The 123645-nt window shown below is 40.1% G+C and overlaps 2 protein-coding genes across 2 annotated transcripts; both read left to right on the top strand.

Annotated features, from left to right (window-relative positions):
• The first annotated feature begins 13745 nt into the window (after window positions 1-13745).
• On the top strand, window positions 13746-73596 carry LOC131944944 (uncharacterized). Its single transcript, XM_059305852.1, has 6 exons — window positions 13746-14188; window positions 44599-46031; window positions 60272-60383; window positions 61784-61897; window positions 70863-70981; window positions 71493-73596. The coding sequence occupies exons 2-6, from the start codon at window positions 44616-44618 to the stop codon at window positions 71691-71693; spliced, it is 1962 nt and encodes a 653-aa protein (XP_059161835.1). The 5' UTR covers window positions 13746-14188; window positions 44599-44615; the 3' UTR covers window positions 71694-73596.
• Window positions 73597-75089: 1493 nt separating this feature from the next.
• On the top strand, window positions 75090-105442 carry LOC131944960 (uncharacterized). Its single transcript, XM_059305882.1, has 37 exons — window positions 75090-75637; window positions 76154-76436; window positions 77173-77193; window positions 77383-77510; window positions 78751-78818; window positions 79314-79355; window positions 80184-80368; window positions 80636-80748; window positions 81357-81433; window positions 82770-82890; window positions 83837-83969; window positions 85460-85575; window positions 86712-86779; window positions 87109-87278; window positions 89435-89550; window positions 90177-90244; window positions 90501-90772; window positions 91599-91711; window positions 92549-92622; window positions 92714-92875; window positions 93964-94118; window positions 94381-94496; window positions 94718-94785; window positions 94943-95048; window positions 96839-96920; window positions 97337-98074; window positions 98382-98494; window positions 98912-98982; window positions 99074-99291; window positions 99770-99882; window positions 100334-100410; window positions 101588-101820; window positions 102126-102241; window positions 102836-102897; window positions 103760-103861; window positions 104235-104389; window positions 105005-105442. Exons 1-37 carry the CDS (start codon window positions 75488-75490, stop codon window positions 105181-105183), a joined length of 5184 nt encoding a protein of 1727 aa, XP_059161865.1. The 5' UTR covers window positions 75090-75487; the 3' UTR covers window positions 105184-105442.
• The last annotated feature ends 18203 nt before the right edge of the window (window positions 105443-123645 follow it).

The raw sequence follows: 123645 nt of genomic DNA, 5'->3' as shown, positions 1-123645 counted from the left end.
TCATTATATGAGACCCTCCATGTCATGGTGCGGGGGGGGGGGGGGGGGTAAGTTACAGAATCGGGTGACTTACAACGCAATTATGTTTTGATAAAGTTCTTACGTGACGATTAATTTGAATAAAAAATACGGTGGGCTATATTTTAAATAATTAAGCTAACTACGACTAATCGAGGACTAAATGGACACACATGACTCTGTTCAGGGGCGGAACTACCATACCGCCAGACCCCGCAATGCGGGGGGGGCCCAGGACGTTTAGGGGCCCAGTTCCGACCAAAAAGCAATGATTTTTTTTTCAAAAATTATGTTTTTTATGCATCTTGAAAGTGGTTTTGTAAAAAAAAAAAAAAAACAGGTCTACTATAGCAGAGATTGTTGCGTAGAAAAATATTTTAAAATCTACAAGAGCTATAGTTTGAAAGGTAGGTAAACATTCACACTACTTGCATGACTTACTGCCCTTCTTTAAAATAGGGATGCCCACGAAGCTCATTTTAATAGTTTTGTACTATGTAAATTAAAAAGCAATTGATTCTCTGAATTGTTACTTAAATAAGACGTACTATATAATAGTATAGCTATAAAAATCAATGTTTTCAAAATTGATATTATAAAAGCCAAAAATGAAAAAAATAAACATAACGCGAGAAACCATTCACGAATCAACCTAACGTCTTTATATATTTTTGACCAGTATATTTCGGATACTAATAACTCAATATAAAGCAATCACACTTAATTTAATTAACACAACTAGACAAAGAACAGAACACGAAAACAGACTAGTAGCAATGGCTATTTATAGATCGATATTATGGCAAACTAGGAATAAAGTCAGATATATTTTTCACAAAATACACGGACATCGAGTTAAAAGAAATATTTCAAGCAAAGCTAAGACATAGACTGGGAACTCTCACTTAACTGAGAAAAAAAAGAAATATACAGGAAAGAAATAAATAAAGTATTAATTTTAATTTAGACAGTCTCAAGCCAAACATCACTCGATCAGCCCCCAAAGTAAATTAACATTAGAACAGTCTTCTGTTTCCCGGGTTTTAAAATGCACAACCTGAATGGTAGAAAGAGATACCCACCTCAACCCCCCCAACACACACACACACTCCTCCCCCCCCCCCCCCCCCACTCAGCCGGAGTGGGGGACATTTCAAGGTAGCGTGCCCTCATTGCCAAGGGTCAATTTTATGTCATGGAAAGTTTTGGAATGATAGATCAGTACGTGATTACAGAGACACTTCTCCCACAGTCGTTTCTATTTCTGTCCATGGGTGGCTACAGTGTGAACTTTTGACTCCGCAGCACACTAAACTAAGCAGTGAAGAGAAACAAAGTTTACACACCTTATTTTAATCTAGTTCTTATGCCATTTCATTTTTTCCCTTTGATTATTATATATGCAATTGATGTTCACTGTTCATGTCTTTGATGCTATGTAAAATCTATCAAAAATATTATTATTACTGATTTAAATGTTTTAAAACAATTGAATTAATAAAAATAAAAATAAAAAAAATCTACCCCCTCCTCTCTCCCCCTCTATCCACTTTACCCCCAGACATGATAACCCCACAATCCCTTTAACTGTTCCAACGACCCCACCACCCACCGCAACATCAATATCCAGAACTTATTTAAAGTTCTAAATCTTGTCTCTTTCCCCTCATCTTTCACACTGCAACCTTTTGAAAACTCAATGCGACCACTACAACACCCTTTTAACTAGTCAACTTAAGTTGTTTCCCTACATAGAAAATTTCCTTTCCTCTCCCCACCCAGACTTCTGACACTTTCATTTGACCTTCACCCCTTTTACTGTCATCCTTTGCAATATTTTTTTTATAATCAAATACATGACATCATGTAAATATTCATTATGTACATTTGCAAAACCTTTCGTTTTCATTTGGTGTTCAAAATTATGTTAAAAAATGTGATGTTGATGTACTTGTTTTAATTGCAAATAAAAGTATTTAAAAAAAGTTCTCTCAGAATGGTTATATATTGCAATGAAGTAGACTAAATAACTCATATAGGATATATATATATATATATATATATATATATATATATATATATATATATATATATATATATATATATATATAGGGGGGCCCTAGTTTTTTCTTTGCGGGGGAGCCTTTGATTTCTAGTTCCGCCACTGACTCTGTTGAGGGCTTGCTAGTCTAGTTGGACGACTAAAGCAGTGGCGTCGATAGGTCGGGTGTCAATCAGTGAGTTGACAAAGTGTGTCACCCCACCCCTCAAACGATTTTCTGTCTTGAGCCACCCTTCTTCCTGCAATTTTATCATTTTGACGAAATATAAAATGGTTTCGACAGTAAAAATGTACGATATTTTGATTTGGTGTCACCCCCATAGTAGGGCCACTAAGTAATACCATTGAAGGGGGAGGGTGACACCAAAACGATCACACAGCAAATTTTAATGTGAAAGTGCTTTTTAATATTTATCCACTTTATTAGGCACGGGGTGACATAATCTAGGAGGGGGTGGGGGTGAGGGTGATACAATAGTTTTAGTAGCCTACGTTGTGGGGAGGGGGGGGGGTGGTGCTACCTACCTGTACAATCTGACCCCACTGGCTGACTCCAACAACCTGTCCACAATCTGACGTCACTGGCTGACCCCTTCAACTAAGTCTGACTTCATCAAGCTGATAGTTGGCTATTTTAAAATATGTTTCCGTTATTCACAATAGGCCCACGCGGTAAGAGGAGGCGTCACTTTAATCATTGTTCAACGTAACTCTAAATTTCAGACAGAGATTTCATTTATCAAGTTTTGCCCATTTTTATATGAATTTTCCATTAAATATATTACTGACTTGAATCTCGATTTAAAAATACAGCTGAACGAAAGAACATCCTAACATATATTGATATAACCTATGTAGGATGCTATCAATTAGATTTATTCTATGTGGCGCAATAGTACAGATTTAAAAGCTCTTCTTATGACACAATAGGGGGTTTGTGGTAAATATTGTAGCACACCTTTGACCCACTTCTGCATGAAGCGCTTTCGTAAAACTTTCGAGATAAATTAGTTTTTGATGACAATGTAAGAATATCTGATTTCCGCTCTAATTTGATATTATATTAGTCATTTTAATTGATTTAAAGATCGATATATACGTTAACAGAAGGGGAGATAACAATAGAAGTATCAGCTATCGCTCGATCATCAAGACTGCTCCGGTGAGCTGGTGTTCACTGATGTGCCCCCCAAGAGACGCGCCCACTGACATGAATAAGTGGCAGGTATAAAGTTATTTAGAGTTAAGATCGAAAGCTGCTATTCGGGTTTTAAAGTAGGCCTACACATTTGCGATCGTCTGGGATATTAATTAAGAGCGAAGGAAATGGAAAGAATAAATATGGTACTATTTGTTCTCCAAACTAAAATATCAACTTGCTATTGTAATTTTTTATTTCATAATTACTTAAATGTTGAAAATAAATCTAATATAAATAACTTTATAGTGGGAAGCTTTTATACGGACTGACAATTTAAAAAAAAACAACGTGTCAAGCAAGTTGGTCTCTCATGAAATCTCTGACGCATTTTATCCACCAACGTCTTTACTAAATAAAGAAATTTATTTTTACAAGTTTCCTTATTTTAGTTAATTTAAAAGTGTGCTATTTTACAAGCTTTTATTTAACTCACTTCCTCTGTCGTCAGTCTGTCGTCAGTCTAGACGGAAACGCAGGAGTGAAAATTCGGACAGTTCTACTTGACCGATACGATTCACAGCTGGCACGTGGGTCAAGACATGAAGACAATGCAATCTGAAACTAAATTTGACTTAATTGGATGCCTAATTGATTTTTTATGAATTAATTAAAATTTGGACCGAATTAGTAGGCATGTCTAGCCAACCACACCACACGCGTCATCAATAGCTGCGCCATCACGACCACGTAATGGCTGCGTTCAAAAACCATTGCGCGCCTACTGAACGTGATATTCAGTAGGCGCGCAATGGTTTTTAGTCATGTAACTCTATTGTAGATAAAACATGTAAAGTACTGAAAAAAAATTCATAAAAAACGTTTTAATAACAAGCTTTTATGTAATGATGCACTAAAAAGTAGAAAATAAATTATAGACTACTATTTAAATAACTATAAAGAAAAGCGTGGGTCTCTTCTCAAATATTAGTAAAGATATAAAATAGGTACTAAAGTACTAAAGTGCCCCACGCTTTTCTTTATAGTTATTTAAATAGTAGTCTATAATTTATTTTCTACTTTTTAGTGCATCATTACATAAAAGCTTGTTATTAAAACGTTTTTTATGAATTTTTTTTTAATATTTGTGTTTAAGTTAGATTTATTTTATGTCTGGAGGTGTATTAAAAACTGTCTATTCGTTGAAAAGATACGAGGCAATCTAAAATAAAATTTTAAAGAAATGATTAAGTAATATCGTTGAACTCGTAAGATTAGAACTCAGATTAAAATATTTATTCACATTTTTTGTTGAACTCTACTCCTCCGTCTGTCATTTAAGGTTGAAGTTTGGTCTGTCGTCATGTCTGTCGTTATATAAAATTGTAATGTAACACTAGAGTATCGTCTGTCGTTATATTAAAATTGTAATAATATATCAAAATAAATGTCAGGCGACTCCGAGGTCTATCTATAAGTAAGTGTTGGCAAATGTAAGTTGTTGAACGTGTACATAACATTTTTTACAGAAGTTTTAATAAGGGTGAGTGTGCCTGGAGGTATCACTAGTAATGGAGTGGTAGTTTTTTTAAAAATAAAATGAACCATTTTGTTGTATTATGAACCTCCACATTGTTTGTTATATTATGAACCACCACATTGTTAGGTGTGTTATGAACCTCCGCATTGTTAGGTGTGTTATGAACCTTCACATTGTTAGGTGTGTTATGAACCACCACATTGTTAGGTGTGTTATGAACCACCACATTGTTAGGTGTGTTATGAACCTTCACATTGTTAGGTGTGTTATGAACCACCACATTGTTAGGTGTGTTATGAACCACCACATTGTTAGGTGTGTTATGAACCACCACATTGTTAGGTGTGTTATGAACCACCACATTGTTAGGTGTGTTATGAACCTCCACATTGTTAGGTGTGTTATGAACCACCACATTGTTAGGTGTGTTATGAACCTCCACAGGGGAGTTGTATCACTTGAGGAGGTGTTGGGGAGAGAGGGTGAGAGAGGGGGAGAGAGGGGGAGAGAGGGGGAGAGAGGGGGAGATGGACGAAGCCTCAGCTACTGAGAGTAGGGCAATACCTGATGAGAGACGTTGTCAGACGTGCGTGTTTAGGTTCCATGTCCACCACTTTCGGTGTCTGAAACCATGCAGCAAACAAGGTTTCTGGAACCGACCCGTGAGACTTATGTTGTCGGGCTGTAACTTTTGGTTTTACATGTTAGGATAGGCTGACTTTTAGGGTTACGTCTCCTTATACAGTTTGAGTCCCTGACATTTCCTTCAGAATTAGACTAATAGAACAACATGATTTCGCTTAACCAAACGATGCAGGAAATAAAGTGTAAAATCCAAAGACATAATTTACTATCCACCTATCTAAACAACCACTTCAATAAACCGGGAGTGATCTCCCCAAAACTTTCTCGAATATTCTTATATAAAATAACAGGGGATGGGAACTCGGGCTATAGACATGATTTTTAATCCATTTATACTTAAAGTTTTAAAAATAGAATAAAATCTCGTAGATAAAAGAATTGCACACCAAGTGAACACCAAATAAAAAAATATATTCTTATATAACACTACAGTGACACGGCATAGAGAAATGATTTTTAATCCATTTTTAATTTTTCAACTTTTATAAGTAGAATACAAAAAAAAAAATTGCGCACCAAGTGAACGCCAAATAAAGATGTGCATAATAGTGCGCAATATTATTAGCACTTTATAAATTTACATGCGTTTTTTGAGAAATCGGAAATAGCGTAAATTAGTACTTCTGGTCAACGAAAATTACTCAAAATTTGACAGAAGGTAGAGAATTAGATCTTTTACTTACATATCAAATTTCATTTATCTATCTAAAATAGTACTCAAGTTATAGGCTTTTGAAAAATTCAAAGTAGAAAAAGTACCACTTCCGGTTATCGGAAATCGCTCAAAAGTTGATACGGATCTACGATTTTGATAAAATACTTATATATGAAATTTCATCAACCTAGCTGTAACAGTACTCAAGTTATCGTGTTTACACACACACACACACACACACACACACACAGACACACAGACATACGGACAAGATTGCAAAATTATGTTTTTCCGTATCAGTGAGGTGTAAAACGTCGAGATTTGTAAAAATCTCGATTTTTTTTTTTTGCACGATTACAATACTTTCTCTATAGGCCCTACTTCGTATATACGAGAAAGTAAAAAAGGTAAAGTGCGACTAACAACAGTTCATAATATATTATCGTAAAGTTTTTGAAATGTGCTGATTTGGAGATACACGTTAACCAATGTCTTATATAAAAATAATAAACCTCTGTCTAGCTTGAGATAACCGAGTTAGCTGCTAATATTTAGAACGAGCCAACAATACAAGAAACAATATTAAAAAAAACTATCATAGAGAATCCCAGGATGCCTTGCCCACCCATGTAAAGCTAAGCTTCCAGTTCCATTGTGGCATACAAATCATTGGCTATTCAATTAACGTTATTGATTGGTCAAGTCCAGACCCAGAAGATACAGCTGATGGTGTAATTAACATGATCAGATGATATCTCGGGTACATTCGTAACATTTGTGGTTTTGTAACATGATCAGATGATATCTAGGGTACATTCCTAACATTCGTGGTTTTGTAACATGATCAGATGATATCTAGGGTACATTCGTACATTCCTCGTTTTGTAACATGATCAGATGATATCTAGGGTACATTCGTACATTCCTGGTTTTGTAACATGATCAGATGATATCTAGGGTACATTCGTACATTCCTCGTTTTGTAACATGATCAGATGATATCTAGGGTACATTCTTACATTCCTCGTTTTGTAACATGATCAGATGATATCTAGGGTACATTCGTACATTCCTCGTTTTGTAACATGATCAGATGATATCTAGGGTACATTCGTACATTCCTGGTTTTGTAACATGATCAGATGATATCTAGGGTACATTCGTACATTCCTGGTTTTGTAACATGATCAGATGATATCTAGGGTACATTCGTACATTCCTCGTTTTGTAACATGATCAGATGATATCTAGGGTACATTCTTACATTCCTCGTTTTGTAACATGATCAGATGATATCTAGGGTACATTCGTACATTCCTCGTTTTGTAACATGATCAGATGATATCTAGGGTACATTCGTACAATCCTGGTTTTGTAACATGATCAGATGATATCTAGGGTACATTCGTACATTCCTCGTTTTGTAACATGATCAGATGATATCTAGGGTACATTCGTACATTCCTCGTTTTGTAACATGATCAGATGATATCTAGGGTACATTCGTACATTCCTGGTTTTGTAACATGATCAGATGATATCTAGGGTACATTCGTACATTCCTGGTTTTGTAACATGATCAGATGATATCTAGGGTACATTCGTACATTCCTCGTTTTGTAACATGATCAGATAATATCTCGGCTACATTCGTACATTCCTGGTTTTGTAACATGATCAGATGTAACATTTTTTTTCTTGTTTTATTTCTTGGTACTTTTGTCTTGGTATTTAATAAAAACAACTGAAGTTCCCTTTCAAACCTGACGGTCTATAGGGCGTGAAGTAATGTTCATTTGTTTCTGTGACCTCGGCATATAAAGAGATAGTGTGGTCAGCACTATGCCCAGCCACCTTTACTTTCCCTAACGTGAGTTCGGTACCCATCTGAGTTGGGTGGACTCAAGGACGGTTTACTGACTTGCACCCGAGACATACGGGCATACGGGTTAGCAGTCCAGCTCTCTACAGCTAGACCACTCCGTCCCCGTCTTGGTATTTCTGTCTTGGAAATTTGTCTTGTTTTTGTCGTGGTGTTTTTGCAACAATTTTCTCAATGCTGTTCTTGTAACATTTTCTTGCAATAAAAAAAAATAAATAAATTAGGAGTCCCAAGACTTTGGTACCACATGGTATAGTGTACAGACGGTAAACTGCAGACGGTAAACTGCAGACGGTAAACTGCAGACGGTAAACTGCAGACGGTAAACTGCAGACGGTAAACTGGTAAACTGCAGACGGTAAACTGCAGACGGTAAACTGCAGACGGTAAACTGGTAAACTGCAGGCGGTAAACTACAGACAGAAAACTGCAGACGGTAAACTGCAGACGGTAAACTGCAGACGGTAACTCGCCATTTCTAAAATGTGTAGACAAGTGTGTTTATGGTGTGCTGGAGGGTCTCTTGTATTAAATTAACACAAAAAGTTTTTGCTGAAATCAAATCAGAGAAACATTTGAATTTGTTAAGAAACACCGATGACGACGCCATAGACAGGCTGTAGTTCGACTTCCGCTACACAATCTAGGAGGCTCAGATAAACACCTGAACGTATGACGTCCTCGAGTCCACCCAGCTCTAATGGGTACCTGGCACGAATTCGCATGCCGTCGCCAGGTCCACCCAGGCCTGATGGGTAAAAAACTCAAGACTGGGAAGGTAAAAGTAACCGACCACTGAGCTGACCGCACCATTGCTCTATATGCCACAGTAAAAGAAACAAAAAAAAACTCTACTGCATCTACCACATACGAACTCAAGTCATTGGCCTATACGGGTAATTTTTGTTACACAATGCTTATAAATGCCTTAACCATAAACATACGTATAATCCTAAACTTAATCCAGATTCTTAGACATAAAAGAAAATGTTGACCAACTTCTTGGTTTTGAATTAACAGAAGAGTGTCGACCTCTAAGAAAACATAAACCTATTTTTGTAAACGTGGGAACATTTACTGGGTTGTAGTAAAAACGTACTCCAAAAACTTAACTATCAGATAACAAACCCCCTGAAATTGTGATGTGCAATTTAAAGTTGTTAAAATGTTAACATTGTGAGTGAAGAGACTGGCCACCCGCGGCCCGCAGACCACATGTTTGAGACACCGAATACTATGTCAACCAGCGACGAACCAGATGGCAGCGAGAGAGCCCAGTTCTGAGAGCTACCAGACGGCCACTGGCACCAAGACTGGCATATCGATCCAGCTCTCGCCCGTTTCCAGCCTGTTGTGTGGACGCTCTCTGAAGCTTATGGGCGATATCGATCTCGTCCTAATCGCCGTGTTGTTGCTTGGCTCGAAGCTAGAGTGACCGGAGAATTCTGTGCCCCACTTTATCCAAGCACTTGGCGTCGTTTGATTTATTATTTCTATTAAGGTCTTAATTAATGCAAAGCCTCAAAGTCAAAGGTGGCTACTGGAGCCTTATGTGGCTATTAGAGCCTTATGTGGCTACTGGAGCCTTGTGTGGCTACTGGAGCCTTATGTGGGTACTAGAGCCTTATGTGGCTCCAGAGCCTTATGTGGCTACTGGAGCCTTATGTGGCTATTAGAGCCTTATGTGGCTACTGGAGCCTTATGTGGCTACTGGAGCCTTATGTGGCTACTGGAGCCTTATGTGGCTACTGGAGCCTTATGTGGCTACTGGAGCCTTATGTGGCTACTGGAGCCTTATGTGGCTACTGGAGCCTTATGTGGCTACTGGAGCCTTATGTGGCTACTGGAGCCTTATGTGGCTACTGGAGCCTTATGTGGCTACTGGAGCCTTATGTGGCTACTGGAGCCTTATGTGGCTACTGGAGCCTTATGTGGCTATTAGAGCCTTATGTGGCTACTGGAGCCTTATGTGGCTACTGGAGCCTTATGTGGCTACTGGAGCCTTATGTGGCTACTGGAGCCTTATGTGGCTATTAGAGCCTTATGTGGCTACTGGAGCCTTATGTGGCTACTGGAGCCTTATGTGGCTACTGGAGCCTTATGTGGCTCTAGAGCCCGTGACCGATGGACATTGACCTCATCAACTCAGAAAAGTTCCCACAATTCCAAATTGAAGGGCCAACATCACAAAGCTCGGGAAAGTCCCATGTGAATATGAAAGGCTATCAAAGTGGGTAAAACTGATGTTATCAACCACAGTCCCATGTAAATATTAAAGACTATCAAAGTGGGTAAAACTGATGTTATCAAAGACAGTCCCATGTAAATATTGAAGACTATCAAAGTGGGTAAAACTGATGTTATCAAAGACAGTCCCATGTAAATATTGAAGACTATCAAAGTGGGTAAAACTGATGTTATCAAAGACAGTCCCATGTAAATATTGAAGACTATCAAAGTGGGTAAAACTGATGTTATCAACCACATTCTTATTTCGGCGACTAAAGAATCGACAACCAGCAATGTTAAACTACGTCACAGCTTTAGATATCTGTAGACGTCATCAGAAAGATGGCCAATCCTCTCACAAGAGTTGGGACCCGAAATCGATAGAATTATAATTGATTTTTTTTTAAATAAGTGGTTTCATTTCGTTAAGTAGGGCTCTTGAGAATGTGTCATTTTGAAGAAAATGTTCGAGTTTCATTTCGATGAAACATAAAAGAGAAATGATAAGAGATGTACTTTGTCTGTTGTGTAAACTAGGAACGACGTGGGCTACGGTGAACGTTCAACATAAACATTAGTGTTGACACTATCGTAGTAGAAGTAGAGTAAATGTGGAAACACAGTGAGACGAGACGAGACTAGGCTATAAAGTACGAGGTTCTGGATGAGCATCATGTCCAGTGTTTTCTTTTACTTTACATGGCTGTAAGTCTGGTACTTCAAATAGTGGACTCCGGGACGTCTAAAGATTTGACTGATGACGTGTATCCCTGGGACGTCTAAAGATTTGTCTGAGGACGTGTATCTATGGGACGTCTAAAGATTTATCTAATGACGTGTATCCCTGGGACGTCTAAAGATTTGTCTGATGACGTGTATCCTTGGGACGTCTAAAGATTTATCTAATGACGTGTATCGCTGGGACGTCTAAAGATTTGTCTAATGACGTGTATGCCTGTGACGTCTAAAGATTTATCTAATGACGTGTATCGCTGGGACGTCTAAAGATTTGTCTAATGACGTGTATCCTTGGGACGTCTAAAGATTTGTCTGATGACGTGTATCCCTGTATCCTTGAAGCTAGTCCATCTGGGTCTCGTCAGACACAACAAGACTACACACATTGACTAGAAGTGTATTACTTCATCTGCCGATGTAACAGAAACAGGTGGACTCTACTTCATCTGCTCTATTGACCAACAAGCCCGAAATGGTAATTACACAGCTGGGTGGACTCACAACGTTTTAAGATGAATGCGATGTTCATAGATGTCTACAGAAACATGATAGGTACTCAAGTTGGCGAGTGAGGTTCATAGTCTACAGATTCATGATATGTACTTGAGTTGGCTGAGTTCATAGTCTACAGATTCATGATAGGTACTCGAGTTGGCTGAGTGAGGTCCATAGATGTCTACAGATTCATGATAGGTACTCCAGTTGGCTGAGTTCATAGTCTACAGATTCATGTCAGGTCTTAGTTGAGTGAACACAGAGAAACAAATTTCTAGAAAGTCTGGTATTAAAGCGCTGCACAATTCTAACTTCATCAAGATATTATTATGTGCTTATTACTTATTGTATCAAAAGTTCCTAAAGTCTTGGCTAATTACGACCTAAACAAATATTTTAATCAAATTGATTCCCCGATGGTTTCAATGTATTGTCGCCCACGTTCGTCTTTGGTAGTCGTCGATCAAGAAGGGACGAAAGCGATTTGAATTATGTATTGCTATTGCAGTTGGTGGAGTTATTTTAGTCAGTCAATTGACGTCACGTTCTTTCTCAATACAGATGGGACTGGGATGTTAGGATAATCGTATAATTAGTGGTGTCATGCTATTAGTGGTGTCATGTAATTAGTGGTGTTTTGCAATCGTTGATATTGTGTAATTAGGGGTGTTATGTAAACTTGATATTATGTAATTATAATTTATGGTTTATGTAATCAATGATATTATGTATTTTGTGGTGTTATGCAATTAGCGGTCTTATGTAATTATTGCCGTTATATAATTAGCGTTGTTATGCAATTAGTACTGCTATGTGTTAAATAGTGTTATGTAATAGGTGGTGGGGTAGGGATTGTAGGGAGGATGGGGTAGAGATTGTAGGGAGGGTGGGGTAGGGATTGTATTGAGGGTGGGGTAGGACTTACCTTGAGGGTCTGGTAGGATATAAGTATAAACGATACTTCATGTTTATATTTAGTTCAAATCATACATTTCAATCTGAAGTCGAATCAGACACTGTTTCAGTGCTAGGCTATATAACCTGGAGGCTATTGGCGCTTTCTAATGCATCGCAGACTTCAATAACTCGACGCTAACAGACGGTGAACAGCAGACGGTTAACAGCAGACGAGAATCACCCTCAGCGATGTGGCGTCAGCCTTTTAATTGCTACAGTCGTGTGACTATCGACCTCAGCCACTTAATGACATAGGTCGTGCTATCCTCGACTCCATCTCGCTTCAGCGACCCGCCCCGGTTTTATTTTGATACGTGGCTTGCGTGATGACTGACGCCATCAACGGAAGTGGCATTCTACTTTCGATTTTGGCGTGGGGGTTTGCTAAATCCGGGCATTTCCATTGCTGCTCAAATCTCTGGTCTATAGCCAAACAATATATGTATATATATATATATATATATATATATATATATATATATATATATATATATATATATATATATATATATATATATATATATATATATATTTATATCAATGACAATATATACTTAATCTTAATATGCCCTAGTTGGTCTGACCAATTACTATTCCAAAAAAGGCTAGCAGTTTTTTGTCTTGGCGTCAACCCTTCGGTAAAGTTATTAAATGAGAACCTTCCCGCCCCCCCCCCCCTTTATTTTTTCAAGTGGTGTTGGTGTCATTATGTTGGTGTCAATATGTTGGTGTCATTATGTTGGTGTCATTATGTTTGAGTCATTATGTTGGTATCATTATGTTAGTGTGGTTATGTTGGTGTCATTATGTTGGTGTCATTATGTTGGTGTCATTATTTTGGTGTCATTATGTTAGTGTCATAATGTTGAAGTTGGTAGCATTTGTGCTACGTCCTTTGTAAACCTATCAACAAAAACAAACAAACTAACTTGACAATATTTAGGACTACGAAAATACTGGAAACCGCTTTCAGAGTGTTGCAACACACACTATTCACTAATGAACCTTCCTAGATTTTTGATGCAATACCCTGATAAAAACGTCATCTTAAAATTCCAGGTTGGTGTGAAATCATCGAATATTAACTCACTCACCTAGTCTATCCTATTATTCTTTGAACCAGAATAAGTGGGTGCTATGGTTTATAAACAGAATCCTACATTTTTCAGATTCCGTTGATAGATAAAGGGACTTATTTCTTCTGAAGTTTCTTCTGAAATTATATTCTATAGAGCGCGCGATTAAGAAAAGTAAAATGATATTTTCATGCAAATTTAGTTCGGGGCAGCATTCCAATCTCATCTGTAATCGAATCAGTATTACGCGAATCGAATACGGTAGTCGGAAGAAGGTTTAACGCATGCGCAGCAGTGAGTCGACGAGTCCTGAGTCTAGAACTCTGGCATCGAACGAGCGTTTAGTTGTGACGTAGCCGTCATAACTATCGCAGTTCCGTAGCCCGAGCGCGGAAGGCGTAAGATTTTCCGCTAACTTCGCACCATTGTTTGCTGCTTACTTTTTAAATCATCTGATTTCAAGAAATTCCATACCCTCGCTAGCAGCCTCCTAAGTTGTAGCATACAAGCATTGGTTTCTTATTCTAGCTACTGATAGAGTTTGAGATACATCAGACTTTGTTTATTTTTGTAACCAGTCTTTACGCTACTAGATAACCAAGTGGTACATTTTGAATATACTATTATTTTCATTTGCTTGTTATTGAAGTTTAAAATTTTGAGTTTATTCGCCGGAAGCATCAGATCTGAAGCAGACGACAAATACGTCTGGCTGTGTTGACCATCTTTAGTGCCAGCAGGAACAGCAGAAAGGTGAGTGGTTGATTTTGTTTGTTTACGTTTGGCCCCGGTTGTTGACCTCAGGAGTTGTAGCTCATGTCTTGATGTGTTGTTTACCTCGATTGTGTTGTTTCTAACACATTGGTTGGACAGTCGCATATTAATATTTCGCTTATCTTTTTCTAATATTTTATAATGACATTGGCAATTCTGTGGCTTCTCATTCTATTTTCGAATCTTGTAGATGTGTCATAAATTATTTGTATCTATTGCACATCATTTACCTTTGTCAAAGTCAATTTACCCCCGTTATTAAGCATTATAAGGCAAACAATTTTAATATTTTTCACAAGTTTCGCGTATTACAAATACGTTTTCGAAACAAGTCATTTTTCTCTATCACCCGAGTCATTTTTTCCTAATTCGTCATTTCTCTTAACACACGCTATTTGCAGCAGTCGTCTATTGGTATCTCACCCCCCCCCTCACCCCCCTCCCCACCTATACCATCCGCCATATGCATGGTCTACCGACTGATTAGTATTTGTATAGATGTACGGTAATATTAAGTAATTAAAATGTTAATATATTTAGGTGGCATAGTAACCTTTGTGTGAGTGGTGGTGAGATGGTGTGGGGTTTGGGATGAAGCAAGATTTTAATGGTAAAACAGCTGACTAATTATCTAAATAAAATGCCTATACGACTAACTACCATACGCCTAGTCTCTTGTTACAGGCTAGTCTAAAAGATGAGGTGTTTATAATTTAGTCACAATTTTAAATAAACGATATCCTAACAAGGACAAATAGTTTTATTTCAAGGATTTCCAAATCGAACATCTTTAATCCAAGAAATTGATTTTTGTGTAGATTGTTGTGGAAGATGCGACGTTAAGAGCCGGGAAATCAATTGTAAACAGGAGTTGTGCAAGTAACAGTTCGCGTGGGGTTGTTGTCAGTTGTATCTGTAATGTCAGTTGTGTAGGACCTACTTGATGTCAGATGTTGTGTCTGTGTGTAGTTCCTGTCAGTTGTGCCTGTGGTGTTGGACCTAGTTGCTGTCACTGTGTAGTTCTATAACTGTGTTGTTTTGTATCTGTGTAGGTGTGTCGCTGTGTAGTCACTGTATATCTCTGTCACTGTGTATCACTGTCACTGTGTATCTCTGTCACTGTATATCTCTGTTACTGTATATCTCTGTTACTGTGTATATCTGCTACTGTGTACCTCTGCCACTGTGTTGTCAATGTGTATCTCTGTCACTGTGTATCTCTGTCACTGTGTATCTCTGTCACTGACAGCCGTGTTGATCTAACTGTTGTCAGCGTGTGCTTTAGAGAACGATCGATATCCCCAGCCTCGATGGAAAAAAAATTGTTTTTTTTTTTACTTAACGCTCAAGAGAGTTGTGTGACGTGTGTATGAGAGTTGTGTGACGTGTGTATGAGAGAGTTGTGTGACTTGTATGAGAGTTGTGTGACGTGTGTATGAGAGTTGTGTGACGTGTGTATGAGAGAGTTGTGTGACTTGTATGAGAGTTGTGTGACTTGTATGAGAGTTGTGTGACGTGTGTATGAGAGTTGTGTGACGTGTGTATGAGAGTTGTGTGACGTGTGTATGAGAGTTGTGTGACGTGTGTATGAGAGAGTTGTGTGACTTGTATGAGAGTTGTGTGACTTGTGTATGAGAGTTGTGTGACGTGTGTATGAGAGTTGTGTGACTTGTGTATAAGAGTTGTGTGACGTGTGTATGAGAGTTGTGTGACGTGTGTATGATAGTTGTGTGACGTGTGTATGAGAGTTGTGTGACGTGTGTATGAGAGAGTTGTGTGGCGTGTGTATGATAGTTGTGTGGCGTGTGTATGATAGTTGTGTGACGTGTGTAAGAGAGTTGTGTGACGTGTGTATGAGAGAGTTGTGTGACGTGTGTATGAGAGAGTTGTGTGACGTGTGTATGAGAGTTGTGTGACGTGTGTATGAGAGAGTTGTGTGGCGTGTGTATGAGAGAGTTGTGTGACGTGTGTATGAGAGAGTTGTGTGACGTGTGTATGAGAGTTGCGTGACGTGTGTATGAGAGTTGTGTGACGTGTGTATGAGAGAGTTGTGTGGCGTGTGTATGATAGTTGTGTGGCGTGTGTATGATAGTTGTGTGACGTGTGTATGAGAGAGTTGTGTGGCGTGTGTATGAGAGTTGTGTGACGTGTGTATGAGAGAGTTGTGTGACGTGTGTATGAGAGAGTTGTGTGACGTGTGTATGAGAGAGTTGTGTGACGTGTGTATGAGAGTTGTGTGACGTGTGTATGAGAGAGTTGTGTGGCGTGTGTATGATAGTTGTGTGACGTGTGTATGAGAGAGTTGTGTGACGTGTGTATGAGAGAGTTGTGTGGCGTGTGTATGAGAGAGTTGTGTGACGTGTGTATGAGAGAAATGTGATTCAGTACGATAGGTTTACTGAGTGGTTTTTGCCGACCTGAGCTGGGGTATTTGGGTGGTTTTTTGGTACAGGTCCATGTGTTATTCGGAGGTATTTGGTACAGGTCCATGTGTTATTGGGTGGTTTTTACCGAACTGTCAAGATACGTTTACCTGGTACAAAAGAAAGAGTCACATGGTAAAAGTGACAGCGACACGCGACAATGTACATTGACGTCTGGTGACATTAGGAAGCTTATAGTTACAGCATCGAATGTCATTTAGTTTTTCTGTCAAACAAGTGACATTTGGTGATTAGGGCAACCGGTGACATTTGATGGCTGTAGCAACAAGGTAGCTCTAGCTACATTGGCATTGACTAGATCTTGTGACATTAGGTGATACAAGGTAGCACTAGCTACAGTGACATTGGGTAGCACAGTTAGTGACACCGATTAGCACTAGCTACAGTGACTTCAGCTAGCACTAGCTACAGATACACCGGGTAGCACTAGCTACAGTGACACCGGGTAGCACTAGCTACAGTGACATCGGGTAGCACTAGCTACAGTGACATCGGGTAGCACTAGCTACAGTGACACCGGGTAGCACTAGCTACAGTGACATCGGGTACATTTAGCTGCTGGCCTCCATAGCTACCCGTCTCTCACGTGGTTGCCATAGCAACCAGTCTGATTTAGAATCTCCACAAGTCCAGAGCCCCTAATGAAGAAACATTCCGTGACTTCCCTCCATCACCGACGACGACTAAAAAAAAATGCCGATGAAAAACTCAGACCGGAAAAAAAAATTGTTGATTGACGAAACATTTGCAGAACTATCACGTTTGGCGTCCTAAAGTTTGAATTAAAACCGTTACCATAAAGAAAAGGTGCAGACCCAATATCAAGTGTCTTAAATCTGGGTCTTTCCTTCATTCATCACATGCTCGTGAGCTGAGTACTCAGTGTTTGGTTTATGGGAAGACTAACATTTGTATATATCTCAATGTACATGTTTGTGTGTGTCAGGGGCGGAACTACAGTGCCGCCAGACCCCGCAATGCGGGGGGGGGGGGGCCCACGCCATTTAGAGGCCCACAGCCGACCATAATTTTTTTATAGTTAAAAAAAAAATAATTTACTTGCATTTTTGAATTCATGGTTGTTTTGTTAAAAAGAATACCGTAGCTGCAATTGGATTATCTTTATTCTATAGACACCGCCCCACGCTCTTGTATATTCTTTTTCCCTTTGTTTTTAAACCACTGTGAAAGCCGAGTCTTCTTTCTCCTACAATCAAACTTATCAATGATAAGCAGACTTCCATGACTTATTTCCCTTTTTTAAATATTCAAATAGTGGTGCTCATAAGCTCCTTTTAGTAGATTTGTACTAAACAAATTAAAAAGCAATTACTTCTCTTAATAACTTTTTAAAAAGTACTTACTAAAGAATAAGATTGTATAAAAAGGAAATGTATTTAAAATGAATAATTTAAGAACAAAACAAAACAAAAAATAAACATAAAACGAAACACCATTACTTATACAAAGCTTTCGCATGGTTTATATTCTTCTGACCGACTAGAAGTTAAGAGGTCTTTTAGCACAGTTAAATAAAACTCATTTTCGCAAAACACACTGATGCATTTACACACATGACATGATGTTGTATTTTGTTATATTTTAAAAAAAAAACATTTTTTCCAAACTCGAACAGGCCAGCAATGCGTATTCTATTTTCGTATTTTGTGTTTATATATATATATGGGGGGGGGGGGGGGGGGGGGGGCTAAAAATATTTTTGCGGGGTGGCCCTTTTTTTCTAGTTCCGCCACTGGTGTGTGTTTATTTTTTCTTGTTAGTTTATGTGTGTGTTTGTACGAATGTGTTTGCATGGCTCTTTGTATGTATGTAAGTGTGTGTGTGTGTGTGTGCGTTTGTGTGTGTGTGTGTGTGACGCCTTAAAATGCTAATTCTGGCTAGATGGAAAAGTAAGGACCTTCACTCTAATTTAGTTATATAATCTAAACCTCACGCCATCGAGTCTTATAGTTGCCATAGTAACCAGCTTTCTTGATATGTCCTCACATCCGGGTGTCCTTTTGAAGAGCTCAGCAGCTACAACCTCCCACAGAACCTACTTGAATCAACCATATCCCACAAAACCTACTTGGAGCAACCTCCCACAAAACCTACTAGGACCAACCTCCCACAAAACCTACTTGGACCAACCTCCCACAAAACCTACTTGGACCAACCTCCCACAAAACCTATTTGGACCAACCTCACATTATTTCTACATTACCTCCTTTAAAATAAAAACTTCTGCAATATCTACCATAGCCCAATACAGCAGAGACCCCCCCCACCCCCTGTTACACACAGAAACGTTTTACCATACCCGAGTTCAATTACAAGGTATTGCTAGGCGTCATTCCACGAATGTCCATAACTTATTTGAAGCATGTTGAAGCAACGTACATACTTTCTTGATATGAGCACCGCGTAATTTTATTGTTAAATTTTATTCTGGTGTTCAATAGAAAATATGAAACTTACGGCCCGACCATAACCAACGACTTGCCCGTGGGTACAGCCATTATGTTGGCCGGGTTTTGGCAGGCCATCTATCCTCAAGTAGGCCATGATGCTATACACGGATTGTCTTCCCTTGTTTATCGGATATTGGTGACCAGGGTTCGTGTCTGGGAAAACAAGGGCAATAAATCTGGCGTTGTCCCCCCACCTCATACCCGCTCCCTAACATTAACGTGCCGTCCCTCTACCCCGTTCATAGCCACCACGCCACCCCCCCCCCCCCATTCCCCAACAATAATTTAATGTTATACTGCCCCCGTCCTTCGTCGCACACCCCCCCCCCCCATTACACACCACACACATTTAATGCTCTTCGCCCCCCCCTTGCATTTACACACAACCCCCCCCCCCACACACACATATACACATACACACCACACCCATTCTCCAAATTTAAATTACTGCTTTTCTGTCCTCAGTCCTATCGCACCCCACCCCACCCCATCACACACACACATACACACACACACACATACACACACATACCACACCCATTCCTCATCATTAAATTACTGTAAAACCTCTTCGCTCAACCCCCCCCCCCCAACACACACCACACATATTTACCGAAACTAATTTACTGTTCTACCGTTCCACGTCCCCTCCCCACCTGACACCTTGTCCTCCCCACCCCACACATTGTCCTCCCCACACCTAGTACTCAACACACATGAACACCGGCAAAGTTCTGGCAGTGAGATGATGTACCAAGAACCATTTTTTTCTCCCCGAAATCTTTCGTCTTTCTTCATCAGGTTTTTAACTTAACTCTTTACATACTACAAGCCTCTGTTATTGAACTTAACTCTTTACATATTGCTATCCTCCATTGTTGAACTTAACTCTTTACATACAGGGATAACGGTTAAGTAACTCAACAGTTAAGCTGACGTTATTTAACAAAATTGCTCGCAGCAACTCTAAACATATTGTATGTCGGCGATCGATTGTATAAAAAAAATACTGTAGCATAAAAAGTAATTTAATTTTGATATTTAATCTCACAAAATATTCCCTATCAGAACGGCCGACGATATTCGAATCGTCAGTATCGTGTGTAAAGTACGAAAACTATCGTCTGTTATATATGTATGATTCTAAACAATTTTATTTTATGGTGAAAATTTGTATTATGGTGAAGTGGCCTAGGTTCTATGTTCTATTATGTTTGTGTCTATTACAAGCTATAAAAACATTCGATTTAAAATGAAAATATTTTTTTTAATTTGAAAATTCTCCAGACTCAAATGTGTTGATGTTTTTGTCTGCCTATTGTCTGGTCTATTGTCTGGTCTGTTGTCTGGTCTGTTGTCATGTTTTTCCTCTCGTGTGTCTGGAAGAGGAAGCCTCAGTAGTGTCTGGAGACGCTGACTTGTGGGGAGACTGTCATGAGAATCTGACATTAGATGTCGGACACTGACAGTCGTACTCAGATGAGGTCTTGGGTGGATGGGGGTAGTTTGGTGGGGAGAGGAATTTCTTTTTTAAATTTTAGATAGGGAAAGATGTAGCTACATATGTATATATATATATATATATATATATATATATATATATATATATATATATATATATATATATATATATATATATATATATATACATGTATATATGTATGTATGTATATATAAATTTACAAATACACACACACACACATATATATATATATATATATATATATATATATATATATATATATATATATATATATATATATATATATATATATATATATATATATATATATTACATGTATAGATCGTCTTCGGTGAATTCCATTGGGAACAATGAGTATCATTCATTTAATTTGTAGATGGAACGCATTTTTTTTTTGCTGATGAATCAAAATGGAGCAGCAATATATTTGTAACCTATTTTAGCTGTGACGTAGGCTCCTCCACGGGCACACAGCTATCGATTAATTCGAATTCTAGAGGATGGGTGGCGTCCCCTGTCAATACGAGTGGTTTCCCCTGATGTTGTTGAGCGGTGCCATTGAATAAGGCACACAGGCACTGAAGAAGGATACATTTTTAATGTCTGTCATTGCTGGGAACTATTGCCTAATCTAATCACCAGGTACAGATATTCACCTATCTTTCCCAACACATTGATCACGTTGTCTAAATGTATATGATAAAGTTTATACCTAAAAATAAATTCCGAGTTGAAATTGAAGTAGATTAGCATAAACGAAAATTGCAAAAAGTTGTTTAGAGCAGTTCAAGTAAAGTTCACACGCGCTTGTATGCGGGTATGTGTGTGTGTGTATGTTTATGGAAGCGTTATTCCGGCCAGCACATTGCCCGCTGCTATTTATGCCTAGAGGGCATCAACCATATAGGGCCTATACCACATAGTTATGCCAATCAAAGAGTGTTCCATTACTGTGATACTCCCGTCTTGACTACCCCACAACACCACATATAAACAAATGGAAACATTATTCAGCACATCTTCTCGTTGACATCAAGCCCCCCATATTAGTATCATTTTACTAAGGACTTACCACACCTTGTCCACTTTGTTAAGAACCCCTTATATTGTTTAAGACACCCCTCCCCATATAGTCAGCGACTAACCCCCCCCCCCCCACCATTTCTCTCTAAAGACTACTTTTTTTTTACGTGAGCAACTTAGGATCACCCCCTAAAACATGTTTGTATAGAGCTCTGGAATCCTTAGCTCCGGAGCTTAACTGTCTAACACAGAGCTTAACATGAGCCTGACATCCGTTTTCCATGTGACGTCATGCGTGACGTCAGACGCGACAGCGACCAGCTTAATGTAATCGATGATTGGGATTAACGCTACAGCTGTATGGGGAGAAATTGATTAATGCCCAGGTTATTGGACGTGTTCATAACATGGAGAATTTCAGGGAAATTTGACAGTCTCATAACATGGGAAATTTGAGGGAAATTGGGCAGTTTCATAACATGGAGAATTTGAGGGAAATTTGACAGTCTCATAACATGGGAAATTTGAGGGAAATTGGACAGTTTCATAACATGGACAATTTCAGGGAAATTTGACAGTCTCATAACATGGGAAATTTGAGGGAAATTGGACAGTTTCATAACATGGACAATTTCAGGGAAATTTGACAGTCTCATAACATGGGAAATTTGAGGGAAATTGGACAGTTTCATAACATGGACAATTTCAGGGAAATTTGACAGTTACATAACATGAGAAATTTCAGGGAAATTTGACAGTCTCATAACATGGGAAATTTGAGGGAAATTGGGCAGTTTCATAACATGGAGAATTTGAGGGAAATTTGACAGTCTCATAACATGGGAAATTTGAGGGAAATTGGACAGTTTCATAACATGGACAATTTCAGGGAAATTTGACAGTCTCATAACATGGGAAATTTGAGGGAAATTGGACAGTTTCATAACATGGACAATTTCAGGGAAATTTGACAGTCTCATAACATGGGAAATTTGAGGGAAATTGGACAGTTTCATAACATGGACAATTTCAGGGAAATTTGACAGTTACATAACATGAGAAATTTCAGGGAAATTTGACAGTCTCATAACATGGGAAATTTGAGGGAAATTGGGCAGTTTCATAACATGGAGAATTTGAGGGAAATTTGACAGTCTCATAACATGGGAAATTTGAGGGAAATTGGACAGTTTCATAACATGGGAAATTTGAGGGAAATTTGACAGTCTCATAACATGGGAAATTTGAGGGAAATTGGACAGTTTCATAACATGGGAAATTTGAGGGAAATTTGACAGTCTCGTAACATGGGAAATTTGAGGGAAATTGGACAGTTTCATAACATGGGAAATTTGAGGGAAATTTGACAGTCTCATAACATGGGAAATTTGAGGGAAATTGGACAGATTCATAACATGGGAAATTTGAGGGAAATTTGACAGTCTCATAACATGGGAAATTTGAGGGAAATTGGACAGTTTCATAACATGGACAATTTCAGGGAAATTTGACAGTTTCATAACATGAGAAATTTGAGGGAAATTGGACAGTTTCATAACATTTGAAATTTGAGGGAAATTGGACAGATTCATAACATGGGAAATTTGAGGGAAATTTGACAGTCTCATAACATGGGAAATTTGAGGGAAATTGGACAGTTTCATAACATGGACAATTTCAGTGAAATTTGACAGTTTCATAACATGGAGAATTTGAGGGAAATCGGACAGTTTCATAACATGGAAAATTCCAGGGAAATTGGACAGTCTCATAACATGGGAAATTTGAGGGAAATTGGACAGTCTCATAACATGGGAAAATTTGAGGGAAATTGCATGGGCATGTCGCTACTCCGGTGTTGTTCAATGGTCACATCCCTGATTTTTGCTGTCTTCTGTCTGCTAGCCGTCGTTGGTTTAAAGAGATATATGGTGAACATGTAACATCCAGCTCGGATTAGAGGGATTAAGGAGATTAGAGGGTAGCTAGATGTATGTAGTGTTTGGTCAGCTGTGTATAGGTGAGATGACTCTCGCAAGAGTTGACACGACATGAGAATATCTACACACAGGTGATATTGTGTGACGCAAAATCACGTGATATTGTGTGACACAAAATCACGTGATACCGTGAACATACTCATGATGTTATTGTGCACCAACTTCAGGTGCTACTGTGTGCTCCCACTCAGACTATACTGTTTTTCTACTGCTGCTCTAGTTAGTACTCCCGCTCCAAGATTTACGACAGGGCGGTCGCCCTCCCCACCCACACCCCCTAGTTACGCCACTGCCCCCACTGTTTCTCGTCATTCATGTGCAGTGATTAAATATTCTCCCCCACTCTCCCCCATCCCGGGCCTAAATCCTGGGACTAACGTGAGCTACATAATGCAGCGTCGGTTCGTGGCAGTGATGGATAGGGTGGGGAGGGGGGCAGCTCAGAGCTTAAGCTCAATACGGCTGTAGCAGATTCAATGGCTTTAAGCTCTGAATTGATTAATTCTCTGGCAAAACTCTGGAATGGTTTATTAACACTAACTGGCTTTAAGCTAAAAAGGGATTCTTTAGCTCTAGCTTTAAGCTCTGTAGTGGTTCACTTACACCGGCTTTAAGCTCTGAAGGAATTCTTTCTTCGGCTTAAGCTCTGAAAAGTTTCATCAACTGGATTTAAGCTCCAACGGGATTCATTACCTTTGGCATTTTTTCGAATAACATGTGCCACTTTCTTTACTTTATGCTCTAAAGAATAATTTTCAGTTTGAGCTTTGAGCTAAAACTTGCACATGTAAAATGTTTGGCGCCCCTACCCCCCTCCCCCTTCCACCACCACACCAATCACAAACACTTCACTCATATTGTAAACACCAAAAACGACAGCTCAAAGCGTGCACCGCTGTAATATAATTTGTCCCAGCCCATCCCCTCTAATCCGCGCCTACAAAACAATTTAATGTACGAGTTAGTGCAAACAACATTCTCATAACAGTCCTTCGATTTTGTTCTAGCAATCAATCAATCATTTAATCATAAACCCGATTGGTAAAGATAAGCGACTTCAATTGAACTGGCCGATGATCGAGTTCTAGCTTTTATGTTCCCATTGCACGGTGCGCATTGATTCTGCGCATAATGGCGCCGCTATAGGCTCTGGTCCTTTTGAAGTGCGGTGTAACATGGCCAGCACAGGGGTCTGTCTGTGTTCTTAGGTCTGGACAACAGCTGACCATAAATGTGATGGATGAATGGATGACACAGTCTGAACAACAGCTGACCATAAATGTGACGGATGAATGGATGACACAGTCAGGACAACAGCTGACCATAAATGTGATGGATGAATGGATGACACAGTCAACAGCTGACCATAAATGTGATGGATGAATGAATGCTCGGAATGTCGTTTGGTTGAGTCACAATGTTCTTCAGATGAATTATTGGCCAAATTCTCCGTTAATGTATTGGCCAATAGCTTCAATAGAACTTGGCCTTTTTGCTGGATAGTAAATATATCAATATAATTTTTGTTGGTTATTGCAGGCACTAATTTGTAACATAAATAATAACGGAGACAAAATCATGCACAGAGATAGTCTCAGATATATTGTCTACGATGTATTCTTTATCTATGAGATATTGAGTCTAAGATATATTGTTTTGTATACTATCGTGTTATTTGAGATAAATTTTCTCATTCCATATTATATTATTGGGGATAATTTGTTCGGGGATATTTTATCCTGTCACCAACTGAATAAATCATGACCATTTTATCAAATGGTGTTGAATTAGTGAATCACTTTAATCAATCTGAATAGAGTTTTATGAATTAATCAAACGAACCACGCAGTTTTCCCAGTAAAAAGTATCGATTCAAACGATTTATCGATTGATAGAACTGTTGCAACGTGTCAGATATCCGTGTCAGCTAAAATGTTTTTCATCTTCGTGTGATTTTGTTTTAACTTGAGAAGACCCGGGGCACCCATTAATTGCTGGAGTAAATTCTGAGACGCCCCCCGGCCATGTCCGACATTTTCTTTTGAACTTTTTACACAGGCCGCGCTGAGATTACAGATTTAACTCAAAACTAAAGGAGGATTTAAAAAAAAAAAAGTTATTTCAAAATTAATCGCACCTTTTTTTTTAAGCATTTACAAGCATTGCGTCGTTGTAATGACACCGTTATATAAGAAATCGAAAAGTAATTATCTCTTATATATATCCAGGTGTAAGTAGACACCATATTTATATAACTAGGAATAACTAGGCAAGGTGAGGCTAACACTAGCTAGGCATTACATAAATCAATGGTGATTTGCTCTTAAAATAAATCTTTGTTTAAACCTGGATTTTAACTCATATCTTAAACAAGCTACAAATTGATATTACTTCAAAAGTAGGCCTGCAACTAAAATAACATAAAACATGCTGCGTTTATAGCTCATGAGGAGACCTCTGATAATTTAAAAAACAATTCAAAGGGCAGATGAAGTAGAGTTCATATTTTTCACCCGTATATGGAGGGATAATATGGTCGGAACTATGCCCAACCGCCTTTTTCTTTCCCTAATGTGAGCCAGGTACCTACTAAAGCTGGGTGGACTCAGGGACGTCCCGCATTCTCATGACCGAGGATCACATCTCTAATTCTGTGTAACAACTTTAGTCCCTGTTGTTACTATAATTAGAAGTCTCACTTCTTCAATCACTTGCTATAACAATTTGAAGTATCACTTCTTCAATCACTTGCTACAACACTTGGTCCTTTAGTTCCATTCTACTGACTCCACCAGTCAAACAATTCCTTTGAATCTTTGTGCAATTTTTCACAGCCGTGCCCCAATTCCCGGCACGCCGTACGTGTAGCCGGTCTTAGCCGGACGGAGCCGGCAGATCGTAAGATGATTGTTGTCAAACAACGCCGCCGCCCAGCCGTACGCCGCTAATGTAAAATACATGGACGTTGATACCACCTTTGTTGGCGGAGACAATCACCCGGACTCACTCGGGGTAAATCGATCGTTGTCAGACAGGCAAGGTCAAGGCCGGGCGACAACCACGTGATAACTTTCTGTATTGAGCCGTCCGCCGTTGTCCCCACCCCACTCACCACCCCCACCCCTCACACGGCAGTTGTGTGTGATTGTGTGTGAGTACTCCAGCTGTTAGAAACCTACTGGCCAGCAGGGATTGTGTGGCTGACGGCGCTAAGGGACGTCTGCTGACGTCCTTTCTAGAATAGCGCGCCAATAGTACGTGGTGACCAGCGAGATGACTCGCTCCCCGGGGGAGGGGGGGATAAAATATGGGAGGGTGGTAGGTTTAAGGTGGGAAAACGCTTTTGTTTTACAGCCAGTCTTCCCTTGGGGGCGATTGTCGGACATAGGGTCAGGATCAAGCACGGGTTCGTTGATAATCTAGGGATAGCTAGAACGTTCGAGTGCCGTCATTTATGGTGGCGTTATGTGAAAACCTTGGTAAAGTGCGAACTTCTATGGTGGCGTTATGTGAAAACCTTGGTAAAGTGCGAACTTCTATGGTGGTGTAATGTGAAAAAAAATTGGTGAAGTGCGAATATTTAGGGTGGCACTATGTGTAAACGTTGGTAAAGTGCGAATATTTAGGGTGGCACTATGTCAAAAGGTTGGTAAAGTGCGAATATTTAGGGTGGCACTATGTCAAAAGGTTGTTAAAGTGCGAATATTTAGGCGGGCGTTTTATGAAATCGTTGGCAAAGTATCGCCATTATATTTGGCGTTGTTTAAAAACCTTGGTAAAGTGCGATCCCAAAATGGCCTTGTGTGTAAACGTTTGTAAAGTGGGATTATTTATGTTGGTTCATAGTGTAAGGACGGTTTCTATTTTGATTACCATGTATATGCGAATATGTAGGTGGCTGATAATATGTGCACTTATGTATGTGTCTGATAATATGTGCGAGTATGTATGTATCTTATAATATGTGCGAGTATGTATGTGTCTGATAATATGTGCGAGTATGTATGTATCTTATAATATGTGCGAGTATGTATGTGTCTGATAATATGTGCGAGTATGTATGTATCTTATAATATGTGCGAGTATGTATGTGTCTGATAATATGTGCGAGTATGTATGTATCTTATAATATGTGCGAGTATGTATGTGTCTGATAATATGTGCGAGTATGTATGTATCTTATAATATGTGCGAGTATGTATGTGTCTGATAATATGTGCGAGTATGTATGTATCTTATAATATGTGCGAGTATGTATGTGTCTGATAATATGTGCGAGTATGTATGTATCTTATAATAAGTGCGAGTATGTATGTGTCTGATAATATGTGCGAGTATGTATGTATCTTATAATATGTGCGAGTATGTATGTGTCTGATAATATGTGCGAGTATGTATGTATCTTATAATAAGTGCGAGTATGTATGAGTCTGATAATATGTGCGAGCATGTATGTGTGTGGGTGAGTACTCTAGAGCGGTCATGCCCTTACATCCCAATTGACTCTGTTGTTTAATTGAAATAATGACTCTAGTCCTTGCTGGTGTCTTGTTAGGGCAGTGAATGAACACACTGTGACAACAGCTTCTGTCACGACGCTGCTTCCATCTCTCTAGTTCTGTGTAGGCTAGCGAGATGTTAGGTCGTATCTTGGGTGTGTACAGATGTCTATAGGAGGCTGGGAGAGTGGGGGAGTAACGGCAGGGTGGGGTGTGTGAGATGGCAGACACCTCTATACGACAACCAGAAAAAGGGGGGGGGGGTAAATGCACGTGAATTGTTTACCAAGACGTCCTAATCGAACCCCGGTAAACCAGGGTTTATAGAGGTCGCTGTACCCTCACCCAATCAGCGGCCTGGCTTTTTTTCTTTCAATTGATTTACGGAGAAGACACAATCGAGCGTAAACAACGGGACGGGTCGGCAAAACAACGTCTTCACGCTTATCACTAGTGTGTTCGTTTGAGTGTGTGTTGTGTGTGTTTGTGTGTGTGTGTGTGTATATGTATGTGTGTGCGTGCGTCTGTGCGTTTGTATGTGTCGTTAACAGGATGCTGCTATCTGTCCTTAAAATGTCATGGTCGTTTTGTTTAAAATCAAAATAAATAAATAATAAATAAATGTAAGCAAAGAGATTCGTTGATTAAAAGGCTTTTATACTAATCTATCAATAATGTTGCAATCATTTTTTATTTTAGAAATAAATGTAGAGATTGTCGCGAAAAAACGAACAATTTTCTGCTTACATCTGAGGAAATGGATTACATTAAAGATATTTTAATGATGGTTCGATGTTTTGCTTAGGCCAATTGGCTTGTTTAAAGACAGTTGAGGAAGTTATTGAAGAGATTATCTCATGTAGAACTTGTGTCTCTCTGAGTTTAAAATCTCTCATAATTCTACTAGCGAACAGAAACTTTCTTTACCGCTGTCGTTTTATAACTCCGATCCTTTTCTTCTTCCTTTCAATCGTCATACGTTGACGTGGTGGTAGTTAGAGTGAAGGTGATGTTTATTTTAACCCTCTATTTTCCTTCATTCCACTCAGCGCTATTTCAGTAAGTCGTGAGTTCTTATGTTTAAAAAAAATTATTTGTCAATGATATATATATATATATATATATATATATATATATATATATATATATATATATATATATATATATATATATATATATATATAAACGACCACATAATTCCTCACACGGGATAAACCGGAATGACCAGCTATGCTAGACATGCAATGTTTTATTCCTTCTGTCAACAGACGAAATGACAGAGCGACAACTCCTTTGTTGTATTGTTGATGGATATTGCATGCGTCCAATGGTTTTCTTGTTTGTCTGTGATGTTAGCTTTGTGATGTATTCTATGTGATGTTTGCACCATAGTAGGGGGGGGGGAATTGTTGTCAGATAAACGGCGGGCGGTTTGTTATCTACGGTAATGTGTGTATTGTCCTGTACGGTAATGTGTGTATTGTCCTGTACGGTAATGTGTGTATTGTCCTGTACAGTAATGTGTTTGTATTGTCCTGTACGGTAATGTGTGTATTGTCATGTACGGTAATGTGTGTATTGTCCTGTACGGTAATGTGTGTATTGTCCTGTACGGTAATGTGTGTGTATTGTCCTGTACGGTAATGTGTGTATTGTCCTGTACGGTAACGTGTGTATTGTCCTGTACGGTAATGTGTGTGTATTGTCCTGTACGGTAATGTGTGTATTGTCCTGTACGGTAATGTGTGTATTGTCCTGTACGGTAATGTGTGTGTATTGTCCTGTACGGTAATGTGTGTATTGTCCTGTACGGTAATGTGTGTATTGTGCTGTACGGTAATGTGAGTGTATTGTGCTGTACGGTAATGTGTGTGTATTGTCCTGTACGGTAATGTGTGTGTATTGTCCTGTACGGTAATGTGTGTGTATTGTCCTGTACGGTAATGTGTGTATTGTCCTGTACGGTAATGTGTGTATTGTCCTGTACGGTAATGTGTGTGTATTGTCCTGTACGGTAATGTGTGTATTGTCCTGTACGGTAATGTGTGTGTATTGTCCTGTACGGTAATGTGTGTATTGTACTGTACGGTAATGTGTGTATTGTGCTGTACGGTAATGTGAGTGTATTGTGCTGTACGGTAATGTGTGTGTATTGTCCTGTACGGTAATGTGTGTGTATTGTCCTGTACGGTAATGTGAGTGTATTGTGCTGTACGGTAATGTGTGTATTGTGCTGTACGGTAATGTGTGTGTATTGTCCTGTACGGTAATGTGAGTGTATTGTGCTGTACGGTAATGTGTGTATTGTCCTCCTTCAGTGCCGCGGTCAATGCACTTCCTTTACCTTTAGTTCTGTGTTGGAGTCAGCGCTGTCTCATGCTCTAGACAATCCTTTCAAAACGACTAGTATTCTAGACTTTTCTACATCTAGACTTTTCCATAAAATAGACTTTCCTGCAAACTAGACTCCTTTATAAACTAGTATTTTCTAGTACCAGTTATAAAATACAATTATTTAAATTAGTTTCCTTTAATATTTCCTGAGATTTCCCAACGAACCGCAGCTAGTACCTCCCCGTCCCTTGTCCCTCCCCATTTCTGTAGATAAACCTATGATAGTCAGTTATCCATCTCACCCCCCTCCCTCACTGATCATTAGATGCCAAATCATCCACCCCATGCAACAACTATCACCCCCCCACCCCTCAAGCCAGCTGTGGTCATTCACCCCTCCCTCGTTGACATTCTCCCCTCCTCACCCCCCTCCCGCCTGGGCTGATACGTCATCACGCCTGTGACGGAAGTTCCCCCCTCCCCTCCCCCCCGGCCTGTAGCTAGTGCTTGGCTCCCCTGTGGTCATGGCAACCGAAAACACCTGGGGGTGGGGGTGGGGCATTACGGGCCCGGAACTGACAAAATTCGATCAAGCTAGTCCAGTCATACACTAAGTACCCGAGTATTTCTAGTGTGGTTGAGCATTTAGTCTAGTCCAGTCATACACTAAGTACCTGAGTATTTCTATTGTGGTTGAGCATTTAGTCTAGTCCAGTCATACACTAAGTACCCGAGTATTTCTATAGGGGTTGAACATTTAGCCAAACCTAACCACTGATTCACGGCCATCAGCACCACCGCCACAACCACGATCGCCAACACCATCAACTCCATCATTATCAAAACAACCACCACCACTACCACCACAACCACCACTATCACCATCACCACCATTAAATTAACCACTAACACCATCCTCACCACCACTATTATCACCATAATAATCACCACCACCACCACCACAACAACAACAACGACCACTACGACTATCACCACCACTGTCAACACAACCATCATCTTTCCTCACCCTATCACCAACATCACCAACTCCTTTACAATCACAGCTACCATTACGATCACATTACCACCACACTACACCACTTGCAATATCATCACCATAACCACCACCACATCCACCATCAGCAGCAACACCACCATCACCATGACAACCACCATCATAGCACCCCTACATCTCCCCTATAATTTTAGCATCATTACCTCCGGATGGGGTTGCCATTTAAAAAAACATGTTATTTCCAAACCTAATGAAAGATTAATCCCATACGTCGCTACATTATATAACATTACCGCATTACCGCTACAGCATGCTCTGATTAATTATTTAAAATCTCCTATCATACAAAATATTTCGCCCAGGTTTCCAAAATAAGCCATACACTGGCTTTAAATGAGCCGGATATTTCCGTGATCTACGCGTTCGTTTTTTTCGGTTTTGTTCGGTGAGGCGTATGATAGTAGATCGTACAAATATCCAGCTAATAAACAAGATGACTAGCGGCCTAAATAGGATCTGCCAGATCTATTTTTAGCACAGAGCTACGTCAGCAGGGAGATGGTCACGAGGCTGATGGTATGATAGATGTGTCCGTCCATATTAAGAGGATATATAGGGTGGGGGTGGGGGATGGGGTGGAGTCACAAGGACATTTATCCTGATGGGATGTGGGATTATTTCTGCTACTTTCGTCTATGATAAGAATATATCAGATTTCTTGGTGATGGTTAGATAAGTTATCCAAACCAGTGTTTCTTCCAGACATTTTTCTCCATGGGGGGGGGGGGGCGGACACTGTTAGAAGTATATATTTTCTATATAAATTCCATTTCGTTGGGGGGGGGGGGACGGTAGATTTTCTTCCAGAGATGCCTGGAAGAAACTCTGATCCAAACTGCTAAACTATTCAAGAGGCAACATATCAGGGTGGAGTTAAAGTTCAATGGAAACAGAATCGAGCTTATTCAAATAGTTAAGAAGTGATTGGTTTTTTAAATGCTAGGGATATTATAAAAAAGGAAGAGTAAAGAATCCTTTTTAGACCTAGAGATCCATTGGGCAGATGAAGTAGAGTTCATATGTTTCTTTACCTCGACATATGAGGGAAGGGTGTGGTCAGCACTATACCCAGCCAACTTTACTTTCCCTAACATGAGTTAGGTACCCATCAGAGTTAGGTGGACTCACGTACGTTTTACCCGAACTCCAAATTTGAATGTAGCCCCTTTAATTTAGATATTAAGGCAAGCGTTTGACTGCATAAGTAAACAAATCCAGCTAACTGGCTTACCAAAATATACTTTAAAAGACAAAGTAGATATATTGAAACTATTGGACGAGACTCAATAACAGGACTGACTGACACAAGATGACAGATGTATTACTTCAGTTATTTTGGCGCAAGATGACAGATGTATTACTTCAGTTATTTTGGCGCTAACGTCTTTAACTCTACAGAATTAACTGCCAATGAGTGTTTTTGTTTGCTGGCGAATGGGGAGCCACTCCAACATGGCATTTAGCCAACCGGAAGTGGGTGGACACAGACTGGAAGGGGGTGGGAGGGGGGGCGCCGGAGACATGGCACCAGATGCCCAGTGGGAGAAGACGGTAATGGTTTCCTGAAGGTGGGGAGGGGGGGCGGCGACTCGTGTGTCTGGGAGTAGTTTTGTTTATCTCTTGTAGGGGCAGTAACTGTGTTACAAGGGGCAGTGACTGTGTTACAGGGGCAGTAGCTGTGTTACAGGGCGGTAACTGTGTTACAGGGGCAGTAACTGTGTTACAGGGGCGGTAACTTTGTTACAGGGACAGTAAATGTGTTACAGGGGCAGTAACTGTGTTACAGGGGCAGTAACTGTGTTACAGGGAAATAACTGTGATACAGGGGCGGTAACTGTGTTACAAGGACAGTAAATGTGTTACAGGGAAGTAACTGAAGTATATTAACAGTTACCGTTGTGTAGAGAGAGTAGCCACGTATTACCGTGACAGTAGATATTCCCAGCGTGTTCTGAGGGAAACAGTGTTGACTTAGTGTGATAGAAAGATTGACGGAAGTAAGGAAGGCATGACTGGAATGTAGAGAAGTGTTTTTTTATCACTGTGTGAATACGAGGTAGAAAATAAATTTATAATGAAATCAATTCGAGACGTGACCGGCCGAGATGTAGCAACGCTCTTTTAGATTATGTTTGCCGCCCGTCGGGGCGTGTATTGCGGGGTGGGGAGGGGTTGATGGGGACTGGTTGGGGGGGGGGTTGACAAGGGGCTGGTGGGGAGGGGTTGATGGGGACTGGTTAGGGGGGGATTGACAAGGGGCTGGTGGGGAGGGGTTGTTGAGGACTGGTTAGGGGGGGATTGACAAGGGGCTGGTGGGGAGGGGTTGTTGAGGACTGGTTAGGGAGGAGGGGATTGACAAGGGGGGAAGAAATGATAGGATGGTGTCGACTGCAATTTGTAAGCACAATGTGTGATTGTGAATGTGTAGAAGCCCACTCGAAACCCACTAGAAGCCCACTAGGAGCCCAAGGGTTCCAAACGAAAAAACCCATCTGAAACCAACTTAAAACGGAATATATCCCACTAAAAGCCCACGACAAGATTGCGAAAAGACATTGATAGCCCCCCACCCCCCACCCAGAACATGGGGTTCAGTCCACCAGAAACCCATTAGAAATTACCAGATACAGGATAGATGTAACTATAAGATTAGGAAAAGATCTCAAGGAGCAGGTGTTATGTTACCCCGGCAGGTGATATGTTACCCCGTCAGGTGATATGTTACCCCGGCAGGTGATATGTTACCCCGTCAGGTGATATGTTACCCCGGCAGGTGATATGTTACCCCGGCAGGTGATATGTTACCCCGGCAGGTGATATGTTACCCCGGCAGGTGATATGTTACCCCGGCAGGTGATATGTTACACCCTGCATGTGATATGTTACCCCGGCATGTGATATGTTACCCCGGCAGGTGATATCTTACCCCGGCAGGTGATATGTTACACCCTGCATGTGATATGTTACCCCGGCATGTGATATGTTACCCCGGCAGGTTTTATGTTACCCCGGCAGGTGATGGTGATATGTTACCCCGGCAGGTGATGGTGATATGTTACCCCGGCAGGTGATATGTTACCCCGGCAGGTGATATGTTACCCCGGCAGGTGATATGTTCCCCCGGCAGGTGATATGTTACCCCGGCAGGTGATATGTTACCCCGGCAGGTGATATGTTACCCCGGCAGGTGATATGTTACCCCGGCAGGTGATATGTTACCCCGGCAAGTGGGTGATATGTTACCCCGGCAGGTGATATGTTACCCCGGCAAGTGGGTGATATGTTACCCCAGGGGTCGGCAACCTTTTAAGACGGAAGAGCCAAAAGTTACAATTTTCAAAATTTCCCAGGTTTTAAAGAGCCACTCTTTTTTTTTTAATTTCAATATTTTATATTTTATTAGGATTAGGTAGATAAATGTGAGTTGTTATTTAAAATAAATAGCTTCATATATGAACTAATATTTATTCATATAAAAACACGCTTGTTTTGTCGGAATAATGAAATTAGTATTAAAAAAATAAAAATACAGGACTATCCCAATCCATTTTAGAAGCAAACTTTTTTTTTCTTTACGGACACCACTGGCTCAGGAGATGTCTCCCGTTAGTCGGGCAGGTTTCAGCACCGCAAACTCCGACCAACTGGCTTGAATATCGGTTTGATTACCGTGTATCGGTCGCTTCTGTTCTTCGGCTATCATCTGACTTCCAGCCCACTGAACGCAGGGTGAACTAGTACCCCACCGCCCAATACCGCCCAGTACCCGGCTCAACAGTAGGAAGCTAATAACTAAAAAAACTTGGACAATGGACGGATGTTAGGGCTGGGCCCGGTGCTTAAGCGGCTGTCCGTATACTTTCTACTGCACATATTTCTCAATGTTCTCTGATGAGTTTTTTCTTCCTTTTAAACTTGTGTTTCTTTACATTATAATATTTGTTATGAGTTTTGAAAATGAAATTATTTAAATATTACTTTTGTGCAAGGAGCTGGAGAGCCGCATCTTGGCATCAAAAGAGCCGCATGCGGCTCGCGAGCCGCAGGTTGCCGACCCCTGTGTTACCCCGGCAGGTGACATGTTACCCCGGCAGGTGATATGTTACCATTTGACCCAACTGGTTGCCTGCGGGTAACAAAGGTATTGTGGACGTTATTTTGTGTGTACTACGACGTCGTGTCATCGACACACTGGTGTGACACGGCTGACACGATGTTAATGACGTAATGAGCTTAGTCGAGGGCGAGAGATGTTGTCCTACGCAGCTAATCAGGAGGACGTTGCTGATTGGCTGTTTGTTGTCGTGCTCAGATCTCATCAATTTCATCAGCTCGGGGATGCGGGGATAGGTGGGTGGGACTAAACCGGACTAAACCGGACTAAACCGGACTAAACCGGACTAAACCGGACTAAACCGGACTAAACCCGACTAAACCCGACTAAACCGGACTAAACCCGACTAAACCGGACACTGCACCAGATTTACAACCATCTTAAGCGTGTTTATTTTTAACAGTGTCATCTACCAGCATCAAATACCCACCTCCACCCTCCCACCTCCCACACCCACAACACCTTCATCCATTTATTTACCTAACAGGATCTGACATTTTCCCATGACTGTAGATAATATTGTCTATGTTTGGCTGATGGTGGTGACGTTAATCCCATTAACAGATTGATCTATTTTAACTTATCCTCTGACTACTGATATCCTGCATTTCTTAACTTTGGTCAATAGTTTTCAGTGTTCTTCTTACTCTCATGTTTTTTTTTTTGTTTTTTTTTTGCATTCATATTATTTTGAATAAATTCCTTTTTTATAGTTATGTTATTCTTTAGTATGCCTTATTTCAATAATCATTAAGAGAAGAAATTGCTTTGAATTAGTTTAGTCCAAAACTATTCAAAGGCGCTTTATTAGCATCCCTATTAGACAGTTTAAAGTGGAGCGATAAGTCATGGAAGCTGGAGTAGTTGTTTTTACGCAATAGTGTGTGTGTCAGTTACTGTAGAACAATCAAAGCTGTTGTATATATGCTTTACAAACATTTTTTTTACAAAGTTTTACACAACAGTGTGTAGTAGTTACTGTAGAACAATCGAAGCTGTTGTATATATGCTTTTAAAATTTCTTTTCAACAAAACCACTAATTTATCAAGGTGCACAACATCATTTTTCTTTACGCGGATTTTGCCCCCCCCCCCATCCCCGCGGTCTGGAGGTTTAGTAGTTCCGCCCCTGGTTTTCTACCAATGTAATTAGATATACTTAACAAACAACAACAACGAGAGTAATACATATACAAATACAAGCTAGGGTTTCTTACCTTCGATTAATGTTAGGTTCCATAAATCATTAGTGTTATAATTCGCCACAAGCAATTAACTTTTAAATTACATCCCTTGGCTAGTGATTTGCCAGTTTTTATACGTTGTCTCGACGTCATCGGTAACGGGAGATTATCGGTGTTTTAAAAAAAATTGTTTTAATTTTTTTCCCTGTGTGTCATTTAAGGGTTAATCACCACGTGATTAATATTCACAGACCCCCCCCCCCTCACTCCACACACAGCATATCAGTTTCAACACCAGATTGTACTTAATTCCAAGTTGAGTTTGAACTCAGAACGTTAGCATAATTAGTGAACTTCCGTCTAACCGAGTGGCATGCCTATCAAATTGAAACAACTAAAATCTTATTTTAGAGTTACAATTTTTTTTATCGAACTTCACGTTCACCATTCTCGCCACAAGTGGGTTTTTAATGTTGACCTTGATCACATGACCTCATTATTGGCCAATTAGTTTATATACCTGGGCCTCCAGTTTGAGATATTTTACTTGGCCTTACTTGATTGAAATTATACGGATTTTTTTTTTATGTCGACTTCTGACTGCACTACGCGAATTAACATTTCTGAATTATTTCAATGATTTGCTTCTCTGCATTGACTAAATTGACTTTTATTACTTGACCTTAAAACTTTTATCTAAATATCTAAAAACTGTCACAAATTCTCTCTAAAAACTGTCATATACAAGTTGACTTTTATAACTTGACCGTAACAACTTCTCTCTAAAAACTGTCATATACAAGTTGACTTTAATAACTTGACCGTAACAACTTATCTACAAAAACTGTCATATACAAGTTGACTTTTATAATTTGACCGTAACAACTTCTCTCCAAAAACTGTCATATACAAGTTGACTTTTATAATTTGACCGTAACAACTTCTCTCCAAAAACTGTCATATACAAGTTGACTTTTATAACTTGACCGTAACAACTTCTCTCTAAAAACTGTCATATACAAGTTGACTTTAATAACTTGACCGTAACAACTTATCTACAAAAACTGTCATATACAAGTTGACTTTTATAATTTGACCGTAACAACTTCTCTCTAAAAACTGTCATATACAAGTTGACTTTTATAACTTGACCGTAACAACTTCTCTCTAAAAACTGTCATATACAAGTTGACTTTTATAACTTGACCGTAACAACTTCTCTCCAAAAACTGTCATATAGAAGTTGACTTTTATAACTTGACCGTAACAACTTCTCTCTAAAAACTGTCATATACAAGTTGACTTTTATAACTTGACCGTAACAACTTCTCTCTAAAAACTGTCATATACAAGTTGACTTTTATAACTTGACCGTAACAACTTCTCTCTAAAAACTGTCATATACAAGTTGACTTTTATAACTTGACCGTAACAACTTCTCTCTAAAAACTGTCATATACAAGTTGACTCACTTGACGACAGCTCTGAATTGACCTATTGACGCAGGGACCTGATAATTCCAGACTAAATTACCTATCATGCCACATCGAAGCATTAACACCCCACCCATGTCAGGCATTACCTGCCATTTTAAGCACAGATACATGCACATTTTTAGCAGACAATTTATTGAACCACCGCTATAGCCCCGTCCGTGCACATCCATACACTTCTACTTGAGGCAGCGATACCGCATGTCTTTTACCTGGGACATGTCAGGTACCATTTAATTTTGTCGATACGTCACGATTCCACTGAGTTAAGACTTTCCCTCGCCTAGCAATCTTCCGCCATTGCTGATCATCTTCAGATATTGGGCAATCTTTAACTAGACGTTTCCTGCTTACATTGGCTAGGCGAGTGTCTTGCTTACTTTATCAAGACAAATGTCTTGCTTACATTGAGCAGACGAGAACCCTGCTTACATTTACTCGATGCTTTAAAGTGTAGTAGTATCAAACATTAGTCCTGTGCCGGTTTGTTAATTTAAATCACATAATGTAATTCTAACTAGTCTTAACTTATTACTGTACCTTCAGACTGTAGATAGGTTTAACATTCTATAAGCTCTGACATCGACGCACTAGGTTATACACACATTATAGAATGTTTACCAGAAATAGAACTACATTAAAATTTTAAAAGTGGTACGCTGCTCTACTTCCGTTTCTCAGAAGCCTATAACCGCAGTACCATTTAAGTTAGGTGGAAGAAATATAACGTATAAGTATTACAATGTATGCACAGGTTTCTTTCAACGTTTGAACGATTTCCAATAACCGGAAGTTGTACTTAATTCTATTTCATAAGAACACGATAATTTGAGTGCTGTTTCAGTTAAGTTGATGAAACTTGATACATAAGTATAAAATCTCATACTTGGATCACTTGCAAGTTTCGATTGACCTTCTGTAACTGGAAGTGGTCCTTAACTCAATTTCAGGTTTCCATAATACTTCTAATGTGGGTAACTTTTTAGTTTAGGTTTACGAAATTTCACACATAAGTATAAAATCATGATCCTCTTGATTCTTTTACATTATTTCCGGTATCAGGAGCTAGTACCTACTACTTTGTGCTATTTCCGATTCCTCAAAAACAATTTAAAAAATTATAATTTTACATCACTTTTGGTAATCAATTATTTTTCTACGTGATTTTCTTCTATTTAAAGTGCATTAAATTTAGCGGATAATTGTGGTATATTGGGGTATTTCGCCCCAATTCTGTTTTCGCAAACACGTTCAGAATTTGATAATTTTATATTATATTCTCATAAAGCATTCTAGGAACTATTCACCTCTATGTTTTAAAAAAATTTAAATAAACGCCAAAAAATGAGATAATTTCATATTTGCTTTTTTCTGAACATCAAAACGGCAGTTATATTTTTAAAATGTGCTTTGCCATATACAGAAAACAACTTATATACTGTAATGATACCTAGTAGGAAGTATTAAACCCATTCATACCCCCACCGTTTAGAGTGGTGTATCTAGAAACTTCTACACAACACCCTACTTGTATTGGACCCAGCACTAACCAAGGGACTTAACCCGTCTTTATCTGGACTAGGATTGTAATTATACGACCAAGGGAAAGAATCCATTTTCTCAGGGGGACAATCGATTTTACGACATCAAACAAAAGACTCAGCTACACCTTTTAATGTAGCCGGCGTTAGCTTTAGTCTTTCACACACAACACAAGCTACTAGACTAGTTTAAAGTTTTTTCACAGAATATCAAACTAAAAGGACATTTTTCAAGCATTTTAAACATTTTAATCTATAACACAGCAATAAAACTATAAACCGTATAAAAGTAAAAAGATATTTTAAATCATTTACCGAATAAAATATGAAAAATTATTATGTTAAGCTTAAAAACAATTTAAGCGCAATTTCCTTATGTTATCCATAACAATTTTTAATTTTATGTGACCGAACGAAAGGATATTTTTTGCGCTAAAAAAAGACAACTATATTAACCTATATCAACGGAAATAGTTTTATTTTAACGAGTAGGCCTACACGATACTCAGTTTTAAAAAAAAATATCCTAGGCCTACACGATGCTCAGTTTAAAAAAGTAGTAATTAATTTTTTGTGACCGAACGAAAGGATATTTTTCAAAACTTTCTTCGGCAATATTGTTCAAAATTATGGCAGGATTCGATTGGTAAATGTTTCAAGTCGCTAAGTGGTCTGGTTGCCGAGTTATGGTCCAAAAACTGTATTTTTTTCGAGGTTTTTTTGGCTTTTCCGGGAAATCCAGGAAGGAATTCCGGGAATTGTTTTGGCCCACAATCATCCTCGGAACTTGCTTAACATATGTGCTTTTGGAACTAGTCCTCGATATTGCTTCGTTGAGGAGGAGATACGACTTAAACCTGCGGACACACATCGGACACACATCCATCCTTGACGAGTTAATAATCGCAATTGTCCGTATGGAAATTGCGCTAAAAAGTCAGTATCCCACAAAACTAAAGACTAATGACAATAAAAAAAAAACAAAGAAATAAAACAAAACAAATGACAAATTTGGTAAAAAAATTACGTATTACACTGTAGGCTAATCATTCTGTCTTGTATGTGTGCGCGCCATAGATCAGCCCTTACATTGGCTTACACGTCAGTATATAGAGACCGTATCACATCCCATCTTGACGTCCCACTGACGTCACTGTGCTGAGTAGTTTTCACTGACCCATAGTCCATGAATAAAAGTCTGGACAGTATTATAGACCCTTATTAACTGAATACATTGAGAAAATCTGGGCAGTATAATATATACCCCTATTACATGAATACATTGAGAAGTGAAATATCAAAAACTTTTTTTTTTGGTGTGGTCGAATTGATGTGGCACACCTGATATTTCACACATAAATCTTGACGTGATTAAAACTCTCATAATAAAATGTGTTAGATCTCACATAATCTTTCAAAACGTCTTTGAAATCTCGTCCTTTGGTTAGATTTTAGACGTTCAGTCTTTTAATAGCTAGTTAAATTACGCAACATTGTCAATACTTTGGACGAAGTTTTGTAAAATATATTGCATCCTTTATTTAAAATTTAAACCGTTTTTTGAATAAATTGAATTGAATTTAAATATATTTGTCAATGTGCTTCGTTTTTAATTGTTGATATTTTATCTACAATCAAACTGGTTCTGAAAATCAGTTCGACTTATTAAAATTGACGAGTTTAGTTATTCTAGTGTTTAAATCAGCTTAACTTTTTAAAAAAAAAATGCTTTTATTTATAGTAGTATTTTCAAAAATCCACTAGAAACTTGGACTAATTGTCTATAACTGATCAATCTAATTAACACCCCGACCACACGCCATACTTACTAGGTTACCACATCAACACCTTTTGAAAATAATTAAAACCATTATATGCCAGTGTCTGTGGACTAATGAAGCGTGCCATTAATTATACACCAGGAGAAAACTATAAATAGATGACACGGGATAGCCTGTCTATTAATATTGACCGAGGAAAGCGCAATTCAGTTCAATTATTGAAAGGATCTAGTTAAATTCAACTGAATTATTGAGGGGATCTAGTTAAATTCAGCTGAATTATTGAGAGGATCTAGTTAAATTCAACTGAATTATTGATAAGGGCAAGTTAAATTCAGCTGAATTATGGACATTTTTTTCTGTTTTTTTTTTTTTTTGCCATTCACCTATTTATCTGGGTGGGACAATCCATACTGAATTGCCGTAACAATCGATTATAATTCAATAATTAACCTCATACAATATTAAAACCTCGCTGCACGAACGCCACTTAACTGTAGGGTAAACCAAATTGATACCCTGCCCCACCCCCTTAGCCCCACTCACACGACTGGGCATTAGACGCTGATGGAGTATGTCAAATCCATGTTGAACCTCCACACAATCTGCACACAATCATCCCCCCACAATCACCCCCCACACACACACATACTTCCGTCAACGCCAGATGTCCGAGCTTTTAGTCTCCATCTTATCCCGTGACGTCATGAGCCGGACGACCAATTAAACACGTCATCAGCCGTCAGGTTCACGTGCCCCACCCCCTGCTGGACGCCGTGACGTAGCTACTCCAGACACCCCAGGACCCCATTACCGTCTGCCAGCTAGTCGTCACGTAACTAGGCTGGCTAACTCTACAGTCACACGAACACCACACCACACCACACCACAGTCACAGCCACATCACACCACACCACAGTCACACGAACACCACACTACAGTCACATGAACACCACACTACAGTCACATGAACACCACACTACAGTCAAACGAACACCAAACCACAGTCACACCACACCACAGTCACAGTCACAGCCACATCACACCACACCACAGTCACACGAACACCACAGCCACACCACACTACAGTCACACGAACACCACAGCCACACCACACCACAGTCACAGCCACATCACACCACAGTCACAGTCACAGCCACATCACACCACACCACAGTCACACAAACACCACAGCCACACGAACACCACAGCCACACCACACTACAGTCACACGAACACCACAGCCACACCACACCACAGTCACAGCCACATCACACCACAGTCACACGAACACCACAGCCACACGAACACCACAGCCACACCACACTACAGTCACACGAACACCACAGCCACACCACACCACAGTCACAGCCACATCACACCACACCACAGTCACACGAACACCACAGCCACACCACACCACAGTCACAGCCACATCACACCACACCACAGTCACACGAACACCACAGCCACACCACACTACAGTCACACGAACACCACAGCCACACCACACCACAGTCACAGCCACATCACACCACAGTCACACGAACACTACATTTACACCACACCACACTACAGTCACACGAACACCACAGCACAGTCACACCACACCACAGTCGCACGAACATCACACCACATTCACACCACACCACAGTCACACGAACACCACACCACACTACAGTCACACGAGCACCACAGCCACACCACACCACAGTCACACGAACACGCAGCCACACCACACCACACCACAGACACACGAACACCACACTACAGTCACATGAACACCACACTACAGTCACATGAACACCACACTACAGTCACATGAACACCACACTACAGTCACATGAACACCACACTACAGTCAAACGAACACCAAACCACAGTCACACCACACCACAGTCACACCACAGTCACAGCCACACCACACCACAGTCACACGAACACCACAGTCACACAAACACCACACCACATTCACACGAACACCACACTACAGTCACACGAACACCACACCATAGACACACGAGCACCACAACACACCCAGTCACACGAACACCAACACACCACAACACACCACAGTCACACCACAGTCACACCACATTCACACTAACACCACATTCACACGAACACCACACTACAGTCACATGAACACTACACTACAGTCACATAACACCACACTACAGTCAAACGAACACCACACCACATTCACACCACATCACACCACAGACACACGAACACCGCAGTCACACCACACCACAGTCACACCACACCATAGTCCCACGAACACCACAACACAGTCACACGAACCCTACAATGGATGAGACGGCTTCGTACATCATCAACAGCAGAAAGGAACGTTTAAAACAACCGACATGCAGTTTTATTTTAACTTACATTTACCAAGGATAATTTTTTGAAACTATAATCAGCGGCCACATAGGCAAACACTTGCTGCACGTCTGTTGAGAGCAGTGTAGACCTAACACATGCTCACATCCCCATCCATCATCCTCTCCCCCCACCCTATCGTCCCTTAACACCCCCCCCCATCGTCCCCTAACACCCTTATTATATGTCAATACTGTTACCACACATCACAGATCCTACTCTAATAAATCTATTTTTTTAAAATTAAGCTCATTTTCCAACGCGTCTGACTTCATTATACATTAAGCGAACAGTAAAATACACATTTCGTTTTCATTAAAATTGAAAGTCTGTTTTCTAGTAATGTTGTCAGATCTATGGTAATGTTCTTTAGATTGTTCGATAAATGAGAAGACATCTAACAATGTTTTCTATAGATATAAATATGTTCAAACAAAACCTTTGAACTGTCACGATAAAACTCATGTTTAGTTTCCTTTCTCCCATCCAACTTAACAGTCATTACATTTTTGCTTAATGATGAAACCAATATAATCCAACTGTTTAAATTGTGTATCTCCAGGAGCTAGACACTAGACAATGGACCTCTCCATGCTAGTAGTGGTGTTTTCGCTTCTGCTGACCACTGACCACGTGATCTCCTTCACCATCAGCAGCCGACACGAGCGCAGCACCGACCTGGCCGACGCCCTCGCCATCCTCCAACGTCAGCGACGGCGGGCCGGTCACGTGGACGTGGGGCGGGGCCTCGGCAGCCGACCCCTGTCCATCGATGACGTCACGGACTGGTTGAGCCGCTCACGTGAGCGCGACCCCCAGGATGACGTGTACATTGACCCCCTATGGGTCTCTGAGGGAAGTTTCAAGGAGTTTGACCCCCGCGGGAACTACCTGCTGCCCTCAGACAACCTCCCAGCCCAGCCTCTGTCGGTGGAGCCATCACGCAAGGAACTTGAGGACATCTTCAGCTCTGAAGATTCCCCAAAGGTCAAGCCGGCCTTCGATGACTTACCGGAGAAGAAGAAGAAAGAAGAGATGTTGGAGGTGAAAGGCGACAAGAAAATTGTCCAGAAAAAGTCTGTGGGCACTGAAATGTCCGCCATCGTATCAGCAGCAAACGCCATGATAAAGGAAGACGACGATAACATTTCACTCGATTCCTTGACGAAAGAAGAGTTTAAAACTCTGATGAAAGCTGTGAGTAAGCTCCAGAAACAAGCGTCTAAAATAAGCGACAAGAAAGCCGACGGTGAGGAAAAGGTGACGATTATTGAAAAAGTCGAGAAGGAACCTACGCAGGTAGTGTCGGTCGTTCAGCCTGCAAGCAACGACGAATTGAAAACTGTTTTTGAGGAAACGGTGAAGCCAATCGTCAAGGAAACCGATGTCATCGTTGAGAGTCCAAAAGGCACAAAAACTGAACAATTTATCGAGGAGGATTTAGTACCGACAGGAGGGCAGGCAGAGAGTAAGGAAATCAAAGAAGCTGAAAAAGAACTCAGCAACGCTTTAGCTACGGAGCTAGAAGCTGAAATCACAGAAGAAGCGATGAAGGAATCAATCGAAGCTGAAAAACAAGAACTTGAAGATGAATTCAACGATAAAAATATAGCGACGTTAGAACGGTACTGGGTGATGAACAAATATCTCGGCAATAATGAGAGAAAAAAGAGAACTGTAAAGCGAGAGTCCGACTCGATGAACCAACTCCCCATCAAAGTGCTGGGCGTCAACGACATAGGCAGGAGTTACGATAAAGACGGCGTGTTTGATGTGGAGCCCAGCGCTCCCCACATCGACGTGTTCGTGGCCAAGATTCTTGAGCTACAAGACGAGGTGGACCGTCTTAAGATGGTGGCCAAGTTGGAAGATCTAGAGAACGACGTGCTGACGGACGCGTTGAACGAGGCCACACTGGCCCAGAAGGAAGGATCTGTCTCGGACACGGAGTTCGAATCCCTGCAACAGGCCATTAGGATAGAGGAAGCTCTACAGGTAAGGTTGTCAAATCGGGAACACGTTTTACCTGGGGTTTGTAGTACTAAGACTATTTGAACTGGTTCACAGAAAATACATGTCCTAATGCTTTTAATAACTTTTTAAAAAATAATCGAACTAAATGACACTAAAACAAATACAATGACATATTCTACATTATATTGCGACAGGGTCTAATACTACAGTTGGAGTGTTCTAAATGTCATTCGTTAGATATCAGATTCTAGAGTGTGTTGTTAGATATCAGATTCTAGAGTGTGTTGTTAAAAATCAGACTCTAGAGCGTGGAAAATTTAAATACGTCTAGTAACTTGTTAATTAAATACTAGCTATTGTAAGTCATTTAAAAACATTAAATTATTAGTACACATTATTACACTCGCAATCACTAGTATACCAACAACAATTAATACATATCAACTATTAGTACACTAGCAATCCTTTTAGTATTAGCTAAGTGAGCGCTGTAACCTTGTTAGTATATGGTAAACACCTTTCAGTTTCCATTTATTCAGCATCAGTAGATTTTACTATTTTCTTGTCTGACTTCTATAGACGGTAGAAGAAAAGATTTAAACCTACAGTTTAACATAGCGCTAAACCTTCCAATAAATCCACTTTTAAACCAATAGTTGCATCTGCTGTTAAACCTACTAATCAACCTACTATTAAAACTACTGCCAAACCTAATGCTAAACCTGCTATTAAACCTATCGATAAACATGAACAGCGTATATTTTATTCGCGGATTTAATGTTGAGTTAATAGTTTGAGTCCCATTAACCGACATTTTTAATCGCATACCTGATGTCGCTTTTGAGTAGCCGATATTTGGTACTCGTAGACCAGGGGTTTGTGCTATGTTTGGGGTCCCAGGAGCCAATCATCAAGGGGAATAACCAGATTGGTCGCGGCACTAAATTTCTTGTTATGCTTTGGCACCCCCGACCCAATCAACACTGGCAATTATCAGATTGTTATCTTTTCATCAAACCAATACAAAGGGGTCAAGTATCGTGGGTCAAGTATCGTGGTTTACAGACGTCAACACGATAAACAGTATCGATACCAGTTGTGTGTTTGCCTAGCGAGCCACGGAATAGTTGTATACAGCAGCTCGCTACAATTTCTCAAGGGTTTTTGACCTTTGGAATGACGTCATTGAGCGGGTGTATGAAGCATTGTTAGCAACAAGACTCTAGAACAGTATGTACAAGATGGCTTCGTCCAAACCTCTAAACTTATATTAAGAGCTAAGAATGCTAATCATAAAAGGTCAGAGTTCATATGGGTGTCGTATCAATTTCCTGCCGCCTAAGCGAAACAATATGGTTGTCGTCTAAATAAAATATGAATACAAATATTTTAATCAGTACTTATAATTCAAGCTACATGCAGATGGTGTCACCCACTTACCCGTCAGATATAACACTTAGTCCTTGAGTTCACCCAGCTTTAATGCGTACCTGACATGTATTAAAGAAAATAAAAGTGTTCGAGCGAAGAACTGACCGCACCGTCTGGAAATCACATTTACAGATGAACTCTACTTCATTTGCACTAAGGACCGTGAGTTTCTAAAGGGTAAACTTATTACCACACTTACCCATAATGTACCACACTTACCCTTAATGTATCACACTTAGCCTTCGGCTGTCATAATTACCCTTCACTTGTCACGCCCACCTTCCGTCGTCACATTAGCCCAGTGGTCGTCACACTTACCCTTCCATCCCTTCCTATACATACATACACACAAGCGCCCTAACTCTCCCCAACTTCTGTTTTCGCGGGGCTGTGAATGTCTTAGTCCCTGTGTTGGTCGATGAAGCCGGTGACTCGCTGGTATGGAGGATTTCGGACAGGTCTACGCTACACATTTAATCTATTCAGCTATATCAAGTACCCGGCATTCTCTCTCTAGTTTATAATGACTAATTCCAATGAGAAAAAAAAGAAAAAATATATAAAAAATATTTTGTGTTCTCCAAACTCCACTTTAATCACATGACCATGTAGCATTCAAACTTTAAAGTACACTTCCTTTTTTGTGATTAAAAAATCGACTGGGTTTTCCATCAACATTTTTAATGTTTTATTTTAACTCTGCCGCAAGATTTTCTTTTTAAACTTTCAATAATTTTTTTTTTCGATCTTTATTCTTTTTTTTTTTTCAAACATGCCAGCGGTCTGCAATTTAGGTGAGTTTCCTGCGTTTGTTTTCTTCATGGGAATTGGTTGACGGAAAAGTTTTAATTTTATGGTGGGGGAGGGAGGGTAGTGCGGACGTGGAGAGATTAATTTTGTTATATACAATAGTTGTCTGATATTAGAGTTACCTGTTCCAGTTCCACACCTATCCTACTCATTTTGTTGTGTTGAAAAAAATATCGTAACTAGTATTGATTGGTTAGCTAGAGAAACATTGTCCTTCTTGAGACCTAACCTCGATTCAAAAACTCGATATCTCATATAGATTCTTAACCTCGATACCTAACCTCGATACTTAACCTCGATACTTAACCTCGATACCTAACCTCGATACTTAACCTCCATACCTAGCCTCGATACCTATCCTCGATACCTAACCTCGATACCTAGCCTCGATACCTAACGTCGATACCTAACCTCGATACTTAACCTCGATACAAACAACTATTTACAAAACTCGATACCTAACCTCGATACCTAGCCGTAAGATAATACATCGTGTATGTGTTAACGATATCTTCAAGTAAGAACGAAAAACGATAACGACAGATGATACACATAATATTTACAATGGTGACAGCTATAGACAACTATAAACGATGAGGACAAACAAGGACACATTAACCGATAACATCAAATTATAATGACTTTATCGAGACCCATGTAGCAATTTTTATTTTAATACAAATTCGCTTTGATCATCGCTGATTAACATACATAAATAACAAAGCGTGCGAATTTGTTTGCCCAACGTACAACAGCGACAGATAAATGGGAAAGGGTTCGTTAGGGCGGCTGGGGCTCTAGCACCCAAAGACACTTTTTATCATTGCTATATTTCCATCGGGAGCTCAATTCTTTTTCTGTGGTGGTGGTGGTGGTGGTGGTGGTGGTGGTGGTAGTAGTAGTGGTGGTGGTGGTGGTGGTGTGGTGGTGGTGGTGGTTAAGGGGGAATAAGTGTGGGGAGAAATGTGAGCTGTGTTATCTCCCTTGTCTGCCGGTTTTGTTGACATCAACAGCCGGTCCCGAGAGAATTGCCTCATTAGAGAGACGGGAGAGTGAGAGAAGGTGTGAGGGGTAGAGAGGAGAAGTGTAGGTGGTTGTAAGATTAGTGGGGTGGAGTGGGGGGTGGTAGTCTAATCCCGGAAAGAGAAAAGGGAAGGACAATGAAGGACAGAATAATGATAGGACAAGGGATGGAAAAGTGGATGAGAATCTAGAGATGAGGGAAGTGGAGAGAGGGAAAGAGAGTAGAGAAAGGGATGAGGATGGAGAGAGGAAGTACGAGAGGGGCGAGGATGGAGATGGGATGACAAAGATCGAGAGAGAGAGAGAGAGAGAGAGAGAGAGAGAGAGAGAGAGAGAGAGAGAGAGAGAAAGAGAGAGAGAGAGAGAGAGATGGGGCATATGATTAGGACCGAAATTAAGGGACGAACATGGGATTAGAATAGAAATGAGGACAGGAGGATACAATAGGAGGCAGGATAACGAATAACAACAGCAACATAAAAGATAAATACATGTGTTGATAACTCGATAATTCTAATTTCAAGCAGATTAGACGCATTTCGCATGCATACTTTATCCATACTTTATCTACCAATGATTCAATAAGGCCTGTAATAAATCAGCCTTTACATAACAACAACGTAAATTGGGACATTATACGAATACGATAGCTGTCGTTTATGACGTCGTTTGTTTGACTTTTAGCTGCAGCTATAATATATACCTTGTGGCTGCCGCTTTTAATCAGTGTTTCTTCCAGACTTTTTTCTCCGGGGGGGGGGGGGGCGGTAGACTTTCTTTGGTGGGGGGGGGGGGGGCAGACACTGTTAAAAGTATACATTTTCTATATAAATTTCATTTCGTTCGGGGGGGGGGGGGGGTAGACTTTTTTCGGGGGTGGGGGGAAGAGATGCCTGGAAGAAACTCTGCATTTAATACACTTAGCTAGCCTCTATGATATACCCTCATCTAGTTGGTATAATATAGTACTATACGAAGCTAGCCACTAAGATATAAGCCTAGACCTAGCTAGCCACTAAGATATAAGCCTAGACCTAGCTAGCCACTAAGATATAAGCCTAGATCTAGCTAGCCACTAAGAAATTACACATACAATATTATATAGTCACAAAAAACCCCACTCGACAATAGTAAACCAACTCCGTCGTGTTATGCAACGTTCAACCGTTCTCGGAGACTTGATTCCTAGGGGGACATGCAAATCTGTGACGTCACTTCCCGTCAGTAACATAATTCCTGGCCTAATTATCTTATTACATGTCAGGTCAGCGATGCTGTGATCTGATTACGTAAAGCAGGTAGGACAAAATTACAATTATTGCATAACGACTCCCAGAGCCAGAACTAGATGTGTTACACCGCCTTAAAGTCTGAATGTGTTACACCGCCTTAAAGTCTGAATGTGTTACACCGCCTTAAAGTCTGAATGTGTTACACCGCCTTAAAGTCTGAATGTGTTACACCGCCTTAAAGTCTGAATGTGTTACACCGCCTTAAAGTCTGAATGTGTTACACCGCCTTAAAGTCTGAATGTGTTACACCGCCTTAAAGTCTGAATGTGTTACACCGCCTTAAAGTCTGAATGTGTTACACCGCCTTAAAGTCTGAATGTGTTACACCGCCTTAAAGTCTGAATGTGTTACACCGCCTTAAAGTCTGAATGTGTTACACCGCCTTAAAGTCTGAATGTGTTACACCGCCTTAAAGTCTGAATGTGTTACACCGCCTTAAAGTCTGAATGTGTTACACCGCCTTAAAGTCTGAATGTGTTACACCGCCTTAAAGTCTGAATGTGTTACACCGCCTTAAAGTCTGAATGTGTTACACCGCCTTAAAGTCTGAATGTGTTACACCGCCTTAAAGTCTGAATGTGTTACACCGCCTTAAAGTCTGAATGTGTTACACCGCCTTAAAGTCTGAATGTGTTACACCGCCTTAAAGTCTGAATGTGTTACACCGCCTTAAAGTCTGAATGTGTTACACCGCCTTAAAGTCTGAATGTGTTACACCGCCTTAAAGTCTGAATGTGTTACACCGCCTTAAAGTCTGAATGTGTTACACCGCCTTAAAGTCTGAATGTGTTACACCGCCTTAAAGTCTGAATGTGTTACACCGCCTTAAAGTCTGAATGTGTTACACCGCCTTAAAGTCTGAATGTGTTACACCGCCTTAAAGTCTGAATGTGTTACACCGCCTTAAAGTCTGAATGTGTTACACCGCCTTAAAGTCTGAATGTGTTACACCGCCTTAAAGTCTGAATGTGTTACACCGCCTTAAAGAAAAACCTAGAAGAAAGATTAACCCCCCCCCCCCCCTGAACGAAATGGAATGTATATAGAAAATATATACTTTTACCAGTGTCCGCTTCCCCCCTCCCCCCGGAAAATTTATTCCGCCCTCACCCGAAAATATCAATGCCCCCCTCGACCACCCCCGGAGAAAAATTCTGAAAGAAAAAAGGCTTCTAGTTTCTTGAGTTAGAAAATACTGGGCTCCACTGTTTATGAGTTAATGAAAGTAGAAGGATAACAGTTTTTTAAACATATTTTTTAAAACTTCGAAACAGTTGAACTCAAATTAATCAGTAAGTTGGAGGATTATTGTTTAAGTTAAATCACAACGAGGGTTGAGGTAAGAATGGCAGAGAATGGCAGAAGACAGCTGCGGATATGAAGATTGTTAATACACGTGCAGGCAGGTTTTTTGTGACGTCACACTGACGTCATGCGGTGACGTAGACAACAGGCATGTGTTCCTACTGTTTCAGCCAACCCTTTATCTGATTAACTCCCCTGAAACATGTCACCATTGATTCGGTGTTAACAAGCTGCCTGTTAAAACTCAATTTGCTAAAGTTGACAGATGCGTCATGTTTTAATTAGTTTTTAAGTTTAATTTGAAAACAAGGTTAGCACGATTGTTTAAAAGTTGAATCCATACTTTGGGCGAACTTTTGTCTTTGAAACCTTTCTTTGTTGAACATAAAGGACATACTAGTAGAGAATAAAGGACACTTTATTTTTATTCATAAATATGCAAAGTATTTAATACTTAAAAAAATATAATTTTTTTAAAATAAAAAATTATAATTCAACACATATTTGGATTATTTTTACGGTACAAGAAAATAAAGAATTTCTTGTATTATGTTTTTTTTTTCTAAATTGAAAATACTGCAAACATGAAAGTTTGTCTTGTAGCTTCTAGACTAACAAACCCATCAAGTCTAGTATCAAAATTAGGTGGGGCAAAACATTTTAAAGATTGAAAGATTTCACCCAAACTCACAAATACGTTCACGTTAACAAAGCATACAATGACTTAAACAAAGCATTATATTAAAGTTCACAAAGCATATACTGACTTCAAGAACGCATATATAATGGCGCTATGAAAAGTAACATTCTATGCTTTTTCACTTGCCTTTATGAGACACCGCTGTTAGATGCCCCTATGATGACCCCCATCCCCACAGTTAGATGCCTATAGGATGGCCCCACCCCCCAGTTAGACGCCAAAATGATGACCCCCCCCAAAAGTTAGATGCCCCTGTGAAGACCCCCCCCCCCTCTCTCCCAATCATATGCCCCTGTACCTCAGTGCAATAGATCTACCTGCTTATTACCCAGCGGTATCGCAGAGAATGTTTGGAGTATCGATCTCCACTTCAGAGCACAACGAACGATCCGAGTTAACCGCGTTCAGCCAAAAGCCGTCTGTCCAGGTGTAATCGATTACCAATTAGTGCTATGTAAATAAGATACCCACCAATGAAATGTCTGTTTCCGTTTTTGGCTGAGTTATAGGAGTAATACACATCGCATGGGTGACACATCCAATTGAAATAACATGGATTGAATGCGCTCTGTAAAATATTGTTTCATAAAGTTTTTAAATTCTGTTTTTTTTAAATATTTCAAATATTGTTCTGGCACCATTATAGCTAGCTCCATTAATCTCCTACGGGACTTAAATTTTTAAAAAAATTCTTTGAACTCGTGATCTACTTTTTCCTTGTTTCAAAGACTGGATCAAAAACGGCCAACACAATAATACACATGCTGTCAACACTTAAATATTCTTTCCTCGTAGGTGTTCCATCTTACACGTAGATGTCCCGTCTTGCACGTAGATGTTCCATCTTACACGTAGATGTTCCATCTTGCACATAGATGTTCCATCTTGCACATAGGTGTTCCATCTTACACGTAGATGTTCCATCTTACACGTAGGTGTTCCATCTTGCACATAGATGTTCTATCTTAAACGTAGATGTTCCATTTTGCAAGTAGGTGTCGAAGCAAAAATGTATTCACCTGTACGGATCTCGAAGCAAAAATGTATTCACTTGTACGGATCTCGAAGCAAAAATGTACTCACCTGTGCGGATCTCGATAAACTTTTCATCCTGTTAGTTTTCTTGTCTGAGGTGTTAAAAGTCAAGAATAAAAATGTTCGCACCTGGTTTACAAAAAGTGTGAACATTCAAATTTCGCTGCAGATAAAAACACAGATGTGGTGTTGAACACTGTATAGGACAACAGGAAGGGGAGGGATGAGGCAGTGGCGTAGCCAGGAATTGGTCATGGGATGGGTTGAAACAATTGTTATAACCCCCTACCCCCCCCCACCCCTTGCCTACGCCACTGCGATGAGGTGTGCAATGTGGTGTGCTGGGACGACGTGGTCACATGGTAGAGCTAACCCGAACATCTCGAGTTCGGATCTCGAGCTCGTGTCTGTAGGATTTCATTGAGTCCATCCAGCTCTTATTGGTACCTGACTCACGTTAAAGAAACAACTGGGCGTAGTGCTGACTACAGTATCTATCAGTATGCCGTAGTCAGTGATACAGACGAATTGTATTTCATCTGCCCTCTTTCTCTTGGGCGCGAACGGAAAAAGATGGTAACGATGATGATGAATGGGGTCACTTCTATGTTAGATATCAAACGTTTAGGTCATGCTACAGTGAGTATAATGGGAGATTTATAAGATTAATGTAAGCCATGGTCCAGGATTAACTAGATATGAGGAGGAAGGATCAATATCTTCTTTAGATAAAAGTTAGGCTCAAGTATCATATAGCCTGTGAACAATCATGCAGGAGTTAGCTAGGTCATGCTATGTGCAATAGATTGAACGAATTATTACAGTGGTAAGTAATGACGTAGAGAGTATGATATGTACAATAGATTAAACGAATTATTACAGTGGTAGTGACGTAGAGAGTATGATATGTACAATAGATTAAACGAATTATTACAGTGGTAAGTAATGACGTAGAGAGTATGATATGTACAATAGATTAAACGAATTATTACAGTGGTAGTGACGTAGAGAGTATGCTATGTGCAATAGATTAAACGAATTATTACAGTGGTAATGACGTAGAGAGTATGCTATGTGCAATAGATTGAACGAATTATTACAGTTGTAATGACGTAGAGAGTATGCTATGTGCAATAGATTGAACGAATTATTACAGTGGTAATGACGTAGAGAGTATGCTATGTGCAATAGATTGAACGAATTATTACAGTTGTAATGACGTAGAGAGTATGCTATGTGCAATAGATTGAACGAATTATTACGGTGGTAATGACGTAGAGAGTATGATATGTGCTATAGATTGAGCGAATTATTACAGTGGTAATGACGTAGAGAGTATGATATGTGCAATAGATTGAACGAATTATTACAGTTGTAATGACGTAGAGAGTATGCTATGTGCAATAGATTGAACGAATTATTACAGTGGTAATGACGTAGAGAGTATGATCTGTGCAATAGATTGAACAAATTATTACAGTGGTAATGACGTAGAGAGTATGATCTGTGCAATAGATTGAACAAATTATTACAGTGGTAATGACGTAGAGAGTATGATATGTGCAATAGATTGAACGAATTATTACAGTGGTAATGACGTAGAGAATACCAAGAAAGAAACTGATCGTGGGACTAATTGAATGCACAGAACTTCCACCGGACCAAACGCAAGCTGAACAGAAGAAAAACAGCCATTATCAGTAATTTCATCCATCAATCCCTCGAAGCATCGAATTTCATGGCGCGGTGCTAAATCTCTTCAGAGCCGAGTGTTAATCTGTGTATTTAGACGAGTCTAGCACCGCTCGTGACCAAAGGAACATCAGCATATTGTTGGTCGGTCCCAGACTAAGCCATTCATCAGCTACCCCAAGAAGGGAGGGATGAAAATTACCCAGAGAAATACCCTCTCTTGGTTTTCCTTTAAGATGGCCGGCAAACAAATCAGCCTACACAAGGGGTACAATTATGCCGGGTCTGATTCAATCTACCACCGCTTTAAACTGATCCGCTCTTTAAAACATATAGACATACGCAACCGATCCAGAGGCGTAGCGAGGGGGGCGGGGGCGGGGGGGGGGTGCTAACCGCACTGGGTAACACCCGACCTCGCTACGCCACTGAACCGACCTTCTCAATGTCCTCTTTTGTACTATGAATCCGCCTTAATATAAAAAAACAGCTTTATTTGTATACTAAATTTTAATTTATTCCAAACGTTGATGAGATTTGCGAGTGCAATGTAATTATTAGTAGATCTCTGCTTGGTGTAAATAGTAAGGACTAAAATAATTTCCTCAGTACTTTCAAATAACGACATAAAACAATCCTAGAACATTTTCCTAGTAATGTAAACCTGGGCGGCATACCATCAAAGACGTGTTAAAACAATAGAGAAATGGCAAAACTTCTTTAAAGTGGAGCTGTGTGATCGAGAACTAGAGCTCATGGTTACAGATCAGAAAGTCTCGGGTTCGGTTGACATCCCCAACCCATAGGACGTGTGTCAAGATCTGATAGGTAGTTAGCCTAATGAATTCCATGAGTCCACCCAGCTCTAATGGGTACCCAACCGTTGGACCTCTTTAAGTCAGTCCAGTTCTGATGGGTAGCTGACCATTGGACGTCCATTTCCACCCAGCTCTAATGGGTACCTGACTCTAGTTCACCCATCTCTGATGGGTACCTGACTCTAGTTCACCCATCTCTGATGGGTACCTGACTCTAGTCCAACCAGCTCTGATGGGTACCTGACAGTGGGACGTCCATGTCCACCCAGCTCTGATGGGTACCTGACCGTGGGACCTCCATGTCCACCCAACTCTGATGGGTACTTGACCTTGAGACATCCTTAAATCAGCCTAGCTCTGAAGGATACCCAACTGTATGACGTTACTGAGTCCACCAAGCTTTGATGAGCAACAGGCTTTAGTCGGGGTTGGTAAAGGGAAGACGGACATCAAGCTGACTATTGTTTCCTTCATTAAAAATGTTCCTCAAACTTGGGCATGTCCATCTATACATAGGTTATATACATGACCAAATGATGAAAATATCTGTTTGATGGGATTTATCGCACGTTAACTTTAATTATATTTTTACTGCTATATTTAGAAGCAATCAGAAATAAAGACAAGATAATCCCCCGCCCAACTCGGGTACTTATGGGATTATTGCTTAGAACACCGTCGGACTGCCTTACAGTTAGGATTGTCTGTTTGCGTTAGGTTTAAGGCAATGTTTTAGTTAGGTTTAAGGCAATGTTTTAGTTAGGTTTAAGCCGCTATTTCGGTCGCGTCGTACAACCCCCCCCCCTATCCCCCCCCCCCTCCTCAGTGAGTACTTCAGCACAGATTCAGACCAACCATTCAGCAACGGCGTGAAGAGCGCGCATGCGTCATGAGGCAACTTTCGCAACGTTTTGCCGGAGGGTGTGATAGAGGGGGGGCTGATGAGGCTGGGGTTGACGCCCCACCAGAACGTCATTAGCTAAATAAGCGGCTAGCTTGGAGTACGCACCCCCCCCCCCCCATCCGCACACACACTTAGAAGAGATGAGATGGGTTTTGTTTGGGCAGGTCTTAGGGTGCGAATTGAAAATATTTTAGTGTCGCCTTTTATAAATGATGAGTACGGTAGTGGGCTGTTATCGCAATGGTATCGACTTGTAAACATTGCTTGGTGGGCGGTATCGATACAAGTGTATCCTGATTGGTGAAACGTTTGGGTGAAGATGGTATCTGTTGTGATGGAAAGATCAACATGGTCTCATCAATCTAATTAATTAAACGTTAGGTATGTGACCCTTCATCAAGATAATTAGTCAAAGCTGACCGAAAGTTTGGCTGTTGGTCATTTATGTCTGTTCTTGCTGTAATTAGCCAGCCCAATCACACATAAGACGGGAGGAAGCAGGACTTAGCTGTCTCTTATAAGACTTGTAAAAAAAAAATTATTTTACAAACGTACACAGGTACAAAACAAAGTTATTAAGTAAACAGAAATACCGAGGTTTATTGGGATCAGAGAATACAAATCTACATCATTGATGTAGGTGGGTTTTATTTGGACCAGTAGACCCCCCCCCCATCCCAATCCTAAATGATGTCTGGCCAACCCCCACCTCACACCCACCACCTAGGGCTGGGTGAAGTGACGTCAACTATTTCTCGTCTTGCTCTAGGAGCTATACCTTTAAGGTGTATTAAAACTTCTCATTTCAGCCCGACACACTATTTAAACATTTCCCACTCAGTGAACATCTGTTCTCACAAATATATTATCAGAGGCATTTGTTAATTAAAATAACAGGTGCATACCAATTGTTTGTTGATCAAAATAATGATTTTATCGATGTAATTAACTGTGATGCTCATCAGCATTGTCTAATTGATTACTGTCGATCATACTTGTTTCTGTTCTTACACGAGTTGTATTAAATACATTCAACATATTTGGGATCTTCAGAGGACATTTATGAGACATTTTTTTTTACAAAGGACATTTGTTGGGGTCATTATTGTTTATTCTTACTAATAATCTTCGTATTTAAAAAGTATTTCACATGTTTTTAGAAATTTTGTGTAATGTTTTGGGACAATAAGGCGACATGTATGTGATATTCAGGGAACAGTGTGACATTCAGGGAACATTTAGGGAACATTTAGTGTGACATTCAGGGAACATTTAGTGTGACATTCAGGGAATATTTAGTGTGACATTCAGGGAACAGTGTAACATTCAGGGAACAGTGTGACATTCAGGGAACATTTAGTGTGACATTCAGGGAACATTTAGTGTGACATTCAGGGAACATTTAGTGTGACATTCAGGGAACATTTAGTGCTGGTATAAAAGAACATTGTTCCAGGACTTTAGCAGGACTTTAGCAGGCATTAGCTGGTCTCTGTGAGGCAGTATTTACATAACAGTGTTCATTATGGAACATTTGCTTGCGGCTATACAGCGCTATTTGCACGGCTCTGGTTTTCATGGCGTATTTGTTTTGGTTTCCTCTTAGGCTGGTAGTATTAAGTGTACACCAGATTAGGAGGGGTGGGGTTGATTGGGGTGGGTGTGGGGGGGTATGCAGGATAACATTTTTTTAACCAGTATTACCACCTACTCACCAACTTGACGACATTTACGTTCTACTCGACAATGTCAACTTGACCAGTTAGATTTGAATTTACAGAAAAAAATGACAATGTCAACTTGACCAGTTAGATTTAAATTTACAGAAAAAAATGCCATTTTTTTTTCAAACTCCACCGCCGGTGCGGTTTTCCCAGAGAGCCAAGCCAAGGTCGACTTCTAAACGCCAAAAGTAAAACAATGACAACAAAGAAACCAGTGTGTCGATGTTTCAGCCGGTAGAACGCGCTTTGAATTGGCCGTTTCAATCAATATCGATTTCTTGTCGTTAAACGATCGACTCGACCAATGCAGCGTAATGACGGAACCTAATCACATTAAAATATTTGATTTTAAGTCATAAGTCTGATGCCCGTGTCGATATAAAAATCGATTAATGGAAACTTAATTAGAATTACCTCATCAACAGTTACACCTCAAGTGATTCCATAGCGGCGCTGTTTTAGGACACATTTTCTTTGATTACTTGTTAACTTATGTATAGTAGCTACAAGTTTTATCAAATAACCGTTACAAAACACAGGAGAAAAAAAGGTGTTTGAAAGTGTGGAACACAAGCCACACAATAATAAAGTACCACATCACAAATCAAACAAGCTGTAATACATTACATCAAACGTTCAAATAGTTAAAGTACCACACACTGATTGCGACTTAGGCTATTTCTCCATAGTTATATTGACATTCAACTGGACCACACATTGAGTGGCTACTAGACCACGAAACCCGAAACTATCTGGACATTTAAACCACAGACAGACCTAATGTTGGGCCAGAGACTGACCAATGATGGGACACATACACTGACCAATGATGGGGCAAACTGACATGACATGACCCCATACACCAACCCCTAAAATGAACGTGCTCTCCTCTCAAAAAAGCACCCTGTGTCAATTTAATCTCTTAGAAAAAAAATCAATAACACATCTTTCCAAAATACATCAAACAAGACGTTAATGGAATCAGAAATTTACATCAATTTAAAAATTTGCCAGACGATAGCCAGCAAAAGACATAATCGAACGAGGTCTTTAATCAAACGGGTCGATTCGATCTACAGCTATGGAAAAAAACAACTTTATTTATTTTATTTAAGATAGACCCCTATATTTTGATGAATTAAAGTTTCCCTTTCAAACCTGACGGTCTATGGGGCAAATGAAGAAGAGTTCACTTGTTTCTGTGACCTCGGCATATGAAGAGATAGTGTGGTCAGCACTATGCCCAGCCGCCTGTACTTTCCCTAACGTGAGTTAGGTACCCATCAGAGTTGGGTGGACTCAGGGACGGTTTACTGACTTGAACCCGGATTCAAACTCGAGACTAACGTGTTAGCAGTCCAGCTCTCTACCGCCAGACCACTCGGTCCCTTGATGAATTAATTTAAGATAGATCTAAATTAAAACCATTTAACAGTTTTCAATGCTAATTTCTGCAACTTATAAGTTAAGTCTAACAAAATCTCAGCATTTAAAATGGATTTTAAATGTGTTTACATATTTTACCAGGATCTAAAGAACAGTGCGGACTTCCTAGGGGAGGAGCCCACTATGGCAAAACGGGGTGAGCCTTGGAAGAGACAGAAGAAAGATGACGACGATGAGCTGATTCCTCCAATAGGTTAGACAACTCTTTTCTCCATCTATCATTGCTTCCCTTCTTTGATATTAGATACTTATTTCTTCTTTTATTGTCTTGTTTTTATTTACGGATCTTTTTTAAGGTCAATATCTTTCGAAATCCATTACTTGCAACCCCAATATTACTGGCAACCTAAACATTACCGCCAACCCCAATATTACTGGCGACCTCAACATTACCGCCAACCCCAATATATTACCGCCAACCTCAACATTACCTCCAACCCCAATATTACCACCAACCCCAATATTACCTCCAACCCCAAACATTACCGACAACTGCAATGTAATATAACGCTTCATGTGACTAGTTCGCTCCCCTATGTCCTGTACTGAGCCATATGACTAGTTATCTCCCTTCTTGAGCGAGTTATGTCGCTGTACTTCTCTCCCATATCACAATTTTAATGTCAGTCTAAGCTCAATTTTTTAAAAAAGAAGTCTAAGCTCTAGACTTTTTTTTTAACTTGAGCCTTCTGTACTTTAAAAATAAATTAAGCGCGAATGTTTTTTTTTATGGTTTAAAAAATGGAAAACTCGATCAAGGCCATGTCTGTATCGAGTTAAATTTTTTAACGTCTGAAAACATTGGAGTGGGGAGGTGGGGGGGGCGTAAACTTTTTGTTTCCTGTCGCTTCACGCCTGAGGGAAGCATTAAAGAAATTAAGTTCCCATTGTAAAACGACGTATATTCATTGAGCCCTCTACTCAAGTCTCTAAAGCAAATTTCTTCCATGAACTTTACTGTCAATGTTTGAAGAATAGGTGCTGGTGCCCCAATTGAAACTACACTAGTTCCTACAATGGTTTTTTATGCAACAGAAAGTAATATTGTGACGTTATCAGCTCTGGTCTTGTGCAAGTGCACAGTGATACCATAAGTTCCCTGATCTGGTGACACCTTACCTGGTGACATGACACCTGGTGACACCCTACCTGGTGACACCCTACCTGGTGACATTCTACATGATGACATGACACCTGGTGACACTCTACTTGGTGACATGACACCTGATGACACCCTACCTGTGATATGACACCTGGTGACACCCTACCCGGTGATATGACACCTGGTGACACCCTACCCGGTGATATGACACCTGGTGACACCCTACCCGGTAACATGACACCTGTTGACACCATATGTTCTATGTCTTGGTGACACCTTACTTAATGACACATTATCTGTTGACAAAACACATATGACACTCTACATGGTGACACCAAACCATTTTCTTAATCGTTATGCCAAATGTTTTCTCTTTATCGCTCTCAATACATGGATGTTTTGATCGTAACTTTTGTTTGACAGAACTACATCTCACATTTGTTTTCTTATGACATGCGCACTGACACCTAATAATAATTTGTTTCCCGCAGGTAAAAAGTTGACAAAAGCCGACATTGAGCAGCTTCTAGGTGAGCAGTACCTGGTTAAAGAAACAGACGACGATACGGACCCAGCCATCGCCTCGCTGTTTGTCAAGAACGCAGGTACTGGTTCATGTTTGAACTTTTCGATCTTACCCCAACAGGGGTTTCTTTCACATATTTTATTTTTCTACAGCTATTTATACCTAGCGTTCGGTTAGGTCAAGTTTATTAATTATCTAGTATAATCACAATAGCGATGTGTATTAGGTAGTGCTGCTGTAAAATGTATAGTCTGGTGTGTGTGTTGGGTTTGTACTCATGTAGTCTGGAAAAGGGGGGGGGTGTTGATAGGATGGTGTAGGGATAGAGCACCCTCGTCTTGATGCTGCTACAAAACGTGATGGTTTGGTGTGTGTGTGTGTGTGTGTGTGTGTGTTATTGGTCGGGGGGGGGGGGGAAGGGGGGAGGGTCAGATAGGAAGGGGAGAAGACCCTCGCCGCCTTGATACTTCTCCCCTTATGGAAGACAACTGTCACTGACCTGTTGCCTCTGGTGACAAGTGCACGTCCTTGACCCCCTCTCAATGTCAGGGCCGAGTGCTCACAGTCTGAGGAGAAAGTGTGGTTGGTCGGAGTAAAAAAAAACAACGTATAAAATAATCAATTGACCAGGGTACATAATAAACTTTGCAACGCCATTAAAACACAGACACAGTTTAGAATCAGACAAAACAAGTGTATTATCGCAACTTACAAAACAAATGTTAACTAACCAGTATCACAATTATATTAAAAAAAAAATAACATTAAACTAAAACTACTACAAATTCTAACTTAACCATGACCATAACCACCTAACCGTAGACAAATCATCCCTTTATCTCACCTCTCCCAAAAGCCAAGAATACATGTCTTTATCATAGAGCTCATACACCCGATACATGATGACTATCTAATTTTGTAATTATCTAAGGCACACATCCTCATTAAAACGATAACATCTTTGTTTCTCGTTTCGCTTGAAATTATCTTTAAATCACCGGCGCAGTGAAAACATTTGAAATTATTGAACTAATCGATTATTACACGAGTAATTTAAAATGTCGCTTTCCATTTATCCCAACTAGAATCATCATTATGACTCCCCCCCCCCCTCACCCCCAATCTGTTCATCACAACCTTCCCCCCATTATTTTGACCCAAACTCTTCCCCCGCCCCCCCCCCCCCCCCCCCCCCCGCCCCCCCAACTCCTCCAACCCGTCCCCTCAGACTTCCCTCCAAGGATATACACACGTCATCGATCAACTCAGTCGGTAATTATCATCACGGTAATTAGATCATGCCTTAACGTGTGCGGTGTGCTACCCATATGATTACGTAATGTGACGTATGCTTACATTTATTATCTTTATATTGCTTTTTACCTTAAATTGTCGGCCAATGAATGCCCCTTTGGTTTTTCTGGTGTATGTGTGTGTGGCGGGGGGGGGGGGGGGGGGGAGAGGGGTTCTAAATCAAAATAGCTCCTAGCATCATCACCCCCAACAGTTGACGTCGTCTTCTACCAGGTCCAGAAAATATGCTGATGACAAAAGCACCAAAGCAGAATTAAATTGAATAATTAATTTAAGTGCACGAAAATGTAAAAAATGTAATGGGGAAAATTTTTTGTAAAATATGGGATAACTCCATATCACCGCGCACTATTGTTTGAGAGTTACATGCCCCTGTCAGGCTTCCTCTGGCTCATGCATATGTAAATCTAATGGCTGGCTTGGGCAGGGTATGGGCTACGAGAGGTTGGGGGGGGGGGGGGGGGGCGAGGGGTATGGTAGGGGTGGAGGGCGTGCGGGTATGATGGGGGGGGGATAAGTCTGCTTGAAATAATTCATCCATCGGGTAAAGCCGCGGCTAACGGGTGATAATCCTATGGGATTTGTAGTCCAGTAAATCTCTCATTTACATTAGCCTTCAGTCCCAGACGACATTCTATCGCCTCGGTATCATACAAATGTGGACATTTTTATGTATCATACAAATGTGGACATTTTTCTGTATCATACAATTGTTGACATTTTCTGTATCATACAATTGTCGACATTTTCTGTATCATACAATTGTTGACATTTTCTGTATCATACAAATGTGGACATTTTTCTGTATCATACAAATGTGGACATTTTCTGTATCATACAAATGTGGACATTTTTCTGTATCATACAAATGTGGACATTTTTCTGTATCATACAAATGTGGACATTTTTCTGTATCATACAAATGTGGACATTTTTCTGTATCATACAAATGTGGACATTTTTCTGTATCATACAAATGTGGACATTTTTCTGTATCATACAAATGTGGACATTTTTATAAAAAACATCGGACATTGTTCATCAGATATAGACATTTTTAATACATATTATCACAAATGTAGACATTTCTTTAGCACAGAAATGGACGCCTATGTCGTAGTGATTTAACGTTTGAACAATTCCTAAGTGTTGACAGTTCACAAAGTTGCTTGTGGTAGACAATCCTAAACATTACAAACAAAAATAACAGTTCAACTTTTTTTTAGGAAGTAAAAATATTCCGTTTACAACGTAAGGAACTCACTCAAAAAAACAACAACTTTTTCCAACATTTTTTTCTTCCATAAAAATGTAATTTCATCCTAGCCTGACACACTATTGTCGTGTTTTAGTCCTGGTATTACCGGCCTTTGTGTTCCAAGATTAAATGTAGTACTTCACCGCAGCCATCATTTTCCAGGACTTTAAGGACTTTAAGGACTTTTAGGACCCAACTGTTGTTAGCTTCCAAAACCTAATTAACGCAGGGTAATCAGGTTCAGAACGAGGCTACATGTAGCCTTTTTGTTGTAAAACGTGTTTTATTCTTAAGTTACAGTAGCTTTTTTCTTACAAAACGTGTTTATTTTGTTGAGATGATGTAGCCTTTAGGTTGTATGATATTCGTTTGTTGAGGTGATGTAGCCTTTAGGTTGTATGGTATTCTTGTGTTGAGGTGATGTAGCCTTTAGGTTGTATGGTATTCTTGTGTTGAGGTGGTGTAGCCTTAAGGTTGTATGGTATTCTTGTGTTGAGGTGATGTAGCCTTTAGGTTTATGATATTCTTGTGTTGAGGTGATGTAGCCTTTATGTTGTATGATATTCTTGTGTTGAGGTGATGTAGCCTTTAGGTTGTATGGTATTCTTGTGTTGAGGTGATGTAGCCTTTAAGTTGTATGGTATTCTTGTGTTGAGGTGGTGTAGCCTTCAGGTTGTATGGTATTCATGTGTTGAGGTGATGTAGCCTTTATGTTGTATGGTATTCTTGTGTTGAGGTGATGTAGCCTTTAGGTTGTATGGTATTCTTTTGTTGAGGTGATGTAGCCTTTATGTTGTATGATATTCTTGTGTTGAGGTGGTGTAGCCTTTATGTTGTATGGTATTCTTGTGTTGAGGTGATGTAGCCTTTAGGTTGTATGGTATTCTTGTGTTGAGGTGATGTAGCCTTTAGGTTTATGATATTCTTGTGTTGAGGTGATGTAGCCTTTATGTTGTATGATATTTTTGTGTTGAGTTGATGTAGCCTTTAGGTTGTATGGTATTCTTGTGTTGAGGTGGTGTAGCCTTTAGGTTGTATGGTATTCTTGTGTTGAGGTGATGTAGCCTTTAGGTTGTATGGTATTCTTGTGTTGAGGTGGTGTAGCCTTTAGGTTGTATGATATTCTTGTGTTGAGGTGATGTAGCCTTTAGGTTGTATGGTATTCTTGTGTTGCGGTGATGTAGCCTTTAGGTTGTATGGTATTCTTGTGTTGAGGTGATGTAGCCTTTAGGTTTATAATATTCTTGTGTTGAGGTGATGTAGCCTTTAGGTTGTATGGTATTCTTGTTTTGAGGTGATGTAGCCTTTAGGTTGTATGGTATTCTTGTGTTGAGGTGATGTAGCCTTTAGGTTGTATGGTATTCTTGTGTTGAGGTGATGTAGCCTTTATGTTGTATGATATTCTTGTGTTGAGGTGGTGTAGCCTTTAGGTTGTATGGTATTCTTGTGTTGAGGTGATGTAGCCTTTAGGTTGTATGACATTCTTGTGTTGAGGTGATGTAGCCTTTAGGTTGTATGGTATTCTTGTGTTGAGGTGATGTAGCCTTTAGGTTGTATGGTATTCTTGTGTTGAGGTGGTGTAGCCTTTAGGTTTATGATATTCTTGTGTTGAGGTGATGTAGCCTTTAGGCTGTATGGTATTCTTGTGTTGAGGTGATGTAGCCTTTAGGTTGTATGGTATTCTTGTGTTGAGGTGGTGTAGCCTTTAGGTTTATGATATTCTTGTGTTGAGGTGATGTAGCCTTTAGGTTGTATGGTATTCTTGTGTTGAGGTGGTGTAGCCTTTAGGTTGTATGGTATTCTTGTGTTGAGGTGATGTAGCCTTTAGGTTGTATGATATTCTTGAGGTGATGTAGCCTTTAGGTTGTATGATATTCTTGAGGTGATGTAGCCTTTAGATTGTATGATATTCTTATGTTGAGGTGATGTAGCCTTTAGGTTGTATGATATTCATTTGTTGAGGTGATGTAGCCTTTAGGTTGTATGATATTCTTATGTTGAGGTGATGTAGCCTTTAGGTTGTATGGTATTCTTGTGTTGAGATGATGTAGCCTTTAGGTTGTATGATATTCTTGAGGTGATGTAGCCTTTAGGTTGTATGGTATTCTTGTGTTGAGGTGGTGTAGCCTTTAGGTTTATGATATTCTTGTGTTGAGGTGATGTAGCCTTTAGATTGTATGATATTCTTGTGTTGAGGTGGTGTAGCCTTTAGGTTGTATGACATTCTTATGTTGAGGTGATGTAGCCTTTAGGTTGTATGATATTCTTGAGGTGATGTAGCCTTTAGGTTGTATGATATTCTTGAGGTGATGTAGCCTTTAGGTTGTATGGTATTCTTGTGTTGAGATGATGTAGCCTTTAGGTTGTATGATATTCTTGTGTTGAGGTGGTGTAGCCTTTAGGTTGTATGACATTCTTATGTTGAGGTGATGTAGCCTTTAGGTTGTATGATATTCTTGAGGTGATGTAGCCTTTAGGTTGTATGATATTCTTGAGGTGATGTAGCCTTTAGGTTGTATGACATTCTTGTGTTGAGATGATGTAGCCTTTAGGTTGTATGATATTCTTGTGTTGAGGTGGTGTAGCCTTTAGGTTGTATGGTATTCTTGTGTTGAGGTGGTGTAGCCTTTAGGTTTATGATATTCTTGTGTTGAGGTGATGTAGCCTTTAGATTGTATGATATTCTTGTGTTGAGGTGGTGTAGCCTTTAGGTTGTATGACATTCTTATGTTGAGGTGATGTAGCCTTTAGGTTGTACTCATGTAGACTTGAAAGCACCAAGCACACGTCTCTCTCAGCCCAATAGAACATCAGCAATGAGAAGTCTCTGAACTCTAGAACTAGTACACGTAATCTTTCTTTTTGGGTCCTTGTCAAGAGATCGAGTCAGTGACTGGTGACTCACAACCAAAACTTCCTATTCTTGTCACGAAACGCGTGTTCAAATTGGATTGAAATATTTTTTCTCTGGAATCAGTTCTCATGTTTGTTTAAAAAAATTATGTCAAGTCACGTCTCAGTTGTGCCGCATAGACTGTGACGTCACGCCCTATCAATCGCGGAATGAGCTGCGTCGTCATGCACCATTAATTTACTGTAGCAGTGACGTCATGCATTATCAATGAAATGGTGGCTGTGACGTAGCGACTCATCAATGCTGTTGTGGTTGTGACGTCACGCCTCATCAATGGTGTGGTGGCCGTGACGTCACGCCTCATCAATGGTGTGATGGCTGTGACGTCACGCCTCATCAAAGCCACGCTGGCCGTGACGTCACGCCTCATCAAAGCCACGCTGGCCGTGACGTCACGCCTTATCAAAGCCACGCTGGCCGTGACGTAACGCCTCATCAAAGCCACGCTTGCCGTGACTTCACGACATCACTTCCTGCACGCGCCGCGATCAATACCACGTGACCTCAAACAGACCTGACGGTATCCCAGACGTCATTGTTTGCACGCGCTAAAACCAGGGGGAGATAACTATCAAGTTGAACTGTTGACGTAGTCCAACAGTCGAAGGCGACCTTCCGAGGCATTTTACTTCCTGTCAGATATCAATAGGGTGAGCTGCGGTGGATCCCATCCAGTTTAGTGTCAACTAGCACTTTCTTCCAGGCATCTCTTCGCCCCCCCCCCCCCCCCCCCCAAAAGAAAGTTACCCGCTTGGTTGGAAAAAACAACAACAGGAGGCTCTAGTTATATTTTCTATCTAAAATTTCAGCTTTGGTTGAAGAGAAAACACAACTTTGCATACAAGCAGGATTAGAAGCTATTTTTACTGTTTTTAAAGGAATTTCGACCTTTTCTTACAACACATCATTACACGAATAGGTCACGTAAAGGCGGCAGATAAAACCCGCTGTCTGACTCAGTCTATTAAATAAGATTTAAATGTCCAGTTTTTGGTCGGTTATCTTAGAGTCCTAAAACTGCACCAGTTTTGATCGAAATTTTGAAGTTTAGAAAGTAAGGAGGATAAAATAACTAACGTTTTACTGGGATAGGGTGAGGGTCAAGAAAACAAGTCGAAGGTTATGGTTAAGAAACTAACATTTGATCACATGATGTTGCACTGACTAATGGTATATATAGTTAGGTTTTAAAGAAGATGAAATTGAATAACTAATGCTGTTGGGCGTTAAGGCTGGTGTTAAGGAAAGATGGCGTCTGTGTAATGATAACAACGTTAGGTTTAAGGTTATGACAAGATGACGATGTTAAACATCTAAAGCTGTACAGTGTTGAGATTAGTGTTGAGAAATGATGATGCGTTAGGGTTAAGGTTAAGAAAAGAATACGATGTTGCAATAACTTATGTTATACATGGAAACACCAATTAGAATTAATCGATCAATTCCAAATATCAGCGGCAGCAGAAACAGACACTTTTTTCTACATTATAAAAAATACAAGAACAAACTTTAAGGGTCAAGTGGATATTTTTTATTCTCTAAATAATGCCCTTCCTCATTATTTCCACAACTACATGCTTCCTTATTCACAGAGGTTTGCGTTGGATAATGAATTAAAACGTTGTAAGGGCTTGGAATAGTGTTAAAACACGTCGGCGTTTTATAACTCCGTCATTCATTTTCGGTGACTCTTTGTAATGGTTTGAGAGCTTTTTATTTGTGTTGATGTTCTACTGATAAGATGTCCCAGAATAATTGCCCACACAGTTATGAACCATTCTAATCCACAATTAGGTGTGACAATTCTAATCCACAATTAGGTGTGACAATTCTAATACACAATTAGGTGTGACAATTCTAATCCACAATTAGGTGTGACAATTCTAATCCACAATTAGGTGTGACAATTCTAATCCACAATTAAGTGTGACAATTCTAGTCCACAATTAGGTGTGACAATTCTAATCCACAATTAAGTGTGACAAATTCTAATCCACAATTAGGTAGTGACAATTCTAAATCCCCACAGGTATGGTCACAAATTCCCAGCCCTACCCACCAGCTACTAACTTAAAGTAATTATCAGCCGGTAATCAACACAGACGTGATTCATCAAAGTAGTCAGATCAAGATTTCAGTTCTATAAAAAGTTGAATCGTCCATCATTCTAGACTCGCTTTAGGGCACAGGAGCAACCTTCATACCATATACATACACATTCAGTAGCATCTCAGTGCAATTAGGGTACCACATACACTCATATAGTTCAACGCCAGTGCAATTAGGGCACCACATATACTCCTACAGTAGCATCTCAGTGCAAGCTATGTGCCATACATACACATACAACGAGTGGGTTTAGTGGTATGTGGAGTGTGCAGTGTGGGTTCCAGTGTATGCTGTATGTTGTCGGGTGTCATGCGATTTGCGAGTGAAGTATAATGTGGTTCATGGTGTGGGGATTGTGTGGTGTGGGGTTTGTTTCAGGGTGTGGTTCATGGTGTTGTATTGGGTGTGTGGATGGTGTGGTTCGAGGTGAGTGGTGGTGTGGTGTAAGCTTTGGTCTACTTAGTGTGTCGTGTATGTATGTGGGGGGGGGGATGATATGTATGGTGTGGGATGTCATTTATTGGTGGTTATCGTGGGCTGAAGTGTGGGTTATGTTATATGGAACACTGGTGTGTGGGTTTGAGTGTTTGATGTTATGTTGTGGGGTATCGTGTTGATAGCGGATGTGGTTCAAAAACGTGGAGCGGGTTTTGGTTCATTGTGTTATTGCCACTACTATTCACTTAATTATTTTTTTAACAAATGATGTGAAATTAATAATTATTTTCACTAATCACACAAACGTGTATTGTTTAATGCCTTTTCTCTGTCCTTTTCGCACCGTAGCAAAGTATGGATGTGCATCTTGTCGTAAACCCTCCCCCCCCCCTCCCCTCCCCACACACTCGATACGAAACGAGTATTGTGCTAGCTTTGGGGTGGAGAAAGCATGACTCGATTCTTTGTCTTAGATATTAGCTCTTTCCGCTTCCGGTAGCCGGGTCGCCATGGTTACGCTGGGTATGATTGAGACGTGTCTGGGTGGCGACCGGAAATTTCCGGACTCGTGAATAGGACGTGCGTCATAACCGGTGTTTATTCAAATTTGGAATACATGTGTCAAATGCGATCTACACGAGAAATGATGTAATGGATTAACCAAGATTTGAAAATTAATTTTATTTTTAAGCAGATTGCGATCTTACTTTTAAAACAATAATTTGTTAACTACATTTTACTAATTATTGTTACATCTCCATAATATAAGGGTGATGATATATTTAATTTCAAATGTAACCTGCTACAAACTGATACTTTTTGTAAAAGCCAACTAGGCGACATGATATAATATCTCAGTGTGATCTTGGACGTGATATCCCAGACAATAAAATCTCATATTTCAAAAGACAATCATGATTCATGGAATGAAAAAAAAAAGTGTTGTATTGCTCTAACCAGCTTTTTTTATTCTCCCCCCCCCCCCAACTCTCCCCTCCCCCCCCCCCCCAGATGAATGCCCCGCTGTCCAGGCATACAGCACCAACTGTGAACTCGCTGACCTCTACTCTCTACCTGTGGACACGGAGGCCAGGTCGCTGTGTAACATTCACGAGATGTGTTACGCCTGTGTAAGTTACATTTTTGTCACGTGATTTGGTGTGTTGATTGTGTTTTGTGAGCTTATTAACCGTGTTAAAGTTTCTGTTGCGTAGAAGTAGTAGAGTTTATATGTTAATATGGACACACAGTTGTGAAAGAATTATACATTATCTGTAACATCTTTGACACATTACCATCTCTATCATATCGGTATCTGCAGTTATTATTTCATCTGTAACTTATTGTCACTTGTACCAATGTCTCGTCTGTTGTGTCACCTGTACCATTGTGTCACCTGATGTGTCACCTGAACCATTGTGTTACCTGTACCATTGTGTCACCTATTGTGTCACGTTTACCATTTTCTCACCTGTACCATTGTGTCACCCTGCAACATTACGTCACATTATGTACCATTGTGTCACCTGTTGTATCACGTTTATCATCGAATCACCTATTACCTAGTCTCATACATCTCTCTGTGTTACATATAAACTGAGTCCCCTATGAAAGTCTGACCCTGACCTTCCCTCTCCCTAGGGCCACTCCCTGGGCGTATCACGTGACCACTGTGACAACGTGTACCGTGCCGCGGCCACCGCCCTCTGCCTGAAGAAAGAAAACTGTGTCTTGGAGGCCGAGATTTTCCTGCGGACCATGAAGCTCAAGAACCGCTACGTCCCCCACCCCCAGCCCCAGTGCCGGAGCTCCTGCACCGCCAGGTTCCTGGGCATGCTTTGAGGGGCACGCCATGCTGCCGTTTCTTCAGGGTGGGGGGAGGGGGGTATGGGCATGGGGGGAAGTTAAAATAAAAATTATACGCCTCAAACATGTTTGATTTTAGACGCTCGATCTAATGAAAATAAAAATAAAGTAAAAAAAAAAACATGTTTATGTATTTTTATATTTTGAAACAAATTCATGAAGTGGTAAAATCAAGTATTGTTAAACGAGAATAAACTTAACAAGGGTAAAGACAGAAGGTAAGAAAACGTTGCAAAACGCACATACCTTTAGTTTTAAACAAGACGCCACTAAACATACATTAAGTTAATTATTAATTATGAATTAAGTTTCTACAAAAATAAGTTCTGGTGACAGTAGTACCCTGTGTTATGTGTGGTGTTACTCAACTCAATTTATACTTATTTTTGTACTAAACGGCTTTATGAAAGAAACTCTTGTCCTTTGCTAAAAAAATGCCATAGTTATTTTGTACCTGTCTGGTATAATATTTTGCTATTTGTTACACAATGATAATATTTCAAGTTTTCATTGTCTGTTTATGAAACTGTAAAATAATTTAAAATTATTAATTTGATTGAACTTTTTCAGTTATGTTTATGTGATTTGTGTTCATGAAAATATATTTTCCCGACAACTCTAAAAACTTGTATTTTAGAAAACATTACGGAACATTAAAACAGATAAATATTAGAAAACATTACGGAACATTAAAACATAAAACATGCTTACAATTCGAGATTACTTTATAAATATGACGTAGCAAATCTTCATTTCAGAGTTAAGTGAATATAATAAATAATCGTTATCTGATTTTAAAAAAATTAACTAATGTTCATGCTACGAAAGTTAAATGATTAAATATCAAAATAGCCAACGCATTCCGTTGTATTCAATTAAACAAGCTCCATTCATATTAATTTAGAGTTGAAATCTAGAAGCTGAACTACTGAACATTCCCGAATTCTAATCTACTTGCATTCATTAATTAAAGTTGTCGACGGACGAACGTAAATTAATTCATTTTGTCACTAATTAGTTGTCTGTTTTCAACCGCGCTCATCTGCTTCATTTGTCCCCACCCTCCGGATTAACCCTTTCAACGTGGGCTTATAACATATTGAAAACTTTCATTTTTATTGAATTAATTGCGTTTTATTTTTTATTTTTTCATGTCTGTAAAAGTCCTAAAAAAAACCTACAATCATGTAATTTACGCATTATTTATTCCCTGTGAAAAAAGTCGAGTTTTTGTATTTATTTCAAACACCAATCAGCACGTTCCGCCACGTGGCAGTGTACTTCTAAGACAGCCAATCATTTTCCAGCAGGTTTTGTAGCAGACGATATGGTTGTGTCAACACGTAGGCCTGGTCTCAGGACCGAGATGGAAGCCACAAAACCCCCGAGGCATCGCTTTGGTAAAACGCCTCGTTGAAGAAAAACAATTTTAATGGCGCTACATTCGTTACAAAAATTTCACAGCTAAATATAATGTTTAAAAATCGAATATCTTTCAACTTTTGAGTGATATTTTTAAAACGAGTTAAACCGGAAGTCCACTACCACGTGATAACTACTCACTCGTATGTGAGTTAATGCAGGAAGCGGGCGACATGTTCTAATCGCTTAAACCAACAATTTTATCCACGCGAAAGTCAACTATCCTGATATCGTTTGTTGTTTTATGAAATGACCCTTCATTTATAGCCAAATTCTCCCCGCATCGTGAGCTTCGGTAAATCCGTTAATAACTGTTTTGTTTATGTTACGTCATATTTAGGATCCACCATTTCATTCAGGTTCTCCCGAACTGTCAATATTCTTTATTTTCTGTTCTTTCATTGGCTTTTTATTGTTGCTATTTGTGAAGAGAATATGAGAAATAAAATAAATATAAATAAAACGTTTTTTTTTTTTGGTCATTTTGGTTGTGATGGAATGAATTGGTGTTTGAAAACAGGATAGCTGTCTTGGTTGTGATGGAATGTTGGTGTTTGAAAACATGATAGCTGTCATAGTTGTGATGGAACGAATTGGTGTCTGAAAACATGATAGCTGTTATGCTGGCGTCTTGACACGTCATCCCTAAACCTAGGATTGACGAACACTACCATCATCTAATTTGATACAAACTGATTTGATCCTATGCAATTCAATTCAAATATACTATTCCTAATACCGAGAGTTGAAATTCAATAAACAAACCTTTCATTTCATGCACATGTTTGCATGAGATCCAAGACAAATGCCCCAGACATAGAAAACAAAATGACACACTTCACACACTACCTTTTAAAAGATTATGAAATAAAATTTAGTTTTTCATGGCATGGCGCTTTAAATTGGCCGCTGGCCTTTCTTGAATTCTGCTTACTATGTGTGGCAAACTCATTTGGTCAGTTTTGATGTTGGGTTATTTTATTTGTGACACCTATACAGAAAGCCAAAACATGCATACTCAAACATAAATAAATATATATATATATATATATATATATATATATATATATATATATATATATATATATATATATATATATATATATATATATATAGGCTGTTTGTGTGATATGTATTTATGTATGTGTCTGTTCGTCACATGTCTGCCATAAAACAAATCCCAGTAAACCAACAATTCACCAGTTCAGCCCTCTATGCTGATTTCATTTACAGCTTACATTGAGCACGGGTTCTAATCACTAAATACAGGGGAGCTGAACTTATGGGGAGGTGTGGGGGGGGGGGGGTAGAGCCGAATGACTGGGTCTCATGACGTCTCCCAATAAATCTTGTGTAGCTGTGACGTCGACCGTTGACGTCGGTCACTCAACTCTCTGGTTTGTCCAGTCGTTCGTACAAGACGCTGCCCATTTTTTATTGTGTTTGTTTACTGCTGGGATGTAGGTCACAATGGCAGGGGATTCTCTCAATTTAACACACAGCTTATCAATGTATGGGTTAATAACACGAGGGAAAGGTTTTAATCTAAGCATTTAAAACGATACACATCTGACAATTTGTACTGTGGCGAGAGCTGAGCTAGTAACAATGGAGGATATAGGTACTCCGTGAGACGGTCGTGAATGTTGTAGATACATTGGGAGGCAGAGGGCGTTGTCTAACACGTGTCACCTTAAACCGGGTCGGCAAGGGTTCGCATCTCACCAGAGTCCACATTCCAACGTTCATTTCTGCTTTCCTCTCGACTGTGGCTGACTGACTAGAGGATAACTTCGGCGTAACTCTAGTGTAAAACTGTTTGGACTAACTAGGAAACAGCAGTGATTATTCAATTCATTTAATACATACAGATACAAAATAGTTTAAACATCGAATTTCTGGATAGAAGTAAATTATAAATTATTGATGATATTCAATTAAATTAACCTAAATTCGTTGTATTAATATTTTATGTGATCATTGTACCCGTGAAAAGGATAATTGCATTACCCTGTTACATTAATAATTTAACGTTGTTTTAACGAAAGTGATTGTATTAAAACTGCAAGTTGACCTTCTAAAAAGTAGAGTGCAATAGTTTATACCGTGCATTGTTTTTTTTAAGACGGTAGTGTTATACTATTTAATCATCATCAAGTTTAAGTCCATGCAAGAGTTATAAAAGTGTTCTGTGTTTGAAGTGGGAAACTGACCGGAGTTAGAGATGCAAGGGTTGGTGATTTAACTTCCAGCTGCCCAGTGTCCGTCTTTCAACTGCTCAACTGTCCGGTGTGTGTGTGTGTGTGTGTGTGTGTGTGTGTGTGCGGCAAGTATTCTGCTGTCCAGCAATGCCGCGAGGAACGAAAGAGACTGGGAACGAATCCCGGCCGCACTGGGTGCAAAAGGTGGAGGAGGTGTTCACACACCGTTCCAACATGGACGACTGGAATAAGGGACTGGTCGGTGAGATGGAGCAAGCCGGACACACGTCAGCCAAGGTAGGTCTAGCCTAGGGTCACTTAACATTTAATTACGAGACGATATGTCTTTTGGTCATGCATTCATTACTGAATCCTGCTACTTACATGCTCTGGATTTTTTCCCTTAACTGACACACACACACACACTATATATATATATATATATATATATATATATATATATATATATATATATATATATATATATATATATATATATATATATATATATATATATATATCCCTTTGAAATACACACATACACACACACACACACTATAGCCCATTTACATTAAGGGGGGGGGGATGAAAGAGAAGAAGAGGCCATGAGAAATATCCAAATACACTTCTCGCACTTACAAATTACATTAGAGAAAATAACGATTTAAAATTGAGTTTCAGCACGAAATAGTCACATGCACTGAGACTTGACTATTTCGCATTACAAATTCGCTTTCAAATGTCTTGGGTATTTAATGAATAAAACCTTACAAGCCAGCCCTCAAAGTTAACCGGCTTTACCGTCACACACAGAAGAGAAAGAAGGATGAGAAGGCAGAGAAGAAAGAAGAGGGAAGCAACTCCACCGGCAAGAAATCCACCGTCTGGAGCCCAATGACAGGAAGTAGCTACAACGCCATGTTGTACAGGGGAAACCACTCAGACACGGCTAGCCTGACAAGCAGAGTGACCTCCTCCTCGGAGAGGAAGAAAAAACGGCGCTGTCGAAAGTGTGTGATTTTTTTTCTCGTCCTCATCCTCGCCTTTATCATCGCTGTCCTGCTGGGCTGGTTGGTCTACTACCTGCTCATGAAAGGTAATTGTCCTGTTCCCCGCCTCGTAAAAGGTAATTGTCCTGATCCCCATCTTATGAAAGGTAATTGTCCTGTTCCCCATCTTATGAAAGGTAATTGTCCTGATCCCCATCTTATGAAAGGTAGTTGTCCTGATCCCCCATCTTATGAAAGGTAATTGTCCTGATCCCCATCTTATGAAAGGTAGTTGTCCTGATCCCCCATCTTATGAAAGGTAAATGTCCTTCTCCCATCTCATGAAAGGTAATTATCCTGCTAGGCTAGTTGATCTTCTACCAGCTAATGAAAGGTAATTATCCCACTCCCCATCATATGAAAGGTAGTTTTGTTGCCCCCAATGTTTCCACCTGCTATAGCAAGATAATTATCTTGACCCTTGACCTACCAACTAACAAAGAAAAATTATATTGACCACTGACCTATAAAAGGTAAATTTGTTTACCTTTGAAGCGCCTACTGATACAAAAATCAAACCTGCCGTACACCTGTGCCTACATAGTTGTCATAAGTTAGGGCCAATGTACTCACCAACTCACGTGCTGAGCTATTCTGTGTGGGACAGAAATCGGCTTCTAAATGCCCAATGTGTGAGATATCGCCTTGGCTAACGCGTCATACAATCATCAAATTTCGGTTTGAAATATTCAGCTCATCAGACCGGATCTGACGTAATGTGACGTCACGTTCTTACAAACTTACATAATTTAATTACAATTTAATTAACATATTTCTTTTCAGATCAACCAGAGGTAGAGTCTGGTAAGTTGAAATTTAGCCTTAAAGATATTTATACCTGGTCAATTTCAGTTTCTCGATTTTCTCATTTTATAGATAATAAATCTAAACTTTATTTAATAAAATGACGTTATTACACCTAGACAATAAAACATGTAATGAAGTAATTAACTTATAATTAAGTGTAAGAAATTAAACCTTGACATTTGTTAGCGGCCAGACGTAGCAAGGTGACAGAAGCAGACGCCGCACTGAGGATACTGAACCACACATACAACGCTAACATGGCCAATAGAAGCTCGCCAGATTTTCTCAGGATTGCGACACCTCTGTGTCAGGAGGTGGGTGGCTTTATAAGGAGGTGGGTGGGAGGGTTGGCTTTATAAGGAGGTGGCTGGGGAGGGGTGGCTTTATAAGGAGGTGGGTGGGGAGGGGTGGCTTTATAAGGAGGTGGGTGGTTAGGGGTGGCTTTATAAGGAGGTGGGTGGGGGTGGCGTGCTTTATAAGGAGGTGGGTGGGGAGAGGTGGCTCTATAAGGAGGTGGGTGGGGTGGCTTTATAAGGAGGTGGGTGGGGAGAGGTGGCTCTATAAGAAGGTGGGTGGTTAGGGGTGGCTTTATAAGGAGGTGGGTGGGGAGGGGTGGCTTCATAAAACATTGAGTCTACCCAGCTAAAATCAGTACCTGGCATAAATTTAGGTATTTAAAACATTGGTAGCAAGCTCTCTCTTGTTTATATTTAATTATCTTCCCATGGTTTCGCCCTGTAATCGATTTTTCCAATTAGGCCACGAAAATTAAGCCAATAAAAAGATGACACACATCCAAATCAACTTTCGCGTGAAGTAGGCGCGGGTACCTAGACAACAGATCACTACATCTAAGCTACATAACTAACCTCGTTTCCACATTAGCCGCCCCCACATCCCCACCTCAACTGCTAAACATCACTGGGGTGTATCATAACTGGGCCACCATATGGAATCCTGTTAGTCTTTCAGCTACCGAGTTAATGAGCTCTAATTAGCTGATTTAAAACAAGTCAAGAATGGTGACGTCAGTACATGAACCAAAATGGTATCAGCTAGATGACGTCAGAGTTGGTTGGGAGGGGGGGGGAGGGGAGTCATTTTTGTACAGCTAATGTCAGTCTAGTGGACAATGGTATTGTTATATTGTGATGACGTCATGCCTATTGGCCGATGTTTTTGTTATATTATGATGACGTCAAATCCACTCGTATGTTATAACGAGTTGAGTTTGAGCTCAACAAGGCAAGGTCTTGCTGTTGTCACTTTAGATAGGTCAACACGAGAAACCGTTAATATCTGGTCGCGTGAGAAGTCGTAGGCCTATCACAACACCACGTGACACATTGATTTGTTGTGTTGTTACTTTTATGATGCTGTCACGTGTCTTGTGGGTTACTGTGTCACGTGTCACGACAATAACAGATTCATTGTCATCAATACGATCCATGTCATGACGCCCTTTTATAGATGTCATATTTTTAAAATCTCATATTTTATCAGATGTCATATTTTATCAGATGTCATATTTTATCAGATGTCATATTTTATCAGATGTCATCTTTCATGATGTCAAGCAACTACTCCCAGACGTTCACCGGTTGTGAGGTCACGGAAATACTGTAAGCTGCCGTTTTTTTAAATTTAATTCTCAAGGTTAATACTCATAAGTGTTGTTAAATAAAACACCTATACAAAACAACTTAATATTAAATTAGCTTGTACAATTTTAAATGCGCCGAAAATAATAAAATAAAATAAACCTCTTTCTTTATTAAACAAATTTTGGTCGCTCATGTGATCCCTAACATATTTTAGCGACCCAATTTTGTATTATAAAAAGCAAATTTGTTTTCAGTGCATTTAAACGTTTATTATTATAAAAGATTTTATGTTTTTTTTTTTCAATTTTGAGTAATTTTTTCTAGATGAAGTTGACACCACGTAGGCTAAAATATTTGGGTGAAAAACCAATCAGTAGCTTGTGATGATCTCTAAAAAAACAATTACCCCCCCCCCCCCCCCCCTTCTTAGTATGTCAACCTGAAAGTTGTGTCTGTTGTTGTGTCATGATTGTGGTACCTGACGTGCACTGATTTACTTCCCTTTAATTCCAGCAATGTAGCAGACGTACCAGGCTGTAGCTGCCCATGGACGAGGTAAGGGTTGACATTTTCTAATCAATCTGACCGACATGTCCAAAGTTTTGGTGTTACATGTGCAACATTTTTTTTTCGTTTTTAAAAGTTGTACTGGTTAAGTAACATTTTTTTTGTGACACCCTCAACAAACTCGCATGGTGATTTACCATTATTTATTGACTGCGTAGCTCTTAAACCATACATCCATCAAGTCTACCTTCTACTGCTGAAGTCCACTAAAACAGCACATATATATTGTTCACTCGTCTTTCACATACAGCAAATGATCTAAGGAAAAAGCTGCAATACACCAATAAGAGGATAAGCTATTGATAAACTCACTAGCCAATTGTATCTATCCTAACGTGTGAAATGGAGTCAGTGGCGTAGCGAGGTCTGGTGTCACCCGGTGCGGCACTTAATGGTGTCACCCCCCACGATGCGTAGCGACCCTTCCCGGGGACAAACTTTCAAATTTTCGATTCGCAACCCCTTCTCCTCAAACTTTCGAATTAAACCCCCCACCCTTCAAATTTTTCTCTATATATTTTGCTATTTTTTGCCTTGTGTCACCCGGTGCGATCCGCCCCCCCCCCCCCCCCCCACATTTTGAGTATAATTCAAAATTGTTTTTACGACCGTGTTTGCTGAAGACGACCTATTGTAGAATCGTCTGTGGTAATCGTAACTATCATTAAATTCTTCAACCCGATCTCACTGCCAGAAAATATGTACTGACTGTAAAGTGAATATAACCTGCAGCGTACTGTTGAGGCTAGGCCTACAAGTTTGCTTAGATTATCGTCTGGTAACGTTTCGAGTGTTACGATATGATGTATTTAACAGGGATGGGAGTCTGCTGGTCAATTTAAAGCTGAGATTCAACGGCACACATGACCGTGACCTTATGACTGCGACCTTGAACTACATCGTGGAGAGAGGAGCCACCAAGCATTACATCGGTTCCATGAAGTATCTGGTCATTAAGGACTTTTTGGTGGACATCAGGGCCAACTGGGGTCAGAATTTTGGTAAGATTTATATCGACATGCACTCTTTATACTTTCTTATTTTATATTAGGTTTAATACCTATGCATACGCACATATACAAGCACATACATAGACGCTCGCGCGCACACACACACACACTCAAGTACGCAAACACACACACAAACACACACAGACACACTCACAAACACACACACAGGCACACAAACAAACAAACACATACAGGCACACACACACAAACACACACACAAACACACTATGTATATACATCTTTCAAATGACCCCTCAGATGGAGTGGGCGTGTCTCTACAGTTTCCTGTGTTTAACCTCAACTACACCTACAGCTTGGCCGACAAGTTTTCTCACTACTTCCGGAATCTGGCACTGCCCTTTTGTTCTGACGTAAGTATATTGGGACGGCGTGGCCATAGCCGTAGAGCGTTAGACTGCTAACCAGAAAGTTTCGAGTTCGAATCCGGGTTCAAGCTAGTAGAATGTTATGGAGTCCACCCAGCCCTGATGGGATATCTGACTCACGTTAAGGAAACTAAAGGCGACCGGGCATAGTGCTGACCACACTATGCCTACATACACCGAGGTTACAGAAACAGGTGAACTCTACTTCATTTACCCAATACCCCATAGACTGTCAGGCTGGAAAAGAGAATTTTTTAAGTACATTATGACGTAAGTATGTCACCCAACACACGTCTGACGTATGTCGCACAACTCACGTCTGACGTAAGTAGGCCATACAGCACACGTTAGAGTGTAAGAACGACAACAGCCCCCGATTATTCCCACCAGGTTTTGCCGGAACTGATTAAGTTACCACGTAGGTACAACATCATCCACACCTGCATCTACTTCTCACACCAATGCCACCAACAATTACTTAAAACACATGTATAACTCAAAGTGAAACACATACATACAACACAGTGGAGACTGTGAGAATAGCTAACAACTATCGTAACAAACATGACATCCTCCCCCCGCTCATCCAACAGATCGGATCTATCCTAACCAACAGGAGCATTAGCGTGTTCGCTGACCGGTTCTACAGCTGTCAGGTCAGAGAGTTTAGGTAAGTACGGTCGTCAGACATGAGTGGACTTACAGACATTGTCCTGTGTGTGTGGTTAGATCAAAAGGTATGTGTGGGGATGAGAGGGTAAGGCAGGGGTAAGAGGGTGGGGGTGCGAGGGTGGGGGTTGGAGGTGAGTGTGAAAGCTGATGAGTGTGTCTAAGTATTCTCGTATTGTGTCTTAATTCACGCTCTTCTGTGTTTGAGGCGTGAAATTTTAAAGGCGTTTACATCGGAATGTCTCGTACGTTGAGCACAACTTCGTCACATCAGTCATTCGTCAAGTCACCTCAATCATTTTTAAGTCATCTCAATCATTTCTCCAGTCATTTCAATCATTATTACAAGTTTTGCTTAGTCTAAGTCATATGGCACTGATGTCTCAGCATGATGCCTCTTTTAAACTTCCAGAGAAATTCATTTCTGATGACAATGCAAAAATATCTGATTTTTAAAAAATAATTAGATGTCACAAAAATTAATTTAAAGATCTTCATAGACCATAAGAACAGGGGAGAGAACAAGACATTGTTGTGTATATGTAGTAAGTCAGTTCGGGATTACAACAAATGTAAGCAAATATTTTCAGGCCAGGCAAGATAATAGGGACAGATAATAGATATAGTCTCGTGTCGATGGGTTTGTTAGGGAATATTAGTTTTATTAACGGGAGGAAGTCCGTTTGGTGTAAAGGAAACTTGCTTTATTTAGTGTAGCTGTCGACTCAAGAATAATCAGATACGAAAGAATGGACACTAAGTTTTTAACTAATTATTTTTAAATCTTAAGTATCGACTTATAAGCTACATGTACAATATCTAAATAATAAAAAGTAAAAAAAAAACATTTAACCTATTTTCTAAAATCGATTAATCGCACTAACAAAAAATGTAAAAAAAAAAAGCATATTCACTTAACCATAATTGTAAGAAAATGTTTGGATACATTAAAATGTATCTAAATTGATCAACGCTTGTATTTATAATTATTATCGATAAAAATAACTTTCGTCTATCTTATAATAAGACACAGAGATGCACCAAAAAGCACTGCATGGTGTGACTACTAAAAAAAAAGTCTATCTTCATTAATTAGAGCATTGTAAAGGCTTTGTATTTTAAAGTTTTTTTCTTCCGTCATCTTCCTTACCTAGAGTCACCCCAGTATAACCTCCAGTAATTTTAGTCGCTTATCGTCAACAGTAAACTAGTTTTATATTGTACAAGGGTTCATATATGCGTCCTATGGGTCACAACCCCCCCCCCCCCGAAAAAAAAATACAAATTAACCAGGCAATTATTTTCTTGCGATGAGATTGTATCTTCTGTGTCCCCAGACCAAAGCCAGACACCGTCTCATTTTACGTGCTGCTGGTGGGGACGGAGTGGAGAGACGTCCAGCAATCGATGCTCTACCTGCTACTGCTCGGTGCCAGAAATGCCACGTTTAATTTTCAGGTGGGACATTGTCATCAGGCTGATATCATATGTCAGTCAGCGAAATGATGTCATACATGATCATGTTGCCATTGATAACATTGGGTTCAATATCCCAGGCATTGAATGTAGGAGTCTCGTTAAACTACATATTTGTGATACTGCTCACAGTGTTGTCAAACATTTACATTTTTAAAAGTGACATTACAAGAAAGTGAAGTGTTGGTAGATATGAAACTCCTTAATTAACTGTTAGAAAAAATAATGTTGATTAGGAAAAATAATCAGAACATGGCATTTTCAGTGATGACATTACTTGATACATCCGATTGATATCTCACATAATAGTCATGTAACGTTACCATACTTGACATTAGTGGCACTAATAGGTCTTTCAGTAGAGGTACCACACTAGAAGTTAGTTGCACAAACGTCTTTCAGTAGAGTTACCGTACAAGTATTTACCGGCAGTAACTGGTTGAGTATTGACTTACCTTACCGATGATGTAGCCTCACTGGCCAGGTGTTTGTTAAAACCGTCTTTAAATAACATCTTAAAGAGTTACAAACTGGCCATGTAGGAGCCCCTTATAGTAACCACGTTCTTGTTTATTGGTATACCACTTTATCAAAATAAACCTACCCACTAGACTGCAGAAGGTTTATGAAGGTTTACCTACAGTTTTAACATTGTATCTGTGTTTAATGTAGCAGGTGTTAAACAGGTTTACCCGAATGTTTAACCGTTTAGCCGTTTGTTTAATGTTTTACCTGAATGTTTAACAGTTTATCAAAATAAACCTACCCACTAGACTGCAGAAGATTTATGAAGGTTTACCTACAGTTTTAACATTGTATCTGTGTTTAATGTAGCAGGTGTTAAACAGGTTTACCCGAATGTTTAACCGTTTAGCCGTTTGTTTAATGTTTTACCCGAATGTTTAACAGTTTAACCGTTTGTTGGCAGTCGGTCAAGATGATCGGACCACTAGTCATCACCCCCTACAATGTCAAGTTGACCATCGAGCCAGTCAACATCACCAGGACCACATCATCAACAACAGCACGGACCACCAGCATCAGGCCGACTACTGTACCACGTGAGTGTTGTGGGTAGACGTGGTCAACTGTACCACGTGAGTGTTGTGGGTAGACGTGGTCAACTGTACCACGTGAGTGTTGTGGTCAACTGTACCACGTGAGTGTTGTGGGTAGATGTGGTCAACTGTACCACGTAAGTGTTGTGGTCAACTGTACCACGTGAGTGTTGTGGTCAACTGTACCACGTGAGTGTTGTGGGTAGATGTGGTCAACTGTACCACGGGAGTGTTGTGGTCAACTGTACCACGTGAGTGTTGTGGTTAACTGTACCACGTGAGTGTTGTGGGTAGATGTGGTCAACTGTACCACGTGAGTGTTGTGGGTAGATGTGGTCAACTGTACCACGTGAGTTTAGGGGTAGATGTGGTCAACTGTACCACGTGAGTGTTGTGGGTAGATGTGGTCAACTGTACCACGTGAGTGTTGTGGGTAGATGTGGTCAACTGTACCACGTGAGTGTTGTGGGTAGATGTGGTCAACTGTACCACGTGAGTGTAGTGGTCAACTGTACCACGTGAGTGTTGATGTCAACTGTACCACGTGAGTGTTGTGGTCAACTGTACCACGTGAGTGTTGTGGGTAGATGTGGTCAACTGTACCACGTGAGTGTTGTGGTCAACTGTACCACGTGAATGTTGTGGGTAGATGTGATAGCCTGTCCGACGGTTGTACAGAATCGTCGACTGACCGACCATAGTACACGGTCATCGACTGACCGACCATAGTACACAGTCGTCGACTGACCGACCATAGTACACAGTCGTCGACTGACCGACCATAGTACACAGTCGTCGACTGACCGACCATAGTACACAGTCGTCGACTGACCGACCATAGTACACAGTCATCGACTGACCGACCATAGTACACAGTCGTCGACTGACCGACCATAGTACACAGTCGTCGACTGACCGACCATAGTACACAGTCGTCGACTGACCGACCATAGTACACGGTCATCGACTGACCGACCAAAGTACACGGTCATCGACTGACCGACCAAAGTACACGGTCGTCGACTGACCGACCATAGTACACGGTCATCGACTGTTCGACCATAGTACACGGTCGTCGACTGTTCGACCATAGTACACGGTCGTCGACTGTTCGACCATAGTACACGGTCGTCGACTGTTCGACCATAGTACACGGTCGTCGACTGTTCGACCATAGTACACGGTCGTCGACTGTCCGACCATAGTACACGGTCGTCGACTGTTCGACCATAGTACACGGTCGTCGACTGTTCGACCATAGTACACGGTCGTCGACTGACCGACCATAGTACACGGTCATCGACTGTTCGACCATAGTACACGGTCGTCGACTGTTCGACCATAGTACACGGTCGTCGACTGTCCGACCATAGTACACGGTCGTCGACTGTCCGACCATAGTACACGGTCATCGACTGACCGACCAAAGTACACGGTCGTCGACTGACCGACCACTGTTAAATCGACTGAAGAACCTCACGTGCTATTTTCAGCTGACCTGACCTACATCTACGCCATCTTGCCAACCTACAACCTGACCTTCACCCCTGACCTCCAGGACCACACCTCGCCCCAGTTCCAGCAACTCTCGGCCAAGTTCTGCAAGGATGTAAGTCACCCAAAAAAACAAAATTATTTTTATGATCAGAATTAGTTCTAACCTCCACCAATCGATAGCTGTTGTTGTAGCATGAACTTATACAACGAGCACGCCATCACCAGTAGCTGTAACATATCGCGAGACAGCCGCCATAATTCTTCATTGTTTAAAACGTTTAAATACAATGTAGTGCTCTAGTATAGTTGGAATTGGTTGTACTTTGGATGTTAAATTTCGTTAAGTACTTCACCTTCATAAAATTACATTTCTCAGTAACACAACCTACAAAATATTTAAAAATACAGAAAAAAAAAGTAATCAAAACATTTAAAAATCATTTTATCACTATATAAAAAAAATCTAATAGAAAAGTCCTAATAACCTTTTAATTCATAAATTTTAAATTACTAATTTCTTTCGAACTGAAAGAAAAGTATTGTATTACAATTTTAATTTTGGTTCTTGTGGGTTATTTTAACAATGTTTTGTAAAAACAAAAACATAAATGGGCAAATATATGAATAGTACCAAAACATGTTGATACTGACCCATGTTATCTTAAGGTAATTAAGTCGGTAGAAGCTTAATTAAGAAACTACCATAAACATCCCCACCTCATCCGCCCAACTCCAATAGAAAAATTGTACCGTTCGCCAAAAGAATGATTTTTTCTAACATTCGACATCTTTTCCTGCTCACATTGACCTAGTCTACTAACTGTTCCACATCACTGAACCCCTAACACAAGGATGGGGGGGGGGGGGGGGGGGTGGGGGGGGGGGCAGAGGCAAACTTTTTGTATCACATGTAAAGCCCAGACCCCAGGGTTGTCAAGCTCTAAGTCAAGATAGACAGTCATAAAGCTCTGGTCTAAGTCAAGATAGACAGTCATAAAGCTCTGGTCTAAGTCAAGATAGACAGTCATAAATCTCTGGTCTAAGTCAAGATAGACAGTCATAAAGCTCTGGTCTAAGTCAAGATAGACAGTCATAAAGCTCTGGTCTAAGTCAAGATAGACAGTCATAAAGCTCTGGTCTAAGTCAAGATACCAAGACAGTCATAAAACTACATCTAGCAATGTGTTGAAATCCACGTCTCAACACAACAAACACGCGCATATTTTGACACATGTTCTCTGTCTGTAGCTTGAGAGATTATACCACAGAAGTCCCTACATCAAATATTTCTACAACTGTAAGGTCCATTTATTCAGGTAAGTCTTGCTGTATTGTGTAGTTTAATGCTGTTTTCTGCTGTTTGTGTGATTCATTGGCTGCTATCAGTAAGGAATGAGCATAACAAACACATTTCAACGAAAGCTGTTTTGTTAAACGCACTATGATTTCAGTGAAGTCCAATAACTACGCTTTAATGTATTCCTGTTTCGATGTACGATGATCATGTATTTTAATAATGTCCCGTAAAGTTTGCCTGATAATGAAGTAATCTTACAAGGGTAAAGATAATGGTATTTAGATTGTAAATCAAGGCAATAGTTTCAATTAAATTAAAATAATTAAATCTTACTCCCTTTGATTTCAGGCCCTACCCCCCTGCCGTTGTGGTCAGTGTCGGCTATCAGGGTGGGGAGTGGCCAGGCATGGTGGGCAGTATCGAGTGGGTCATCAGGAAACACGCCCCTCGCTTCTACATCGGTCTGCATGAAATCTTCTTGGTGGGCTCCATCTACCTCAAGCTTGGGGAAGTGCAAGGTGAGTTCACAACACACCTGTATCAAGGTAAGTTCACAACACACCTGTATCAAGGTAAGTTCACAACACACCTGTATCAAGGTGAGTTCACAACACACCTGTATCAAGGTAAGTTCCCACCACAACACATCTGTATCAAGGTAAGTTCACAACACACCTGTATCAAGGTAAGTTCACAACACACCTGTATCAAGGTGCGTTCACAACACACCTGTATCAAGGTGCGTTCACAACACACCTGTATCAAGGTGCGTTCCCTACCACAACACACCTGTATCAAGGTGCGTTCACAACACACCTGTATCAAGGTGAGTTCACAACACACCTGTATCAAGGTGAGTTCACAACACACCTGTATCTAGGTGAGTTGCATACCACATTAAACCTGTATCAAGGTAAGTTCCCACCACAATACACCTGTATCAAGGTAAGTTCACAACACACCTGTATCAAGGTGAGTTCACAACACACCTGTATCAAGGTAAGTTCACAACACACCTGTATCAAGCTGAGTTCACAACACACCTGTATCAAGGTAAGTTCCCACCACAACACATCTGTATCAAGGTGAGTTCCCTACCACAACACACCTGTATCAAGGTGAGTTCACAACACACCTGTATCAAGGTAAGTTCACAACACACCTGTATCAAGCTAATTTCCCTACCACAACACACCTGTATCAAAGTAAGTTCACAACACACCTGTATCAAGGTGAGTTCACAACACACCTGTATCAAGGTAAGTTCCCAATCGCAACACACCTGTATCAAGGTAAGTTCCCAATCGCAACACACCTGTATTAAGGTAAGTTCACAACACACCTGTATTAAGGTGATCCCCCGACCATAACGGTAAACGGAAAAAAAGTCACAGGAAAAAAAAAACACAGAAAAAAAGTCACAGTTTTTGCTAGGAAAAAAAGTCACAGAAAAAAAGTCACAGTGGAAAAATTTTATCGGAAAAAAAGTCACAGAAATAAAGTCACAGAAAAAAAAGTCACAAAAATCTTTTTTGAAATATTTTTATTAATTTGTTAAGAATGGTAAAATTTTGTATGTTTATTGTTGTGGGTTGTATTTTTTGATAGCATAAATTATTTATAGACGTTAAAAGCATTATGATATATAACTATTGTAAGTAAAAATACTCTAAGATAATTTACACAACAATCTCAACTTTTGTTATGTATTTAGTTAAATACGCGGTAGAAAAGTTAATTATAAAAGAAATTTAGGTAAATTTTGCCGTAGGCTATTCTCTGGTCGGCCTCTCCTCAGTAGGCATTGTCCGAACATATTTTGTGTTGCTGACGTTACGCGTCAATGACAGCCTTTGAACCTTGTCGGCTTTCTGTTTTGATCCTAAGTTTTGTTATGTAATGAGCGTGATAAATATGGGCAGTAAAGGTGGTTGAACTAAATATAACTATTGTTGCCATGAGTTGAGGGCAGCAAGTCAGATGAACTTACCATTTCACGGTAATTTAATATTGGTATTTAAAAAAAAACACGATGAAAACCGTGGACTTTAGAGCATTCTATTATACGCTACTAATCTTAAGTTTAACATAATTACAATCTACATACTTCATAATAAATATTTTTGGATGAATTATAAAAATTCCTATGCATACACAGCCTACACACATTACATTATATTTAATTAACCCTAGGTTAATTTGCACTCTCTAAATATTTAATACATAAAAGTATTATCAAATATCATGCAAATATATATTTGTGACTTTTTTTCCTGTGACTTTTTTTCCTGTGACTTTTTTTCCTGTGACTTTTTTTCTGTGTTTTTTTTTCCTGTGTTTTTTTTTTCCTGTGACTTTTTTTCCTACAATCACCATAACACACCTTTGTATTCTCATTATCCTAATTCTCTTTTTAGTACCTCGACATTTGTTAATGCAAATAGTTATCATACATAACAGTTTCGTGTGTGATTTCTTTAAAACTATATGTATTGACACCACCTATGTTATCTACAGTGTTTCTGGTTGTGATAATGCATGCAATATATTTACACCATGTAATCTATATAACCCTTATGGACCAGAGTGATTTGGTTTTGTGAGTAACTAATCTAAATCAGTTTAATCAAGTGGCGTCTATAAATGTATACCATGTCCTTGCTGACCTCCCCAGCTAATGGCCTTGAGTTCAGGACGAATGTCCGTGTGTTGAATCTGACCTACACACCAGAGCTGGCTGACCAGAGGACACCTGTGTTCCAGTACCACTCCATTCTGTTTTGTCATGATGTAGGTATAGATCGTTGATTCGCGTGTACTTGATGTGTGTGCTGTCTATGTGGTGTGTATACGGTGTGTAGTTGATATATATGTGGTGTTAACGTAGTGTGTATGTGGTGTTTATATTGTGTTTATACCGTATGTACATACTCAATATATGGTGTATTTGCTGTGATGTAATGTGTATTAGCTGAGCATAATATGGTGTATACTTGCTTTGTACGCAATATGTACATAGCGCGAGAGAAAATTATGTAAAAGGTGTATAAAATGTGCACAAGATGTGTAGGACGAACACAAGTGTAATATACATTTATTGTAGGATGTATCAGCATACTTTATACTTTGTTTTCTGTCCGCATGTGTACTTTATGTTTCGGGTTATGATTGATCTTTAGCTAAATTTAAATCTTGCTGTGTTAACTTACAACACACAACACAACACGGATATATAGAGACTAAGTTGATCAGACCTTTAGTTTACACCAGTAAACATCAAATCTTGCTGTGTTAACTTACAACACACAACACAACACGGATGTATAGAAACCAAGTTAATCAGACCTTTAGTTTACACCAGTAACATCAAATCTTGTCTAAGATGTCAGCTGACCAAAAAGTTTATCTCTCATCAGATGCAGAAGTTCTACATGAAGAGTATCTACCGTGATCGATTCTTCAAATGTGGCGTTGATCAGTTCACGTAAGCTCAATCTATTGAAACTAATTAATGCCCTATAACAAATATTTTACACAACATTCAAACAGCTTTTATTTAACGCATTTTGATAGTAGGAAAAGAGTTTTATTTGTATCAAGATGATATTTAAAAAGTGACAAATTATTAAGTTTAATGATTGATTAATTTACGTTTATAAAATTAATGATTTATTTACCATTTCAAAAGTATTGATTGATTTACGATTTTAAAGTGATTGCTACTCGTGTATCTGTTCCAGCGCTGATCCAGTGCGCGTCCACTTCTACATTGTGTTCTACGACACCGCGCTGGACGGGTTGGCAGACTCTATGACTCAGGTCATCCGGACCCAAGCCCCGCCCATCTACCACCTGGACCACCTGAGTTACCTGGTGGGCGACCTCCTGGTGCTGCCGGAGCAGGTGCCGGAAGTCTACCCCACCAACATCAGCGTGGTACCCACCAGCACTCTCCACACCTCCACATCCTCTGTGGACGTCCCACACACAACATCAGCTGTTGTAACAGACTGTACGTCACCAACCCACATTAGTCTCTGTCAAGGTTTTAAGACTAATTATCGTCCCTGATACCGGAGCCGCTATTCCTCTTGTGTCTAATTTGTTCCAATTTCTGAGATGTGTGTGGGTGGGGTAATGGCGGACTGGGGGGGGGGGGATGTACTGACACTGGTATGTGGGTGGTATAATTGGTTGTTAGCGGTAATGTTTTGGTGTCGTAGTGTTGTGTAACACCAGTTTGTGGTCGTTTGTGCATTTACCACACCACACGGGTCGTGTAGTGGATGTACATAAACTAATTAGAACATTTATTATTCACATATAGACTGATAATGACTTCACACTTACTTAAGATAGGACATAAAAGCAAAAAAACCTCCACATAATATAACACAGGTGGATAAACAAATCATAAAGCCACTGCGACATGCAGCAACTTCATACTTCAAACATCTCATTTCCTTTGGTTCTAACGGTCAATATGGTAGGTGAAGTAGAGTTCGAATCTTTCCATTTGAAGGGATGGTGTGGTCCCATCTAACATCACATAACGACGTCAAGATACCTCATACAACGCCGTAAAACAAAAGCCGCATAAGACCTCATATACCCTATCACAAGTACATCACGCAAACGGTCACACACACCTCCACACACACAGTCACAGTCAAACATCACACACATACGCCACACACACACACACACCGTCACACAAGTGTCACACACTGTCACACACAAACATTACACACACCGTCACACACATACGTCACACACACTGTCACACAATCGTGACAAACTAAATGACCCCCCACCCCCACCTACCTCCCGTTACACAGATGGCGTCATGCTGATCCTCTACTATGAAGTCTATAACCTGACATTCACAGAGAAGTTATTGGACCCCAACTCGAAAGATTTCAAAACACACAAAGTGGCAGTCTGTGATGATGTAAGTTCTAGAACATTGTGAATTGAGTCAAGATCTAATAAAAGTTAAAAAAAAAGAAAAAACTTTAAACATCAAACACATTCACCATCTATATATATAATTCTCATCTGGGAGACGTTAGAAAACAAGCTGCAAGCGCCTCCTTACAGTCCCCTCTCTTTCTCTCTATCACTATCACTACCACCCCCACCTCACCCCTACATGGTCTGGTGAGTTGTGGTCACGCTAAATGTTTACAAATCGTAGAGCCGGGTTTAGTGACGGCTATTAGGGGCAGATAATTTAGTTTGAAACGATGTTAAACTTACAGGAGGTAACTAAGGAGGCTGCTTTCAAGGGGGGGGGGGGTGTAGGGTCGGGGTTAGGTTAAAGGGGGGGGGGTTAGTGTTTTAAAGCAAATATTTTCAGTGGCAGCATTGGTACTGTTGAATTCACAAATTATGGATTACTGAAAAGTAGAAAATAAAACAACTAAATAGCGGCGTATGATACGCCGCGGGTCGGTTCGTATCATATAAAGGTTTAATGTTTGCTTTGCAATGTTCAAGGGAAATAATCAGTAAAATGACTCCGTATTAAGAACTGAAAAATTAATACTGGGTTGCTTCCCCTAGCATTTGGATTTTTTTTTTAATACGCACTCTCATATACGCATGTTGTTTAAGATGGGAATATACAATGTAGGCCCTACTTGTATTTCGAAATCGAGCATACTACTTGTTTTACAATTGAGTATGTTACTTTTTTACAATATTAATCTTGTGCTTTACTTTTTGTCCACTATTTGCTATATAATGTTGTAGCTTATCTGTGTATTTTTGAACGTGGTAATTTCAGTTATGGCGGTGGTATATGAGTCTAGACAGCCCCTTCCACGTCATTTACAGAGGATGTGACGTCACGTCATTTAAGTAACTTTACTATTATTTCTTATTATTACTCGCTTCATTCTGTGATAGCAATACAAAGTTACATAATAAAACATTTGGAATATTGTTTCAGCCCCACACCCACGGGCGTGACCTTTAACCTCCTGTTTGAGACCAGACTACACGACGACTTCTCCAGACAGGTGAGAACCTACCTGGAGTACAAGGCACCGAAATCTCTGGCACCAGGCCTCAATCTCATGGACGTTGGTCATCTCTTTCTCATTATGGACAGGTAGGTTATGTCGTGTCACTGTCAGGTGGGTGATGTCACTGACAGGTGGGTGATGTCGTGTCACTGACTGGTGAGGTGGGTGATGTCCTGTCAATGACACGTGGGTGATGTCGTGTCAGTGACAGGTTGGTGATGTCACTGACAGGTGGATGATGTAATGTCACTGACAGGTGGGTGATGTCGTGTCACTGATATGTGGGTGATGTCACTTACAGGTGGGAGATGTCATGTCACTGACAGGTGGGTGATGTCGTGTCACTGATATGTGGGTGATGTCACTGACAGGTGGGTGATGTTGTGTCACTGACAGGTGGGTGATGTCGTGTCACTGACAGGTGAGGTGGGTGATGTCCTGTCAATGACACGTGGGTGATGTCTTGTCACTGACAGGTGGGTGATGACGTGTCATTGACAGGTGGGTGATGGCGTGTCAGTGACAGGTGGGTGATATCACTGACAGGTGGGTGATATAATGTCACTGTCAGGTGGGCGATGTCACTGACAGGTGGGTGATGTCACTGACAGGTGTGTTATGTCGTGTCACTGACAGGTGGGTGATGTCGTGTCACTGATATGTGGGTGATGTCACTGACAGGTGGGTGATGTCACTGACAGGTGGGTGATGTCACTGACAGGTGGGTGATGTCATGTCACTGACAGGTGGGTGATGTCGTGTCACTGATATGTGGGTGATGTCACTGACAGGTGGGTGATGTCATGTCACTGACAGGTGGGTGATGTCGTGTCACTGATATGTGGGTGATATAATGTCACTGTCAGGTGGGTGATGTCACTGACAGGTGGGTGATATCGTGTCAGTGACAGGTGGGTGAAGTCACTGACAGGTGGGTGATATAATGTCACTGTCAGGTGGGTGATGTCACTGACAGGTGGGTGATGATGTGTCACTGACAGGTGGGTGATGTTACTGACAGGTGGGTGATGTCGTGTCAGTGAAATGTGAATGGGTTGACGTATTGACATTTACAGGTAAGTAGTGTGATGTCGTTGACATGTGGTTGATGCCATGTCGCCGACTGTAGGGTACTGTCACTGACACGTTTGATTACTGTCAGGTAAATTTTCAGGTATCGCATTGAAGTGACAACGACCATCCTACCTTCCAAGACCTTGGCCACGCCCACAATGACATCTGACATATTAACGACGTCATTTTCCATGGAGGCGACCAGTACAGTTCCAACATCTACGTCAACGCCGACGTCATCAAGCACCGTCCCGTGTAAGTCAGGGTCAGAGATGACGTCAACATTACGTTCTAGGTCATCAGACTGACGTCAAGGGGTATAATGATTGGGGCATACTGATTGGGAAAGATGATTGGGATTGCAAGATTGAGATTGAAGTAGACTAGACGATTGAGGGGACAAGATTAGTGTTCATACATTGCTTTGTTAAATACTTAAAATCATTGTTATGTTATTTTTATATTAAAAGTAGCTATAGAAATGAAATCATACTTAATTTTTTTATATCCTCAACAGCGTACGTCACAGTTTTGTCTTATGAATTCGGATTGGCTGATTTCTTCTACACCCCAGAATTGGCCAATAAAAATTCAGCTCGCTTTAAGTTTCTCGAAGATCGTTTCTGTAAAGTTGTGAGTCTCAGTTTCATAGGATACACAAGTTATTGAGATTTAAAGCTGCCTCAGTTTTATAACAGATTTTCGTGTGCAAATATCATAGGCCTATATGAAAAACGCAGTAACTTCAAATAGAAAAACGAACATAATGTTGCTATATCATGAATACACTTCAACAAGATAGCAGCTACTGCACTAAACATACATTTGATTAACATACTTTGTTGTCTCCTCAGATGGACAGATACTATTCTACTAGTCTGCTGAAGCATGTGTATCAATCCTGTGCAATCGACAGTTTCACGTACGTTCATATGTTTGATGATCATTTGATCACCGGTTCAAACTTTAAAGCTGTATATAATTTACCAGTTAAAATCCATAAAGAACCAGCAACAAATTAAAGAACTTTAAAAACTAATGTTACCCTCCGTTTTTATTGAAGCATCTTGTGATTTCAGGCAGAGAGCTAACGACGACTACCCTGAAAAAGTTGCCTTCAAATTTACCTTCAACACTCCCATGTTCCCGGAGATACATGATGAGGCTGTCTACATTCTCTTCCAGGTGGGTTTTAGATTTATGGTGGGTTTTTCTCTTCCAGGTGGGTTTTGGATTTTTGGTGGGTTTTCACTTACAGGTGGGTTTTAGATTTATGGTGGGTTTTTCTCTTCCAGGTGGGTTTAAAATTTATGGTGGTTTTCTCTTACAGGTGGGTTTTAGATTTATGGTGGGTTTTCTCTTACAAGTGGGTTTAAAATTTATGGTGGGTTGTTCTCTTACAGGTGGGTTTAAAATTTATGGTGGTTTTCTCTTACAGGTGGGTTTTAGATTTATGGTGGGTTTTCTGTAACAGGTGGGTTTAAAATTTATGGTGGGTTTTTCTCTTCCAGGTGGGTTTAAAATTTATGGTGGGTTTTCACTTACAGGTGGGTTTTAGATTTATGGTGGATTTTCTCTTACAGGTGGGTTTAAAATTTATGGTGGTTTTCTCTTACAGGTGGGTTTTAGATTTTTTGTGATTTTCTCTTACAGGTGGGTTTTAGATTTATGGTGGGTTTTCTCTTTCAGGTGGGTTTTAGATTTTGGTGGGTTTTCTCTTTCAGGTGGGTTTTTCTTTTCCAGGTAGGTTTTACATTTATGGTGGGTTTTTCTGTTTGCTGATAGCAGTTTAAAAAATAGCAGGATTTAAAACATGCTTAAAACAGTAAGTGTAGAAAGCTTCACTTCTCAGTGGTCTAATTGTCCAGACAAATGTTCCAGTTCTCAGTGGTCTAACTGTCCAGACTAAAAAGTTTTAGCTCTCAGTGGTCTAATTGTCCAGACTAAAAAGTTTCCATTCTCAGTGGTCTAATTGTCCAGACTAAAAAGTTTTAGTTCTCAGTGGTCTAATTGTCCAGACTAAAAAATTTCCATTCTCAGTGGTCTAATTGTCCAGACTAAAAAGTTTCCATTATCAGTGGTCTAATTGTCCAGACTAAAAAGTTTTAGTTCTCAGTGGTCTAATTGTCCAGACTAAAAAATTTCAGTTCACAGTGGTCTAATTGTCCAGACTAAAAAGTTTTAGCTCTCAGTGGTCTAATTGTCCAGACAAATATTCTAGTTCTCAGTGGTCTAATTGTCCAGACTAAAAAGTTTCAGTTCTCAGTGGTCTAATTGTCCAGACTAAAAAGTTTTAGCTCTCAGTGGTCTAATTGTCCAGACAAATATTCTAGTTCTCAGTGGTATAATTGTCCAGACTAAAAAGTTTTAGCTCTCAGTGGTCTAATTGTCCAGACTAAAAAGTTTTAGCTCTCAGTGGTCTAATTGTCCAGACTAAAAAATTTCCATTCTCAGTGGTCTAATTGTCCAGACTAAAAAGTTTTAGTTCTCAGTGGTCTAATTGTCCAGACTAAAAAGTTTCCATTATCAGTGGTCTAATTGTCCAGACTAAAAAGTTTTAGTTCTCAGTGGTCTAATTGTCCAGACTAAAAAATTTCAGTTCACAGTGGTCTAATTGTCCAGACTAAAAAGTTTTAGCTCTCAGTGGTCTAATTGTCCAGACAAATATTCTAGTTCTCAGTGGTCTAATTGTCCAGACTAAAAAGTTTTAGCTCTCAGTGGTCTAATTGTCCAGACTAAAAAGTTTTAGTTCCCAGTGGTCTAATTGTCCTGATTTAAAGGTTTTAGCTCTCAGTGGTCTAATTGTCCAGACTAAAAAGTTTTAGTTCCCAGTGGTCTAATTGTCCTGATTTAAAGGTTTTAGCTCTCAGTGGTCTAATTGTCCAGACTAAAAAGTTTTAGTTCCCAGTGGTCTAATTGTCCTGATTTAAAGGTTTTAGCTCTCAGTGGTCTAATTGTCCAGACGAATGTTCCAGAAACCTGAACGTGTGGTCAAGTCTGGTTACCTCACTCTGAGTGTTGGGGACCTTTACCTCATCATTGATGACTCACAGACAGGTGAGTTGAGTGACCTAACAGGTGAATGACCTAACAGAGGTCAGTGACCTCACGAACAGTTGAGTAACATCAAAGGTGAGAGACCACACGAACAGGTTAGTGACCTCACGAACAGGTGAGAGACCTCACGAACAGGTGAGAGACCTCACGAACAGGTAAGTGACCTCACAAACAGGTGAGTGACCTACCATGTCATCGACCTAACAGATAATTGGATGACTACATACTTTTAAGATACTTGCCATAGTAAAATCGTCAAGACAAGACGCTGGTAACAACCAAAAAAGTTGTTCGTGTATTTGTTAATTAAATCTCATCAGCTTATCCTATCTACATGTTTTGAAGAAAGTTATGTTTTATAACCATCTCCTGTATGATAATAATGTAAAGTAGTGGCTTTTTGGTGACTTTAACAGGATCCACGGTCACAATAATACCAACACCAACAACAGTAGAAATCTCGTCAACGCCAGCCCCTACTACACCAGTAACGCCGACAGCAACAACCACCAGCAGACCAACCACCACCAGTCGGACAACAACAAGTACAACTCGCAGACCTTCTACAACCACCAGCACCACCAGAAGAACTACCACAACAAAGACAACGACTAGGAAAACAACTACCACCACGAAGCCTACCACCACCACAAAACCAACTACCACCACAACAACTACAACACCTACTACAACCACCACAACACCATCTACAACCCCTACTACCACCACTACCACTACAACACCAACTACCACCACTACTACCACCACTACCACACCAACTACCACCACAACATCAACTACCACAACTACCACACCAACTACCACTACAACACCAACTACAACCACTGCAACACCAACTACCACCACAACCACAACAACACCTTCTACCACAACCACAAAATCTACTACAACCACCACAACACCAACTACCACCACTACAACACCTACTACTACAACCACAACACCAACTACTACCACAACAACACCTACTACAACCACCACAACACCTACCACAACAACACCTTCTACTACTACATCAACAACTACATCCACAACAACAACGACACCTACAACTACAACTACTACTACACCAAAGACGACTACAACGTCAACTACAACAACTAGCACAACAACAAAACCAACGACAACTGAACGTAAGTAAACAGAAAGTGACTAACGACATGTACAATGTACTTTTTTTATCAAACTTATTTATTTGTGCATGTAGCTGTATTGTCTAGAAGACATGATATACCATGTTTTATGATAATCAACACAAAACTTACAAAAGTTAAACTCATATAATAATTAAGTAACAGTATTTGTTATATATATATATATATATATATATATATATATATATATATATATATATATATATATATATATATATATATATTTATATATATATGTCAGTTTGTGTTTGATATTAATGTTTATTTTTCTATTTCTTCTCCTCAGCCAACTTTTTAATCCGGCTCTCGTTTGAGACGTTAAACCTGACCTTCACCGAGGATCTGAACAACAAATCGTCTGCCAAATTCAAGAACATCCAGGAAAAGTTTTGTACAGACGTACGTTCAGATTTTACTAATTAACACGATTAACTATAATCATTGCATTCGACGTTAAATAAAGTTACTAACATTACTGACACAATATTGGCGTTATCAATGCACTCCCAATCAAGTCAACATTAGTGTATTTAGATGTTTTATTTGGTATTCTAGTAACAATAATTTTTACATCGATAAAAAACAGAATTATTTAGTTTCATTATAGATCCTTATGTGACCTACATAAACTTCATGTTTCTGTTATATCTCTATAATATGATACCATGACTCCATGTTTCTATTATATCTCTTTATGATACCATGTTATATATATATATATATATATATATATATATATATATATATATATATATATATATATATATATATATATATATATATATATATTACATTGAACCTATGTTTCCGTTGTAGATCGATATGATACTGACAGATCATCGTCAATATTTCCCAACATATCAAACGTGTCAAATCGAACTATTCGGGTAAGTCCTTACCTCCCCTGTGGTATAGTTGCTCCGGTTACCTGCCTTTGTTTCCTTGACCCGACGGTTGTGTGTGTGTGTGTGTCCACAGCGGTGACCCCAACAGGGTCAACTTCAGCCTGCAGTTCCAGGACGACGGGCAGGTGGACAGGGAGCAGGTCAAAGACCTGGTGGTCAGCATGATCATCGAGAACGCCATCAGGAAACAGCACAACGGCGTCTTCGCCCTGCTGGTGGGAAACCTGCTCATCGAGATGGACAGCATCAGTGTGGAGTTTTCTACCGTCCGTACCACACCCAGCATCTACGGTAATTGGTTGTTTCGTTTTACACACACCTAGCATCTACAGTAATTGTCGGTAGTTTAACTGTCCTCACACCCAGCATCTACGGTAATTGGTAGTTTCGTTTTACACGCACCCAGCATCAGTGTGGAGTTTTCTACCGTCCGTACCACACCCAGCATCTACGGTAATTGGCGGTAGTTTCGTTTTACACACACTAGCATCTACGGTAATTGGTAGTTTCGTTTTACACACACCTAGCTAAAATATAATCTTCCACCATATATTTTAACAACATAATATGACGTTTTCTAACAAATAATTGCCATGCTAGAAAAAATTTGCGAATCATAAACACTGTTTTTTTAAAAATCAATATTTAAAGTTACGAAATGTGAGCTAATCATTAATTTAAGAATCAAGATCAATTAAATTGATATAGTCTAGTCATACAATCCAGACAAGCAACCCTTACGTCATGTCTTACATCATCATCTCCCCAGACGCTGTCAGCTACAACTACACCTTCTACCTGTACCCCGGCAACTTTAGTGACGACTTGTTGAACAAAGACTCCAGTGCTTTCAGAGAGACGGCTTACAGGTTCTGTAAGGATGTAAGTGTCATGTGTAATCGATGTAATCGGTGTCATGTGTAATCGGTGTAGTCTTACATTTTCCACAGACTACATACACAGTTGAAAGTACGAGAAGGCTGACTGTTTCGTAATGGACGGTCATTCTAGCAGTCGTGAGGTGCAGGGGGGGGGGGGGGAGAGGGGGGTGTTTCAGCTTAGCATCCGGGATCCAGGTAGTAGGCCAACCTTCAACCACCTACCCCTGGGTGGAGCGTTACACTGGGGAGGGGGTGGGATTAATTTATCATAGCGGTTGTCAACGTGGATGCGATAAAGTTAAACGTACAAGAGATGACGTGTTTGTTTTGGTAGTTATACACTTTAGGTTATGTTAAACATTGTGTACATTGATTAACATGTCTGATGTTTTTCTTACTTTGTACTTTTATTAAAGCTTTGTTTTGAAATTCCTCTTTGTTTTGTTTACCAGGTGGATAAAACATTTGAGAGCATTGGTTTACGGGCGGTGAGGAAACGCTATTATGGCTGTGTTGTGGACGAATTTGGGTAAATAGCGAACTTTTTGTGGTGAAGTTGTGTGGACGAGTTTGGGTAAATAGCGAACTGTTTGTGGTGAAGTTGTGTGGACAAGTTTGGGTAAATAGCGAACCGTTTGTGGTGAAGTTGTGTGGACGAGTTTGGGTAAACGGCGAACTGTTTGTGGTGAAGTTGTGTGGACGAGTTTGGGTAAATAGCGAAAAGTTTGTGGTGAAGTTGTGTGGACGAGTTTGGGTAAATAGCGAACTGTTTGTGGTGAAGTTGTGTGGACGAGTTTGGGTAAATAGCGAAAAGTTTGTGGTGAAGTTGTGTGGACGAGTTTGGGTAAATAGCGAACTGTTTGTGGTGAAGTTGTGTGGACAAGTTTGGGTAAATAGCGAACCGTTTGTGGTGAGGTTTGTAAGGACGGGTTTGGGTAAATAGCGAAACTTTTGTGGTGAAGTTGTGTGGATGAGTTTGGGTAAATAGCGAACTGTTTGTGGTGAAGTTGTGTGGACGAGTTTGGGTAAATAGCGAACCGTTTGTGGTGTGGTTTGTAAGGACGGGTTTGGGTAAATAGCGAAACTTTTGTGGTGAAGTTGTGTGGATGAGTTTGGGTAAATAGCGAACTGTTTGTTGTAAAGTTTGTATGGACGGGTTTGAGTACATATCGAACTGTTTGAAGCATAGTTGAAATATATTTATAGAAATATAGCCATCATTTATAGCTCATGTTGCACGAGAAAAAATAAATTGTAAATAATGTTAGCTACAGCATGATCTAAGTTTATCCTATAGTAAAATTGTGTGTCCCTAAATTACTTCAGCTGGTAAAATACTAAGTGACCTTTTTAATGTAAAACGATCAACAGAAGAACGATTAACGATGATTTAAACTGTTACTGTTATACGGTATGATGATAAAATTGTAAAATATGCGCTAGTGAGTCAACAAATATTTAACCCCCCACAGCCCAAACCGCCAAAGAAAAAATATCCGCTAGTGAGTCAACAAATGTTTAACCCCCCACAGCCCAAACCACCAAAAAAATATCCGCTAGTGAGTCAACAAATGTTTAACCCCCCACAGCCCAAACCACCAAAAAAATATCCGCTAGTGAGGCAACAAATATTTAACCCTCCACAACCCAAACCGCCAAAGAAAAAATATCCGCTAGTGAGTCAACAAATATTTAACCCTCCACAGCCCAAACCGCGAGGTCAAGTTCCGCGTGGCCCTCAGAGACACAGAGATCGTCCGGCCCTCCAGCATGTTGAACATCTTCCGTTACCATGGTGACCAGGTCAACCTGAACGGCGTCTACCACCTGCCCATGGGGGGCGTCAATGTGGCGGTGGACACGGAGCCCACCCACCAACTCTTTAAGCTCGAGAGCTTCACCACACACCCGTACCCCTTCGTCACAACCACCCCCACAGGTGAGGCCACAAATGACAGGAGTTTAATATTTAATGAGACTGACGGCTCGAAGTAGATAAACTATTGGTCTGCGATGTGATCAGATCTAGGTAAAGTAGAGTTGAGCTCTTTTACACGTCAAGGTTCAATTGGGCTGGACACTTGCATAACTTGGTATCCATTAAAAGTAAACTTATTTTCTTTCGATACAGAAAAGGAGAAATTTTATTTTTTTGTTTACCTCGAGACATTAATTACACGAGCATGTAGACTGGGTATATTACTTGACATCTAAAAAGTCGGTGCGTGTTGGTTTTGTTCCCAGTCCTCTACACCGTGATGACAGTATCCCTGCAAATCTTGGAACCAGACTGGAGCGCAGACCTGGACAACCAAAGCAGTGCTCGGTACCGCCTTTTGGCTGAGCCCTTCTGTCAGGATGTAAGCCATTAACGAGGTTTCTTTTGTCTCTGTCTCACACAAATGATGAATTATACAGTTTATTTATAAATCAACCACAGTTTCAACCCTTTAATTATTTTGTTTGTGTTATTATAGTATTAAATGTAGCCATTTTTTAATATATTCATTTTTGACCGTTATTTCATAATTTCATAATTCACACATAAAATCTCATAGATGTTTTCCACCTTAATTAAGAACAAACTGATTACTTTCAATTGTATTTTTTAAATGAATTACGTACTCTGCCTACACCCACTGTGGTAATATCTTGCATCGATTGATAATTTTTCTCATTAGTTAATTTAGTTTTGATCAAACACCAAACTTAAAACTCTAATAATGTTTTATGATGTCTGAAATGCCCTAACACAAAATTCCTAATTCCACCGTTTTAGTTACAATCAAACACTAAAATCCCAATGTTTTAGTTACAATCAAACACTAAACCTTCAATGATTTATGACGTGTGTAACGCACTAACATAAAATTCCAATGTTTTAGTTGAAATCAAACACCAAACTTAAACTGTTTTATGCCGTGTGTAATGCCCTAAGAACCTCTCTGTTTCAGGTAACGAGGTGGGTCGTAGAGTGGAAGAAAGATTTTATCCAATGTGAAAATGTCAAATTCGGGTGAGTTTTTTCTATGATGCTACAAGCAATGTTCGTTCTAATAACAAATGGACTAGAGGAAGTAGAGTTAATCTAAGGTTGACTCTCAAGCGTAGGACGGTGTGGTCGGATGTTAGAGAACATGGCTTTTACTCCGACAGTCTCAAGTTCGGATCTCGGGGTCAAATCTGTAGGACGTTCGTGATTCCACCAGCTGTTATGGGTACCTGACTCATGTTAGGGAAGTTAAGGGGAGTTGGGCACAATGCTGACCACACTATCCCTTCTTATGCAGAGGTCACAGAAACAGATAAAATCTACTTCATTTGCCACATGGACCAACAGGTTCGAAAAGGTCACTGACTCTAAAGTTGCTGCCTGTAGCTCGACACGCGCCACAGCTCTCACACGTGATAGATCGGCTTCTCCTGGTGTACTCACCCTGCTGTAGGGGTGGCGCTCTCTGTCAGGCTGAACACGCCCTCTGTCAGGTTAACCACGCCCTCTGTCAGGTTAACCACGCCCTCTGTCAGGTTAACCACGCCCTCTGTCAGGCTGAACACGCTCTCTGTCAGGTTAACCACGCCCTCTGTCAGGTTAACCACGCCCTCTGTCGGGCTGAACACGCTCTCTGTCAGGCTGAACACGCCCTCTGTCAGGTTAACCACGCCCTCTGTCGGGCTGAACACGCTCTCTGTCAGGCTGAACACGCTCTCTGTCAGGCTGAACACGCTCTCTGTCAGGCTGAAAAATGTTATGATAGCCTCGCTAACGCCATCGGAAGATAAGCTTGATGAAACTAGTTTGATCGTACTTTAGAAACGTGCCGTAGTTATGTGCTATCTCTTTAATACAAGCCATGTAATATTTCTTTTGATTTCAGACAAAACCCTTTTAATATCACCGCTGAGCTGACTTTCAGAGGCGTACAGTCCCCCAGTCTAGAGGAGGAGATTAACATTATTCTCATGGAGCGGGCCAACAGGTACACACACACACGCATGGGTGGAAAGGGGGGGGGGGGGGTTGGATGATGGACCGAAGTGAGCACTTGAAATATTTTCGTTATTTACATTTTCCCTAACCGTTAATTAAGTGAACATAGCTGCTAATATCTAACTCTAATTCTTCTAACTTTCCTCAAGATGTATAAATTAAAAGATTTTCGGAACTCTTATTCCTTGACATTGTTATAATGTTGACTTACTTTAAATTGTATTATTAGACTAAAATCTGAAACATGATTCTCTAATATAACTAAAGAATATATCAAAATTATAAGGTAAATGACATAGTGTAAAGAAACAAAAATACAGTTGAAGCTTCTATTGACTTGCTTGTGTTGGCTGACATCTCAGGGTGTTTGTTAACGACAAGTACGCCCTAGAGGTCGGCAATATGCTCATCTACGACCAATCGCTGGTGCTCTCCAAGAGGACCATCATAGACCAAGAGACTACCACAGCCGACACCACCACCACCACATCCACAACCATCCCCACAACCACCAAACGTAAGTTTAGCTACGCTGGTATGTATGGTATTATGTTACAGAATGTATTGTAGCTAGCACTACTGTCTCTCACTGTACTGGAGTTACACTGCCCTGTCACTCGTATAGTGCAGGAGTTGTACTAGTCCGTCTGTTGGATAATGTAGCTAGCACTGTCTGTCTCTTGTATAAGTTGTGCTCGAGTTGCAATGCTTTTGACACAGTCTTAGTGTCGATAGCTTTTCTCTGCTTGTCAACCTAACCACCCCCCACCACAATGTTAAACCTCACCATCTCAACCAATGTTAAACCTCACAACCCCCCACCAATGTTAAACCTCACACCCCCCCCCCCACCAATGTTAAACCTCACACCCCTCAATCATTATTAAACCTCACTACCTCCAACAACCCCCCCCCCACCAATGTTAAGCCTCACAACCCCCACCAATGTTAAACCTCACCATCTCCACCAATGTTAAACCTCACACACCCCCATCATTACTAAACCTCACCATCTCCAACAACCCGCCCCCCCCCCCACCAATGTTAAACCTCACCATATGTATTAAAGTTCAACCTCCCTACGGCCACTAACTTAAGACCCGACCGTTTAAAATATGTTCTACCCCCCCAGCGCCCGACCCGTGCCTGCATGCCGCCAACCTCGAGTACGTTCCCCACCCCAGCAAATGTGACGTCTTCTACCAGTGCATCAACGGCATGGCCTACCCCATCCCCTGCAGGCAGGGCACCATCTTCCGGGGTGGCACCTGTGTTCCCACCCCGCCCGGCTTTGTCTGCAGGCGACCCTAGAGTTACCCACAGTTACCTACAGTTACCTACAGTTACTTACAGTTACCCACAGTTACCCACAGTTACCTAGAGTTACCCACAGTTACCCAGAGTTACCTAACACAATGACGATCGTCAGAACGCCGACTAGATGAAAGGGCACACTGTCTCCGAAAAAACAATTCTCTAAAAGAATCGGATTTATTTTATTGACTTGGTTTTGACATAAATAAGGATATATGCAAGGTAACACTAGTGTAATTTCAAAATCAATTTATAGTTATAAATATGTTAAACTTTTAGTATGTGTGTGTTTTATAGTGCCCTTAATGTTAAAACATTGACTAATGTAACTTATAAAACATCTAAAAGATGAACTATAAAAAATGATTTGTTTAAAAAACTCTGGTCTGAATTGTTTTTATAATTTTAGAAAGTTACTTACAAAATTGTACATGGAGGTGCTAACTTATGTGGTGTAAATATATTAGGAGGTAATGACTTGCGTTAATCTGTTAGGAGCGGTGTCACTAAATTCGTTAATTTTTCTGAATGACATAACGTGTATGTATCAAAGGTTAGCCTTTTACTTTAGACAAAGTTAAAACAAATTGATGGGGCCGAGGCGCTACATAGTAGGGCGATTGGGTGAACTATTTAGCGAAGACGTGAGTTTATTTAAGGTGAACAACATGAAAATATATCACCAGTATAAGGTTTACAAAATATGCTGTCAGAGCATATCACTTACTTTACTTTGTATGTGTGAGAAGATACCTTTAATGATTGCATTTTGTAAAGGTAATAGATAAAGTGTGTGAATAAACATGTTAATAGAAATATTATTTGCTTTTAACATTTACTCTAATGCAACACAGTGGTCGGAAAGTAGCGTTCAATCACTGGCGCAAACCCCTGAGTCCATCCAGCTCTTATGGGTACCTGACCCATCTACAGACAGTGAAAGCGGTCGAGCATAAAGTTGTCCTCACTATCCTATTATATGCCGAGGCCTGAGAAACATCAGCAAATGTCCGACACCCAATAGTTTAGTATGCTACTATTTATATCTTCTGTAAATTCCATTGAAAGATTACAAGTAAAACACTCATTGTGTTTAATTGGGTAGAAACTCTAATAGAGCTTATTTAAATACAACGTATTAAATTATTACAAATTTTCTTCATTACATATAGAACAGCAACTTTATTTACAAATAAATAGAACAAATATACACATTATACATATAGATCAAATACATAATTCAAATAAATAGGCCAAAGGAATGATTTAAATGTATAATTCAAATAAATAATTCAAGAACATATTTAGAACAATATTGTATCTTTAAACTGAAACAAAAATATAGGCCCCTATTCCTTGAGTTGACCTGCAGTGACCGGTTTGTTTACTGACCCATGAGGGTCAGGTCGACTGGTCTGTTGGAGGTTAAGGTCAAGGTCACAGTTGAGGGTCATTTACTCTGATTAGCTGGACGCTAAGATCAGGGTCAATCAAAATATGTGTCAGTATGTAGGCCTGTACAGTGTGTACTATGCGTACACTCACAACACTTGCAGTGACAACCACAGCCACACAAACATCTCTCACACACTAGTCATATCTCCTACACACACATGCTAAATTTCCCACACACCATAACACCCACACACCATAACACCCACACACCATAACACCCACACACCATAACACCCACACACCATAACACCCACACACCATAACACCCACACACCATAACACCCACACACCATAACACCCACATACGATAAAACCCACACACACACCTAATACATTTTCCACACACCATAACACCCACACACCATAACACCCACACACCTTAACACCCACACACCATAACACCCACACACCATAACACCCACACACCTTAACACCCACACACCATAACACCCACACACCTTAACACCCACACACCATAACACTCACACGCACCTACCACATCTCCCACACACCTGTCACATCCCACACACTAAAAGCCACACACACACACACACACCATTCACACCACCAATGACACAACCCCTGAGTCACGTACACACCACCAGTCAGTCACGTGTGACCTACACACCGCCATCACACACACCGCCATCACGCGCACCTTGAAATTAAGTCGTTTTAAATCTACTTATCAAGCCACACAATCAACATAGCCGCCATCTTCAACTACCTGAACAGGTAACGCCCTTAAAAAAACCGATCAACCGATAGATCAGCTTAGCCCGCTAATCGACCTTAAGAGCCGATTTTCATCTTTTTAAACACAGGTGTATAAAATCTATTAATAGATATTCACCAAAAACCAACTTCGTTCACTATCGTATCAGGTTTGAATAATCTGATTTGTATAAAATCACGTGCATGTTTAATGTCATTATAATCTCAACTCTATTTAGGAACTAAAATATCGGGAAGTTATTAATAAGCGAGATAAAACTAATCTTTATTCGGTGTGTTTTCATCTGTCATTAATTAGTTGAAATAAATAGATTAATAAATCAAATAGAAAAGACGGTAGCCTAGACATATGGGTCTTTTTCTCGGCAACATTACAACACTTTCATACGAGGAAAGGCATGCTACTATTTTTAAGATATCTAACAATAGCACTACACAATCCGATTTAGGATGGTCTTCATTGTCAGGTAATTGTAATTATTATCATGTAAAGATGATTCATGATGTTGGTTAGTATTAGAGGGAGTTTGAGGTTGTGTAATTATGTGATAGCTAGACAAGGATGGTTAGATGTGGATGGTAGTTATGATATGGTAGATGTGGATGGTAGTTTACATAATTCGTAGATGTGGATGGATATGATGTAGTAGATGTGGATGGTAATTATAATGTGGTAGATGTGGATGGTTATGATGTGGTAGACGTGGATGTTAATTATGATGTGGTAGACGTGGATGTTAATTATGATGTGGTAGATGTGGATGGTGGCTATAATGTGGTAGATGTGGATGGCTATGATGTGGTAGATGTATATAGCAGTTATGATGAGTAATAAGAGTGAAGGTGACAACTTAAGTCAGACGTCGTAGCTATTTCAAACTTGAGGGTGATCGTTTTTAAACCGAAAAGTTTGTAGCTAAGTTAGAATACAAATTAAACATATTCAAAATGTTAAACTTAGATCAATCTTTAAACAACAATATAGTTTTGTCTATTTAACTGAATAATTAAAGAGATAAATACAAGGTAATTTTCTCTTTGTCTATCTCTATACATGAAATGTAACTATCACATTAACCCAAACAAGATATACTCTAAATAAATAATGTAGAAAGTGTTAGAGCTTCAGTACACACTCACAGTAACAGCGTTCATTGTGATAACACATACCAGCACATCGCTTTAAGGGTCTGGGTGTCTGTGAGCAGAAGTGGCTTAACGCTGCATTACATACAGCAGTTGTTGAACCACTACGTATCTTAACGAGCTACGTGCAGTCGGTTGAGTTACGCGGCAGGCAGCTGTTTTTATCAGCAGTCGGTTGAGTTACGTGGCACGCAGCTGTTTTTATCAACAGTCGGTCGTTACGTGGCACTCATCTGTTTTTATCAGCAGTCGGTTGAGTTACGTGGCACGCAGCTGTTTTTATCAGCAGTCGGTTGAGTTACGTGGCACGCAGCTGTTTTTATCAGCAGTCGGTTGAGTTACGTGGCACGCAGCTGTTTTTATCAGCAGTCGGTTGAGTTACGTGGCACGCAGCTGTTTTTATCAGCAGTCGGTCGAGTTACGTGGCACGCAGCTGTTTTTATCAGAGTCCCAGGCCAGGCTCTCGCTGCAGGACTGGACGACCGTCTGCCCGTGGTCGCAGATGATGAACAGGGAGCAGTTGTTTGGGTGCCGGAAGTAGCCGCCGTTGATGTCGTCACACGGGGTCAAGGTCAGGCAGGGGGCGTCTGGGTTGGGGAAGACACAGGCCTTGCTGCTGGGGTCGAAAACGAGTCCGCCCGAGCAGGGTCGGGGGATGGGCTGGCCGAAGTTGCACTGGATGTATTGTGTGCAGCTGGTGGGGTGGGCCTCCACACCATCCTCGCACGTGTAGTTGAGTACTGTGGAGCACACGACATGTTAGGCAAATGTATGTGTAGTTGAGTACTGTGGAGCACACGACATGTTAGTTACATACGCAAGAGCTAGGTATATGCATGTGTAGGGTACTGTGGAGCATACGACATGTTAGTTACATCAGCAGGAGCTAGGTTTAGAGTACTGTGGAGCATACGTTAGGATGTCAGTTACACATGCACTATGTAGGTACATATATAACATACAGGTAAGATGTCAACTCCTTTTCGGAATTTTGTTTCTTTAATGAGTGAATGCAACAATTAAGGCTGTAGCTGTTTGCTTTTTTTACTTTAGTCTAACTACGGCGTGGTCAAACGGTAGTGTATTCATACGCTACCTTAACAGCTGGGAGTTCGATTCACTGCTGTCAGGTTGATCAAAAGAATTGGGAAGTGAAACTAGAACTAAAATATAGGTTTCTCACCTGGATTTACCACGGCAGGTGTTGTAGTTTTTGTTGCTGTTGTTGTCGTAGCCTTCGTCGTTGTAGATGTGAGTACTACAGCCGCAGTTGCTGCCTTGGTCGTTAACGGTGCGACATCAAGCGGTGTCGGTGTAGTTGTTGTAGTCATCTGTGTTTTCACTAACACTTTGGTGGTGGCTGCCGTCGATGTTTGTGAAAGTAGCGCCGCTGCTGTCGTTGTTGTGGGGACGACAACGGTCTCTGGTGCTGCTGATGTGGTAGCTGGAACTTGTGTGGTGGATGGTGTGGTGGGTGACGCCACGACCTCGACCCTGGGTTGTGTCCAGACGACAGCAGTCGTGGTTTCCATGACAACCGCCACAAGGGAGGGCGTTTTTGGTACTGCTAAGTAGAAAGTTGTTGCTAGACATGGGCGGTAGCTTGATGTATGAACACACAATAACACACATACAGTAACATACATAAACACACTTGAAAACACATCACAACACATAAACACATGGACACAAATCAACACATTGTATTACAAAGTGTCTACGCTTAAAAGTTTGGTAACAATCTATACATTTCAATCAATAATTTTCATGATCATAATTTTTGTAATTAATAAAGTAAGATAAAATAAATGTATGTCTACGCTAAGAAAAGTGACGTACCAGCTATAACATGCGCACTGGTGACAAATTGTGTATTGCTACGCTTGAGTTCCGGGCTATCAGCGCCATAGAAGTCCTCTGACTTTTTCGTTACATCTAGGGTGACCTCCCTGTTGTTTTTGCTGGAAGTAGTTGGGTTATTTTTTTAATTAATTGTTGTAATTATTTAACTCATTCAATAGGCATATATATATATGTGACGAGCGAACATTTATCCTGCCGACAACGCCAATTGTAACGAGCCAACAGTTACCATGCTCGCAACGCCACATGTAATGAGACCTAATTGCCTGTAGTGCCACGTGTTAACGAGTTTAACCACTCATTCTAGACAACATTGACCACAGTATAGATACTCAAGATGCAGGTTCGCTATTGATCCTTTATTACATGAATCAAGAAATGCTTCATAATAACACAATAAATCAACAGGAATGCTTCTCAATAATAGTCTGAATCAACTGACCCCTAACAGTCCTTCACTAGGCTTTATATAACTGAATCCACATGTCTATAATCCTCCTTAACACAATACGGCTAACCCGTTCTATAACCGACTTGACATAGTCACACAGACTGACTGATCTAAGCGAGCGATGAAGATGGAAGAGAGCTCGCTGAAACGGGAAGAGAGAGAACGAGTCCTGCCGTGCCCTCCTATTTATGCCTTGTATCCGTACTCGTCCCCGTACTTGTATTCCTCCGTAATCGATACTTGTACTCGATCTCCGACCACCAGTTGCGTAGTTCAAACGTACAGACCGTAAACTAACATCTGCGTCCTATCCATCAAAGTTGACAGGCCGTCTGAATACCGTTTCCCAAAATAGCACGCGCCGGCTTTGAGGTTGTTATCAGCCCGACCCAATAAGCCACCTGTTATCGGTTGCATCAGACCAACACTGTGTCTCGGCTTCTCGTTCGTTATCATTTGTAACTGGTAGTTAGGCCTACCCCAGTTACATCCACCCCTGCTTTTTTTTTGTGTGTTTTCAACCACAAACAACGCCTGGCAGGTGCACTCCTCCAAAGTCAATCGCACAGTCGTAAAAAAAAATCTATTGTTCCACTCACTGTCCACGACGTTCCATTCGTATACGATTGACAGTTCTACCTATTTCACATATCAACTGTGTCTACATCATCTTTCTGAGACACAAAACAGTTCTAGAATTCACATCCACCCTTTCCATTTGGTGCCTTCACCAGTTCACTTCTATAGCTCTTTGAACAGTCTGTTTTCATACCAGCGCGACCATGAAAGAATTGATGGTTGCTGACAAAAAATTTCGTATTCCTTCTGTTCCTTAAACTTCTCCGCGGACCACTTATCTGATGGTCTACTGTCTCTCTGCTTCTGGAGGGACCGGGATCCTCATTGTTGCCGGTATCCTCCCCTTGCGTATCGCGGTTGTTCTGTTGATGGTGATATGGTTCCGGAATGGGTATGTGAATTTCCGTTATAACTTCCGGTTCCCTAATTGTCTTGGGTTTCTGTGTGTGTAACTGCTCTTCTTGCCTATTCCAATATTTCTTTAATTGAGCAATATTCGCCCACCGATCCGGTTTGGCGTGATCGATGGGTCTTATCTTAAAGGGGCCACCTGCTGCTTTAGGCATCTCCACGACTTGCCATATCTCCTGTCCCCAGAGATCGTGGATTTTGTTTCTGCCTAACGGGTGGCTACGCAGTAATACCCTGTCATTCAGTTTGAGTGGCGGGTCCTTCGTCTGTATCGGCGGTTCCCTTCGCCGAGATTCATGTTCTAGTCTTTCCTGTACTACCCTGTACATTTCTCTAATTCTTCTCATATGTTCATTCACATATTCCAGTGCGGTGTATGAGCCAGTCATACTCTCCCTTTTTCCTAGGAACAAATCAAGAGGGAGTCGAGCCTCCCGTCCGAACAGCAACATGTATGGCGAAAAGCCGGTTGTGGCATGTGGTGTGCAGTTGTATAGATATACCAACTCTGGGAGAAAATCAGGCCAACGTTTTTTCTGTTCAGGTTCTAGCGTACGCAGCAAATCATGCATGCTGCGGTTGAACCGTTCACACTGTCCGTTTCCTTTCGGATTAAATGTGGTTGTTCTAGATTTGTTGATCCCGTAGTGGCTGCACAGTTGGTTAATTACTTCTGACTCGAAAGCCCTTCCTTGGTCAGAGTGTAATTGTCTTGGTATGCCATATTTGATGAACCAATGTTGTAATAAGACCTTTGCCACTGTTTTGGCGGTCTGATCTCGCGTGGGCACCGCCACCGTCCATTTGGTGAATACATCAGTCATTACCAACACATGTTCCGTCCCATCCGATGATTGCTCCAACGACGTAAAGTCCATAGCCACAATCTCTAGTGGTTTTGTCGCTAGTAGGTGTCCTGATGGCTGTCTCATTTTGACAACTGGCATTTTCGCATGCTGACACCTCACACAAGCCTCACAATGGCGTTTGACCTCCATTTCCATATTGGGCCAGTAACACCTCCGTCGTAATATTTTGTGGGTTCTGTCCTGACCCTGGTGTCCTGCCCTGTCATGTGCCAACCTTAGCACTTCTCCTCGTAATTGTCCCGGCACCACCACCTGGTGTATTGTGCCATCAATTTGGTCATGAATTCTCCGCATGAGAACACCATCCTTTATACTGAGACGGTTCCACTGACTCAGTATTTTCTTTGTTTCTCGACCAAATTGTTCTCTTTCCCTTCTTCCTGGGAATTTTTGTTCCTGGACGTGTTTCAATAGCGGTTGTAAGCCACTATCCGTTCTCTGGGCATCTCTTATCTTTTGGTGATTAAGGCAATTAAAATCACTACTGTCCATATGTTCGGGTTCCGTGGATATGTGCTCCACCCCGGTCTGCCCGTTTTGCATCACTTGTACCCCATGAGGGATATCTGTTGACGCTCTGACCTCACATATTCCTGTCAGTGTTTCTTCCTCATCACCCGGTCTCTCGTAAGGATTCCTTGATAAGGCGTCCGCATTGCCATTGGACCGCCCCGGGCGATGTTTTCTCTCTAGGTCAACGAGTGCCAATTCTGCTGCCCATCGCTGTTCGATGGATCCCAGCCTTGCTGTAATTTGAAGTTCTTTTTCAATATCTGATAATTTTTCTTCAAGTCTTGTTTGAGACTCTTTCATTCCTTCTAGTTTGCCAACACTGTTCTGTTGTCTAATATTTTTATTTACTTCTTCCGATAACAGACACTTTAAAGATGAACATTTCTCCTGTGCTTTTGATTTGCATGAACTTTTCCTATCCAGTTTCCTGGTTAGACTTTGAATTCCTTTATTAAGTCTACCAATTTTCTTCTTATCATCATTTTTCTCTACCAACAAATTGTTCACTTGACACTTTTCAACATTCAAGTTCATTTCACAGTTCATTTTTTCCATTAGTTGTGTTTTACCTTTCTTTTTCTCCTTACTGTGTTTCTTTGTCATTTTGTTTACCAAGTCATTACCTCGCCGCTCTGTAGCCTTGACCTGCCTTACAGAGGGCGATCGTTTCACCGGACAGTACCGTGCCATATGTCCGGGTTGTGAACAAGACAAACAAATTGGTCGACCGTCTGCCGTCCATTGGAGTGATGGCTTGGCAGGACACGGCCGTCCAACCCGTCCCTGTTTTGTCCCGTTCTTTTCCTGATTCTCAGCTGTTGACCTGCTTTCCAACCTCTCCAAACGTTGGTCAACCTTCTCTAGGTGGGCCAACAGTTGAGCCATCATGGTCTCCATCGTGTCGGCCCCTGTGGGTGGGGATTGTCTCTGTTCAGGCACAGAGACTTTATCCACCGAACAGTTCGATTGGTCCTCATCCTCGGACCTGCGGATCGCTGAGTTCCTGACCTGAAGGAAGGTCAACTGCTGGTCTCTGTGGACCTCCTCTTTCAACTCTCTCCTTAAGATCGGGGTTGCTAGCCCCTCGATGAAATGGTCCCTCAGTAGGCGTACATCAATGTCCGGTGATTTGCCCTTTACCAAATCAAAGGCCCTGTTCATCCTGTGTGAGTACTCCATCACACTCTCCGCCATTCTCTGCTTTAAGCCCACGAATCCCGATAGCAGTTGCACTCCCGACCGTCTCTCCCCAAAGGTCTCCATAATCAGATCCAGCACCTTATCTGGATCTGATTGGACGGTCCTATCGTGGCACTTAACCTCTGCCCTAACCGTTTCACCTATACTGCCCATCAGCAGTCTTAATCTTTCCTCTGGTGACATATGTCTCGAGGCCCAGGCCGCTTTGACCTCTTCACTGAACCTGTTGGTTAAAGTTGGGTCTCCGTCCCCGTAAAATTTGTTAATATGGGACTCTCTGGGTAGGACCACTATATGGGTCTGCTTCTCGTCCAGAGTAGACATTTTCTTCCTTAAGTACTAAAAAAAAAGAGTTCTTTCTTACCGTGTGTGTATGAAAAATTTTTCCTCGTTCCTCAATTTTCACAGTTCCTGAATGTCCGAATTCACACACACACTAAACACAGTTATGCACAAGGTTGACTATAGGTGCCTTAAACGGCAAGTCTAGTTGAATTCATCCTGATCGCAGCGCCAATTGTGACGAGCGAACATTTACCCTGCTCGCAGCGCCAATTGTGACGAGCGAACATTTATCCTGCCGACAACGCCAATTGTAACGAGCCAACAGTTACCATGCTCGCAACGCCACATGTAATGAGACCTAATTGCCTGTAGTGCCACGTGTTAACGAGTTTAACCACTCATTCTAGACAACATTGACCACAGTATAGATACTCAAGATGCAGGTTCGCTATTGATCCTTTATTACATGAATCAAGAAATGCTTCATAATAACACAATAAATCAACAGGAATGCTTCTCAATAATAGTCTGAATCAACTGACCCCTAACAGTCCTTCACTAGGCTTTATATAACTGAATCCACATGTCTATAATCCTCCTTAACACAATACGGCTAACCCGTTCTATAACCGACTTGACATAGTCACACAGACTGACTGATCTAAGCGAGCGATGAAGATGGAAGAGAGCTCGCTGAAACGGGAAGAGAGAGAACGAGTCCTGCCGTGCCCTCCTATTTATGCCTTGTATCCGTACTCGTCCCCGTACTTGTATTCCTCCGTAATCGATACTTGTACTCGATCTCCGACCACCAGTTGCGTAGTTCAAACGTACAGACCGTAAACTAACATCTGCGTCCTATCCATCAAAGTTGACAGGCCGTCTGAATACCGTTTCCCAAAATAGCACGCGCCGGCTTTGAGGTTGTTATCAGCCCGACCCAATAAGCCACCTGTTATCGGTTGCATCAGACCAACACTGTGTCTCGGCTTCTCGTTCGTTATCATTTGTAACTGGTAGTTAGGCCTACCCCAGTTACATATAATTATAATAAAAATGTATGTACATTTGTATAGTTAACTGTACTTATTTATTGTAAAAAGAGCATTATAATACAAGCTTTAAATGTATTTACAATGAGAAAAAAAAGTAACCAATTCCTTAACTGTTCCAGGAAAATTAATAACATCTATCCCGCAATGAATTGAACGGATTTTCTGAACAACAGCGCTTTTATTTTAGCTTATTTAATTTATTTTAATTTAATCATGTAAAATGCATGTTAACTTTTTATTGTATACAATTTTATTTCACTGCTTTCATACTTCTTTTATTTACTACCTTTTAGTCGAATTGTGTTCAAGTTGCTAGTATTAACTTCAATTTCCGAATTCTAATTAATTTGTCTTGTCTCTTACATTTGTAAGCATGCCTTTACGCGTTAATTACTGATCTATTTATCACTGTCACTCAGTGTTATCCACTTTCGTTTGTGATTTTTACTAGTTTTAAATTATTTTTATACATAATTTAGAAAGTGAGATATAACTGGCTGAAAGAAATGGTATCTTTAAAATGAATCTAAACTGAATTACAAGAAATGACCTCAAACCAATAGAAACTTGAATGGTTTTACTTGGAGAACAACATCCGCTCCTTGTTTAAAACGTCAGGGTGACGTAAGGTTCTCACCTTATATCTATGGTGACGTCATTGATTTTAATGAGTTGCTGCCCCTGCTCCCTGACCGGCTGTGACCTCAGGCTCAGGACGTCTAGAATCTCTTTCTCGTTCCGGCCCTTGTCGGAGAAGTAAAGTTTGAACTCCACCCTGTCGTTTCTGTTAGGACATGAGATGTAGGACTTATTGATGGTGTAAGGACATGAGATGTAGGACATTGTTGGTATAAGGACATACATAATGTAGGACATATTGATGATGTAAGGACATACACAATGTTGGACTTATTGATGGTGTAAGGACTTACACAATGTATGACTTATTGATGGTGTAAGGACTTACACAATGTAGGACTTATTGATTGTGTAAGGACTTACACAATGTAGGACTTATTGATGGTGTAAGGACTTACACAATGTAGGACTTATTGGTGGTGTAAGGACTTACACAATGTAGGACTTATTGATGGTGTAAGGACTTACACAACGTAGGACTTATTGATGATGTAAGGACTTACACAATGTAGGACTTATTGATGATGTAAGGACAGACACAATGTAGGACTTATTGTTGGTGTAAGGATATGTAATGTAGGCTGTATTGATGGTGTAAGGACATGAAATTTAGGACATTGTTGATATCAGGACATACACAATGTAGGACTTATTGTTGGTGTAAGGACAAACACAATCTAGGACTTATTGTTGGTGTAAGGACATGAGATTTAGGACTTATTGTTGATGTCAGGACATACACGATGTAGGACTTATTGTTGATGTTACGACATAGTTTAAATTTTACACTATGTACGCTGTCGGGGGAAAAAATAGTTCAAAGCTTGTATTGTTCCCGTAATTTTATGATTGCGAGTTCTGCTGATCTAAAACTAAATCTCTAACATGTGTCAACACGTGCAACTCACGTGAGAGAACTCAGCTCACATCCCCTGTAGCCGTTCTGCAAGGTACTCACTCTGTAGATGTCGTCCACCTGGGGAGGGGTATGGTGTACTCACTTACATAGGTATTTAGTTAAATTATATACATCCTCACTTGAGGGACGTCACATGAACACCTGAGGTAAACCACATGAACACATCAGGTAAACCATATGAACACATCAGGTAAACTACATGAACACATCAGGTACTCTACATGAACACATCAGGTAAACTACATGAACACCACAGGTAAACTACATGAACACATCAGGTAAACTACATGAACACATCAGGTAAACTACATGAACACCACAGGTAAACTACATGAACACCACAGATAAACTACATGAACACATCAGGTAAACCACATGAACACCTCAGGTAAATCACATGAACACCTTAGGTAAACCACATGAACACCATAGGTAAATCACATGAATACCTCAGGTAAACCACATGGACACCTCAGGTAAATAACATGAACACCTCAGGTAAACCACATGAACACCTCAGGTAAACCATATGAACACATCAGGTAAACTACATGAACACATTAGGTAAACCAAATGAATACCACAGTTAAACACCATGAACACCCACGTGGTACACCAAAAGAACACTAAACAACTCACCTCTAACTACCTGACTGATTGTATAATGTACTCACCTGCCTACAGTAAGCAGCCTTGAACTCCTCAAACTGCGCTAATGTCAGACTGTTGTAGTCACGTGACGAAGTACCTCGTGCCACAGATAATTTTAAAGTTGCTTGTAGAAACTCTAGAACCGAAACACAATTTATTTTAAATTATATTGAACACGCTTTAAATTTGGTGTAAAATCTCTTCCTAAATATTAGTAAAGGTATCCAATAATTTTAAAGTTGCTTTTAGAAACTCTAGAACCGAAACACATTTGATTTGAAATTATATCCAACACGCTTTAAATTTGGTGTAAAATCTCTTCCTAAATATTAGTAAAGGAATCCAATAATTTTAAAGTTGCTTGTAGAAACTCTAGAACCGAAACACATTTATTTTAAATTGTATCCAACACGCTTTAAATTTGGTGTAAGATCCTATTTTTACCAAGCAATTAATCAAATCTTAATGGAGATTTCATATCAAATCTCACATTTACCTTACACATAATTTACTTGGACTTACCAATTTGTTTTTCTTGTGAATCTGTAAATAAAATATAAATTGATGGGTTATTCGTTTGATATGAGGTTTTTGTATATCACATGTCATTTGAATTAACTGTACAAAAATTGATTTTGAAGTGGTTTTAAAATGTTCGTTTGTCTCTCTATCTGGATCGGTGGGTTATTTTTTTCAAATGTTCAAACGTTATTTTTCTCTTTCTAGTTAATTGTTTTTACTCAGGAATTTCACCGTGAGCTAAAACCATTATTGATCATCATAAAATAACCAGTTTTGTGTGAAACTTGAATAATTTAATAATTGCCCGCTTCTTGCTTCTGTTGGTTGCAAGACATATAGAACTATAGAAATAAAGGTTAATGACCTCTAGACCAACCGGGTTCAAAGAGTTACCAGTTCAAGGAAAGTATAAAACTGTGTAATGTTACACAATATAGATGTGAGTTCATTAATACATATCAGCGATTATTCTTAAACTATTATTAAGGCACACAACAAGAATAAGAATTATACATATCTGGGCTACTATTAAATAATAAAATGTAAATTAATGAATATAATTATATTAAATTTTATTTAATTAACGTGATCAATATATAAAATGTAAATTACTGTATAGCCCAATTCAATGAGTTTAAATGGTTTTTCGTCGAATGAATGGCAAATATTTTTAAAATGTAAGTAAGTAGACTACTTGGATTTACTTGCTCACACACGCTAAAACACAATCGAAGTTAATTTAGTTGCATCCAATATATTGTAAAAAGTCATTAGATCTTAACACGGAAACTCTAAATCTATAACTAGACTACATGATGGTTTTTATTTTATTTTATTTTTTTAGATCAAAGCACCGGATAAGTTCACTTGATGCGTAGCTCCGTCTATTCACTTGTATTACCGATTTTTCTATTTTTGTAAACCAAACGACACACAGCGAAAAGATAACGAAAATTTGATCCAAATAATTAGCCTTATTTGTTTCTCGCGTGTTTGATGCATTGTAAAAAAAACCAAGAGTGATCTCCCCTAAACTTTCTCGAATATTCTTCTCTAACACTACGGGTATAGCAACTCGGGATATAGCCATAGACATGATTGTAAATCCATTTTAATTACTTAAACTTTTTAAAATAGAATAGAATCTCGTAGAAAAAAAAAGTATTGCGCACCAAGTGAACGGCAAACAATATGTGTATAATAGTGCGGAGAATTATTATTACTTTATAAATTCATATGCGTTTTCTGAGGAATTGGAAATAACGTAAATTACTTCTTCCGGTCAACAGAGATTCCTCAAAATTCGTAACAAGGCAGAAAGTTAGATCTTTTACTTGTATGTAAAACAGTACTCAAGTTATAGGCTTTTAAGAAACTAAAAGTAGAATAAGTTCCACTTCCGTTTATCGGAAGGCGCTGAAAAGTTGACTCAGAATTACAAATTTTATATAATACTTATATAAGCCATTTCTTTAACTTAGCTGTAACGGTACTCAAGTTATCGTGTTGATAGTCACACACATATACACATACACACACAGATATACGGACAAAATTGCAAAACTATGTTTTCCGACTCAGGGAAAAAAATAAAAATATTTTTTTCACGATTTTTTTCACGATTACAATACTTCCTCTATATTTCGTATATGAGAAAGTAAAACAAATACAAACATTCAACAAATAATATAGCTGAATTAACACTTGTCTTGTCTCTACGTGTGTTGAGAGATAGAAATGAATATTTTAATGAGTACTTGAATTAATGTTCGTGATATTTCTTGTGTGTCTGTGGTCAATGGCGTGACCTGGTGGGGTGGAGGGGAGTGTCGGTCCCACCAGACAAAGTTAAAAAACGTTACAGGGTGCGGATGATCAGCTGCTCACACGTTGATGAGAGACAACATTGCATGCGCATTGTTCTCTAAATATTACTACTTATACAGAGACATATATTTTTAGGATAAATATTCTTATAAATTCTTCTAATATTTTTTTTTCTTTTTACTACCGACAATATCTTAACCTTTTTTTTAGATGAATACACGTAAAAATACGAGAGAGGTAGGTCTTACAGAACATGCCCAAAGGGAGATCAACATCTCTCCATGTTCCCCCCCTCCTACCCCCAATCTACGGCACATGTTGTTATACCATGATAACAATACGTTTCAGCAACAAAGCTGTCGTAATCTTCACATCGATGAAGATAGGTAAACATTTAAAATAGAAACGGCATTTAAAAACGATCGAATCAAATATTTCTCACGTAAAATGACGCTTTCAACATAATAAGGATGTATACGTTCACACAACGTAATGTGTGATACGTGTTAATCTTTTTTTGTTGTTGTGATACGGTTGGGTGGGCACGGGTCAGACGAACGTTACATTCCTGAGATATTAGTTTCACACAACACATCGACTACATTCGTACCTGGACATTCAATTCAAGACTCAAACTAACAATGCACACGTTTTAAAACTTTTAACGTGGCTAAAGTTAAGCTGTAAGGTGATCCCATCAGTTTTACCAAGCTGTAGATAATCTAAGCAGGTAATCAAAGAATGTTTTGTTTGTTGACTGATAGTTTACACACGTATCATTGTCCTTAACATTTGGGAATTTACAAGTATTTCTTTGTCTTCATTTTGGTTTAATCCACAACATCGCAACAGCCATATTTAATTTTTGCAAACTGCAGCTATTAACTAAACTAACTTAAAATTAATTTCGCCTTTCGCAAAAATATTTTTGAAAGCTACAATTTACTAATTACCATTTTAAGTGTGAACCTATTAAATGATAATTAAAAAGGTTCTTAATGAAATGTATACTATTGGAATGTCAGTGAATATATCGGGTACAGATCTTGGTTACATTTTCAACTTTGAATGGAGAGGTAGACATTCATCCATTGAATTCAAGTTGACGACGAATTGTTCTCTAAACTTCAAGTCCTGCTATGGCCGGGGGGCGGAGATTATTCCCGGCGAGAGTCTAGTTCAGTCAGATTGTATTCACAGATAGCATCAGAGATCTGAAGATGGGAGGGTCGGGCCAGTGGGCTTGGGGTGGGGATGAACAGATGATGACGCTGGACGGGTTAATTTTGTGGGTTGGTGTGTCGTGGGTTTATTTCTGGATTATGTGTCAGGATAGTTAATTATGGGTGGGGACGGAAGCTTCGGTTGATTGAATTGTAAAATCTGTACTGTTGAGGTGGGCCAACCGTGACGGCTGATTTTATTAAAACAAGTTAATTAAAAAGTCTAGTGACAATTTTAGCGCAATTTCCTTATGTTATCTAAAAATAGCTCTGTCGTAGCGTAAATCAAGAGCAGGGTTAGTAAAACCATTGGTTAGTTATTAAAACGTTTTTTATTAAATAAACCTAACTACTAACTAAACTAAGCACCTTGAAATCAAGAGCAGGGTTATTAAAACCATTGGTTAGTTGAACTTGATTATCAACATGATAATCATTAAGATGATAGATCTCTACTTCCGGCATGTATATACAACCACACCACACGCGTCATCACGTTCAATAGATGCGTCATCGCGTTCCATGGCTGCGCCATCACGTTCAGTAGGCGCGCAAGTTAATTAAAAAAGTCTAGTGACATTTATGCGCAATTTCCTTATGTTATCTAAAAATAGCTCTGACGTATAATGATGGGGTGCGTTCAAGCTAGAAGAGCGATCGGTTTGTAGGTGTTTATGTAATTTTAAAATTTGTGACCGAACGAGAGGATATTTTTGAAAACTTTCTTCGGCAATATTGTTCTAAATTATGGCAGGAATCGATTGGTACATGTTTCAAGTCGCTAAGTGGTCTGGTTGCCGAGATAAGGGCCAAAAACTGCATTTTTTCGAGGTTTTTTGGCTTTTACGGGAAATACATGAAAGAAACCCGGAATTTTTATGGCCTATGCTCATTCTCGTAACTTGCTTAACATAATTGCTTTTGGAACTAGTCATCGATATTGCTTCGTTGAGGACTTAAAGCCCGGACACACATTCATCCATTCATTCATTCATCCATCCATCCATCCATTCCCAGAAATGACGAGTTAATAAACGCAATTCTCCAGAATGGAAATTGCGCTAAAAATTATAAATACTAAAAATTAAATTAACACTAGTTAATTAAAAAATGTAATAAATGTTTGTTAAGACATGTTGTAATATCTTCCGTAAATAACTATCTATTTGTGAAAACAGGCATCCACCTTTGTGTATAAAGTGTAAACAGTGTTTCTTCTAGACTTTTTTCTCCGGAGGGGGGGGGGGGGCACTTGGAATTTTCGGAGGGGGGGGGGCGCGGACACTGTTAAAAGTATATATTTTCTATTTAAATTCCAATTCGTTCGGGGGGGGGGGGGCAGAGATGAAAAGATGCTTGGAACAAACACTGGTGTGTAAATGATGTTCTAATTTAAGAATGTGCCGTTTGAGAAGGGGGTAGGGGTGGTTTAAATATGGTTTGACATTAACTTTGTATTTTTGTGAAGAACAAAGCGATACAAATGTTATAAAGTAATGTTTGAGTTATGTGCTGTATTTAATGAGATGGTTGGAACGTTGTGACCTTGTTCTGTGTGATAAAGGAGGTTGGGGGGGGGGGCAAGGACTGTTTGACGTTTTGTGAGGTAAAATATACTGGAATATCGTCTCACAAGTGTTAAGTGTGACGCTAACCGACAGTCTTAAAAATATTGAAATCTGAATAGTTTTCAAAACTTGACTTTGATTTTCTGAGTGGTAAATGTAGCCGCTTCTGGTCTAGGAGAGTTGTATTTCCGGCTGTCCGGTATAGTCAGGTAGGTGTCGGGATTGGAAATGTTGGAAACAGTTTTATGCGGGATGTGTTTGTTCACATCATGGATATCTTGCGCTTCTTTTATCATTTAATTTACACTAACATCGCCTTCATTACTCCGTCACGTAGAGTGTAGCCCAATCCTTGTTTTTTGTTTCATAACAAAAGCAGCCAGCTTTGATGATAGTAGTGGGGGGGGGGGATGAACTACAATTTCGCGGGTTGGGGTGGACACCTATAAACGTATTTTCAAAATTGTATTTCGTTCCAGGGGAGGGGGGGGGCGGAAAAGGATAGCGTTCGCTCCCCCCGAAGAGATGCCTGGATGAGGGAATTAATA

This window comes from Physella acuta, unplaced genomic scaffold (genome assembly GCF_028476545.2).
Source record: "Physella acuta isolate Inbredline_101_S28 unplaced genomic scaffold, ASM2847654v3 ptg000516l, whole genome shotgun sequence".
NCBI lineage: Eukaryota > Metazoa > Mollusca > Gastropoda > Physidae > Physella > Physella acuta.
Note: the sequence above shows the minus strand (reverse complement) of the source record. Positions and strands in the feature narration are given on the sequence as shown.

Excerpts from the sequence above, each read along its gene's own strand:
- LOC131944960 (XM_059305882.1), top strand. The coding sequence starts at position 75,488 with ATGCCGCGAGGAACGAAAGAGACTGGGAACGAATCCCGGCCGCACTGG. Across the intron at positions 82,891-83,836 it reads ATGCCACGTTTAATTTTCAG|TCGGTCAAGATGATCGGACC; the intron begins GTGGGACATTGT and ends GTTTGTTGGCAG. Across the intron at positions 99,292-99,769 it reads TACCACACCCAGCATCTACG|ACGCTGTCAGCTACAACTAC; the intron begins GTAATTGGTTGT and ends TCATCTCCCCAG.
- LOC131944944 (XM_059305852.1), top strand. The coding sequence starts at position 44,616 with ATGGACCTCTCCATGCTAGTAGTGGTGTTTTCGCTTCTGCTGACCACT. Across the intron at positions 60,384-61,783 it reads TGAGCTGATTCCTCCAATAG|GTAAAAAGTTGACAAAAGCC; the intron begins GTTAGACAACTC and ends TGTTTCCCGCAG. Across the intron at positions 70,982-71,492 it reads ACGAGATGTGTTACGCCTGT|GGCCACTCCCTGGGCGTATC; the intron begins GTAAGTTACATT and ends CCCTCTCCCTAG.